Here is a 135,924-nt window from a genome sequence, read left to right as displayed (position 1 = left end):
CACTGAATTGGGTACCAGTTTCCTTTGAAAATCCCTTTCTAAATAATCATGTTTGTGATCCCTGAAAGTATTTTTGCCAGTGCTGTTAGACTCTTTCATAGTGTGTGACTGAACTTGGTCCCTCCCTGACCCTTTTTTTCAGACACCTGAGATACAGAAAAGAAAGCCAAACTCCCTCCATGTCCTGTCCCACTCTGTCCTGCCACTTCTCAGGGCGCTCCTTCCCTCCCCATGGCCCTGACACCCTTACCTCAGTCTCAGAGCAGCAGGGACAGACTCGGGAACCCCCTGAGCTCTGACAGCAGCGCAGGAGGCACTGGGTGGGGTGGGCCAGGGGTGAAGAGAAGAGGCCACGGGAAGGGCTGTGGCCCGTGGCAGGCGGGGGGACGTGGCCGCGCCCCCCTGGTGACAGCCCTGTCCTTCCCCAGGCAGACAGCGTCCCGCGCTCCCCGCTCAGCGAGGAGTACGACTGCACCTACCGCCGGGCGCGGCGCCGCAAGCGCTCGCTGGGCCAGCCCGGCAAGCCAGGTGAGTGCCCCGAGAGCCTGTGCTGGCACAGCCTGGTGAGTGCCCCTGAGAGCCTGGGCACAGCCAGGTGAGTGCCCCTGAGAGCCTGGGCACAGCCAGGTGAGTGCCCCGAGAGCCTGGGCACAGCCTGGTGTGTGCCCCTGAGAGCCTGGGCACAGCCAGGTGAGTGCCCCTGAGTGCCTGGGCACAGCCAGGTGTGTGCCCCTGAGAGCCTGGGCACAGCCAGGTGAGTGCCCCTGATTGCCTGGGCACAGCCAGGTGTGTGCCCCTGAGTGCCTGGGCACAGCCAGGTGAGTGCCCTGAGAGCCTGGGCACAGCCAGGTGAGTGCCCCTGATTGCCTGGGCACAGCCAGGTGTGTGCCCCTGAGTGCCTGGGCACAGCCAGGTGAGTGCCCTGAGAGCCTGGGCACAGCCAGGTGAGTGCCCTGAGTGCCTGGGCACAGCCTGGTGAGTGCCCCTGAGTGCCTGGGCACAGCCTGGCCTGCAGGCAGGAGAGTAGCACCATCAGTAATTACTGCCCTGGCAGGTGCCCCAATCCATTCTGCAGGTGCCCAAACTGCCTCCCCTCCATCCCCCCGGGGTGCCCCAGCCCTCCAGGCATGCTGAGGGAATGGGAGCTGTGGCACTCCCCGGAGTGACCTGCTGTGTGTCCCACAGACACGGGCACCTCTGATGCAGAGCAGTACCACACCTACTCCGAGCTCAGCCACCCGCAGGAGCCGCTGGGCAAGGAGCACTGGGACGAGCTGGGCAGCAGCACCTCCCCCTGCTCCCAGGCCAGCGACGACGAGGCCAAGACCGGCAGCCCCGGGAAAGCCGAGCCCTTCCCTAACCCCAAAAAGGATGACTTGGCTCTGCCCTCGCTCAGCCTCATCGCCAGCAGCGCCGGCAGCACGGAGATGGGCAAGCAGGCGGCAGAGAGCAGCCAGTCCTACACAGGTACCGGGCGGGGCTGCAGGAGCTGCTGAGGCACCCTTGGGTGCCGTGGCCTTGCCCTGGAGCACGTCCAGGCTGCTCATGTGCACTTGAGGGGAGCCACACTCCAAGGAAAAGGGTCTTCGCTGCCTTTTGTCCCCAGCTGGATGAGCTCTGTCCCTCCTGTGTCACTCCATGCGTGTCAGGGGGGTGGCTGTCCCTGTGTGTGGGTGGCTCTCTCTGTCAGTGGGTGGCTGTCTCTGTGCCTGGGGATGGCTGTCCCTGTGTTGGGTGGCTGTCCCTGTGTTGGGTGGCTGTCCCTGTGTCTGGGGATGGCTCTCTCTATCTGGGGGTGGCTCTCCGTGTGTGTGGGTGGCTCTCCCTGTGTCTGGTGGTGGCTCTCCCTGTGTTGGGTGGCTGTCCCTGTGTCTGGGGATGGCTCTCTCTATCTGGGGGTGGCTCTCCCTGTGTGTGGGTGGCTGTCCCTGTGCCTGGGGATGGCTCTCCATGTGTTGGGTGGCTCTCCCTGTGTCTGGTGATGGCTCTGTGTGTGTGTCAGGTGACAGAATCTGAAGCACCGCCATACCAGTGGGTGCCAGATGAGTGCTGAGCTGTCTCCTCTCCTTGCAGCCACTCCCCTGGATATCCCCAGCATGTTCACCTTCTGGGAGGACCGGCAGCCAGGCCACCCTGCAGAGCCCCTGCAGCACATCTCGCTGGTGCACAGCTCGCAGGACGTGCCCCTGCACCGCGACTGCAGGCCAGGGCAGATCGAGGCCAGGCTGGAGCTCCTGCAGGCCCAGCTCAGCAGGTGGGCAGGGCTGGAGAGCACCTGGGGGACTCTGGGCCATCACCTTCTGCTTTCTGGAGGTGGCTGCAGTGGGCTCTGTGTGCAGAGCCACATCCTGACCCCTGCACACTGTGCTCCTGGGGAGGGGGTGGGAGTGCTTTGCAAATTCAGTGGCTTCTCAAAGGGCAAGTCCTGATCCTGGCTGCAGCCCAGCCCCTCTGCCACCACCCTAGCATCTGTCACCACCCCCAGGCACAACTGGAGCTCTTTGCAGGTCCCCTCTTGGTTCTGCAAAGACCTACAAGCATCCTCTCGCTCAAGCAAATGAGCCTCATGACCATCATTGGCCTCTAAATAAGAAAAAACACCTGATTTATCAAATTGACAGAGTAGGTTTAGATTGGATACAAGGAAAAAGTCCTTTCCTGAGAGAGTGGCACAGGGTGCCCAGAGCTTCTGTGGCAGTGCTGGTTTGGAGCTTTCTGCAAACCCCCCAAGCAGAGGCACAGCCTGGCTGGGCTGGGGCAGCGGGACGGGCGCCCCCGCCCTGCCCCTCTCTGCCCCTCCCTGCCCCTCCCCGCCCCACCCCTCCCTGCCCCTGCCCTGCCCCCCCCCGTCCCCCCTGCCCCTCCCTGCCCCGCCCCGCCCCGCCCTTCCCTGCCCCGCGGGGGATGCGCGGGCTCCGTGCTGACGCCGGGCTGCTCTGTCCCCAGGCTGGAGTCCAGGATGTCGTCAGATATCAGTCTAATCCTGCAGCTGCTGCAGCGCCAGCTGTCCCAAGTGCCGCCTGCCTACAGCCCCATCTCGCCCAGCTCGCACAGCCTGGCCATGTACGGCCTCGCCCCGCGCAGCCTGGAGCCGCTCGCGCCCTGCGCCCCGCTGCAGGAGCAGGAGCTGCCCAGCCAGGAGCAGGTAAGGGTCCCCTGCTGCCCTAGCCTCAGCTGTCCCCGGGCCAGGCACTCTCGGGTCCCAGCAAAGCCGTGGGGTCTTGATTTGAGAGAAGACCTGCCCAGTGCATCACTGGTTTTGGGCACTGCTGCCATCCCCAACACCACCAGGTTGCACCACCGGTGGGGAAGAAAGTGGATTCCTCCACTCTGAGCCTTCCTCAAATCAAAAATAACATTTTGATGAGGAGAGAGCGTGGCTACTTGGTTTTGTTTTTACCATAACCCACGCGATTCCTCGTTTCCCACCAGAGCCCGAGCTACACGGAGGTGGAGAAGTTCCACTCGAAATGCAGGGACTCGTTGCCAAGCGGGATGCAGCAGTCCGTGTCAGCCGAGAAAGGCGTCAGCAGCCCCCCGGAGCAGGAGCAGCGCTCCCCGCCCCTCCCCAACCCCGAGCCTCCTCACCAAAGGGCGCCGAGCAGCCAGGGACTCTCGCGGGGCTCTCGCTTCCCTTCCCTCCCTGAGCACTTGGAGGCACCTTCCGAGCACCAGGACATTCAGAGACACCTCTCGGACCCCGTGCTGCCCGCCAGTTAGAGACGTGGGGCTGGGGGCGAGTCAAGAGGAACCTCAGCTGCGAGCCTGCTCGGTTGGTGTTGGTTTTGACTGCAAGGGTAAGACATTGGACAATGCCATTGGCTCAGGGTTTAATTTGTAGCTATCTTCTGCCGCCGTGACAGGAAGTATAGAGTGGCTGGCTTCCAAGGTCAACGTTTTCCAGCCGTTCCCGTAGAGTAGATTCCATTTGCACATTAGAGCGAACCTAGAACAGTTCTTACAGCCACCACCGAGCTGGTTAGGCCACATGGTTCCCACCACCTCCTCCTTGCCAAGGCTTCCTCTCGAGAAGGGCACGAGCCGAGCGAGCCACAGCGACCACAGGAGAGCAAAGCCACAGCTCTGGGCTGCGAGGCTGTGGGCTGGAAACCTCTGGAGCAGGGAGAACGGAGCTGGTCTAGGCTCAGCCCAGCAGAGACACAGGGGTTACAGACAGTGGAAACCTCTGGAGCAGGGAGAACAGAGCTGGTACAAAGCTCAGCCCAGCAGAGACACAGGGGTTACAGACAGTGGAAACCTCTGGAGCAGGGAGCACGGAGCTGGTACAAAGCTCAGCCCAGCAGAGACACAGGGGTTACAGACAGTGGAAACCTCTGGAGGAGGGAGAACGGAGCTGGTCTAGGCTCAGCCCAGCAGAGACACAGGGGTTACAGACAGTGGAAACCTCTGGAGCAGGGAGCACGGAGCTGGTCCAGGCTCAGCCCAGCAGAGACACAGGGGTTACAGACAGTGGAAACCTCTGGAGCAGGGAGCACGGAGCTGGTCCAGGCTCAGCCCAGCAGAGACACAGGGGTTACAGACAGTGGAAACCTCTGGAGCACAGAGCAGGGTGCTGGTACAAAGCTCAGCCCAGCAGAGACACAGGGGTTACAGAAAGTGGAAACCTCTGGAGCAGGGAGCACGGAGCTGGTACAAAGCTCAGCCCAGCAGGGGTTACAGAAAAGGGGGTAACAGAGGAGGAGGGGGGGATCCCCACAGTGTGGTCCAGGGCAAACTGCAGGTGGCACACCCAGGACAAGGGTGGGTAGAAGCTTGTCCTACTCGATTGCCACAGAGAAGTGAAGAGCCAACAGCCCCTGCCACCTCAGCCTGCTCCAGCACGAGCCCCAGGGCACTGACTTCTCCAGCGAGGCTGATCACGCCTTGCCAACCCCAACACGCATCCCGCAACTCCCCAGGTAAATCCACCTCGTCACCGGCCTGGGCATAAAGCACAAAACTCAAAAGCACAATCCCAGAAAGCTGAGAAACCCCAGCCACCCCGTGCCCAGCCCTCCCTCCCAGCTTCTCTCTTTCGAGAAAGGTTCCATAGGTGCTTCCTCCTGCCGAACCCACGCAGCGCCGCCGCCTCGCCGCTCGGCTAGATGCTGTGCTAGTCCTAGGCCGCCAGCTCAAGTCATGTATCGAGCTCCCTTTGAGAGTAGTCAAACTGTGAGCATCTCTTTCTCTGGAGTTTTAGTGTACACTTTGCTAATAAAGATGTTTTTGGCACCTAATGTGAGTTACGGCTGTGAATTCATGGCGGGTATCTTCCCCCCAGAAGGGCCGTGCTTGGTGTGGGGCTGGCAGAGCCCACATGCAGGCAGGCCAAGGTGGAGCCTGCGGAGCAATCCCTTCCCAAAACGATGCACTTGAGGCTCTGCAGTAATTCGGAAAAGCTTTTCTAGAAGCCCAGGCAGCTGCGTGTTAGAAATGATCCCACAGACACAGCTCGGGCAGAGGTCGGAGCCAGAGTCCTTGAGGCAGCAGGCTCAAGGGGCACAGTGCTGCCTGAGGCGCACGGCTGGGATTCTCCACCGACCCGGGCACAGCACGCAGCTCCCTAGGGAGCCAACTGCACCCCAGTAAGGGGCCAGTGCTGCTTCCATAATTCACCTCCTGTTAATTACACACAAGCACGGCCCCGTCCGCCACTCGGCCGAGGCGGGACTCGAACTCGCAGCACCTCAAGAGCCTGAGGTGGCCCCACCCGCCTCGGGCTGGCGTGACTGACATCACTTCCAGCCAATCGATCACCGATGAGGGCTCAAGGTCCCGCCTCCAGTCACTGCGACCCCAGCCAGCCAATAAAAAGTCGACAACGAGCGTGCCCGCCCTGCTGGGCGGAGCCAAGCGCAGCCGTAGGTTAACCCAGCCAGACCGCGAGCGTCCGTTTGGAGTGACGGGCAAAAGGACCAATAGAAAACGGAAGCGGGCCGCGGGCACAGGCAGATTACCCAATAGACAGCCGGCGCTCTAAGTGACAGCCGAGGCACCCAAGCCGCGCGCAGCGGGCGGGGCTCCCCGCGTGGCTTCCGTTCCCGTTGTGTGAGAGGCCGAGTCCCCAACGGCCTCAGCGCCGCCGCCGCCGCCGGGTCTGGGCCGGGACCGGGGGCTGAGCCGGGGCCTCCCCGCCGCCCGCCGCCGCCCCGGGGGCCGACCGAGCGTCCCCCGCCGCCCCGAGAGCCGAGCCCAGCCTCGCCGCTGCCCGCCGCCCGGGGGCCGGGCCGTGCCGTGCCCGCTCCGCGCCCCGGCCCGGGGGTCGCCCCGGCCCGCCCCGGCTCCCCGCTCGCTCCGGCCGTGCCCCCGCGGGCTCCCCCGGCTCAGCCATGTCGCTGCACGGGAAGCGGAAGGAAATCTACAAATATGAGGCGCCCTGGACCGTGTACGCCATGAACTGGAGCGTCCGGCCCGACAAGCGGTTCCGGCTGGCGCTGGGCAGCTTTGTGGAGGAGTACAACAACAAGGTGGGCACAGGGAGCGGGGCAGGGCAGGGCTGGCCCGGCGGGCCCGGGGCTGAGCGGACACTGCGCTGGGAAGAGCCCTGGCTGCTGCTGCCTTGGGGATAACGCTGCTGCAGGGCTTCTCCGAGCTTCGGGAACAGCGATTGTGGTGACTTCAGTCGCTAATACCGCGGGCTGGGAGCTCTCTGTGGTGTAAAGAGCTGGAAACTAAAGGTGTGAGTGTGAGATGGGTCTGGATGCTGCTGCTGTAGAACTAACACAAGGTCCCCGCGGCTTGGCCATATCTGGGTTTTGGTCAATGCAAAGGAAAGTTCGTGGCCAGGGCTGAAGTTTGTGCATATATGTGTGTATAGATATAAAGAAGTTCCGCCTCAATATGAGGAAGAACTTCTTTCCGTGGAGAACAGGAACGGACTGGTCAAGCAGCTTGTGGAGTCTCCCGTACTGGTGACATTCCCAACTCACCTGGACGTGTTCCTGTGTCACCTGCTCCAGGTGACCCTGCCTGGAAAGGGGATGATCTCAAAAGTTCCCTTCCGACCCCAGCAATTCTGTGATTCTCTGACACACAGGGTGTCTGAGACTGTTGGAAATGCGCTGTTCTCATTGCACTTTCTTGCTGTGGAGCACTCCTGTGTGACAACTTTGTTCATAAGTATATAAACCACTCTCAGAGAGTCCTCAGTGCTTTTCCCTGAGAGCAAGGCTGTAATGAGGCATGAGATTATATCCTCAGTGTTTCCGTGCAAAGTGGAATGGAGAATGTCACCCTGGTAATAAAAACTGTGTGTTCATCCCTCAGAACACGTGTGCAGTCACATCTGAACAGCCTTCAAGGGGCAGGGCTGGTGTAATGATTTACATGGAAACACAAGAGAGATGAGATGTATGAAGTTATAGAGCGTTCTGAAGTTTCTGTGAAGCTGGAGGTTTGCCAGTAGGGCTTGGTTTATATTCCATGTAGCCTTGTCAGGGTGTTTAATGAAGATTGTGGACAATTCTGTCAGAGAGTTGGTGTTTGGAAAGGGCTGTGTGCGAGGGAGTGGTGACACCTCTCTGGTTATGTCACTGCCCTTGCAGCCCTAGGCTCAGCTTTGCTGAGGGTGTTGTGGGTCAGGCAGTGTGAGGCTGTGTGAGAGCTGTCTCCTTCTCCTGGAGAGTCTGTGCTTTGGGAATGCTGCTGGGGACAGGAAGGGCTGAGCCTGAAAACTTCCAATGTGTTTAAAGAGCAGCTTGGAAATGTTTTTGTAGTGCGTGCTCTGAGAAGGTAAAAGAGCAAATCTGCCAACAGTTGCTGTTTAGAGGTGGCACAGTTGGTTAATAAGGGGCTCTAGATTTATGATGCCTATAGCTCTTTAATTTTGGAGCATTCCCTGGGGTTGCTGTCCCCTACAGTGTGTCAGGTTTCCAGTGTAAAGCCACTGAGCCAGCTCCTCTCTTCTGAGCTTCACACTCCCAGTTGTTGCAGACAGACATTGTGTAGGACCATGTCAATTATTACTGTCTGTAAATATTACCCAGCTTCTCTTGACCTGTGAGCTCCAGGAACAATTTCAGTCCGTGCAAGCACCACGTGCTGTGAGGTCTGTGTGGTGTAAGGAGCTGGAAACTAATTGTGTGAGGATGAGAAAAGTCTGGAGGCTGCTGCTGTAGAAATAAAGAGGGTGTATGATTAAAAATTAAACCTGTACAATCAATGCAGTGAAATGTAACCTTCATTAGTTGTGTCTCTGATACTTCAGAGTGATTTGTTTCTATTTTTGTTTTCTTGTTTGGTGCTTTTTGTGCAGAGAGCTGTCTGGGCTAATTGCAGGAGTTGTTATTGCTCAGAGTATTGATGTTGCTTCCTTTACTTTGGGGAGCAGAACACTCCTGGGAGTGGTGTTTCATCTGCACTGCTTTAATGGGGCCTCACTGTGGCTCTCAGCTCTGCTGAGCCCTTTAGAGGGTGGTGAAACATTCTGGGAATAGGTTCATGCTCCAGATTGGAAACTCTTAGAAGGTGCTTTAAAACTGCTGCCTGCACACTGGTTATAAACTCTTCCAGCTCCAGTCCCTGTACATGGTATAACCAAAGGAACAAAGGGGAAAACCAGAAGTTCCCATTTAAATAGTCCATGCTATTATACAGGCCTGGAGCAGTGGGGTTTGCAGCTTGACTCCTGGAATTAACAGAAATACAAGATTTTTTTACAGAGTATGTATGAAGTTTTATCCTTCTGCATATAATTTGTCCTTCATGGTTGAGATGTTTTATATTGCAGCTTCTGTCATCAAAACACGCTCATAGGTACAGTTGGCACTAATTAAAAGGATAATGAAAAGTGATTTTCATTTTGGCTTTCTCCTTGTCTCAGTCTTTGCACTCTCCTCTTCAGAGGTTTCTGACAAGGTCCCAGTAACATTTCTGTTCCTGATATAGCAATATTTTGTTCCAAATAACTGGTTTTCTTCCATTCTAACAAAAATGGTCTGGAACAGTGTAGCTTGCTTAAAGTCCAACCAAATAAGTGACTATAACTTTCCCTTATTACTCGTTTAGGGTTTCTTTAAAAAGACTCAATGCCCAAGTGTTTGTTGCAGAAGTGCTCAATGGGAGGGAATTAGGGGAAAAAGTGGGAGATTTTTATCTCATTTGTCTCTGATGTTCTGTTTCTGTAGAAATTACCAGCTCTGAAGTACTCCAGGTTACATGAGCTGTCTGTTTACACCTCTGTTTTGTGGGGAGCTCAAACATCTGGGCTGCCAAACCCAAATTTTCTGTGATCCCCAATTCCCAGACACCTCTAACCCTGCCAGCCACCACATCTGTGGGCTCTGTGGCACAGACTGGAGCTGCTTTGAACCCCAGTGAGCTTTATTTCAGCTTGTACACCTTCCCTGACCAAATCCCTGCTGCAGGAGGACAGATGCCCTCCTCTGGTTGGAAGAATTAAATAATCTGAGGTGGTGCTTCCTGAACTTCTTGGGAACTGGGAAATTGCAGTCAGTCATTGCAATCCCTCATGGGTCAGCATCACAAAAGGCACCTAAAAACATCTCAGAGATACTGGGCTGCTGAATTGCTTCAGTTTAAGGTCTGGGGAAGGGTTAAATGGGAATATGCAGGGATATTTCCATTAATACCAGTGGAAGGGGATCCTCTGCTGTTTGAGATTTGCTGCTGGTGATGAGGATGTTGATTGCTTTGTGTAGGATTAATACAGTCATGTTGAGTGGAAAACAGCATAAGCAAAGGAGAAATGATTAGAGGTCATTTGTCTTCTGATCCTAACCTTGCCACAAGATTTTCTATCACCAAGGACAATTTGCTTCCTTTGTAAAACCTGCTTAGTGTTTCTGATCCCTAAAGGAGTTGGAAAGCTATTTGTCAATCACTTCAGAAGTCTGGGAGATTTTTGACTGATTTATACAAGGGTGTGAAGGACAATCAGGAGTAGTTATAATAAAGAGAGGGCAAGACAAGGCTGTATTTCAGTTTTTGGGAACATACTTGGCTGCATCTTTTAGTGTTTGTTATGGGATGGAAAGGAAGAAGCTTCTCATTGTAGGGGGCAGGGCAAGGTTGGTGTTTAAGAGAATCTCTAAATCTGCATAAAACTGCAGATTAATTATATTTTAAGATCCATTGAAGCATTTGTTGGTTTTCTCTTATGGGGGAAAAATATGATAGATTTCCCTTCTAGCTGAAACGTGTAGTTTGTTAGACAAATTGCTTATACCAGGATAAGCATAAATTTAGGATTCTTTCAGATAAATATCTTAGAAAAAGTGCATTAAGCTGCTATTCCCAGGAGGAAGGTGCTGTGGGAAGTGCTGGGAAGTTCCTGCTGTGAGCAGCTTACAGACTGGTTGTAGTGAGTGGTCCCCATGATGTTTGTGTTTGAGCAGCATTTCACAGGGGGATTTTCACTCTGTTTGGGTCCTCTGATCACTGCAGGTTAAACACACTGTGCAAAAATTCTAATTTGGAGCTCAGTTACCTAGAATTTTTCAGCAGACCTGCTTTCTTGGTCTGTTCACACAAAACATCTGAATATTTATGTAACCATTTTAGCTCCCCAATATTTTTTTTCATAAGTTTGAATTCTGTTTTACTTTCTTCCTCTCTGATGTGATTAATTTGAGTTTTTCATGCACTTGTGACAGAACATTTTGAGTCATGTGGTGCTGAACAAGCTTGCCAGCTACCTGACATGATCCATCACAGTCTGCAAGGTTATGGCCAAGAATTCCATAATATGTGCTTTAATTGCACAAACTACAGCTTGCTTTGCTCTCTGGAGATGACATTGTCAGCATCAGTTCAGTTAAGGATGAATTAGAATAATGTTTGTGCAGTTGAAGTCTGTGATTTAAATGGGGCTTTGCAATGTGGAAAAGAGAAGGGTGGTCTTTAATCCTTTAGGATTGGATTTCATTCAGTTCATTGGGGATCATCTCTTCAAATCAAAGCCCTGTGGTGATTATGGATACTTCTCTTTACTTATACTCCCCAGCAGCACTTTAAGGATTTCTCATTTCATTGACGTGATGATCCCTTTGTGTTGTCCTTGAGGTGACAGAAAATGTCCTGAAACACACTCAATCTTAATGCTGTCATTAGGAATTAGTATTCTGACAAAATGCTTTCTGTTAAATGTGGATTCTCACAGGTGCAGCTTGTTGGTTTGGATGAAGAGAGCTCAGAGTTCATTTGCAGGAACACCTTTGATCACCCATATCCCACCACGAAGCTGATGTGGATCCCAGACACCAAGGGAGTGTACCCAGACCTGCTGGCCACCAGTGGTGACTACCTGAGAGTGTGGAGAGTGAGTAAATCAGCAAAAGATGAACCAGGACATGGGTTGTGTTACACAGTGATCTCTTTTTCACTCAAGATTTTCTTCACTGCAATTATGTGACTATATGAAGACAATAAGAGAAGCAGAATTATCATGGCAATTGCCATTTTAATCAGCTTATTTAATGGAGTTGGGGGCTGTATTTTCCAGAGCTTTAGGATGTAAAGCTGAGAGGGAAGAAACCTGGGATTAACTGCTGATGTTTTGTGCCAGTGGAACCAGTTGGGTGATGTTGCTTTTTAAGTCAGATGTTTCATTTTCTCTTCAGGTGGGTGAAACTGAGACCCGGCTGGAGTGTTTGCTGAACAACAACAAGAACTCAGATTTCTGTGCTCCACTGACATCATTTGACTGGAATGAAGTGGATCCTTACCTGTTAGGTGAGACTGACAAAATGTTATGTTTTTGGCACACTTCTGAATTTAGTCTGATGGAGTCTGGGCTGTAACTGCTGCTGTGTCATTGCATGTCCACTGCTTGATCTGATAATTAACCACAGGCAGCTGCATCATAGAAACTGCTGTTGTTTTACATGAAAAGAATAAAAACAGTGCTCTCATGGAGACTCCTTTCATTGGGAGCTGCCCTGTGCAGTGCAGAATGGGTCACTCAGGTTGGGCTAGGGACAGCTGGGGAGGGGAATCTTGGCCCTCAGGGCTGGTGAGTTGTTATTGCAGTGCTGAGTAAGGATGGGCATCAGCTCTGTGACTTATTTCAGAGTGTTCTGGAGTGCACAGAAACTCTGCACTGAGCTGTGTGTTTTGTGAAGCCATTTCAGCAGCAGGAGGAGAGCCAAGAGTCCTTAATTCAGTTGGAGGAGGGGGCTGAATGCTTAAGGTTTAATTATAGCCTAAGGGACAAATTGTGAATCCAGGGTGACTGATGCAGAGGTTTGTTTCCCAGAAGGGAACAGCCATTTCTGTCAGGGGGATTTGCTCAGAGATTAACAGTGATAATATGTCATAGTAATTATTTACTACATGATTTATTTTTTGTGTGTTACATGTCTCATCTCTTAAGAGCTTTACTGCTAACCCCACCTTCAGCCCACAGCAGCAATCAATTAATAATAACACGCCATCAAAACACTGATTGAATTTGGGGTTTGGCAGCACAAGAGACGTAGAGGATGGGAAAGTTGATCTCAGAGTTACATCAGGCTTCTGAACAGATTGAAGCAGACATGAGCTATTTGCACTTTATTCCTGTGTGGAAAGCTATTTCTGCAGCTGAAAGGTTTGGGTCATTTAAATGCATGGAAGACTGCTGGCTGTTTGACATTCTTGATTTTAGTTCTATGCTGTCCTCGTGGCTATTTTGATCTGTAGGTATTTGGGGATGTTACATTAACCCAGAAAGTGGTTAAATCATTTGTGACAATATTAATTTTACTAATGGAAGTGGTTTTCTTTCAGGTACCTCTAGTATTGACACAACCTGCACTATTTGGGGTCTGGAGACAGGACAGGTTCTGGGAAGAGTAAATTTGGTGTCTGGCCACGTGAAGACCCAGCTTATTGCACATGACAAAGAGGTGATGGGGGGTTTTGATTGCTTACATTGCATCTTTTTAAAGCAGTGGAAAAGGAAGACAACTTTTCCATTTCCTTCTTTCTTTTCTTGAACAATTTCATAACTCAGATAATTTATGTAAGTTTGTATACAGTTCTTCTAATATTATGTACAGCTTTGAGTACCTAAATACTGTTGGCTATCAAAACAATTCTTTTAACTCAGCATAGACTCTTGACTCAAGAACATGCTTGTTTTAACAGATTGTGCTCCGGAATATTGTAGAAAAATTAGGTAAAACATCAAATTAGACTTGAAATCAACTTCATATCAAAGGCAGTATAGGGCTTGTAAAATTCTTTGATTTTAACATTTAACTTTTCAACAACTAATGTAAAAAAACCCAAGTCTAGGAAATGGATAGGTTTTAGCTTCAATGAGTGATACTGCAATTACACAAGCATGCATTTCTTCATTTTGGCAAGTGTAATGAGCAGTTTGCAGGGAGAAGGAGGTGTTTGAGAGGCTGTCCCTGCCTGTGCTGCCCAGCTGAGCTGAGCTGTGCCAGGCCTAGCTGAGCTGAGCTGTGCCAGGCTGAGCTGAGCTGAGCTGTGCTATCTGGGGCTGTCCCTGCCCAGCTGAGCTGAGCTGAACTGAGCTGTGCCCAGCTGAGCTGAGCTGAGCTGAGATGTGCTGGGCAGTGCCGAGCTGAACTGAGCAGTGCTGTCTGGGGCTGTCCCTGCTGTGCTCTCTGGGCTGTCCCAGCCCAGCCGAGCCCTGCCCAGCCCAGCCCTGCCCAGCCCAGCCCTGCCCAGCCCAGCCCTGCCCAGCCCTGCCCTGCCCTGCCCTGCCCAGCCCTGCCCTGCCCTGCCCAGCTGTGCTCTCTGGAGCTGTCCCTGCCCAGCCCTGCCCAGCCCTGCCCAGCCCTGCCCAGCCCTGCCCTGCCCTGCCCTGCCCTGCCCAGCTGTGCTCTCTGGGGCTGTCCCAGCCCAGCCCTGCCCAGCCCTGCCCAGCCCTGCCCAGCCCTGCCCAGCCCTGCCCTGCCCTGCCCTGCCCTGCCCTGCCCTGCCCAGCCCAGCCCAGCCCAGCCCACCCTGCCCAGCCCAGCCCAGCCCAGCCCAGCCCTGCCCAGCCCTGCCCAGCCCTGCCCAGCCCTGCCCTGCCCTGCCCAGCCCAGCCCAGCCCTGCCCAGCCCAGCCCTGCCCAGCCCAGCCCTGCCCAGCCCAGCCCTGCCCAGCTGTGCTCTCTGGGGCTGTCCCAGCTCAGCCCAGCCCAGCCCAGCCCAGCCCAGCCCAGCCCACCCTGCCCTGCTCCCCAGGTGTACGACATCGCCTTCAGCCGCGCGGGCGGCGGCCGGGACATGTTTGCGTCGGTGGGCGCGGACGGTTCGGTGCGCATGTTCGACCTGCGGCACCTGGAGCACAGCACCATCATCTACGAGGACCCCCAGCACCACCCCCTGCTGCGCCTCTGCTGGAACAAGCAGGACCCCAACTACCTGGCCACCATGGCCATGGATGGCATGGAGGTGAGGCAGCAGCTCCTGCTGCTCTCCGGGGGAGGTGGCTTGGTGCTGGTTCGTACCCAGGAGTTTGGGGGAAGGGGCACTGTCACTAAGGAGTTAAAGAAGTGACTTGGGCATTATCTTCACATAAATCCTAACTGCAGGTGTTTTAGTCACCTTGCCATTTGCCAGCCCATATTAGTTTTTAGCAAGGCTGCTTCAGGGAAGCACAATTTGCCACTGTGGCCTGGCTCACAAGCCCCCTGTGAAGTCTGACTTCTTTTGAGACACACAACACAATGAACAACTGGAAGCTGTTCTTTAGGAACAAGGCTTGCTGCCACCCACATCCTTTAGGAAACAGCCATGTTTGTAGCCTTACCTCAAAATAGTTTGTATTTTGAATAAATTAATTTTTACAAATGTGATTTATTAACGTAGCTGGTTTTTGTTTGTGAAGGTTGTGATTCTGGATGTCAGAGTTCCCTGCACCCCTGTGGCCAGGTTAAACAACCACAGAGCATGTGTCAATGGGATTGCCTGGGCACCCCACTCTTCCTGCCACATCTGTACAGCAGGTGAGTGTGACCTTCAGGGCAATCTCAGTCTTTAACTGCATTGGCAAAATCCTCTTCATCCCCAAGTTTATGCAGTTGTCTGCCTGCCTTTTGCTAAAGAAGTCTTGTGATTTAGAAGCCCTTTATTACTGACTTTCCTAAAATGTTACAGAAGTAGTTAAAATAGACAGGTACTAGAGTTTGTGTGGAAAGTGGTGAGCATCAGCTCTGGCTAAACTGCTGTTATTTTAATGTTCCTTAGCTTTTTAGCAATTCAGTTCTTAAATGTTTTCTACTGTTATGAGTTCCACTAGTCATTTGTTTATCAGCTCTGTCTTGGATAATGTATAATGATCCAAGTTGATTTTGCTGGAGATAATTGTGTTGCTGTATCTGACTTAAATACAGATCAGGACAGGAGCAGCCATATCTTGCCTGTCTCCTCAGGCCATGGGCTGTAGCAGGCACATCTGCAGATCCTGTCTCACTCTGATTCCTTGCATGTCCTGTCTGTGCAGCGGATGATCACCAGGCTCTCATCTGGGACATCCAGCAGATGCCTCGTGCCATTGAGGATCCCATCCTGGCCTACACAGCTGAGGGAGAGATCAACAATGTACAGTGGGCATCCACCCAGCCAGACTGGATAGCCATCTGCTACAACAACTGCCTGGAGATCCTCAGAGTCTAACTGTGCTGCTTGATGCACAGCCAGGCAGGGCTGTGTCACTCCCCCTCCCCTCTAAAGTAAGAGCACCACCAGTCAAGTGGCCAGTATCTGTTGTTGCTTTGCATCTACTCTTACAAGAAACTGTTACAAGAATGGATGGCAGGGGTCTCCTGTCTCTCAAGACTCTAAAATGCAGAGACGTGCTGAGCCTCTTGGACCTTCTGGGTTCTGGTTTTCTTGTGAAATTCTTTTTCCCTCAGTAAAAGTTCTGTATATTTGTTTGTTGACTGTATTAATAAGCTTGCAGGCTTTTGAGTTGCTGCATATGTCTGTGTGTTTGTCAGCCAGCTGAGGCAGCACATCCACCAGTTTAATAGATGCAGGTGCAAAACAAGGTGGGGGGAAAAGACAATGATGTTAACAGCCACCTTGGCAGGAATCTTTCTCATTCCTGCTGTTGCTGCCTCTAAACTGTTTAAACGTTTGTATGTTTTTTATATATTGGGCTAACTTTCTATTGAGTAAGGTTTTTCTCCCAAATTCTTACTTTTGATATGTGATCCACTTCTGTATGTCCAAAGCAGGAGCTGTTCATGGGCACAGACCACAGTAACCCTGCAGGCTCCCTGGCAGTGAATTAACTGTTGCCTTGGCTCCCTCCATCTGGTGACCTGGGCAGAATTTGCTGGTGCTGTGAAGTACAAGTACTTGTTGCACAATTTCTTGACACTTTTCTGATGCTCAAGGCAGTTGTTACCATGGTAGGTCTTATTTTTAACTTCTGGCTGAGGCTGTGTGTGTCCTGCAGTGGTGTTAGCAAGGTGATAGGTGGGGAGGGAAGATCCATGAATGATGTGAGCAAATTCCCAGGAGGTAACAGCTCCTGAAAAATTGTACTTGTAATGGACTTGAGATTGGCAATTCAATGAAATGATTTCCCCTCCAAGACTTTCCTTATCTAAATCTAAATAAAATGGTTTCACACTTTGTAGCTTGCTTGATGGGCAAATAATATGAGCAAGATTTTGTGCTTAGGATGTACTTGGGAGGTTGTGTTTGGCCTGTCTTCCTGGGAGGTCTAGAAGGGAGTGCAAAGCAATCTTTTTGTGAAGTGCATTTGCTTTGTACTGCCAAGTCTTGGGGAATGAATGAGACAAGTCAGGAAAGCTGGTCTGCTATCCAAAGGAAAGCTGTTCTTTAGGAGAAATTACTCCCTAATGTGATGCTCAAAAGTGGATTTAGAAGGTGCCATTGAGGCCAAGGTTTGGCATTTGTCATCCTCCTGATTTGGGGGATGTGCCACAGGGCTTCTGTTTGGAATAGTGGATCAGTCCACAGTAATGCTGCTCAATGAAAGCTGAGTGGATTAGGCAAGATAAAAATGTTTGTCAAAGTCTTCCACTGAGATGGGTCCTGTGCTGAGGGCTCTGCAGTGCTCCAGTGAGGACATGACAGCCAGAGCTGCTCTGGAAGGGTGTGCAGCCCAGTTCCCATGGAAATGTCAGAAACCATCAACATTCTTGCAATGAGTGTTCACCTGCAACTGGAGGCTGATTATAAATAGTAGGACACTGGCAAAGTTGCATCTTGTCAGTTTATGCAGGAAAGGCAAGTTGGGAAAGCAAATGCTGTGCAACAGTGAAGCTGACATTGTCAAACACAGAACAGAATCTGCAAAGTTTTGTCATTGTGCATGTGGAGAAATACTCTTCTGCAGGCTGCTTCTCACCATGGAGCTCAGGATCTGATAGGATCTCATTAGTGACAGCTGTGTCCCATCACTCCTGTTGGTAGCAGAGAACAAGAGACTCACACTGTTCAAGCTGATGTTTTGTCAGTGACACTCTGTGTTCAGTTGTGAGATTTCTGACAAAGCTTCATTTGACTTGAAGGTCATTTTTTCCTTACAAGCAGCAGTACTGAGAGTGGTGTGTTGCACAGACAGGTTTTAGCTAGATGTCAGAGCAGTGTTAGCCAAACAATTAGTTACCACTTCTTGCAATAGCACTTTGTCTGAAACTGGAAAAAAACTTAGGTAGAAGGAAGTGAAAATTGGGGCTTTCTTAGCAGCTAATGGCATTCACAGCTTTAGGAGCCATCTGAAATATTCACAGGCTTGTCATGCTCTGTTCAATTACAAATGGCTGGCAAAATGTCCTCTTTTTGCTTCAAGGTTTGCCCCTGCACAGGTGGCACAAGTTGAAGATGGATGCTGAGATTCTGAAAGGGAGCTTGTGTCTGAATAGCCAGGCAGATTCTGGATTGTTGGAAAACAATCCTGAGAGGAGCCAGTGTCAGTTCTTCCATCCATGAAACTGATGGGAGTCTATTTGTGGAATTATTCCAAAGGCATCAAAGGCAAGTGAAGGAATCTTGGAGGCTCCAGTGGATTCTAAATAAAGCCTATATCCTGGTTTTTTAGCCAGTTGGGATACCTTCTGGATCTACAGCATACTGCTTTGGGCATAATCCATTGTCATTCTTCACATGAAATTGCATTTGAAATTAGTAGAGACTGTTTTGGCACAGGGAAATGATGCTTAAAATAACCTCAAATATGTCACTTGAAAGGTTAATGAGTGAAAAGACATGAAAATCCTCATGGGTGAGACATTCTGTAGTGCAAATGGCACTTCTGTGTAGACAAGGAAGGGAAAGACCTTGGTGCTCTTTTGGCAGCAGCTGCTGCCCCAGTGGAGGGAAGGGACTGCTCTGCTTGGTGGGTGGGCTTCATCTGCAAGATAAAATTGTCACTGGAGCCTGCAAATTCACATTTCCCCTGCCTGACATTGTTTGCTGGGGTGTGGAGCCCCCATGAGCATTATTTGTCCCCAAAGTTCATGAAAAGAAATACTTGGATATTCAATTTCCGTTATTTGGTGATTACTGCACGAGCAGAGGATGCAGAACAACTTGCAAATACCTCAGAGTTTTTGAGTAGAAAGTGACTTTAAGGGAAGAGCAAGCCCAGGTGAGGTGAGCAAAGCAGCAAAGTGTGTGCTGCTGATCCTGGGACAGAAATGCTTAATGCAGGAGTTCTGTATCACTTCTCCAGTTGATGAATTCAAGAGACTAAACTAGTGTTTGGTTGTTGTGTTGTGTTCAAACCAAGCTTTCCAGAGATTCCTGCTATTATGTGGGCAGCCTGCTGGCTCTCAGCGAGGAGATGTTGATGATGTAAAACTTGTTAGTGAGGTGAGAACTTCCCATTAACGAGTTGAATGTTGAATTAGTGTGTAGTGTGCCAGCTCTGTGAACTGTCTAAATGAGAGGGGTGTGGTAGCTTGTATCTATGGGAATTGTGTGCAGGGATTTAAAAGGCAAGGATTGGAGTGCTTTGACAATCTGTTTAGAAAAAAAAACCCACAATGGTTTCAAAAAATAGGAAAGGAGACTGCTGAACCAGGTTGTTTCATATGGAACCTTGAAATGTGTTTAACTGGAGAAGCATTGCCTCTCATAAGTCAAAGTTAATGATCCTTTCAAAACTTTGCAGTAATTACTCCACTGAATGTTCTGGATAATAGTAAAAAGCTCTGGTTTTGCCTCGTGGTGCAGGGAGAAGCTGCCTCAGTCTCAAGTGCAGATCACAGCCTGCCAGAGCAGGTGAGGGGGGAGTCTGGCACAGAGTTCACAGATGTTCTCCTGCCTGTTGTCAGTGGAAATGAGCTGAGTTTTGTTCTCTTGCAGATGGCACTTTAACAAGTATATTTTTGGTAAGATTAGGAGGAGAGTCATCTTTCCCTCAGCCCTTGTAGGGTAGGCACCTGTCTGGGATGTGTAGGAACTGTTAAATAAGGACCAGCACCAAAATCCTGAACTGGGGATGTAGTGGAGCCTCACTTGTTTTTACTGAAAGCCAAAAGTAGAAGCACTTGACAAGGCTGTAAATGTTAAACTGGATCTGACACTGTGTCAGATCAAAACCCTTTTTGTTTAGGAGCTTTAGAGGTGTTTGGGATCCTCTTCTTTAACAACAGAAGGTGGTGCTGGCAGTGCTGGGTTCCTGGTGTGGGCTGTGCCCACGTTCTTTGGGGAGCTGGAATAGTGAGAGAAGAGCTGCAGCTGCTGCTGTAGAGCATGGGAGCACAGCAGTGGCAGCTTGTGGCTGCTGTTGGCTCTCCTTGCAGCCCCTCTGGAGCAGCAGGGCTGAGCTCTGGGCTCACAGCCTGCATGGCTCACTCCCACCAAAGCTCCCAAGGGTGACTTTCCTGACTGTCAGTGTTTCCACCACCCCAAATGCACACTGGTGTCCTGCCAGGTAACACAAACCCCTCCAACACTGTTTCCTGCCCTCTACTCTGAGCAGTACTGCAGAGGAAGCCTGTATTGCTGTTCTCTAATTGTATGTGGCACTTGAAGAGCACTTTGTGATGCAGCTGTGCTTCCCCTGCTCACCCCAGAAGAGTCAGAAGTGTTTCATTCCTGAGGGTATTGAGGAGAGTTTACAGTGCCCCTGACTCAGTTTTCTGGAAGAGATCTCCAGAACTTCCAATCAGCACCTTTCACCAGCAGTAAAAAGAGCAGTAATTAAGAATGCAGCTGAATCCCAGTCACTGAAGGCTCATCTGGTGATTCATGGCACACACCAGATGCAAAGGCACTGGAGAGAGTTGCTGCTGCCTCTTGCAGATGACAAGTGTGTCTGCCAAGGACCTCAGTGACCTTTTGTGCAGCCTCTGACACTCAGCATCAAGTGAGACGTTCCATAGTCATAAAAATAATTAAAATCATCTCAGTGGCTTCCATCAAGTTTGTTTCTTTTCAGGAAATCTAACAAGATGAAGAAAAAAGAGCTATTTCCTGTTAAAATATTGTGGCCATGTGCAGCTGTAAATCCATGGTCCAGCTCCATCCCTCGAGTTTGCTTTCCATGTGCAATTCCAGCCCCCTCTTGGTGCTGAGGGAGAGTCTGGGGGATCTCAGCAAGGCAGAAAGGAAAGAGCCAGAGCAGGACAGGTGGAAAAAGGTGTGTTGCTCTTTCTGACAACTTGGGAAATAGGAATTATGAAATCTACTATTTAAAAATGACCCTTTTTTAACCCTTGGGTTGCTAGCAGTGTGAAATGTAATTTAAATCCATTGCACCCAAACATTTTTGTTACCAGTAGCTGAGTAGGAGATTCTCCTTTTAGGTGTGTGTTCCCTTCTGCTCTTCCCATTGACAGTCCTGTTGTGGTAATTTCCTGAAGGTGTAATCTTTGTAGCATGATTGTACAAACATCCATATGAGATTCCTTGTTCTCACTAGGGTATGTTAAAGCAATAGTAATTTTACTCCTGTCCTTTTCTCCACCTGCAACTTCACTACTATTCTGTCCTAGAGGAATCCCAGTATCCTGCTGTTCAACAGACAAGTATTGTTGACATGGATAACTGCAGTGTCCCTATATTCCTTTATTTTTATGGAGAAAATACAAAAGGGTTTGTTACAATGGATTTTAACACCTGAGTCATGGAACCATATTGTTGAAACTGTAAATTTTAAGGCAATTTTCTGAACTCGCTTGAAAGTGGAATGTTGCATCCTTTTATGCTATTTCCTGCTTCCTATGTAGTTTTATTCAGATTTTTTAACCTTCTTTCTAAGTTTGGGCCTCCTGTGTATTAGGTACAGTATTTTCAGCCTTTCATACTTTGTAATAAAAATGGAACCTTTGTAAATTGACTGCAGTTGACTGTGTGATGAGTGAAAACCTGGGGGGAGCAGGGAGCTACAAGAGAACTTCATTTCTTCTGTGTGGAGTTTGCTGCAAAGCTGGGAAAGAATATTGATCCCTCATCCTACAGATACCCAGACAGATTTCATAATTCCACCTACTCTGAAATTGCAACTATCCCCAGATAATGACATTATTGGGAACCCAGTCACAACAGAACTCCAACAGAATGGTTAATGCAGCTGTACATTAAATATTTGTTTTCTTAAAAACCTGCTGTGGGGTCCCTGTATTCCAGTGTTGGTTCTGCTCATGTTTTCCAGTGCTTTGCTTGTTCCCTGCACAACAAATGGGAATTATCTGCCCTGTGGTTTTGTTTTTAAGATGAGGGGAAGAGGGATTTTTTTTTTTTTTAATTTAAATAATTAGTCTCTGCGGGGTTTTGCATACAGACAGAGTGAAAACAAAGGAATTGGGCACTTCTGTAGCTTTAAGTCTCTCCTGGGCAGGGTGACTCTTTCAGGGTGTTTTTTCCACACACTCATCACTGCTGCCATGTCTGGAATTGGGACCAAGAGGGGAGTTGGGTGGCAGCACTTGGGAATCTGAACCTTGGGCCTTGGCAAGCAGGGCTGGTGGCTGCCTTCAGTATTTAGATTAAATCTAGTCCAACCAAATGGTTGGATTTCCTTCTAATTCTTTGTGTACTGGCTTTGAAGTAAAAGCTTATTGAGCTCTGTGACCACAGTGGAAAGAGTTGCCTGCAAAGATGCTGCACTGGTTTTTAAGCTATATATGGACTTGGTGTTAGTAACCCCTGCTCAGAAAAAAGTACTCTTTTTTTTTTTTTTTCTGAGAATTGTTTCTCTTTTACCCTAGAAATGTTTTTGCATCCTCATAGATTGCTTTTCCCCCTGCATCTGTGGTTTGGAATACTCCAGAGAAACTTTCTCAGCTACCACTGTGGAGGAAGGAGGCAAATTGTGCAAACTGTGCATGAAGAGGGGGAATGGTGGATAATGGGTGAAGCAGGCTGCCTGTCAGCGGGGCAAAACAAGTGCCATGAAATGATGTGGAGGAGCATAGGTGGAAAAAAGGATGAGAGGGGTTCTGCCTTTTGTAAATATTATGGAACAGCCAACATCTGGCACAGCTGTCTTGCTGTGTGACCGTGGGAAAGTCCCTGCTCTGATACCAGCTGTGAGTGAAAAGCTCATCATTAATCAGCAATCAGTAAATGGCTCGAAAATACTTGAAAGAAAATCTCTGTGCTAACACAAAGCACAGCAATAGCTGGAGGGGAGCAGCACTCTGAGGTGATTCCAGCCTGTGACTGGAAGAAACATTTAATTTTGCTCTTTTTCATTTGTGCTGGTTTAAAACATCCAGACTGTCAGCTCGGAGGAAGTAATGATCTAAAAGCTTGTCATATTTTTAACGTTCTTCCTCCCTTCCCTTCTCCGATTTCGCCGTTGCAAAGGCAGAGCAGCTGCTGGTTTTCAGCAGCCTCGGAGCCCCCTCTGCTGGAGCACAGCTGGCAGCCAGGGCCAGGACAGGTACAGTCACACCTGCCCCTCCCAGCCAGGCTGCTGCAGGGCTGTCACTGCATTCCTGCCTCCTGCAGGGCTCTGCTGCAGCTGCAGAATGGGGACAGGGCTCCATTCCATTTCTGTTCAGAGCCGAGAACACAACGAGAGATTTTTAGGAGAGACAGAAGTGGCTGGATTGGTGAGATGACTCTTATCTCTGCAGCAGACAGTGCAGAGCCCTTTCATCATCCTTGGACACCCCCTGGACCCCTGGCAGTGCCCAGCCCAGGCTGGACACTGGGAGGTGTCCCTGCCATGCCAGGGGTGGCTCTGGATGGCTTTGAGTCCTCCCAGCCCAAAGCATTCAAGGATTCTCTGGTTCTGCTCACAGGGTTTCTCCTCCTCGTCCCCTTCTGTGCCTGTGGAGCCCAAGATGTAGAATAAGGAAGTTTTGGCATGGGACAAGGCTCAGCCTGGAGCCTGCTCAGCTCCCCAGGAAGGATGTGTCTACCTAAACAAGAAGGGAAGCAGAAATAGTACATCTGATAGCAAGGAAAATGGGATCTTTGGGTCAGGTAGGCTTCAGAAAATGGAAATACTACCAAAATAGAAAATAAGATGATGGCATAGTGATTAAGACACTAGGAAAAGATACCAGGAGTTAAATCCCAAAGGTCTACTCCAGACTTCCTGTGCAACTTTTAACAAGTCACTGTCTCTCTGTGCAATGCCATTAAGTCCCTAAAATAGGGATTGCACTTCCTTTTCTTAGCTGATGCTGCGTGACAGCATTAAACAATTTATAAAGTTCCTTTAAAGCAAATGGGCTGACTGGAAACACAGGAGCTGCTGGAGAGTCTGAATATCTTTACTGATGATTTTACATTAAATGGCATCAGAAAATTTGAGGATTTAGTATGAATTAAATATTTAGTAGAATTAAGTGTGTTCTGCAGTTGCTGTTTATAGGAGTGAAGCTTCCTGCTGGAAAGCTGCAGCTCAGGAAGGATGTGGGAAATCTGGCTGGAAAACCATGGAATATCAGCTGGAGTAAATCAACCTGATCAGGAACTGCAATGGCAGGACAAGGAGAGCTGATAGAAGGATTAGATGGGATTTTGGGAAGGAATTCCTTGCTCTGGGGTGGGCAGGGCTGGCACAGGAGCCCAGAGCAGCTGTGGCTGCCCCTGGATCCCTGCAGAGCCCAGGCCAGGGGGGACACTGGGGCTGGGACACCCTGGGACAGTGGGAGGGGTGGTCCCAAACCATTCTGGGATTCTGTGATTACGCACAAAACCAGTACAGTATTAAATACACAGTAAAAGTTACAAAGGAATTATTCATTTTTTTTCTCAAGTTACACAGAAAAGGGACACTTATTTTGGTAGAAAGTTGGATTTCAGCTCAGGAAGGATTTACCAGCTTGTTTGGAAAAAGAAAAAAAAAAGGTGTGAGGGTCTGTAGTGGTCCAAAAAAAGTCCTGATGGTGCTTGCATGTAGATAGTGATGTGAGAATGTCTGTAAAACGGGGAAACCACAAATCAGGAGACAAAATCGTTGGTTTACACATTAGGCTTGACAGGTGGGTGAAGTGATGAGCTGCTAAGGACAAATCGTTCTATTTTTGATTTGGTAAAGGGGAGGGGAAGCTTCAGTGAGATGCAGGCACCTTGGGCAGTTGGAGATGGAGGAGTGAGTTCCACGGGCTGGGAGTCTCCTGCCATCTGCTGCCTCCTGTCACAAGCTGCCACTCACTGCTCTAATATCTCTTGGACTCAGTAAACCAAGTTTCTACACCAGGGACATGGAATCATTCTCGTTTAGCAGGAATTCAACTGAGAATTTTATATGCAAACACATAGGAACTGCAAGATAGGCAAAAATAACAAATGGTGATGCTGGAGGGGTTTGAAATCAGGGCTGGTGCAGTGGGAATTGATATGAAATTTCTGCCTCCCAGGGCATGGGGTGGGCTCTTCCCTCCCAGAAAAGCCTTTTTATCATGATCCTGGCACAAAGAGCAAACATTAAAATCACATTTGGTGGTGAACAAAAGTGGGAGGCTTCAATAATATGAGGGAACTGGAGTATCTTGGAGATTGGATACCTGAAGAGTGAGAAATAGAGATGAGATGTAGCAGCAGACAGTGCAAGGATGTGAATTTACATACAAGGAGAAATCTTGGAGGACACCAAGTGTGTTTTATTGGAAATTAGTGAGGAAAGGAAACTGATATTTAAAGGTTGATAAAGTATAGTGATGAGCCATCACGAAGCTGTGAAAAAGCCTGCCCAAAAGTGGCTCCAAGATCAGTAATGATGCTGCTGAATGAGAGGAATTCAGACTGGAACAGGGTAAAAGCTGCCTGGTACTGAAATATAAGGGTTCTATTAAGGGAAAGTGGCTGGATTTCTATTAAACACGGAACCAGGGCTGGGCTTCCTTCTAAAATAACAAACCCCTTCTGCTGTTCCTTTCGTGGAAGACAGTGGCAGCAGCATCCTGCAGGTGAACGGACACAGCAGCTGGGACAGATGCTTTAAAAGGTTTGATTTGATTTGATTTGATCTGATTTGGACACAGCCCGTGGCAGGGGCTGGAGGGAGCCGATCTTTGAGGTCCCTTTAGCCCAAAGCCCTGGTGACTCAGAGCGGAGTTCCCGGGTTGGATTGGATGACCACAGCAGCACGTGCTGTGCGCACGGAGTTACCCAGCAGTTGCATCAGCCCCAACCTCGCAGGATTTTTTAATTATAATTCATTAGGTAATTTTAGGGGAACATTTCTTCCTGTTAACGCCGTGGACGAGCTCCCGGAGGGGCTTTACCGCAGACACAGCGCGGGGACAAAATTCGGATTTTCCTTTCGGGACCCGGGGGCGGGGTCGCAAACCCGTCCGTCACTTTGATTGACAGCACCGGGGGGCGTGGTCTGAGCCGCCCCGCCTCCCGAACGGGAGGGGGCGTGGCTGAGCGCGCGCCGGGCCCCCGTGATTGACAGCCGGCTCCCGGGAAGGCGGGGCGGGCGGCGCGGCGGCTCGCGCGCCCATTGGCCAGCAGAGCGGCGGGTGCGCGCCCCGGCGGCGCCGATTGGCGGGCGGCGGCGGCGCCGCTGTGATTGGCAGGAGGCGGCGGGTGCGCGGCGGCCGCCGAGCGGTTTGTTTTGCGGGCGGCGGCGGCGGCGGGCCCGGCCCGCTCGGAGCGGGGGCAGCGCTCGCACCGGCAGCGCCCGCGCCGCTCCCGCCCCCGCCCGCCGCTCCCGCAGCGCGGCCGCGGCGAGGAGGCGGCGGCGCGGGGCCTGGGAATGTGGCGGCGGCGGCGGCGGCTCTGAGCCCTCCCCCTCGGCCCGGCCGCCATGGAGCCGCGGCGGTGACAGCGCCGAGCCGCAGCGCCCGCCGCGAGCGGGGCCGCGCCCGCAGACATGGGTGAGGGCGGCCGGGGAGCCGCGGGCACGGCGGGCCGGGAGCGGGAGCGGGAGCGGCCGGGAGGGCAGCGGGGCTCGGGCGGGCCGCTGCGGCGGGCGGGCAGTGCTGCATCGGCAAGGATTTGGTTAAAATGGTAAAATCCGGTTTGTGGGCACCGTGCGGTGCCCGCGCTGCTCCTGAACGCAGGCGGCATCAGCGGGTCGGGCTGAGCTCAGGCGCGCTTGGAGCATCCAGCAGAATTCGGCTCTTCCTGAGACGGGAACTGCTGTGCTCCGGCTTCATTGGAGAAATTTTTGGTATTTAGTGCAGCTCGGGAGTCCATCAAAATAGTTTTTCCTTGATGGAGCTCCCCCCGAGTTCTCATTTGCCGTTCTTAGCCCAGACAGTAACATGTAAAAACAAGCAAAGGAGTTGGAAGAACTCTTTTTCGAGAAGAAAACGTTGTTATGAGGAGCTGCCATGACTGAATTTGATGGAGTGACTCAAATTAATTTGGATTTGGACTGTATATGCTGTATAAAGAACTGCTTATAGTGACGGTCTTGTGCCTCCTAATTCCCTTTTCAGCTTAAAGAGAGGTACTAGAATTAAACTTTTGATTGCTCTAAATCAGAACTTACTCACATTTGCATAATGGCAAGGAAATTACTGCTGTTATAGGTCTGGAGTTTCATGGCTTCGTGGGCTACAACTTTTCCAGGTTTAGTTTTCTAAGACTCCTTAATTTAGCCTGTATGCATAATTAGCTTTTATACTTTAAATTCAAAAAGCATTGCAAGTGTTATTCTACAACTATTTCAGTATCTCTTTACTCTGTTTTGATTTTTTAAATACAGCAAATTCATGCAAATCCATCGCTAGATTTCTCTGTTACAAGGAAAGGACTAGTGTAATCCACTCTGTTTAGAGCAGCAGGGTGGTTCATAAACTTAAAGTGCTTCAGAAGGAGGAAGTTGGATTTCCATGAAAGCGTTTTCCAGTAGCAATTGGACCTGTGTTTGTGAATGTGAGCCCAGAATGAAAAAATACAATTGCATGGAGCACTCCACCATAGCACTGTGTGCATCGTGGCACAGCTGCAAGAAGATTTTCCCTTTGGAATGGGCAAAACCTGCGTTCATTCAGCAGTCAGATAATCTGAATGTGGACAGTGGGCTGTGTATCAGGCTCTGGTTTGTTTATCTGGTGCTGGAGGACACGTGCAGGGGCTGATGTCAGTGTGCAGGAGCTGCCCTGGTTCAGCCGGGATGGCCTGGAGTGATCAGAGCCCTGCACAGCCCCGAGGGACAGACCTGAGGGGGAGTTCTGTGCAGACCCCTTGGCAGGCTGGGGTCAGGGCTGTGTGCCCCACAGGGGTCTGCAGGCTGGGGTCAGGGCTCTGTCCCTCTGGCCCCACAGCCTGCAGTGCAGTTTGGGGTGTGCAGGATGGGGTCAGGGCTCTGTGCCCCACAGGGGTCTGCAGGATGGGATCAGGGCTCTGTGTCCCACAGGGGAGCAGCGCTGGTTTGGGGTGTGCAGGATGGGGTCAGGGCTCTCTGTCCCACAGGGGAGCAGTGCTGGTTTGGGGTCTGCAGGATGGGGTCAGGGCTGTGTGCCCCACAGGGGTCTGCAGGATGGGGTCAGGGCTGTGTGCCCCATAGCTGTGCAGGGGAGCAGTGCTGGTTTGGGGTGTGCAGGATGGGATCAGGGCTCTGTGCCCCACAGGGGTCAGGGCAGGATGGGGTCAGGGCTCTGTGCCCCACAGCCTGCAGTGCAGTTTGGGGTGTGCAGGATGGGGTCAGGGCTGTGTGCCCCACAGCCTGCAGTACAGTTTGGGGTGGCAGGATGGGGTCAGGGCTCTGTGTCCCACAGGGGAGCAGTGCTGGTTTGGGGTCTGCAGGATGGGGTCAGGGCTGTGTGTCCCACAGGGGTCTGCAGGATGGGATCAGGGCTCTGTGTCCCACAGGGGTGTGCAGGATGGGATCAGGGCTGTGTGCCCCATAGCTGTGCAGGGGAGCAGTGCAGTTTGGGGTGTGCAGGATGGGGTCAGGGCTCTGTGCCCCACAGCCTGCAGTGCAGTTTGGGGTGTGCAGGATGGGTTCAGGGCTCTGTGCCCCACAGCCTGCAGTGCTGGTTTGGTGTGTGCAGGATGGGGTCAGGGCTCTGTGTCCCACAGCCTGCAGTGCTGGTTTGGGGTGTGCAGGATGGGGTCAGGGCTCTGTGCCCCACAGCCTGCAGTGCAGTTTGGGGTGGCAGGATGGGTTCAGGGCTCTGTGCCCCACAGGGGAGCAGTGCTGGTTTGGGGTGTGCAGGATGGGATCAAGGCTCTGTGCCCCACAGCCTGCAGTGCAGTTTGGGGTGGCAGGATGGGTTCAGGGCTCTGTGCCCCACAGGGGAGCAGTGCTGGTTTGGGGTGTGCAGGATGGGATCAGGGCTCTGTGCCCCACAGCCTGCAGTGCAGTTTGGGGTGGCAGGATGGGTTCAGGGCTCTGTGCCCCACAGGGGAGCAGTGCTGGTTTGGGGTGTGCAGGATGGGATCAGGGCTCTGTGCCCCACAGCCTGCAGTGCAGTTTGGGGTGTGCAGGATGGGGTCAGGGCTGTGTGCCCCACAGGGGTGTGCAGGCTGGGATCAGGGCTCTGTGCCCCACAGCCTGCAGTGCAGTTTGGGGTGTGCAGGATGGGATCAGGGCTCTGTGCCCCACAGCCTGCAGTGCAGTTTGGGGTGTGCAGGATGGGGTCAGGGCTCTGTGTCCCACAGCCTGCAGTGCAGTTTGGGGTGGCAGGATGGGGTCAGGGCTCTGTGCCCCACAGCCTGCAGTGCAGTTTGGGGTGGCAGGATGGGATCAGGGCTCTGTGCCCCACAGCCTGCAGTGCAGTTTGGGGTGTGCAGGCTGGGATCAGGGCTGTGTGCCCCACAGCCTGCAGTGCAGTTTGGGGTGTGCAGGCTGCTCCTCCAGCCTTCCCTCAGTCCCCTGGCTTTTCCTGCCTGTGTCACTTCCTTCCCTTGGCTCACACGCAGCAGTGACACAGGGGGAGGGAGCAGGGCTCAGCCTGCAGGTTGGGATCAGCTCAGATCCCAGTCTTTACCTTGTCAATGAGAACAGGAACCCTGAATATATCCCACCAGGATAAACCTCCAGAGCTCTCTGATTTTTCATCTCCCTCTACAAATCATTTGTGATTTCCTAAAACCTGCACACAGCAGCATCCTGGTACCACCAAAGCTGCCCAGAGCAAAGGGCTCAAAATTAAACTCTTTGCAAGACTTTTTTGAGACCTTTAACATAGACACAATTAAACCAAGACAAAATAAAGTTTCCTCATTGCCCCTGCATCTGCCAACCACTCACCCAAACCAGCTTTGCTGTTGTGGTGCTAGGTAATAAATGCAGATACATTCACTTCTTTCTCTTTTAAAACAATCATGTGTCCCACCATGGCACCATATAAAACATGATCTGGGGGTTCACAGACTTCCTGGTTTTATCCATGTGCAGATACTTTCTCTGTTCTAACTTTGAGATTTTTTTTTTTAACTGTTTCCACTTCTGACTTGTTCAGACCTGTGTAACAAACCACAGTTTGGTTGAAGTAAATGCTTTGTGGAGAGGAACAACTTTCTCTGTGAGCAGCACTTCGCTTTTATCGGAGTTATAAAAATCCTTGAGTGTAGTTTTTAAAACATGAAAAGCATTTCCTGGACAACATCTTTCTGCACAAAGCAGAACTCTGTTTCCCAGACCTACTGGAGACCAGGCAAAACAGGGTCTCTCAGTGCTCCAGAAATTGCTTGGTTTTCATTTGTAGCAGCTTCTGCATTGTGTGATTAATGTAATGCTGCTCCACGAGCTTCTCCGAGTCAGTCTGGGAAATCCTCTGTTTGGATGGAAATAAAGAGGTATTCATTAAAGCATTAAATCCATCACAGTGCTCTCCTCACCAAATACAATTTTTCCCCTGCACAAGCTCAGATCGATATTTGAGTTTATTTTACACTTTTAAGAGATAAACACTCTGTCATGTCCTGCCTCATCAACACAGAGGTGAATTGCAGGATGTATGGTTTAGTAGTAGGGAGCCAATAGCTCAGTGCAAGACTACTAAAAAAATGTATAGTAAGATCCAAACTCACCTGAAGTTGTTCCATTCCCTTTGTTGGATCCTTAACTGTTCCAGTTCTGTGAAGATAAAGAATATTTCAGTGTTGGCATGACTGCAGTGAGTGAGATGCAGACCAGAGGCTCATAGAACATGCTGAGCTGGAAGGAGCCCCCAGGTTCCTCCTGGTCCTGCACAGACCCCAGAAATCCCACCTGTGCCTCCGAGTGTTGTGCTCTGGGGTTTGCAGGTTTGTGTTGTGAATTCCCAAGCTGCCCCAGCTCACAGAGGATTTCTGAGCTGGGACCTGTGCTGAGGGACTCAGAGCTGCTGTGTCCCTGTGCCACCAGTGGGTGGGTGGGTGCTGCACCCACCTGCAGGCAGCCCTGCAGCCACTCAGCTCTTTTCCTCTGTGTGAGGAGAGTTCTCACTCCCACACAAACCCCTTGATGCACTTGGTTTCTTGTCAGGAGCCCTCAGGTATAAACTGCTTTCACAGCTCCTTTGCTTTTGCCCAAAGGAGCTCTGCCAAGACAAGCTCTTCTTCATCCTCCTGCTATCTGGCCAAACCCAAACTGCTCTCTAGTGGAAAACTTCTCTCCCAGCTCTTCCCTGAGTGCTTTGGGTGTAGGGACCTCAGGGGTGTTCCAGGCCATGGGTAGTGGTGCTTTGTGTGCACAGTTTCAGCCTTTGTCTGCCAGGTGACTCCAAGGCTGTTCGTAATACCATCCAAATGAAAGAATACCAGTTAATTGGAGACACTCCAGGAAAGGTAAAAGGTTAAATGTTCAACTGCAAAGTTGGAAACTTTAAAAAAAAAAAAAAAAAAGAAAAAGTTGTGGCATTGCATACCTGGAACTTTAGCTTCATTCAGAGCTGTTTCTTCCCATTTTTATCCCACAAAGGGTTACTTAGTGCTGAGATAGATCCCAGCAATTATTTCCTTTGGCTGATGTACTTCTCAAAAAGCAGCCTCTTGCTTTGGTTGTGTTACTTACACCCCTTGCTTCTTTTACATGCAGTTGGAATGTCAAGGAGTGCTCTCCCTTCTCCACTGCCACAATGTGGTTATTGTCTCATTTGGCTTGTCTTGGACAACAGAGATTTAGTGGGTTTTGATTTGGATTTTTTAATATTTTCTGCTCTGCATTCCTTTTTTAAGTTTTTTTTTCTTTTATTAACACCTTCTGCAGATGCATTGGGAGATTTCTTGTAATTCCCTTTCATGATCTGATCTGGGCTTGCTCATTCTGGTTTTTGGTATAACCTCAGATGTGTTTCAGATGTTGGGTGCTCTCAGGACCAAGTTAGGACCCACCTTCAGTACCTGAAGAGAACCTGCAAGAAAGATCCTGGCAGTGCCCAGGGCCAGGCTGGAGCAGTGGGACAGAGAGAGGGGTCCCTGCCATGCAGGGGTGGGATGGGGGGATTTGAGGTCCCTCCAGCCCAAACCACTCTGGGTTCCTGTGGAAGCTAAAAGAGACCTGGGCAGAAACTCTTGGTTTTAGCAGAGATAATCCCAGTGTGACTTCTGTTCTGACTGGGGCTGCTTCAGATGTTTCCTCCTTACCAAGAGGTGTAATTTTCCCCTTTTGCTTCCCTAGCAGGATTTGTTCCCTGTGTGCTTTACAATGTGTCCCACATCTGTCGTCTTTAGGCATTGCAAAAATCTCGTTTGTTATTCAGACATTGATTAATTATGAAGCCTTCTGCATAAAACATGAGCTTACTGCTTTGGAGAGACTCATGGACAAATGCACAACATGAAGTTGCAGAAACAAATAGTCCCACAGAGAACAGATGGGAGTCAGTCCATCCCTGGATGTTCAGCAGCTGTTCCCAGGACTCTTCCAAATGCAAGTGATTACCCATCAAACCAGTGCCATGAACCAGGGACAAGTGTGGCCATGGTGGATTCTTAAAATTAACTTTCAGTTGTTTACAAATCAGCTTCAAAAATAATCAATCTCCTCCAAGTGACATAGTAAGGGAAGAAAGGAGGAGCTGTGCATGTCATACCTGTACATTCCCCTTGTCCTGTCCTGCCACACCTTCATCTGAGTAGGGCTGTGATCACTTCCAAAAGTCCCAGTTACCCAAAAAACAGCTGTACATTCAAAACTAGGCTTCAGGTCCTCCCAAGCTCGTGTAGAAAGGGCAGATTGTCCTGGGCACAACCAGAGCTGATCAAATAATTACTCCAAATTCCATGCCTAAGTGATGCCTAGTGTCAGGCAGGATTTAGCTGGGTGTTTTTTGAAAAGGAAACAAGGCTTTATCCCCAGAAGCTTTTAGAGTGTGAACATGTGAGACAGCAGCCAGGCAGTGCAGGGGCAGCTGCTCTTTGATATCTGCAGCCCCAGTTTGCACAAAACTTCACTGGGCAGCTTCCTTTACCTTTTGCAGTATCAAGGGTTTGGGGTCATCACCCTTACCCAATAAAGGATTCATTTCCACAGCTTTTAGACCTTCATCTGCCATCCCTCATGGCCCAGCTGCTGGGCATTTCTCTCCTTTTACATCTCTCTTTTTTCTCTAAACACAGAGTTCTGCTAAATATCACTCCTCAAAACTAACAGGCAGTGGGAGAGAACACATTGCATTGGTTACATCAGGAATCTTCAGCAAGTAATTCTTAGTCTGTGGAACATACAAGAAGAAAATCAATGTGTGTTTTTATATTGCTGCAAGAAGAAGCCTTGAATTGAAGCTGCTGCTTTATATTTTGCCAGCAGACAGTCTTCTTAGTGCTGGACAGCTTGAGCCTGTTCAGCAGATCTTGAAAGCTCATAAAATGCTTTGAATTTCATTCCATCAGCTTGTTCTGAGGGGAGAGAGGAACGTGCTGGGGCAATCAGCAGATTTGTGTTCACAGGTACTCCAAGATGGATCTTCATCCAGATTTTCATTTCTCTTTCTACTGGCTGTGGTTTGTTCCACTAGCAAGCAAGAATTCAGAATTAACAGGGTATAAAATGGGAAAAAACAGACTTTTACCAGGTTTTCCTTGGCAGAAGCAAGTCAGTTTGACCTGTGATGGTCTAGCAGGTGTGTGCAGGTTTCAGTGGTTAAACTTAAACAGGGACATTCATTCTCATCCATTCTCTGGCCAGATCCTTCTGTGACATTGGAGAAGTGACTTAACATTTATTATGCCGTGATATTTAGCTAAGTTTGGGCATTTTTGGGACTAAAGTAGATGACAGTGTATTGGCAAAGATCCTGCCAAGGGCTGAGAGGCAGTGCAGAGTGTCAGAGGTGCAGAAGGTGGTGGCTGGGCTCCCCCAGGCCATTGACCCCGAGCTGCTGTGCCTGCAGATGAGCAGGAGGCCCTCAAGTCCATCATGAAGGACCTGGTGGCCCTGCAGATGGGCAGGAGGCACCGGCTGCCAGGCTGCGACTCCATGAAGGGCAAGGAGCCTGCTCACCTCAGCAAGCAGGTCAGGCACACCTGGGGGCTCACCTGGGCTGGGGGGCACCTGGGGGGAACACCTGGGCTGGGGGGAACACCTGGGGAAACACCTGGGCTGAGGGGAACACCTGGGCTGGGGAACACCTGGGGGAACACCTGGGCTGGGGGGAACACCTGGGCTGGGGGGAACACCTGGGCTGGGGAACACCTGGGGGAACACCTGGGCTGGGGGGAACACCTGGGCTGGGGGGAACACCTGGGGTGGGGGGAACACCTGGGCTGGGGAACACCTGGGCTGGGGGGAACACCTGGGCTGGGGAACACCTGGGGGAACACCTGGGCTGGGGGGAACACCTGGGCTGGGGGGAACACCTGGGTTGGGGGGAACACCTGGGCTGGGGAACACCTGGGCTGGGGGGAACACCTGGGGGAACACCTGGGCTGGGGAACACCTGGGGGAACACCTGGGCTGGGGGGAACACCTGGGGGCTCACCTGGGCTGGGGGGAACACCTGGGGGAAACACCTGGGCTGGGGGGAACACCTGGGGGCTCACCTGGGCTGGGGGGCACACCTGGGCTGGGGGGCACCTGGGGGAACACCTGGGCTGGGGGGAACACCTGGGCTATGAGGAACACCTGTGGGACACACCTGGGCTATGGGACACACCTGAGGGACACACCTGGGGGGCACACCTGGGCTGGGGGGAACACCTGTGGGACACACCTGGGCTGTGGGACACACCTGAGGGGCACACCTGGGCTGTGGGGCACACCTGTGGGACACACCTGAGCTGTGGGACACACCTGGGCTGTGGGACACACCTGGGCTGTGAGGAACACCTGTGGGACACACCTGGGCTGTGGGACACACCTGTGGGACACACCTGGGCTGTGGGACACACCTGAGCTCTGCTGCCTTGGCTCTGTCCTGTGCTCCCACAGCCAGAGCATCACGTGGCAGTTCAGCTCCTTGTGCTCTGGCTGTGGCAATGTGGTAACTTTTCTATTTTTTGTATTGTTATATAAGATTAATGAATATTTTATAATATAAACTGTATATATTATGTATTGTATGTGCTATATATATAGTTTAATTAAATATTTAATATTTATTACATTATATATGCATGTATACATGTATATAATGTATTTGATATTTTGCAGCATCTTAGTATTCTGCATTCTGCCCAGTTTTTTTTAATGGGGTTTAGTCTGCCCAGCTAAAAAATTTAATAATTGTCTTTCTGATTTCACAGTCATATTTTTAAAGTGATTTTACTCTTTTTTAAAGAAAAAACACAATGCCAGCAGCCCCCCCCTCTTGGGCAGCCCTGCAATAATGAACCAATGTGCCTCTGCAGTGGAAGAAAAGAAAATTCCGGTGAGAAAACTGCTTCATTTCCATATTAGCAATTAGAAATTATGAATATGTGGTGGCTCTGGGGGGGATTTAAGGTCCCTCCAACCCAAACCAGTCAGTGACTCCCCAGGTAATGAGTGGGGGAGTCAAGGCTCTGGAGCCTTGGTGGGTTCACTCCACATTTCTCCACATTTTTCATGGATAAAACAGTGATATTTGTGTTCTGATAAAAAGGAGAGACAGCATGATGCAGCTTTGTCTGGAGATGCTGAATGTCATTTAAATGAAGTGCTTCAAAGCAAAAGCAACAATTCTTGTAAAAAAATTGTTTGTCCATCACTGTCATTCAAAATTAAATCAAGTTATTGGCAGCAAGACTGACATGAACAGGAGAAGTTTCCTGTGTCAGTAAAAGAACTCTTTTCAGTTTTATTCCTGTTACAGGTTTAAGCTTTTTGGAGCAGGCTTTGAAGTTCATGTCTGTCTTCCTTGCCTGCTCATAATCTACTTGTTCAGCTGGGTCTGGGATTTCCTTGAATGTGTTGGACAAATCCATAATTGGAGTAGTACAAAATCCTTTCCAAATAACTTTGAAACAGAAATTCAGAGATTAAATCAAAATCTGTAATTGTGATTTATGATAGCATGTCACAGAACTGGAACACTGAAGTGCTAAACTTGGATTTGCCTTTTTGATCATCTCTGAGGAGAGTTTCTGTGAATTGCTTTAGGAAGTGATGGGGTCACTGCTTTCAAGGGAAACTGAAAGCACTGGATGCTTTAGAAATCTTGTAGGTTTTCTAGGAACACCTTTTCCTAGACCTTTGATGGGTGAATGGGCAGTGTCAGGTCCTGTTGGAAAAATCCAGCAGTAAATGCCAGAGTCCATCCCCTTTTTCCTTCACTCCAAATGACAGATTTCAGAGCAAGCAGTGGAGTTGAGAAAGGGTTTGGAGTTTCTTGGGTACCAGCAAGTTAAAGAGAGGTCTCCAGAGCCCTGGGGATCCTTTGGTGTTTAATTTCAGCTTGGGAGAGCTGTGTCACTTGGCTTCTCCAGGGCCTAAATCACACCTTGAGGTCAGGAGTTTAATCTGAAAAATGGTGTGAATTCCATTTCATGCAAACTGTGCTGCTCAGTTCCTTTAAACCAAGCTTCTCTTTAGTGTTAAAAGCAGAGCCTTCCTTTGCTGAAAACCCTGGCACAAAGCAATCATTGCTTGGTGCAGAATGTCTAAGAACAATTGGAGATCAGCAGTGTAGGATGTTATTCCTGCATTTTTCCTCTGCTGCTCCATTCAAACAGCTTCTCTAGAATTTGTTTCATTTTGGAGCAATCCCAGCCTGAGTTCTTTCTCTTCCCACTGGGAACTGTGTCTGGTGGCCCAGTGCAGCACTGGGAGGGCATTTCCCTGCTGCAGGAATGAATTCCCTGTGCTCCCAGCAGCTCCAGGCTGCTTTGGAGCTGCATTCTTCCCCACTGGGCCTGCCAGAAACTTCCTCCAGCTAAAGAGCATTTCCTGGACACGTTTTTTTTTTGAAGTTCCTAGATGTATGATTGCCTATTGTCTGAGGCTTTCACAGATGCCTTAATCTATTCCAATCACATAAATTGTGCAGCAGAAATGATGGAGTCTTATCAGAGCAGATTTTTCCCTTTTATTTTTATCTTTCTGCCCTAAATTGGGATTTGTCCTTCGATGTCCAGAGTTGAAAGTTCAGCTTGTTGACTCTTCCAGCATCTTCTGAGTTTGCAGTGACTGCACAGGTTGTGCTGTCTGTGGTTTTAAGTGTCCAGATGGTGCTGAAACCCCAGAACTTTAAAAAGTGACACACAAACAGCCTGTTTGTAACTCTTGAGTTTCAGAGACTGCATTTCTGCAAAAGCAGAGAATCAGTCCATGTCTTAAGAATAAAGAATAAAAAGTAGGAATCAAAATTTAAAAACAGGAGTAGGAATAAAAAATGTAGCACATTCTCTCTCTTTTGTTTGCCATGCATGCTTTGAGCATGCTTAAAGAAAATTAACTTCAGATTAATAAGCAGTTAGAACTGAATTTCAGATTTTTCCCATGCAGTGTTAAAGATAGATTAATTTTTTTGAAGTTTATTTCAATGTCCTCTGTTTAAGTGTCAGTTTACAAAATCCTTCAGCAGTTTCTTCATTCTGCACATGCTGTGTTCATGTATCAGCCACTTGTTTCCAGTCTGCTTCAGCTTCCATGGAGAAAGTTAAAATACTCAAATCATGATGTGGTGCATTTGTGTGTGCCAGAGTTTGATTGTGAGCTCACCTTTTGTTCTTTCTCCTGCAGAATGATGTCAGGATCAAGTTTGAACACAATGGGGAGAGAAGGTAAGTTTGCCTTCACTGCTTTGATTCTTTGCTTAGGAGAGTAATTTAGTTATCAGTAATTCAGCTTAAATATTTTGTTGGTTTTGCTTTCCTTTTTCCTGAATGGAAATCACACAGTGAAGGCAAAAACAGGTCACACACAACTTGGTTATTTTTAGAGATCAGTGTGTCATGAAACACTGATTTATTTCCATAATATTTATCTGTAAATGAGCTGCAGCATTTTTAAAAGCTCTCCAGCCTGAAATAAGTTCAGCCTGAAAGTCTTGTTTCAGATATTCCCATTTTGTTTCATGTAGCTGAAACCAAATGAAGCTGATCAGATCAGTGTCATTCTTTTCTAGTTTCTCACTTCCTGATGCCCTGTCATTATCACTGCCCTGCTGGGATTGAGCAATAAATACAACCAGGGAAGATTTTTGTTCATTGGTGTAAAATCTTCTTTGTTATTTCCTCTGATACTTGGTTTTGAGAGACATTCTTTTACAAGAAAAAGCCAGAAGTGACTGAAATAACAGTTTCAGTTTTTACCACATTGTTTGCAATGGACAAAATTGCTGAAATTTTCACAGGAGCTCCCCAAAAGCCTCTTATTTGCTATCAACTGGAGAGGAACTCTGGAAATATTTAATGTCTGGTGGCTGTGTGCACACTCAGGAAGGCTCCAGGCTGGTCTCTGGGTCTGCTCTCACTGAGGCAAAAATGTCACCTTGATGCTGGGTTATATTGGACAATATTGTGGAAGGATTACATTGGCTGGATTTTGGAAGGTATTAGTTGGGTTGTGAGCATGGATGAGCCATTTTCACAGGCAGCTTGTGGGCATCCTTTGGTTTGTCCCAGAGCAGGCAGCACTTCCAAGGTGAAGGAGTTCATGATTTCATCTAAAATGCAAATGTAATGTCAGTGGTACAGGAGTTGTGTGGAGTGATCCTTACAGAATTGCTCCTCCTTTGTTGGATTTTGGGATTTCTCTTAGGAAAGCAGAAGTGTTCTTTGCTGGCAAAGTAGGCTGTGGAGAACAATTTCTCCTTTTCCTCAAAACCTGAGCTGTTTCTTTCACTGAAATCCTGTGTGATGAGTTCTGTGAGTCACTTTTTGTGCTGTGGGAGAAACTTCACAGGTGAACTTTGCTGGGATTTGCTTCCTCCTTTGTCAGCCAGGTCTGCTCAGCATTGTCCTGTGTCAGGGGCTTTGTGGGGACAGCAGCAGAGCCACAGTGGGACATGTCACAATTTCTTGTCACACTCAATCTTATCATCTTACCTGTCTGCTGGGTGCATTTTGGGGGGGGCAGAAGGGTTTTCTCCTAGTTTTTTTCCTAAAATGAAAAGGTTGATTGTGTGTCAGTGTAATTATGCAGTTGTGCTTGCCTGCATTCCCTGCTCCCAGCACAGTGTGCAGTTCCAGACAGGGAGCTTGCCCCAGAATGTCAGTGTGTGTGCTTGGTTTCACTGGAGCTGCCAGATCTAACCACAAATATTTAAGGTGGTTGGGCAGGAATGGGCTCCTTAAACCCTGCAGTCCAGGATTCTGTGTTAGAGGAGTGCACAGAGTTTTTAAACTAATAGAATGTGTGGCACCTGAGAACAGCTCTGCTTTTGAAAGCATTGGCTGTAGAATGGGAGCCTTTATAAGGGACTGAGAGCCACAGTGCATTTGTGTGGTGCCAGAGCACTGGGATTTCATCTCTGGCTTTCTTAGGAGTATGTAGAAAATGTTATTGTGGGCTGCTTTTTAACAAGGACAATTATTTCCAAATAGCTGCATGTTGTAGGTCTGGTAGCAGGATAACCCTTTATGGGGAGGGGCTGAGGAAGCCAATTAACACAAGGGTTGTTTAAAACAAAAGCTGCATCCCAAGAAAGGATCCCCAGGGCTGATGAAGCTGTGGATGGATGACTGGGGAACAAAGCCTGCTCTCCAAAGCACAGGCTCATCACAGTCAGAGTCCCAGGAGGGTTTGGGTTGGAAGGGATCTCAAAACCCCCCCATTCCCACCCCTGCCATGGCAGGGACCCCTCCCTCTGTCCCATTGCTCCAGCCCAGTGTCCAGCCTGGCCCTGGGCACTGCCAGGGATCAGGGGCAGCCACAGCTTCTATCAGAAAACTCCTCTCCCTCCCCTTCCCACTAACTCATGTCAGATAATTCAGGGTCTCACTGAGGTGCCTTTATGAGCAAGAGCAGGTCTTGAGTTTCCATGGTCCACTCAGTAATTTGGAAGTCCAAACAGTCCCTTGATCATTTGGAGTGTGCTGATATAGCAAAAGACACAGGAGGGTGATAGATACAAAAACCCTGAAAGTTCTTTGGTTGGAACCGATTTTTTTCCTAAAAGTTAACCAGCAAAAATTGCATGGGAAAGAACACTAATCTTCCAATTGAGGACAGAAAGTATAACCAGATATTATAATAGTTCAAGTGTGAAGAGTCTCTTGGATTGTTTAGGCTGGAGAGGAGGAGGCTCAGGGGAGACTTTGTTGTATCCTGTTATTTCTGCCTCGTGACAAGTTTGTTAATTGGTGCTCACAATCCAGCTCTTTGTGGCAGTATCTCATCTGTGCCAGAGCAGGTGGTATTTTTTAAGCCAAGGTGCACAGGGCATTTGTGTCCTGTTATGTGAAAGACATTTATTCAAAAAAGGATCCTTTTCTGCCCAGGGACAAAGGGATTCTATTTGAAATCTCCAGCTGAATATTGCATTTTGACAAACTGTATGGAAATGGGCCAGAGATCAATAATTCCTTATTGAAATAATGCATATAAATTTAAATTTGAAAGCTTCACTACTTGCTTGAGGATGAAAGGAGACCATTCAAATGTGTTTTTAATGGCTCAGGCCTGTGATTTGGTGCATTTTCAAGTGTCTGAGTGCAGATGGGGGTTCTGTTTCCTGCCAGGATTATCCCGTTTGTCCGTCCCGTGCGCTACGAAGACGTTCAGCAGAAAGTGAAAACTGCCTTTGGGCAGCCCCTGGACCTGCACTACATGAACAACGAGGTACTGGGCTGGCTGTGCTCTCTGCAGGCTCCTCCTTTCCCCATCACTAATGCTCTACCCAGAAATTTCATTCTCAGGCTTTGCTCTAATGCAAACCATTGTTGGATCCCTGATCCAAAGGCAGGAGTTCTGGTCCTGGTGGAGCATCTCACTCATGTGTGTGTTGCACAAACAGCAGCATCTTGTTCTCTTCTTCTGGTGTTGATCTCCTTCTACCTGAAACCCACTTTTCACTTATCATTAGTTCTGGGTTCAGAAGTATTCTGAGGCCATTTTCTCATCAGAGAGTCAGGGGCTGACAAGTCTCTGTTCTTTGCAAACAGCAATTTCAGGTAGCAAGTCATGTTTTTGTGGGTGATGTTTCAGAGGAATTTGCATTAGAGTCAGCCATTTCTCTGACATGGGCAGAAAACCTCATTAAAAAGGACAGTGAGACTCTATTGGAATGAAAATCTGTGGAATAACTGAGCAATCAGAATCCTGTATTATAGTCTGGTATTTTTCTAATATTTATTTAAATACATATTGTAGAAATTGACTTATTTTTTCCTAAGTCTTTTTTCCCTGCTCTTTATTTTGCAGCTCTCTATTCCTTTGAAAAACCAAGATGACCTGGATAAAGCTGTAGATCTCTTAGACAGGAGCTCCAATGTGAAAAGCCTGAGGATCCTGCTGCTGTCCCAGGACAGGAACCATGTAGGTGACAACTTCTGGGGCTGCAGCACAATCAGGGCCTTCACCCTCAGAGCATTAACTGAGTGTGACAGGGGTTAGAAAATCACTCCAGGCACAAATGTGTGTGTTTATCCTCTTTGCCTTGGCTCAGCTATAGGTGTCTTTTTGTTTTGGGATTTTTTCCCTGACTTCTGCAGCTGTTTGGGGGCTAAAACATTGCAGCTTTTTAAGCTGTCTTGTGAAATCCATTTTATATCAAATACCCAGTGGCTGTAGGCAGAAGACTCTTGATGAGTTTGGTTTGCAGAGAAGTTTTATTAGCTTTGATTAATAGCACAGTGTTGAAAATGTGTGGAATTAGTTTGCCTTTAGAGTACAGGTTGTTCTTGAAGAAAAGCTTTAGCACTTTTTTCCCTGGGTGAGGAGCCTGGGGACAGCTTGCAGGGATTTTCCAGCTCTGCACTGACAGTGCTCTGTGCCTGCCCTGTGCCTGTCAGTGCCTTCAGGCTGCCCCAGTGCCAGGTGATCCCTCCATGAGCAGTGAGCTCTTGGTAAATCTCTCTTGGTGCATCTGGCCAGCCAGTAGCCACTGCTGATGTCCTTTATGAGCTGTTTTTTCCTCTTTCACTCAAAGCAGAAGCAAACAGCAGAGCCTTCAGTAAGTGCCACAGTTTCCCCCTGTCCTGGAGCTTCCTGTGCTGCTCTGAGCTGCCTGAGAGGAGAGTCCTCTGTGGGATGAGCCCCCAGCCTGAGCAGCTTCTTGGCTGCATGATCTCATCCCACTGGGGCAGTGGGAAGCATTATTTTTCCTGAAGTACAGGATGCAGATTTTGTTTTGGTTGTGCTCTTTTCTTTTTCTGGGGATGGAAAGGTGACTTTGGCACAAATATCTACAGAAAGCAAATTAACTTTTCAGCAGTAGCTGGGTGACCAGGAGCCTGTGTCTGTGAGCAGCACTCAGGTTGATTTTCTTACTTCTCTTTCTGTGCCTGATTTCATTTCTCAGTCAGTTCACCCCTATGCCAGTCTTTGCTTTGTTTAGAAACTGGTGAAGTTGGAGCAGCTGTAGTGCCTAGGCCAGGCTGTGCATCAGCAGGGTGACCTCTGACTCTTTATCCAGCTCCCATCAACCTGCCCATGGGGAACTTTATGTGACTTAAATCAGGCTCTCTCCTTACTCCTTTCAATGCATGCACTCATTAAATTAAATGAGTACTTTAATATTGAGTTAAAGTATTTGAATTGTCACACCTTGCCTGTCATGTTCAAATAATCTTCAGAAGTCAGAATTTATTTCCTTGAGGTGTCTTTGGTTATGTTCTTTTCAAATAAGATAAATTCTGTAACTCATGAGGAAGAGAATATTTCACCTTCTTGTAGAACTAGGTGTGTTGGGTCAAGGTTAAAAATGGAAGTGTCTGTAGGTATTGAGCCCCTGCTTTAGCACAGGATGTCACTGGGGGAGGTTTCATATGTGTCACTCCTTCCTGCTATGAATGAGATGAGGGGCTCTGTGGAAAAATTACCTTTAATTAGATAAAACCTGTGTAAGTTCAGGGAAGGATGAATGAATTCATCTTGGCATCTCCAGACTGTTGGTGCTATTAAACTCTCCAGTATTTATTTTTACTTATTCTGAATTATGAATTTGCTTTTTAATGGCTGTGGGGAGTCAGGTTGCTTCTGAAACAGTGCAAGATTCAGAATTTCTCTCTGCTGGCCAAGGTGGCTGATGGAAATTGTAGATTTTTCTGTGTTCAGGGGGTGACAGGAGCCCCTTCTGTCTCACAGGTACCTGCAAATCGTGCACTTGAGTTGAGCTGCACTTGTTCTGGTTCTCTGACTCCTGTTTTGCACCATAATTGTGAACCTGGTTCTTCTTTTAGTTTGTGTTTTCTGAATTAATGAGATTTCAGGCTCTAGAATTGTTGCACATCACTTTCTTGATACTAAGCATAATGCTTTTGAAACTGTGGCCAGGCTGCTTGAGCTCCTTCATCTCAGTTTATTTTGTTTTATTCTTTTCATTTTACCCAACAGAGCAGTTCTTCACCCCACTCTGGGCTGCCCAAGCAGGTCAGGATTAAAACTTCCCAGTCTGTGGGGGATGTGAGCACACCCTACCAGCAGCCAGAACCCAGAAGCAGACATCTGTCTGTCAGTGAGTATTTTCACCACTTCTCCATGTTTTTGTTTGTTGAAATGGATCTTTGGGCACTCCTGTTTATTGTACAGCACTTAGCAGAGCCATGAGAACTTGAAAGGTTATCCTGGGACAAGGCAGTTCATTTTCAGAAGCTCCTAATGTGCTTGAAATTGAATGTTTCAAAGTTCCTTGCTAAGTTGTGGAACAGCTGAGGAGCTGCTAAAGGGGATGTCCTAAAGCCAGAGCCATTGTGGTTAGAAATTTGGAAAGCTGATGTGAATCTATTAAGCTTTTTATTTAGATTGGCCATTTCAGTTCATGAAACCTAGATTTAATTTTTTTTTATTTGGGCTTTGGAATCTGTCCTGACTCCTGTAATCAAGCATTTTACTAGGAGTTATTATTGCATATCCCAGTGTCTCTGAGTTGCCTAAACTTTCACTCTTGGAATTACCAGGTCAGTAGAGCACAAGCCAAAATCAGAGGTGCACAAAAGATAATTTAAAAATCAGAGTAATATGTACCTTTGTCTCCTTTCTTTGGGTCTCTGTTAGCTCAGTGAACTCCTGTATAGGGAAAAGGTTCATGTAAGACTTCTGTAGTTTTTATGACTTCCATCTCTGGCAGATCTGTCTGATTTCAACCTTCTTTGTAACTGTGCAGCACAATTCAAATCTATTCTGGAGCCATGCTCAAAGCTGTTAACCTTTATATGAAAAACTAAAACATGTAAAACATCTTCAAGGACTTATGGGCCCAAAAAAGTGTGTGGTTTAGGATTTGACTCCTTGTTGTGAGGCTCAGTGAGCAGTGGAAGTGCAGGAGGAATGTGAGAGTGTGAAATGCTGCTCTGTGTGAAGCATTTCTGCTCCAGAAATGAGAGGAGGAGCATTTTGCTGGGAACAGGAGCAGAGGATGACTCTGGTTGTTACCCCAGAAGTTTTGGGGCTTGTCCCAGCTGATGCCTGAGAACAGGTTTGCAAGTCACAAAGGGCAGTACCAGGAGCTGGGAATGTCAGAGTTGTTTTGTTTGCAAGTTCTTCACTGTGACAAAGGAGTGCTTCAGTTTCATCAGCTCTTTACACTTGAGGCAGATTTACTGCATGGTTTTAGATCAGTATTTGCAGTGCAAAGTGTCAAATAATAAATCAGCTTAAACCACAACAGTCTCTATAGCAAGGGGTCCAAAGCAGAGCTGGATCTGCACTGCTCTGACCAGAGGTGAGTGGGAGAATGAGCTCAGAGGGAAGTCTTGTGAACTGCAGCAGTCCTCAGTGTATAACAAACCTGCTTGGATCCTGGGAAGAGTTTGCTGATCCCCTTCTGGACAGTTTGCTTTTATGAAGCAGCAAAGAAACAAAGAAGTACTGAAAGCTTATGAAGTACGTGACTGAAATGGGAACAAAAAGCCTTTTCCATCCTTCCTAGCCTGAAGTTAATGTGCATAAAAAGAGCAGCATTCCTTGGTCCTGAGAAGTGCTACCCATGCATGTCTGAACACCATGTTTCTTCTAGAACAGACAAATTGAATACCGAAAACTATTTTATTTAAAATATATCTCTATATATATTTCACTTTGCTGGCATTCTGAGGTATCCAGATGATGGTGCCAAAGCCAACAGACTGCAGCAAGTGTCTGTCATGGGCAAACTGTGTGGTAATAAGGGGTCCCTTCTATATCCCAGTTTCACACTCCTTCCTCTTATCCCAGCTCATGGATGCTTTCTGCATAGCTTGTCATTCATCAGTCAAGAAACCATTGGTTTTATTTTCTGAGCATGTCAGTGTACCAGGCTGTTACATTATGCAGAGGTCCAGAGGGTTCCAGTTCTGTCAGAGCTCTGCTGGTAATTTGGCAATAGCTCAGTGTTGCATCAATTTCTTCTTCCTTCTCTTTCCCTGTCTTTGGTTTGGCAGAGGAATGTGCCCTGTTCCTGGTGTTTCAGAGACTCTCCAGCTCGTGCCATGTCATGCATTAAAGCCAAAGCAGTGCTCAGGTAAAGCTTTTTACAGGCAGGAGAGGGACCTGAGTGGTTCCTGAGCTCTAAATGGCCTCGAGCCTGTTGTCACCAGGTTCAGAGCTTTGGAAGTAAAGATAACTTTTATTTAAAAGAAAAAAAAAAAAAAAAAAAAGAAGTTGCTAAGCATTCTGGCAGGGCTTATGTTTTTTCCACTCACTTCCTTTGATATACATGGATTTAGTGCCGACTTCCCTTTCCTGCCTGGGGCTGGGGCCTTTCCCCAGCAGCCCTGGGCTGGTGCCAGCAGGCCCTGGGCAGCCTCTGGCCCTGCCCCTGTGGGAAGGAGTGAAAGTGCTGCAGGGCTGGGGGCTGTCCCACCCTGCCAGGCTCCCTGAGCCCTGGCAGCTGCTTGGCAAATCCCCTGGTGCCTCTGGGCAGCAGATCAGGGACTGGACAATCTTGTCTTTGTGGTCTTGGAGTTTTCTCCAATCTTAATGATCCTGTGATCTCACCAATACCTTTTTTCTTTTTCGTGTAGTTCACCCCCCTTGCACTCTAAGCTGTGCCAGCAGTGTTTGTTTTCCTTCTGCAGCCCCCTGAAAGGTGTGTGCTCCCCTCTCCCAGCTCTTTGCCTTCGCTCTTTATTACAACTTCTATGGAAAATATTTTCCTTGGCAGAATATTTGCTGATCTTTACCCATCTTTCCCAGCACCTGAGTACACACAGTTAATTAAGACAGTGTTGTGAGGAGCACAGCTTGAGAGCTGATCTTCACCTGCTGCCTCTGATTCCCTGTGTGACCTCCAGCAGATTGGCTGGACCACAGCAGATCTTGGAGCTCACAGTGGGAATTGGTGGCACTGCAGATGGATAGGTTCACTGCTAAAAGGGGTTTTTTTCTTCCTGTATCTAAAATTTCATCTTTGAGATTGCAAGGAAAAAATGAACCCGAAGGGCGAAGTTTCTCTCAGGCAGAAGAGGTTAGAAAGAGGTGGCTGCTTTGTCAGGAGCTTCAGCAATAATCTTGTAGTATCTAGAACATCAGCAATAATCTTGTAGCATCTAGAACATCAACAATAATCTTGTAGCATCTAGAACATCAGCAATAATGTTGCAGCATCTAGAACATCAGCAATAATCTTGTAGCATCTAGAACATCAGCAATAATGTTGTATCTAGAACATCAACAATAATGTATCTAGAACACCAACAATAATGTTGTATCTAGAACATCAGCAATGATGTTGTATCTAGAACATCAGCAGTAATGTTGTATGTAGAACATCAGCAGTAATGTTGTATCTGAACATCAGCAGTAATGTTGTATCTAGAACATCAGCAGTAATGTTGTATGTAGAACATCAGCAGTAATCTTGTATCTGAACATCAGCAGTAATGTTACAGCATCTGGAACATCAGCTGGGTGTGCCTCAGGCAGTTTGGTGCTCTGGCTCAGTGCTGCTGTGGTGAGGGCAGTGTGGTGCTGGGCAGGGCGGGTGGCTGGGTGGGCAGCAGCAGCAGTGCTGTCCCTGTCCCTGTCCCTGAGTGCCCTGTCCCTGTCCCTGTGTGTCCCTGTCCCTGAGTTCCCTGTCCCTGTCCCTGAGTGCCCTGTCCCTGTGTGGCCCTGTCCCTGAGTGCCCTGTCCCTGTGTGTCCCTGAGTGCCTGTCCCTGTCCCTGTGTGTCCCTGTCCCTGTGTGTCCCTGTCCCTGTCCCTGAGTGCCCTGTCCCTGTCCCTGTGTGTCCTGTGTCCCTGTCCCTGAGTGCCTGTCCCTGTCCCTGAGTGCCCTGTGTCCCTGAGTTCCCTGTCCCTGTCCCTGAGTGCCCTGGCCCTGTCCCTGTGTGTCCCTGTCCCTGAGTGCCCTGTCCCTGAGTGCCCTGTCCCTGTCCCTGTCCCTGAGTGCCCTGTCCCTGTCCCTGTGTGTCCCTGTCCCTGTGTGTCCCTGTCCCTGTCCCTGTCCCTGTGTGTCCCTGTCCCTGTGTGTCCCTGTCCCTGTCCCTGTCCCTGTCCCTGTCCCTGTGTGTCCCTGTTCCTGTCCCTGTCCCTGAGTGCCCTGTCCCTGTCCCTGTGTGTCCCTGTCCCTGAGTGCCTGTCCCTGTCCCAGGCTCTCCCAGCTCTGGCCGCAGCTCTCCCCCGCCCGGCTACGTCCCCGAGCGGCAGCAGCGCATCGCGCGCCAGGGCTCCTACACCAGCATCCACAGCGAGGGCGAGTTCATCCCCGAGACCAGCGAGCAGTGCGTGAGTCCTGCCCCTCCCCTCCCTCTGCCTGCACCACCTCCTCTCCACAGAAAGCTGCTCCCTCCCTGCACTGCCCGAGGGCACAAAACACTTTGTATAGGTTTCCAGAGGATTGAGTTTCTAACCAATAAAAACTACAACTTACAAACTAACCAGTTATCTTAAAACTCTAAGTGAGAAAAGAACCAATTGACTTGTGAGTTTAAGAGCCAATAGAAATCCTAAGAGATAACGGGGTTTTCAATAAGGGAGGGGGGGTTTGTTTGAAGGAATTTCCTTTGTTCCATGGGATGGCATCCCAGGAGGATGCTTTAGGGAGTGTCACATCTTCTACAGGCAGCCTTACAGCAACCTGATGTAGTGAAAGGTGTCCCTGTCCTGGCAGGAAGTGCACTCTGCTGACCCTTAAAGTCCTTTCTGACCCAAACCATTCTGGGATTCTAAAAGTGCTGCTTTGTGCATTTAAACTCCTTCAGATTGTAACTGTGAGTTCAGAGCCTTTGTTGGGCTGCCAGAAGCAGTTCCCCGTTCTGGGCTTTGCCCCTCCACCTCTGACTGAGCAGTTTTGGAGCTGTCACACATGTGACAAGGCTTCCTATTACCAGGTTTGTGTGACCCTTTTGCTTTTGAAACTCTGCTCTCCATTCAAAAATGTGGGAAGTGAGGCCAAAGGACAACTTGCAGGTGGAGGCAGCAGCACCAGCAGGCTGTTCTGGAGCCAGTTGAGATCAAAATGCAGCACAAGGCTTCTAAAGCTTGCCTTTTTCACAGCAGAGTCCTTCAGCAACTAATGCACTGCCTCAAATTTTATATGAAGTAAAATTATTCCTGATTTCTGTGTGAGATGAAGGAAAATTGTCCATTTAAATGGGCTTAGACTCCCTTCTTGAGCTGGACATCCTGCAGGCAAGCAGCTGTGGGCTCTGCTCCTCTGGCACAGCTTCTCCTGCACCCTGGACTGCACTGATGGTGCTCTGTGGTTTCCTCTGTGTTGCAGATGTTGGACCCTCTAAGCAGTGCTGAAAACTCTGTGTCAGGAAGCTGCCAGTCCTTGGACAGGTGAGCAGCCAGGTACAAATGTACAAACTGGTGAGGACGTGTGTGCTCAGATGGAAATGCCAGTTGTACTTGCATAAAACTGGTTTCTGTCTTGTACATCTTCTTGGAGGGAAACAAGAACTCAATTCCTACCCATATCCCAGTGTATTCTCAAAGAGCATTAAGTATGTCTTAAGGCTGTGTTATTTTCTGACACAACCAGAAAGCTGCTGCTTCAGTAGCTTTATGTTACAAATACAAAATTCTAAAGCAAGCAGCCTGTGTGGAGCCACCCCTCTGAAAACATCTGGCAGCAGGGTATTTAAACCTCTTTTAGAGAAGTCTCTACTTGTCCATTTAAAAAACAAAATAACAAAAAATTACCCCAGACACCAGCAAAACTTATTCTTGCCTTCTTTCTGCCATAGCCCTTCTTTTCGGAAGTCACGGATGTCGAGGGCACAGAGCTTTCCTGACAACAGGCAGGAGTTCTCAGGTAGGGTTTGCTGCAGAGGTTTGGTCCTGCCATTCTCTGCTCTTGGCTGGCCACCCTCCCTGCTTGCTGGGATTGTAAATAAATGTAATAAATACCAGATAATATAATATAATTGTAATAAATACCAGGTCTGGGGATATGCTGATGGAAAAGCCATGAAGTTAATTTACCTCCTCTTCCTAAAAACCTGCTGTTACAGGAAAATTCTGTCGTTAGAAGTTGCATTTTTTGAAGGATCCTCACTCTTGTCTTTGCTTCTGGTGGCAGAGCGTGAGAATCAGATCCAGGACAAGGCGGGCAAGGGTGGGACGTACCCGCGGCGCTACAACGTGTCGGTGCAGCACAAGGACTACAGTGATGGTGAGCTGGGCTCAGAGCTCCTTTCCAGCCTGGGAAGGGCAGGAGAGGCCATGGCAGCCTCTGCACTGTGGGACTGACTCCTGTCTGGAGTGCCCTGGTCGCAGCACTCAGTGCTGCTGTGCGTGGTGCCTCATTTGCATGGAAACCAATGGTTGCTGTTTGTAATTCCTTGTTTGCTTTGTCCTTTCTGGGGTAATCCAGGCTGGGTAGGGGGATTGTGGACATAGTTGTTGGACTCTGCCCTATATAAGTAGTTTCCTAGCACAGAGATTTGTTATGCTTTGCTAATTTGCATTGCAGGCTTGCTTCTGGATCTTTTAAATATAGCAGGGACTTAAAGAATTACATCTCTGCTCATCAGATGGCTTTATGCAAATTAATCTCTTAAATTTCATGAGGTGCAAGTTGGCGCAATCTTTGTTTATGGATTTTATTTGCAAGTCCAGGCACGTTATCTAGAAAGTGATTTTTTAACAAAACTCAGAGCTTGTGCTCAGAGCCTGCAAAGCAGATTTTTCCTTTGGAAGGTAAGTTTAGATCCCACAGCACTGAGGGCATTACAAAGTGTTCTCTGCCTTCTGCTTTGGGAATGATCCAGAGCTGTACTGAGCTCAGACAGCACCAGCCCTGAGCTGTTGCATTTTTACATCTCGTCTGCTTGGCAGCAGATTCTGCTCCATGGGAACAGAGCAGAACACGGGATGGATTTCTGTCCCTTTCCCTGCTGCTCAGCCCCCAGCCATCCCTTCCACTGGAATCATTTCCTGAAGCCATTGCATCCCCCCAGGGCGGAGGACGTTTCCACGGATCCGCCGCCACCAGGGCAACCTGTTCACGCTGGTGCCTTCGAGCCGATCCCTGAGCAGCAACGGGGAGAGCCTGGGGCTGGCACTGCAGTGCCTGGAGCCGCGCGGGCGCCTGCGCAGCGCCGACAGCGAGAGCGCCCTGCCCGTGCAGGAGAGGAGCCTGCCCACCAAGTGTAGGCTGGGAATGGTGTCCCTGGGGATGGGAAATGTCCCTGGGGATGGGAAATGTCCCAGGGAATGGGAATGGTGTCCCTGGGGCTGGCACTGCAGTGCCTGGAGCCGCGCGGGCGCCTGCGCAGCGCCGACAGCGAGAGCGCCCTGCCCGTGCAGGAGAGGAGCCTGCCCACCAAGTGTAGGCTGGGAATGGTGTCCCTGGGCTGGGAATGATACCCGTGGGGATGGGAAATGTCCCAGGGAATGGGAATGGTGTCCCTGGGGCTGGCACTGCAGTGCCTGGAGCCGCGCGGGCGCCTGCGCAGCGCCGACAGCGAGAGCGCCCTGCCCGTGCAGGAGAGGAGCCTGCCCACCAAGTGTAGGCTGGGAATGGTGTCCCTGGGCTGGGAATGATACCCGTGGGGATGGGAAATGTCCCAGGGAATGGGAATGGTGTCCCTGGGGCTGGCACTGCAGTGCCTGGAGCCGCGCGGGCGCCTGCGCAGCGCCGACAGCGAGAGCGCCCTGCCCGTGCAGGAGAGGAGCCTGCCCACCAAGTGTAGGCTGGGAATGGTGTCCCTAGGGATGGGAAATGTCCCTGGGGATGGGAAATGTCCCAGGGAATGGGAATGGTGTCCCTGGGGCTGGCACTGCAGTGCCTGGAGCCGCGCGGGCGCCTGCGCAGCGCCGACAGCGAGAGCGCCCTGCCCGTGCAGGAGAGGAGCCTGCCCACCAAGTGTAGGCTGGGAATGGTGTCCCTGGGATGGGAATGATACCTGTGGGGATGGGAAATGTCCCAGGGAATGGGAATAATGTCCCCTGGGGATGGGAAATGTCCCCTGGGGATGGGAAATGTCCCTGGGAATGGTGTCACTGGGGCTGGCACTGCAGTGCCTGGAGCCGGCCCTTCCTCATCTGATGCATGTGAAAGCTACAGATCAAGGGTTGGAAGCTGCTATTAGTTGCTCCATCATCTCTTAAGGTAGTGATTTTGTAGAATCCACCTGCTGGTGGAATGAAATTTCACCGACCCCATAGAATAACTGGTCTGTAAAAGACGTGCAGAGTGTTTTGTGGTGTCATTAATGGGGCACAGCCAGCAGAGGCTGAGGGTCTGGATTGGGTCTGTGCCAGGAACTCCTCTGCAGACTGGGCGCTGCAGCCCCAGCGGGGTGGGCTGGTCCCTGGGATGCCAGCCCTGTTGGCAGCAGGGTTTTGTCTCGCAGCCCCCAGTGCTCCCATGAACTGGCGCCGGGGGAAGCTGCTGGGCCAGGGCGCCTTCGGCCGCGTCTACCTGTGCTACGACGTGGACACGGGCCGGGAGCTGGCGGCCAAGCAGGTGCAGTTCGACCCCGAGAGCCCCGAGACCAGCAAGGTAACCCCCCCAGCCCTCAGCCCTGCATGGCTCTGTGTCCTGGGGAGCTGCACCCTGTTCAGTTTGTGCTAAGGCTTCATGTCGAGAAGAATAGGAGTCGTTTCAAAATGACTTTTCTGTGTTATTCACTTCGGCCTGAAACTAAAATCCATTTTCTGGCTTCAATCTTGGCTCTGCTTTCTCAGCTTTTTGGGTTTTTGCCAGGTTGCTTGAGGAATACTAGACTGCCCTGTGTTCCTGGTTAGACATGGATGTGAATGAAACCATACCCAGCAAGAGTAGAGTTGGTTTTTTGGTTTTTTTTTGAACAAGAAAAGCTGCTTGCACATGCAAAACCCACTTCTGGTTTTATATGGTACACCCTGTATCAAGTGCATTAATTACCAATCTTCACTCCAGAATTCTTCATGTCCTTAGAATCAAATTGAGCTGTGGGGTGTAAATTAATCAAAAAGAGTGATGTGACAATGCTTTAGAGACCGTGGAGATGGGATGGGCACCTTGAAATTATGGGACAGCTCTCAGCTCCCTGCACAGGGGATGAGGCTGGAATGGCTTTTGGGTTCTTTGGTAGTGTTTTAACAATGAACCAGTTTCCCAATTCTGAACAAATTCACTTTCAGCTCAAATAACTGATCCATGAAGATTTAATTATTCTGATTTTATATGGGATAGTGGTGCCAAAATATGTCCTAAATTGGGAAGTCCTACTATGTCTGTGTTGTAAATCAGACAGTAACTCTGAGCCAAGGAGGAACAGGCTGAAATATATTTTGAAATCACTGAAACTCCAAACCTTAAACTATTATTTGGTCTGATTAAGCAGCCTTCTCTGGTTCCATATGTCCCTACAATATCCAGGTTCTTGCTCTAAGCTTCTGCATCCTCTCCCAGAGTGAGAGAGCTGAACCTGATAACCTTCCCATGGCAGGGCTGGAAAGAGTTAAATGGGACTAATTTTGGGAGAAAACATTATTCTTTTTTCCATAAATCCTCATGCTTCAGTACCTTTGATGTTCCTCCTGTTCAATCCCTGGATTCAGCAAGAACCTGATACTTTTTCTGAGCAGCAGACAATCTGTGATTCCATCTGAAATTGCTGGATAACCACTTTGCCCTGTGATACCCTGGTGCCTGTGGCAAGAGAAGAGCAAAGGATCAGTTTCATGTGCAGAACTGGGATTCTTTGCAGTAAACAGGAGAGGAATCTGTTTGTAGGGTTTATCCAGGAAATCATCAGTGTGAATCACAACAGGACAGGGTGACAGAAGCTCAGCAACTCTCAGCACCTCCTGTTTTGCTCTCCAGTGGGTTGAAGTTCCAGTTTTTCATAATTACACTCCCTGCCCTCAGCTTAATGAGAAAGTGAGGTTCTACCTGTGTTGTGGGTGGAGAACCCTTTTGGCCAGCCAGGGTAAATCTTTGCAGAGTCAAGGCAAGAAACAAGATTTTTGTGGTACTGAACCCATGTATGAAGCTGCCTGGTAACATTTGCCATTTCCAAGAAGCAGATAAAGCCTTGTCATGGATTACACTTCTCAGTGTAGCAGTGTTCTCATCCTGCCAGGGACATGACCAATTTATTGTTTTTTATACTTATTACATATTTCCTTGGGCTGCAGTATTATTTTCTGGTTCACCCATAGGAAGTGAGTGCCCTGGAGTGTGAAATCCAGCTGCTGAAGAACCTGCAGCACGACCGCATCGTGCAGTACTACGGCTGCCTGAGGGACCGAGCAGAGAAGACCTTGACCATCTTCATGGAGTACATGCCAGGGGTGAGGGAGCCAGCAGGGACCAGGAGGGAGCTTTGTTAGCTGCTTGATTGGTTGCTGTCATCCCCCTGACTGTGTCATCCACCTCAGACCCTCCTAGGGCTGTGCCTTCTCACACTGGCTCATATGCCACCACTTTAATTGTATTTATGCCCAAATAACTCCTGTGGTTTTTTCCCTGTCTTGTACTTGAAATGCATTCTCTGTAACAGTCACTAAAGCCAGTCTAAATTTGTTCTGCCAAAGTACCTCAAAGGACTTGGGCTCACATGTAAATCCTGGTAACTGAATTACCAGAATCACGGTACAGCAAGTGAGGCTAAAACACTCTCCAAAAAGAGAGGCTTTTGACCCAGATCAGTCTGCTGAGCTGTTTTATTGCTTGTCTTCACAACCAGTTGTACCAGCAGACAGAACCTCCTTCAGCTGTTTTTGCCATGAAGCCTGTCCTTGCTGTTGTTCAAAGGTTCCTTGGGGCAGGGTGCTCAGAGCAGCTGAGACCCCTTGGGTGCAGAGCTTGTGGCTGTGGGAGTGGGATGGGCAGTGGAGGTGAGAGCTGTGCCAGCCCTTGGGCATGCTGTGTGTGTGTTTGGCAGGGCTCAGGCAGGCTGTGTGTGTGTTTGGCAGGGCTCAGGCAGGCTGTGTGTGTGTTTGGCAGGGCTCAGGCAGGCTGTGTGTGTGTTTGGCAGGGCTCAGGCAGGCTGTGTGTGTGTTTGGCAGGGCTCAGGCAGGCTGTGTGTGTGTTTGGCAGGGCTCAGGCATGCTGTGTGTGTATTTGGCAGGGCTCAGGCAGGCTGTGTGTGTTTGGCAGGGCTCAGGCAGGCTGTGTGTGTTTGGCAGGGCTCAGGCAGGCTGTGTGTGTGTTTGGCAGGGCTCAGGCTGTGTGTGTGTTTGGCAGGGCTCAGGCAGGCTGTGTGTGTGTTTGGCAGGGCTCAGGCAGGCTGTGTGTGTGTGTTTGACAGGGCTCAGGCAGGCTGTGTGTGTTTGGCAGGGCTCAGGCAGGCTGTGTGTGTGTTTGGCAGGGCTCAGGCATGCTGTGTGTGTTTGGCAGGGCTCAGGCAGGCTGTGTGTGTGTTTGACAGGGCTCAGGCATGCTGTGTGTGTGTGGCAGGGCTCAGGCAGGCTGTGTGTGTTTGGCAGGGCTCAGGCAGGCTGTGTGTGTTTGGCAGGGCTCAGGCATGCTGTGTGTGTTTGGCAGGGCTCAGGCTGTGTGTGTGTTTGGCAGGGCTCAGGCAGGCTGTGTGTGTGTTTGGCAGGGCTCAGGCAGGCTGTGTGTGTGTTTGGCAGGGCTCAGGCAGGCTGTGTGTGTTTGACAGGGCTCAGGCTGTGTGTGTGTTTGGCAGGGCTCAGGCATGCTGTGTGTGTTTGGCAGGGCTCAGGCAGGCTGTGTGTGTTTGGCAGGGCTCAGGCAGGCTGTGTGTGTGTTTGGCATGGCTCAGGCAGGCTGTGTGTGTGTTTGGCAGGGCTCAGGCAGGCTGTGTGTGTTTTGGCAGGGCTCAGGCAGGCTGTGTGTGTGTTGGCAGGGCTCAGGCAGGCTGTGTGTGTGTTTGGCAGGGCTCAGGCAGGCTGTGTGTGTGTTTGGCAGGGCTCAGGCAGGCTGTGTGTGTTTGGCAGGGCTCAGGCAGGCTGTGTGTGTGTTTGGCAGGGCTCAGGCTGTGTGTGTGTTTGGCAGGGCTCAGGCAGGCTGTGTGTGTGTTTGACAGGGCTCAGGCTGTGTGTGTGTTTGGCAGGGCTCAGGCTGTGTGTGTGTTTGGCAGGGCTCAGGCATGCTGTGTGTGTTTGGCAGGGCTCAGGCTGTGTGTGTGTTTGGCAGGGCTCAGGGATGCTGTGTGTGTTTGGCAGGGCTCAGGGATGCTGTGTGTTTTTGGCAGGGCTCAGGCAGGCTGTGTGTGTGTGTTTTTGAAGGGCTCAGGCATGCTGTGTGTGTGTTTGGCAGGGCTCAGGCAGGCTGTGTGTGTGTTTGGCAGGGCTCAGGCTGTGTGTGTGTTTGGCAGGGCTCAGGCATGCTGTGTGTGTGTTTGGCAGGGCTCAGGCAGGCTGTGTGTGTGTTTGGCAGGGCTCAGGGATGCTGTGTGTGTTTGGCAGGGCTCAGGCATGCTGTGTGTATTTGACATAGCTCAGGCATGCTGTGTGTGTGTTTGGCAGGGCTCAGGCAGGCTGTGTGTGTGTTTGGCAGGGCTCAGGCAGGCTGTGTGTGTTTGGCAGGGCTCAGGCAGGCTGTGTGTGTGTTTTTGAAGGGCTCAGGCAGGCTGTGTGTGTGTTTGGCAGGGCTCAGGCTGTGTGTGTGTTTGGCAGGGCTCAGGGATGCTGTGTGTGTTTGGCAGGGCTCAGGCAGGCTGTGTGTATTTGACAGGGCTCAGGCAGGCTGTGTGTGTGTTTGGCAGGGCTCAGGCATGCTGTGTGTGTTTGGCAGGGCTCAGGCAGGCTGTGTGTGTTTGGCAGGGCTCAGGCATGCTGTGTGTGTGTTTGGCAGGGCTCAGGCAGGCTGTGTGTGTGTTTGGCAGGGCTCAGGCATGCTGTGTGTGTGTTTGGCAGGGCTCAGGCAGGCTGTGTGTGTGTTTGGCAGGGCTCAGGCAGGCTGTGTGTGTTTGGCAGGGCTCAGGCAGGCTGTGTGTGTGTTTGGCAGGGCTCAGGCATGCTGTGTGTGTTTGGCAGGGCTCAGGCAGGCTGTGTGTGTGTTTGGCAGGGCTCAGGCATGCTGTGTGTGTTTGGCAGGGCTCAGGCAGGCTGTGTGTGTATTTGACAGGGCTCAGGCAGGCTGTGTGTGTGTTTGGCAGGGCTCAGGCTGTGTGTGTGTTTGGCAGGGCTCAGGCAGGCTGTGTGTGTGTTTGGCAGGGCTCAGGCAGGCTGTGTGTATTTGGCAGGGCTCAGGCAGGCTGTGTGTGTGTTTGGCAGGGCTCAGGCATGCTGTGTGTGTGTTTGGCAGGGCTCAGGCAGGCTGTGTGTGTGTTTGACAGGGCTCAGGCAGGCTGTGTGTGTGTGGCAGGGCTCAGGCAGGCTGTGTGTGTGTTTGGCAGGGCTCAGGCATGCTGTGTGTGTTTGGCAGGGCTCAGGCAGGCTGTGTGTGTGTTTGGCAGGGCTCAGGCATGCTGTGTGTGTTTGGCAGGGCTCAGGCAGGCTGTGTGTGTATTTGACAGGGCTCAGGCAGGCTGTGTGTGTGTTTGGCAGGGCTCAGGCTGTGTGTGTGTTTGGCAGGGCTCAGGCAGGCTGTGTGTGTGTTTGGCAGGGCTCAGGCAGGCTGTGTGTATTTGGCAGGGCTCAGGCAGGCTGTGTGTGTGTTTGGCAGGGCTCAGGCTGTGTGTGTGTTTGGCAGGGCTCAGGCATGCTGTGTGTGTTTGGCAGGGCTCAGGCAGGCTGTGTGTGTTTGGCAGGGCTCAGTCATGCTGTGTGTGTATTTGGCAGGGCTCAGGCAGGCTGTGTGTGTGTTTGGCAGGGCTCAGTGAAGGACCAGCTGAAGGCCTACGGGGCGCTGACCGAGAAGGTGACGCGCAGATACACGCGGCAGATCCTGGAGGGCGTCTCCTACCTGCACAGCAACATGATCGTGCACAGGGACATCAAGGGTGAGAGCAGGGCCTGCCAGGGCAGGGGGCCAGCTCCAGGACTCTCACTTTGGGAGCACAATGGGATGGACACACGCCACATAATGGCAGCAGTGCGTTCTTCATCTCGTTGCAGCTCTGGAGGAAGAGTTGGTTTTGGTGTCTAAACCTCAGTTTGTGTCCACATTAAAGCTGAGCTCTAAAGTTTGCTTTTTCCCTGGTGCTTTGTGTTCAGGACCTCTGACCAAGTAAAGTGGAGATTGACTTGTTTATTGTAGGAGTTCAAAGTGGTTTAATTAGCTACATCTGTTACCCAGCTGACCAGAAAGCAGTGCTTGCACTCACCAAAGCAGCATCCCAGTAAAATCCTTCTCTACACAGCTCTGTTCTCTCTCAGTCCTTGGCCTGGGGGCCCTGCTAGGCTGGCTGAGCTGTTTACAGGCACTGTAACAATGCTGCTGCTGACTCAGCTCTCATTTCCCTCCCCCCTTCACTTCCTTGCACTTTTCCCTGAAGTTTTTCCCATTTACAGCCATTAGCAATTGGCTTGTCTACAGCCTGAATTAGAGCAATGGTGTTTAGCAGGTCACCTGAGGCTCAGTGGGGAAGGAGCCATACCATGAGCACGGGTATTTGGGGTGGGATGTCCTTCTGCAGTCTGCAGATCCAACAGCTGGACCACATGAAAACATCTGTCTTGGTTTTGTGCCTCTGTCCAGGTGCCAACATCCTGCGTGACTCTGCTGGGAACGTGAAGCTGGGGGACTTTGGGGCCAGCAAGAGGCTGCAGACCATCTGCATGTCAGGGACAGGGATCCGCTCGGTCACGGGCACCCCGTACTGGATGAGCCCCGAGGTGATCAGCGGGGAAGGCTACGGCAGGAAGGCAGACGTGTGGTGAGCCTTGCATGTCCCCAGGGCTCTGCCAGCCCAGACACACCCCTGGGTGCCCAGAGAGCCAGCAGAGACACCTGAGTACCCAGAGAGCCAGCAGAGACACACCCCTGGGTACCCAGAGAGCCAGCAGAGACACCTTGTGCCACCTGGGTGCCCAGAGAGCCAGCAGAGACACCTTGTGCCACCTGGGTGCCCAGAGAGCCAGTAGAGACACACCCCTGGGTACCCAGAGAGCCAGCAGAGACACCTTGTGCCACCTGGGTGCCCAGAGAGCCAGTAGAGACACACCCCTGGGTGCCCAGAGAGCCAGCACAGACACACCCCTGGGTGCCCAGAGAGGCAGTAGAGACACCTTGTGCCACCTGGGTGCCCAGAGAGCCAGCAGAGACACACACACCTGGGTGCCCAGAGAGCCAGCACAGACACACACACCTGGGTGCCCAGAGAGCCAGCACAGACACACACACCTGGGTGCCCAGAGAGCCAGCACAGACACACACACCTGGGTGCCCAGAGAGCCAGCACAGACACACACACCTGGGTGCCCAGAGAGCCAGCACAGACACCTTGTGCCACCTGGGTGCCCAGAGAGCCAGCACAGACATCTTGTGCCACCTGAGTACCCAGAGAGCCAGCCCAGACACACCCCTGGGTGCCCAGAGAGCCAGCACAGACACCTTGTGCCACCTGAGTACCCAGAGAGCCAGCACAGACACACACCTGGGTACCCAGAGAGCCAGTAGAGACACACACCTGGGTGCCCAGAGAGCCAGCACAGACACACACACCTGGGTACCCAGAGTGCCAGCACAGACACACACCTGGGTGCCCAGAGAGCCACCAGAGACACACACCTGAGTGCCCAGAGAGCCAGCCCAGACACACCCCTGGGTGCCCAGAGAGTCAGCAGAGACACACACACCTGAGTGCCCAGAGAGCCAGCACAGACACACACCTGAGTGCCCAGAGAGCCAGCACAGACACACACACCTGGGTACCCAGAGAGCCAGCACAGACACACCCCTGGGTGCCCAGAGAGCCACCAGAGACATCTTGTGTCACCTGAATGCCCAGAGTGCCCAGCAGAGACACCCTGTGCCACCTGGCACACAGAGTGCCCAGCCCAGACACCTTGTGCCCCCTGGGTATCCAAACCTCACAGAGCTCTGCCCAGCAGAGACAGCTTGTGCCACCTGGGTACCCAAACTACCCAGCACAGACACTTTGTGCCACTTGGGACCCAGAGTGCCCAGCAGAAACACCTTGTTCCACCTGGGTACCCAAACTGCACACAGCACTGCCCAGCACAGACACCTGAGTGCCCAGAGTGCCCAGCAGAGACACCCTGTGCCACCTGGTACACAGAGTGCCCAGCACAGACACCTTCTGCCCCCTGGGTATTCACTCACATCTGCTTGGGGTGGAAGGTTGAAGGAGAAATGAAGTCTCTGGTTTGAACTCAAGACGTGTTCTGCAGGCTGTGCTTTGCAGTGTTAGTGCCCAACAACTCACTCAGCTTTTCAGGAGCAGTTTTAGTTTTTCAGGAGCAGTTTCCACTCATTCCTCCCTCAAACTGATAGCTGGATTTTTGCTTTGTGGCTGATGCAATGTTTCCATCCTTCTCATGCTCTCAGGCACTTGGTGGAATTCTTGGGGTGTCCTCTGTAGGGCCAGGAACTGGGATGATGATCCTTGTGGGTCCATTCCAACACAGGAGATTCTGTGATTCTGTCACATCCCTTAGAATAGCAGCTGAAGGTTCTTTAGGGAGAGCCCATTCATTTAGATAGGAAATGAGTTATGATTAAAATGTGCTGGAAATTAATAGAACTTTAGCCTTAAAGGAAAGATGCCCAGACCTAGAATAACAGAAAAGATCCAGGTCAGATCAGAGATGATCTGCATGAATGGAAACTGTAGCTGTGCTATTATTGGCATAGCCAAGGAGCAGCCTCTGTCAAAAGAGCAAAATGGTCCTGTGCCAAAATGTTAGTTTTTGGGGGCCTTAAAAAGGTGAGATTATAAAACTTAAGTAAACAAGAGGGACAAAAGGTCTGGTTGTGCCTCCACAGTGAAGCAGGGCCTGTTTCCTTACAGGCAGTGACTGGGAACTGCTGAAACTTGTCTTGTCTGCAAAGAGTTAAATCCTACAGATTGTCCCAGGTGGGAATCTTGGGGGGAGAGTGGAGCACGTGCCCCTCCCCCTGGGCTGGTGCAGTTGTGGATTTCCTCTTGGTGCTGACATTGGTCCATTCCCACTGGCCAGGCTCCAGTTCCTACAATCCCAATCATTATTTGGGGGGTCAGAATTTTCCAGTGCAGTCCCAGGGTGGATGTGTATGGCCCAGAAACGTAACAAATCCATCCACCTGGCTCTGTGCCACTGCTGCAGGCCCCTCTCCAGTTTTCTTTTTCCTAAATAGCAGAATATGTGAGCTATTTGTTATTGCTGGAGTGACTTGACATGAAAAACATTCCTGCTGTTTGCTGAATATCTTAAAGAAACCGGATCTGCTTCAACAGTATAAATCAGTCTAAACAATAATATATCCCTGCTTGCTTTTGTGCAAACCCCCAGCACTTCAGCACACATGGTTTGCATTTGCTGTACTCTCTTCTAGTAAGTCTGAGATGGCTGGAAAACTGTAAAATTTTCACGTTGGGTTTTAAACCTTGTTGAGAAATCAGTTCTTGCATATTCTCTGCATTTAATTCCTTCCTTGTCTTGGCAGCTGATGCAAGTCTGCCTCTCAACATGTCATTTGCTTGCATTTCACCTCAAAAGAAGATTTAGTTTTAAGGTAGAGGAGGCAGATTTGCCTTTTGAATGGAAAGATGTGATAAAAGCACAGGATTGGATATTAAAATTCACTAATGGCTTTTGCCTAATCTGTGGCCTGGAGGAAGCAATTAATCCCTTTTGAATCAGCCCAGGCAGTGCTGCAGCAGCAGCCACCATCCCTGGGAAGGTGCTGCAGTCAGGCTCCTCCAGAGGTGGCTCAGCCATGGCCCAGATCACATCCTTGCCCTGGAGCAGCCTGCAGAGCCCCATTAACTTCCCAGGGAATTTTTCCTTAAGGTAAAGATGCATCTGTCCCACAGGGATTGAATTTATTGCCTTCCCACTTTGGAACTGTTACGACTCAAATTATTTTTTGACTGATGCTTGGTTCTTGTGAAGAGAAGATATTATTAGGTTGTTTTTTCCTAACGTGGGCATTTTGAGGCTGTGACTGAAAAGAGTTTTTGCTGAAATGACTTTGTGGGGTCAGTGTTCAGTGGACCTTGGGTGTTACAAAGTCTGTTTTCTACCTTGCAACTCAGCAGGTTGAGCTGAGAGCAGCCTGGTCTAGTGAAGGTGCCCTGCACATGGCAGGGCACTGCAGCAGGATGGGCTGAAGGTCTCTCCCCAGCCCAGCCAGGCTGTCCCTGCTTCTCTGAGTGCCCTTGAGCCACAGCAGAGGCAGCAGCACCCAAAGGAGCACTGAGGTCAAGCAGGGCCTCCAGGGGTGTCCCTCTGGCACCTCCTGTCCCCTCTGAGCACAAATATCTCCTGGGAGGAGGATCTGAGCCAGGGGAGCAGGACATGGCAGTTCTGCCCTGCTGGCAGCAGCTCCTGGCAGCTCTGGCTCTGAGCTGGGGCTTGCTGGGCACAAACTGCCCCAGCAGCTGCTCCAGGCTGGGCAGGGCAGCTCTGGGGGGATTCTCACAGGGTGCCCTGGTGCTGGGGGGATTCTCACAGGGTGGCCCTGGTGCTGGGGGGATTCTCACAGGCTGCCCCTGGTGCTGGGGGGATTCTCACAGAGTGCCCTGGTGCTGGGGGGATTCTCACAGGGTGCCCCTGGTGCTGGGGGGATTCTCACAGGCTGCCCCTGGTGCTGGGGGGATTCTCACAGGCTGCCCCTGGTGCTGGGGGGATTCTCACAGAGTGCCCCTGGTGCTGGGGGGATTCTCACAGGCTGCCCCTGGTGCTGGGGGATTCTCACAGGCTGCCCCTGGTGCTGGGGGGATTCTCACAGAGTGCCCCTGGTGCTGGGGGGATTCTCACAGGGTGCCCCTGGTGCTGGGGGAATTCTCACAGGGTGCCCCTGGTGCTGGGGGGATTCTCACAGGGTGCCCTTGGTGCAGGGCAGCTCTCCCTGGTGCAGGGCACTGCTGGGGGGATTCTCACAGGCTGCCCCTGGCACTGGGGGGATTCTCACAGGCTGCCCCTGGTGCTGGGCAGTTCTGGGGGGATTCTCACAGGGTGCCCTGGTGCTGGGGGGATTCTCACAGAGTGCCCTGGTGCTGGGGGGATTCTCACAGGCTGCCCCTGGTGCAGGGGGGAATCTCACAGGCTGCCCCTGGCACTGGGGGGATTCTCACAGGGTGCCCTGGTGCTGGGGGGATTCTCACAGGCTGCCCCTGGTGCTGGGGGGATTCTCACAGGCTGCCCCTGGCACTGGGGGGATTCTCACAGGGTGCCCCTGGTGCTGGGGGGATTCTCACAGAGTGCCCTGGTGCTGGGGGGATTCTCACAGGCTGCCCCTGGCACTGGGGGGATTCTCACAGGCTGCCCCTGGCACTGGGGGGATTCTCACAGGCTGCCCCTGGTGCAGGGCATTGCTGGGGGGATTCTGACAGGGCTCTGCTGTGTGCTCTGCAGGAGCCTGGGCTGCACTGTGGTGGAGATGCTGACAGAGAAGCCCCCCTGGGCAGAGTACGAGGCCATGGCTGCCATCTTCAAGATCGCCACGCAGCCCACGAACCCGCAGCTGCCCTCGCACATCTCGGAGCACGGCCGGGACTTCCTCAGGCTCATCTTTGTGGAGGCCAGGCACAGACCCTCTGCTGAGGAGCTGCTCAGACACCACTTTGCACAGCTCCAGTACTGACTGACCTCCCTGGGGCTGGCCCTGCCCTGGCTGGTGTGACTGCAGCTGCCCCTCGTGCTGCTGCCTCTCCACAGGGCAGCTCTGCCAGTCCTGGGGCAGCTCTGCCAGTCCTGGGGCAGCTCTGCCAGTCCTGGGGCAGCTCTGCCAGTCCTGGGGCAGCTCTGCCAGGTCTGGGCTTGGGGCAGCTCTGCCAAGGGCCTGAGGCAGCTCTGCCAGTCCTGGGGCAGCTCTGCCAGTCCTGGGGCAGCTCTGCCAAGGGCCTGGGGCAGCTCTGCCAGTCCTGGGGCAGCTCTGCCAGGTCTGGGCTTGGGGCAGCTCTGCCAGTCCTGGGCTCTGGGGCAGCTCTGCCAAGGGCCTGAGGCAGCTCTGCCAGTCCTGGGGCAGCTCTGCCAGGCCTGGGGCAGCTCTGCCAGTCCTGGGCTCTGCTCTGCCAGGTCTGGGGCAGCTCTGCCAGGTCTGGGGCAGCTCTGCCAGTCCTGGGCTCTGCTCTGCCAGTCCTGGGCTCTGCTCTGTGCCTGATCCCTGTTTCCTGGCTGATGCTCATGCTGCTGTCCAAGCACAGCTCTGTGTTTGCCTCCCCAGGCTGCCCCTGCATGGGTGAGTTCTCTGCAGGAGTGGGAGCCTGACAAGTGTCTTCACTGCCTGAGCACAGGAGACACCTGCAGCCAAGAGGGAGCTGGGAGAGCTCCCCCTCAGCACAACAGGAAGGTGCAGCAGCCTCCAGAGCAGCTCTGCCTGTGGCAGCCCCTGGTTCTCCCCTCCTGGGGCTCCAGAGGTGTCTCCAGTCCCTGGATCCAGCAGAAGGCCATGGAGCATGCACTCACTATGGATGGGGTATTTTTCTTCTTGAGTATTCAGCATCTGAAGGTGTTCAGAAAATATTGATTCAAAAGTATGTGAATAGTGTTATTTTAATTGGCCCCATGGATTTGGGGCTGGGGGTGAGGAAGGTGCTTCCAGCCAAATGTCAGGATAATCAGACAGGTCTCTGCAGAGTGCAGCCACCCCAGGGCCTGAGGGAAGGGCTCTGCCAGTGCTGGTGGGAAATCCAGAGCTGATTCCCAAGGTTTGATCTGTCCCAGCACGAGGACAATGCTGGTTTGTGCCATTCCAAACACATCTGTGCTCCTGCTTCTTCTGGGGCTGCTGGGTCCAAACAAAACCCCCTGGAAGGGAATTCAGTGGAATTTGGCTTCCTCCTGCCTCTGTCTCCTTGTCTGGTAACATTTTACCATCCTTTTAACCAAAGAGTCCATCTGGTGCCCAGGAATTCCCTTCAGAGTTTCTTTGAGCACATGGCCTAGTGGAAAATTGAGGATTTCTTGGGGAGAATTACCTGGACACTCATTCTTGCTGGAATGGAGCTCAGCCCTTTGCTGGGAGCTGTTAAATTACAGGTGTGCAAGGGATCATTTCAGAGTTCCATAAAAATGTTATGGCCTGACTTAAATAAGCTTTTGTAGGAATCAAATCAAACAGGGAACCTGAGAAAACTTTTCAAATGCTAGCAAATATCTGAAATTACCTGGAGATTCCCCATGCAGGTACCTGCAAAACTTATCTAAGTGATGTTGCACTTGGAAGATACCACAAGTTGGAGAACTGAGGTCCTGAAATCTTCTGTGCTGATTTGGGCACTAATAATCTTTATTTCATTCATGAAAGACCAGCAGTTTTTAAGTGCTGGGTATTCATGGAGTGATTATAAGTTATCTCTGAGAAATGAAACTAAGAAAAGCAAATGTTAATTAACTAAAATAATGCTTTATAGGGCAACATTGAAGGTGTTCTGCTCTTAAATTGGAAACCATATTAAGGTTCCATACACCTCCACTCTTCTCCCCCATAGAAAATTGAAAATTGCTTCATAATGCAGCAAAATTAAGTTTTTAAGTGAATACTAATAGCAGGATAAGGCAAGTTTTAATGAAACCAAGCTCCTTCAACACATGAAAAAAACTGTGTTGAATTGCAAGAGGAAAAATAGAACCCTAAAAGCCCCAACCAACCAGAAGTCCTGAAAAGCTTTAACAATACAAAATGGTTTTTCTGTGCCAAACCCAGAGCAAAGTGTGGCAAATAAAAGCTGGGGGTGTTTCTTTTTCAGGCTCCAAGGATGCACTGTCCCACTTAGGGGCACTTAGGGGATCCCTTTCATGAAACCCTTGTTGCATAATTTATTTCACTGTAGTGGGAGCTCTTGATTGATGTTTCCCCAGCAGGAGCTGCTCAGAGTGGGAGCCCCTCCAGCCTTGCCGTGTACCAAAGATTGGAGTTTTCCTGCAGTGCCCAGGGCCAGGAGCACGGTGCCATCTGCTGTCCCTCTGTCCCTGCTCCCCCTCACCAAACCCACACCTCCTGCCAGGGCTTTCCTCTTGCTGCCCCACCTGTGAGGAAACTGCAGAACTTCTGCAAAGGGCCTCAATCCTCAGGAGCTGCTGTGGTTTTTACCTCACCCCTGTCACAGGAGGAGCTTCCAGAGCAGAGCAGGAGCCCCCAGGGGTGTCCCCTGTGCTGGCTGTGCCCCCTGTGTGCAGAACCTGCTCTGCAGATCCCTCTGTGCAGATCCCCCTGTACAGAACCCTCTGTACAGAACACTGTCTGCAAAACCCTCTGTGCAAAAAACTATACAGATCCCTGTGTGCAAAACCCTCTGTACAGAACACTGTCTGCAAAACCCTCTGTGCAAAACCCTCTGTGCAAAAAACTCTATACAGATCCCTGTGTGCAGAACCCTCTGTACAGAACCCTCTGTACAGAACACTGTGTGCAAAACCCTCTGTGCAAAAAACCCTCTGTATAGAACACTGTCTGCAAAACCCTCTGTGCAAAAAACTCTGTGCAAAACCTCCTGTGCAGAACCCCTGTACAGAACTTTCTGTGCAGAACTCTCTGTACAGAACCCACTGTACAGAAAACTCTGTGCAGAACCCCCTGTACAGAATCCCCTGTGCAGAAAACTGTGCAAAACCCTCTGTACAGAACCCTCTGTGCAAAAAACTTTGTGCACAACCTCCTGTGCAGAACCCCCTGTATAGAACCCACTGTGCAGAAAACTCTGTACAGAACCCTCTGTGCAAAACCTCCTGTTCAGAACCCTGTGTGCAGAAAACTCTCTGTGCAAAACCCTCTGTACAGAACCCTCTGTGCAGAAAACTGTACAGAACCCTCTGGGCAAAACCCTCTGTGCAGAAAACCCTCTGTACAGAAATCTCTGTACAGAACCCTCTGTGCAGAACCTCCTGTGCTGGATCTGTCCCCCCTGTACAGAACCCTCTGTGCTGGTTCTGTCCCCTCTTTGCAGAATCCCCCTTTTGCAGAATCCCCCTTTTCAGAGCCCTGTGTGCCCCAGGCTGTGCTGGGAGCCACCAGCCCTTGGACAGTGACAGAACACGGGGCTGGCTCTGGGGCACAGGAACAAGCCAAAGCATTACCTGGATGTTTGGAGATGCACTTTTCTGAATGTAGTTTATATCGCTCTTTTTTAGCTCTTTTTACATCATGTAAACGGTGATGCCTCATATTTTTTTTTTTAATTTATATCGTAAAAGATCATATTTGGTGATTTTTATATATATCGACTGTTATGGGGTGGGGGGGGGGGAGGTGGGGAAAGAAATTTGACGCCTTTATGAATTTAAAAAAGAAAAAAAGCAGCTGGTTTTGCAGAGAATTTGCTGATGGTTTATAATTAGTAGAGCCGAGCCAAAATGCCTCTTTGTTTCTTCACAGCCCTCTGGATTATGGAGAAGGAGAATCTCCATCCCTGAGTCCACTGCTGCCATCAATAACTTGGGGCTGGTGTGGATTCCACGGGCTTTTAACAGCCCTGGCAGCAAAAGAGTTTCAAGTGGACAGAAATGTAATTATACCTCAGAATTGGATTCTATCTGGCCTCTTATCCTGGCAGACTAGGGAAAAAATGGGAATAAACTCATTTAGGGGAGAGTGGAGAAGGAGTGCCAGGCTCTTGTGTCAGTTCCAGATGTCAGGTTGGATTTCCTGCTGTTCCTCCCAGGGAGGGATGGATGGGGAATGTTGAGCATTGGGATCCCTGCTGGGAGGTGCTGCAGAAATGGAGAATATTCTGTTTGATAAAGAATTCCTCAGCAGATTCCCAGTGTCCTGAAATGGTTAAAACTAATCAGAAAAATGCCCAAGATTCCCCTTGGAGAAGGGCTTGGGGGAGTTTGGGTGTGCCTGAGGCAGTGAGGAAACAAAGTTGTGATATTTTGGTCTTGGTGTGACGATTCTGTGCATTCCAGGTTATTTGCTTGTTCTCCAGAAAAACCCACCTTTGCCCATTCTAGTGGCAATTGGGTTGCATCAATTTGGATGGGATTTTTGGGGTAAGTTTATTTTTTTCCTAATTTGGAATAATATTCCAGAGGACTTGAAGCTGCTCTGAGGAGTTCCCGTTGGCACCTGTTACTGACTGACCAGGGGTGGGTGTGCCAGGAGCAGTTCAGAAAGGAAGGAAGGGTTTTGTTATCACCATAAAAGATGCAGAGCAGGGAGGAAGAGCTTTAACCTGGATTGTGCAGAAGACCTTGACCCAGTAGTCTCTATTTACCGACCGGGGGCTTGCAGTGCAAAGCCAGGCCAATGTATCATTTTATTTACAATAAAATTATCATTTATATGAAAGCTTCTTTTGGTGACTGTCCTTTTAAAAAGCAAAACTTTGGAGAAGGAAAGCCACTGCTTTTCAGACAAGTGGAAGATACCATGAGCTGCCTTCAGGTCTTGCATTGACTGCAACAGTTACCCAGAATGGGTAACCACATCTCCAAATACTTTCAGGAGTTTTATTTTTTTTTCAGCTTGCTGTTCTAGGAGCAAACAGAAATAGTGCTGCTATAAAATTCATCTGTTCTCCTTACTGAAAAGCAGTTTTTTTTCCTGTTCATGCAGCTTCTCTCCTCAGTGTCATTGTCACTTAGTGTTTGGTGCCACTGTCCCTCCACCCCAGGATGGGGCTTTTCCCAGGATGTAGCTGCTGTCAGTGAAGCACTGGAATATTTGTCAGTGTGAAATGTGAACAGGTCAGAAGAGGGGCTTGGCCAGTGATGGAACAGGAGCAGCTTCCCAAAGCTGATGCCTTCTCACTTTGCTTCCAGTTCACAGCTCAGCCTTGTCTGGTGTTTCCTCCTGGACACCCTGTCACCCCTCTCAAGAAAGCAGCTCCACAGAAATTCTGCTTTCCATAAACACAGGGTTATTCCCAACTGGAATCTTGCCCCAGACAGAAGATCCTGAGCTGCAGGGACCCACAGGGAGCATCCAGCCCTGCACTGCAGGAATCCCTCCCGTGGGGGCTGAGCAGGGGCTGGAGAGGGAACCACTCTGAGCCTTGAGGGGAGAAATGATCAGCCTGAAACTCTGGCTGAACACAAAAAAAATGCAGCAAAGACCCTCAATTGTATTTCTGGCAGTTTGTGCTACGTGTGTTCTATGGCCCAGGGCAAGGGGACTTAGGGTACATTTCCTCTCTAAATCCACTTCTGAAGCAAATAAAATACAAAAATCTCTACAGGGTTGGCTGTGCTACTCCTGTGGCTCTTTATTTTGGGGTAATAAAGTGTGAGCCAGGATCTAACAGTGCTCAGGTGTGGGTGTTGCACTGGCCCAGGAAAGGCTGGGACAATCCCCCCTGCCTGGGGCTCTGCAGCTCACCCAGAGCTGCACACCTGCATGCTGTGCATGGATGTGGATTTGCAGTCATTCTGAATTCTCCAGCCTTAAAATCCTGGTGGTTTCATCCTTCCCTACCCCCTTAGAACCACGTGGGATTGTTGAAACTGGTCCTGCAGCGAGGCCAGGAGGGGCAGGAAGCAGAACTGAGGGCTCTGCTTTCATTTTCGGAGCCTTCTGGAGGGGAAAGGGGCCCCAAACCTGCAGCACCACGGGCAGGGCTGCTCAGGAGGGGCTTTTTTGGGGTGCAAATCTGGCACTGCCCTGCTGGGGACAGGCACAGCCCTTGGTGAGGCTGAAACCCCCGTGAGAGCTTTGCCAGGGTCTGTGTGCACAGTGCCTGTGCTGGGTGGGTGTCCCCAGGCCAAGGTCAGGTGTCAGTGAGACTGTGAGACATGCCCAGAGTGACACCCCCAGTGTCACACCCCCACGGTGACACCCCCAGTGTCACACCCCCACTGTGCCATCCCCACTGTGTCACACCCCCACACTGACACCCCCAGTGTGACACCCCCAGTGTCACACCCCCACTGTGACACCCCCAGTGTCACATCCCCCCAGTGCCACCCCCAGTGTCACACCCCCACTGTGCCATCCCCACTGTCACACCCCCACTGTCACATCCCCACAGTGACATACCCCCAGTGTCACACCCCCACGGTGGCAGCCCCACAGTGACACCCCCTGTGTCACATCCCCTCTGTGCCATCCCCACTGTGACATACCTCCAGTGTCACATCCCCCCCCGTGACACCCCCACAGTGACACCCCCACTGTCACATCCCCACTGTGCCATCCCCTGTGTCACACCCCCACACTGACACCCCCAGTGTCACATCCCCACTGTGCCACCCCCAGTGTCACACCCCCAGTGTCACACCCCCACACTGACACCCCCACTGTGCCACCCCCAGTGTCACACCCCCACAGTGACACCCCCCACAGTGACACCCCCACAGTGACACCCCCAGTGTCACATCCCCACACTGACACCCCCAGTGTCACATCCCCACACTGACACCCCCAGTGTCACCCCCCCCGCCCACCCCCTGCCCAGCCCCACAGAGCACAGCACAGCAGGGGGTGCCTGGCAAACCTTGTATTACAAAAATAAAGGAGGGCGGGTGAAGGTGCCGCGAGGCTGCAGCGCAGAACGTACCAGAAGGCAAATATAAAAAAGAGACACTGTCAAACAGGGCAACATCCTCCAGCTGAGCCATCCCAGCTGAGCTGAGCTGATGCAAAGCAAGGACCCTCGTCCTGCAGAGCCCCAGCAAACAGGGGCTGGGGCTGGGTAAGCCCCGGGTGAGGCTTTTCTTTCCCAGGCTCACAGGGGCAGTGGCTTCTGCTCTGGTCTCACTGGCAGGGAGGGTTTGGGGCTGGGGGCTGCAGCCTGGTCACCTCTGCCCTGTCCTGGGTCTGCAGGACCCCTCTGGGCTCCCCCCAGCGAGGGGGGCTCTGCCCCTGCCCTGCCCCAGGTCCTGCTTTCCATCAGCTCAGCCAGGCCCGGCTCAGCTGGGCCCCTCAGGCCGACTTGGTTCCACTCTCCACCTCCTTGTGCACCCACAGCTCCTTGTGCTGCCGCCGCCCAAACCCCTCGTCGTAGTTTCCTTTGCTCTTGAAGAGCTGCTGGAAGTGGGGCTTGCAGTAGAACTCGCCGTGGAGAGCGGCGTAGCTGCCCAGGCTGGGGAGAGAGGGCAGGGTCAGCCTGAGGGGGACAGGGGAAGGTGCAGGGGGGACCTGGGGGCAGCAGGGGAGGGATGGGGGTGCTGTGAGTGGGGATGGGGGTCCCCAGGGAGCTCAGCCTGGGCTCTGTGTGCTCCAGCAGGAGGCTCTGGCTCAGCTGTTCTCAACCTCTCCCTCCAGACCAGGAGGGATTTAGCTGAGGCTTGGGCCCAGGTGTGCAGTGATGGGTGGGCTGGGGGTCTTGCTGGCCAGGTGAGGGGGGGGCACTGTTTGGGAGGGTGTCAGCAGAGCTGCAGGGACACCTGTCCCCCCCAGGGGTTCGGCCCAGCTCACCTGAGCTTGGTGTGGCAGTGCTTGCAGCAGAAGCAGGAGTTGTGGAACACGAATTTATCGGCCACCAGGCGCTCCATGGGGTACACGGTTTTCTGGCAGGCAGTGCAGATCTCCTTCACCTGTGCCTTCAGGCTGAAGGACTGGCCAGGGGCAGAGCAGAGGGGGGCAGAGGATGAGGAGGGGGTTTGGGACCCCCTGGGCCCCTCCAGTGCCCTCACTCACCAGAGCACTGGGAGCAGGGAGCAGCCCCATCTCCCTCACCCTCCCTGGGCCCCTCCACTGCTGCTGGGCTGGGCTGGAGCCCAAGGCCAGCCTGGGGCACAGGGAGGTGTCCCTGCCATGGCAGGGGTGCCTCTGGGTGGACTTTAAGGTCCCCTCCAACCCAGGCCATTCTGTGGTAGAACAAACAAAGGTACCTTGGAGCGCTGCACTGTGCTGCCTCCTGAGCTGTTCTTGGCCTCCTGAAAAGGGAAGGAAAAGCAAAATGAGAGCTGGGACAAGCCCCTGCCAGGGCCTCCCTGTGACCTGCACCTGTAACCCATCACCTGTGGCTCTGCACCACACAGCAGCTCTGCCCCATCCCCTGGGGCAGGAAAATGAGCTGGAGGTGCCCAAGGGTCCCTGGTGGGGTCAGGGGACAGTGCCAGTTCCCCTGGGCACAGCGTGCTCCAGAGGGATCCAGGGGCACTCACACCCCAGCTAAGTGACCAGTGGGGCTGCCTCATCCCCTCACCCCCTGTCCCCAAGGGAGGGGCAGTGTGACCCCAGGATGTCACCCAGCATGTCCCTGCTGTCCCTGTCCTTGCTCTGGCTGCAGTTTTGGCTCTGCCCTCGCTGATCCCACCCCTGTTCCTCGTCCTTCCCCACGGGTTCTGCTCTGTGTTTCTGGCAGCAGTTTGTCCAAGAGAGGCACAGGAAACCCTCCCCTGGCCCAGCTGCCTCCTCAGACGTTTCCCAGCTGCTCTCCCTGCCTGAGGTCAGGGATGTGATTTTCCTCTCCCGAAGCCAAAGTCAGCAGCAGGACAGGGGCAGCAGGAGGCTCTGTGTAAAACCAGTTGCATCCCTTGGCACTGGCAGCACAGCCACAGGTGCTGTCCTGGGTTTAGGGCTGAGTTTGCAGTTTGCAGGCTCAGCTGGGCTGGGCTGAGGAAGGCTCAGCTCTCTGGGCTCGGACACATCCGTTCCCAAAGCTGCAGCATCCCCCCCTGGCCCCCTCCCCTTCCACATCTGATCCATCTTCCCTGGGGAAGGGCTGTATCCTGTCCCAGCAGGAGATGTTCTTGAACCTTTCTGTTTTTCCATCTCCAATCTCTCCAGGCCCGAGCTGCTCGAAGGCTCTCCCTCAGTTGTGCTCACAGAAAGCCATGGAAACACAAACAAACAGAGCAGCTCAGGGTGAGCCTCTCCGTGCTCAGGAACAGAACCTTGTGCTGGAACAGCCCTGCTGTGCCCCTGATCACCCCAAGTGCCAGCTCAGGAGCAGCTGCTGAGCCCAGAGCCCCCCAAACCCCACAGGAACCACAGAAGAGCACACACATGGGCTGGGGATGGGCTGGCTGCCCCCGGGGCCTGGAACATGGCTCCTGTCCCTGCTCTGGTGCTGATCCTGAGCCTGACGTCTGCAGCTCGATGTTCTCTGGGCAGGGTCTGAGGCTGAGCTCTTGCAGCACCTGGAAAGGAAATGTCATCAGGGCTGGTTTCACCAGGCAGCCCCAGAGCTGCTGTGTGCTCAGAGCAGCCCTGAGATGGAGGGACACGAACTGGGCAGGACTGGGAGCCCTGGAGCCTCTGCACACCTGCACTGTGCTGCTTTTGCTCCAGACCAGGCAGTCAGGGGGGCACAGGCAGCAGCCCCTGTTCACTGTGCAGCCCCTGAAGGGCTGGTGCTGCTGCAGGAGGGGATGTGATTCTGGTCTAATTTTAGCCCAGAAAAGTCTCGCTGGTCACAGCTCAGCAGAGCAAGGGATGGGGATTTTGCCTGCTTGGGGAGCCCGTGTCACCCCTGGGCTGAGCCTGGGACCAGCACAGGAAACAACCACCAGCACTGCAAATCACCCCTTTTGGTAAAAAAAAAACCAGCTAGAAAGGCACTGACAGCTCCTCGAGGGGTTTTCCCCACCACACTTTACCTTCAAACAGCTGTGAAAGATGAGTCCTGTTTGAACAGACAGACAGAGCTGTGGGGAGGGGGAAGGGATGGAAAACCAGCAGCTCCCCCTGCCTGGGGCAGCTTTCCTGCCCTGCTGAACCCCTTGGCCCAGACTGACACCCCAAAATCCTTCCTGCTGCCCGAGGCCGGGATGGGCAGAGCCCCCAGAATTCAGGGCTGCTCCAGGGCTCGGGTGCCTCTGAAAATGTTCCCCAGCCCCGGCTGAGCCCGAGCCCCGCTCGCGAAACCATTTCCCGTCTCTCTGCGGTTTGCTTGTTATTTCCTGCCCTCCGAGCCGAGCCCAGCATCTGCTGGGGCCAGGGCAAAGACCAGCAAAACCCATTCCCTGGGACAGGACAGAGCAGGACCTTCCCTCTGTCTGCGGGGTCTGTCTGTCCTGCAGCCCAGCACAGACCCCGCAGGACAGGAGGGACCCACAGGACCCAGTGTCTGTCCCTGCCCCACACCCCCATCTCAACTCTCCCCTTTTCAGCCTCACCCCAGCCTCTGTTACAAATACTCGTCCTCTCCCAGTTTCCCTCCCCTCGCAGCTCGTCCTCCTCCCCTTCCCCACCACCTTCTGCCCCTCAGCTCTCCCAGACCCTCCACCAGCCCCTCCAGCCCTTCTCCAGCTGCTCTGCTGGAGGCTGAGATGGGATCTTGGGATGATCTTTAAGGTCCCTGCAACCCAAACCTCTCAGGGGGTCTCTGATAAGCACACAATCACTCCCACCTACTCTTTTTTACCCTTTCCCTCCAGTTCCAGCCCCTTCTCCACCCTGGCTGATGTTTTCCAGCTGCCCCCTCCTCTCCCATGCCCATCCCTCCCTGCAGCCCCTCTCACCAGAGCCTGGGAGCAGCTCCAGGCACAGCAGCAGCAGAGCTGAGCTCCTTCCTGCCGAGGGCCAGGAGGCAAATCTCAAAGGGGAAGGGTGTGCTGAGTGTGATAAGGGAACCAGAGCAGCTGCAGGAGGGGTTCTGGAGGCTCCTGGCTCTGCCATTGCTCTGCCCAGGAGCAGGGCTGGGGGCTGCAGCCCCAGGCAGCCCCCCAGGCCCATGGGGACGTGCCTGAGGACGCTGCCACACTGACCCACAAACCCCTCATGGGGACAGGGGACAGCTGGGGGCTCATCTCAACCTGCTCCTGAGGGATCACATCTCCCACAGCCAGGATGGGTGCAGGGTCCCTCTGCAGAGGGGCCACCAGGGCTGATCCAGCTGATCCAGGGCTCATCCAGCCTGGTCCAGTCCTGATCCAGCCAACCCCAGTGGTCCCCAGCCCATCCCAGTGCCCCCAGCCCATCCCAGTGGCCCCCAGCCTGGTCCAGGGAAGGAGCAGGACTGGAGGGGGAGAGGCCCCTCTCTGCCATCTGGTTCCCATTACAGCCTGGAAGGGTTTGTTTGCTGCAGGGATCACTGCTCCCCTGCAGGAACCTTTCCTTCAGCGTGGGGGATCCTCCTCTCCATCCCAGAGCATCCCCAGAGCACAGGGAGACACCCCAGAGGCTGCCAGGGCTCCCCAGGAAGGGAACCAGGGCTGGGGTGGGGCTGTGGGGTGGATGTCCCTGTGCAGGATCAGTGGAACCCACACCCAGCACAGCCCTGACCCTCCAGCCACCATCCCTGGGGCAGCAGCTGCCAGGGCCAGTCCCTGAGCCTGGCATCACCCACCTGCCAGGGCTCCATTCCTGCCCTCCTGGGCTCCCACAGCTGCCCCACACCTTGGAACAAGGCTGGTGCAAACCCAGAAGGGCCAGGGATGGAGCCCAGGGACCACAGCTCCTGCTCCAGGCCTGGAATCCTAAATTCAGCCCCAGCTCTTGTGTGGCTTTGAGCCACTGGAGCACTCTGGTACTGGGACCCAGGGCAGGCTCAGGGTGGAAAACCTCAGGGCAGAATTCAGACATTCCTGGGGACAGCCTGACCCTGCCTCACCCCCTTCCACCTTGCCCTAATCCCCTTTGCCATCCCTGTCCTGCCTCCTGAAGGGCTGCAGTGGGCAGGAAATCTGCTCTGCAGTGCTGAGGGATGCTGACAGGGCTGCCTTTGTCAGGGCAACAATGGGGGACCCACAGGAGAGAGGGGAGAGCCCCTGCCCCCTGTCCCTGCCCTCTGCCACCTTCAGCCTGCCTCCCCTGGGAGCACCAGGGGCCAGGGCTGCTGCTGCCCCTGCTCTCAGGATAGGGGGATGTGCTGGGGCTCACCTGCTTCCCAAACCAGGAGCTGAGGCACTGCTCCTGCCTCAGTGGGACTCACAAAGAGCAGCCACACTCAGGAGAGCAGATCCCCTTCACCTGTTCTCACACCTGTGGATCTCTGTTGCCAGGGGTGGAGCTGGTCTGGCACCTCCAGCCTCAGAGATCTCAGACCTTGGTGTTGTGGCACAAACCTCCAGCACCCCTGAAGAGCCTGATGTGGCCTTACACCCCTCCTTGCAGAAGAATCCAAGTGTCTTTCTTCCATTTTGCTCTCTTTTCCCCGTCTCCACCTAAAATAATCCTTTCCTTGGGGCTCTATCACGAGGCCCTGTTGTTTCAGAAGTCATTTATCATATCCAAGGCAGACACTGAGCCAGGGTGACATGATCTGTGCTAAAACCACCCAGCTTTTCATTCTGTTTCCCAACAGCTTGTCTGTGATTACTCTTCCAGAACCTGTTCTAGGAACCAACCTCTCCTTGTACTCCAATTAATGGGGCTGTAATTGCCTGTAATTTCCTCCTTCCTCTAACACCAGCTCTCAGTGTTCCCTTGGCTGATTTCCTCTGGTGGAACATCTCCAGTTACTCACCAGACCCTGCACTGGCATTTCCCATGCTGGAGTCCCCATCCCTTGGGGACAGGGGTCAGTGCTGGGGATGGGTGGGCACTGTGACCTCAGAGAGCTTCTCCAACCCCAAGGATTCTGATTCCATGGAGTGAGCCCATCTCCTGAGCCCCAAGAGACCCCACAAAAAGCTTTTGCTGTTTCATCACCTGCAGATGCAGCAAGAGCATGAGTGAGTCCAGCTCCAAGCACTCCAAACCCCTTTCCATGGTCCCTGCCCCCACACAAGCCCTGCAAAAGCTGCTCTTTGCTGCCCAAATGCAGAGTGTATAGGAAGACAACATGGCCAAAATCATATTGGGAGTTAAATCTCTCCACATATCATTCTTTTTGAGCTGCCCTGGCTATTTTCAGCCTTAACCCCTATCCTCCCTTTTAGGATCCAAGGTGCCTCAGAGCCCAGCACAGGATCAGGTTCTCTGAAATCCACAGGATTGATGAGTGTGCAGGGAAAAGAACCCCTGGGGAGGCTCATCAGAGGATGCTGAGGCTTCTTGTCACTGAAAAGCCCAAGCTGGACATATGGAGAGGGTTATGGGCACACCACAGGAGTGAGAAATGTCCAAAGTGTGCTTAACATTGATATTGCAATAATCCTTTTGTCCAGATTTAATGTTTTCCATCCCAGGGCTTTTGCTAAGAGCGAGGTAAGTGCAACCCCCCAGATGGGAGATAAAAATGCCTTAACTGGGAAGGGAAAACAGACACATCTTGGGGGACATGGCAGCCTGGCAGAACCTGCAAGAGCTGAGGGTGGGAGAAAAGGAAAACCCCTCAACCCTCCAGGAGCAGAGGGGCAGCTGAAGACTCCCAGGAGTTGCCCACTGAAGGAAACCAGAAGAGAAATTCCCTTCCCTAGTGAGAAGTCTCATGGGATTTCTGCTGACCAAAAAAATCTCAGGATCCTGTTTTTGAGCTGTACAAGAGTGAAAATGCATCCAGCCACTTCATCAAGCCCAAGAGGTTGGTTCTGACAGCTCCTCACCTTGGAAATAGAAATTTGCCTCTTGCAGGGCTCCCATTTAAAAAGAACATTAACCCTGGGGCCGTTTCAGACTAAGCTTGGTCGATTGCCCTGCAATTATTTTGTAATCTACATTAATAATGCTGCAGATGTGCTACTCCTGGCCCCAAACACACGACAGCTCAGCTGAGGCACCAGATGTCTTCCCTGTGAGAGCCCTCACACGACGTCTTTGGTGGACAAAGCCCAATTTTCTAGGCTGGATTATCAGGTTTTTTCAAAACTGATACCCACACCATGAAAAAAATCAGCAGAAAATGGATCATAAATATGATCAACAAGGTATCTTAGCTTGTTTGAAGCGATCCAAGGGGATTAGACAGATCAGACTGGCTCAAAACACAGTAGTTACAGCACCAGACTGGGACTCGGGAGACCTGGGCTCGATTCCTAAATCTGCTGCTAATTTTGCGTGGCAGGGGATAAATAATTCCATTTTTTCAGTTCCTTTTTCTCGCCCTCCCCAGGATGAAAACAGAGCTGCTCTCCTTTGTGGAGCCCTGGGAGATCCCTGGCTGTTGAGGGTTGTGTTAGAGCACAGGGCGTTTGTGTTGCTGTTAAAAATCGCAGTCATGCAACAGCCTCCCTAGGGAAGTGATGAAAACCTGTCGCTGGAAAGGTTTAAACGCAGGAGGAGACTCGGCACCGGGAATCGGTGGCACTGACCGAGGGGGATGAGGGAGCCGGGATCTAACAGGTTTTTCTTCCATCTCTGCTCTTTCCGATCAGCTTAATAAAATGGATCTGGTCTGTCCCGCCGCCCCCCGCATGTGCCGCAGCGCACAACAAAGAGGGAATCACAACCCGAGCGGGGAGGGGGAGCCCCAAATGCGCCCCCAAACACGCGCCCCCCGCGCAGACCGAGCCAGCACGGGCCCGCTCGCCCCACGGCTACAGAACCGGCTGCGGGGCTCCCTGCAGCCCCCTCCGACCCCCAGACCTGCCAGCCCCCCTCCGACCCCCAGACCTGCCAGCCCCGGCCGAGCCCCTCCCGGGGATGAGCCCCGGTCTGCGGGGCGGCTGCTGCCCAGCGCTGCCCTTCCCGGGGCTCTTCCCGAGCGTTCCCCGCTGCTCTCCATCCCTTCTCCTCCATCTCTTCTCCTCCATCCTGCATCTCCCGCAGCCCAGCGCGGTCGAGGACCCGTCCGTCCATCCATCCATCCCGGCCGGGGCTCTCCCGTCCATCCATCCATCCATCCATCCATCCATCCATCCATCCATCCGTCCGTCCGTCCATCCATCCATCCATCCGTCCCCGCCGGGCTCTCCCGTCCATCCATCCATCCGTCAATCCATCCATCCGTCCCCGCCGGGCTCTCCCGTCCATCCATCCATCCGTCAATCCATCCATCCATCCCCGCCGGGCTCTCCCGTCCATCCCCCGCTCCCGCTTTGTCTCGCAGCCGCCAGCGGAGCTCACCGCGAGCCGAGCCGAGGGTCCGCAGGCGGGGCGGGGCCGTACCCGGGGCTGTGCCCGGTTCCGTGCCCGGTGCCCGGTTCCGGGGCTCGGTGCCCGGTTCGGTGCTCGGTTCCCGGTGCCGCCGCAGAGGCCGCGGCCGCGCAGCGGAGCCGCTTCCTGCGCTCGCCCCGCGGCTCCGGGCGCTTTTATCGCGGGGCCGCAGCCGCGATTGGCTCTCGCTGCCGAGCCGGCTCCAGCCGCTCTCTCCTTTGTGTGCGCCCAACCTCTCACCCCAAACCTTCCCCGCTCCGCCGGCTCAGCCTCCCCGCCCGCAGCGACCCCGCCGCTCTCCGGCACGGGGGCGATTACCCCGCTAATTAGCTCCTCCAGCCCCTCTCCCACGATTGGCTTCGCCCCAAGCTTTGGACGCGGCCTTGGGCTCTCTCCGCTCACCCACTCCGGGAAGGGATCCTGCAGCATCCCAAAGGATCCATCTCTCCAGCAAAAGCCGAATTTCCCACACAGGCGCCTCAACTCACTGTTTGCATAGGAAGGATCGTGTCGGGCAGCAGCAGGGGAGGATTCCGGTGCTCTCCGCTCCTCACCCTGCAGACGGGCTGGAAGTGCAGGTTTATTCCCGGAGAGCTGAGGAGCCGAGCACTGCCCGAGCAGGGACCCATGGGCCCAGCAAAAACTGCCTGGACTATAAAGGCAGCTTCCCCCGCTGTTTGGAGGGCTGGGATTTCCCCAGGAACAGAGCAAAACATCAAAAATAAATATGAATATTAATAGTTAAAAGCTGGAGGTGGTTTCACAGCAGCCAAGGAAGCTGGAGTGCCATGAGCCAGGAGGGAGGCAGCAGTAACCTGTAGCTCTGAGCACTTTACCTTAAGCTCCCAAAGCCCTCCATGAGCCATAAATGGAGGAAAATATACAATGGAGTGATTGGAGTATCTTTGAAAAGGATGATGCAGGCACAGATATTCTTGTTTGACTCCTGAACACAGTGTGGTGCCACTGGAAGAGCCAAATGCTGGCTGGGGGTGGCCTAAAACCTGAGCCCAGCTGCAGAGCCAGGTGTTCTGTGTGCAGTTTGCCTGTAATTCCCTGTACAAAAATCACGACTGAGAAATTCACGGGAGTGTTTACTGGACAAGGGACGGCAATGATGTGATTTACCACTGTCACCCTGAGATGCCCAAAGAGCACCTGTGCTGAACACTCGCTGCCACCGAGCTCAAATAGAGCAGGAATTGCACTCTAGGTGTGAGCCAGGGCGGGACAGCCACACAGCAGAGGGCAGAGCTGGGCTCCAGCAGGGCAGGGGGACGGAGCATCCAGAGCCGAGAACGGGGGATGGAGGCTCGGGAACCGGGACCGGGACCGGGACCGGGACCGGGACCGCCCGGGGCGCTGTGCCCGCCGCGCCCGCAGGGGGCGCTGCCCGCGCCCGCCGCGCCGGGGCCGCTCCGCCCAGCGCCGCCGCATCGCTGGCCGGCGTGATGGCGGAGGAGAGCGGGGTCTGCAGCTTCGTGTTCAAGAAGCGGGTCCGGGCCGCGGGCAGCGGCCGGCGGAAACGGCCCGGCAGCGACCAGGAGCGCGGTGAGGGCCGGGGACACCCGGGCGGCGCGGGGAGCCGGGCCGGGGAGGGGCTGGTGCCGCCCGCAGCGCTGCTCGGCCCGTGTGTGCGGCTGAGGGCGCGGAGGAGCCCTGCAGCCGTGTCACAGGGAATCTGGGTGTCAGGGGAAGGTTCTTCCCCTGGTCGGACACTGGACAGGCTCCCGGGGAATGGCCGCGGCCCCGAGGCTGCCCGAGCTGCCGGGGCGGGATGCTCGGCTGTCCCGGGCTGTCCCGGGCCGGGGCCGTGCCGCTCAGGCCGCGCCTTCCCCGCAGAGAGCAGCGCGGAGGAGGAGGGCAGCACCGTGGTGCGGAAGGAGCGGCGGCGGGACGCCCCCAACCCCATGATCCAGAAGGTAAGGAAGCTCCGAGCGAGCTGCTCCGCCCGGGGGCTGCGCTGCCAGCCGGGCTCAGCGGGACAGCGCTGCAGGCTGTGCTCTGCAACCGGGACAGAGCTGCAGGCTGTGCTCCGCAACCGGGACAGCGCTGCAGGCTGTGCTCTGCAACCGGGACAGAGCTGCAGGCTGTGCTTCCCAACCGGGACAGCGCTGCAGGCTGTGCTCTGCAACCGGGACAGCGCTGCAGGCTGTGCTCCCCAGCTGGAACAGCGCTGCAGGCTGTGCTCCCAGCCCGGGACAGAGCTGCAGGCTGTGCTCCCAGCCCGGGACAGAGCTGCAGGCTGTGCTCTGCAACCGGGACAGCGCTGCAGGCTGTGCTCTGCAACCGGGACAGCGCTGCAGGCTGTGCTCCCCAGCTGGAACAGCGCTGCAGGCTGCGCTCCCAGCCCGGGACAGAGCTGCAGGCTGTGCTCCCAGCCCGGGACAGAGCTGCAGGCTGTGCTCTGCAACTGGGACAGAGCTGCAGGCTGCGCTCCCAGCCCGGGACAGAGCTGCAGGCTGTGCTCTGCAACCGGGACAGAGCTGCAGGCTGTGCTCCCCAGCCCGGGACAGAGCTGCAGGCTGTGCTCCCAGCCCGGGACAGAGCTGCAGGCTGCTCTCCCAGCCCTGCTGTCCCACCCCAGACCAGGCGCTGCGCCAGGGAGAGGCCGGAGTACACGCCCAGCAGCAGCGAGGATGAGGATCCTGCCAGGGAAATCGGCGTCACCTACAAATCCACCAGGTCGGCGGTAAGGACGGGCAGCAGGGGCTCGGGTGTCAGCTCAGGAGGGGCAGGGGATCTCACTCCTCACAGACAGAATCTGCCACTCTAAATATAGGATGTTCTTTCTTATTAATGCATCTCCTTGTCCCCTCCTAATAGCCAAGCACCTTGTGCTGGGTTCATTCTCATAGACCCTCCCTCCACGAGAGGCCATTAAATGTTAGAGTTAAAACTCCAGCATGCCACTGGACTTGCCCAACACTGTACAGATTTTTCAGGAGAGGGAGCAGTTGGATCAGGTTTGCTCAGCTGTTGTCTTTGTGTTTTCAGTGTTAAACCATCTTTGGCTGCTCCCAAGGGAGGCAGTGTTTGCTTTTCCCAGCCTTCTGGAGAGAATGGGGAGGGATGGGAGGAGGTGGCAGCTTTGGGACTCCACAAGCTTTTGGCACCTAAGTTGTATTTGTATTTAATTGAAGCTGGCTGTAATTATTCTCTGGTTTCTGTGCAGCTGTTCTCCAAGATGTGATAAAAGTTAGGAATAGGTATCTGTTCAGTCCATTAAAGAGAACTCTAAACCAGATCACTGTGTTGAAATTGAATTTTGGCCACCCTCAGAAGCTCAGTAACATCCTGTGTGTGGGCAGGAATGAGTGAAGTGTTGGACATGGGTGAGCTGAGTGGGGCTTCCAGTTGAGCTGGGGCTGAGTGTGAAGGAGTAAAATAAGTGTTCCCTGACTGCAGGCTAAAATTTGGGTGCAATGGGGAATTAACACCCTGGCTCCTGCACACACTAGGCTGGAGTCTGGTGAATTCTCCCTAGCAAATGCCAAGAGAGAAAGCAGGTGTGTCCAGTTCCTGTTCTGTGACACCCTTCAGGTAGCCAAGGAACTCTGTCTTGTCCAGGTGTTCCCTCCACTCTTGCCACAAGTTGTCCTTGCCTTTCAGAAACCTGTTGGCCCAGAAGACATGGGAGCCACAGCAGTGTATGAGCTGGACACGGAGAAGGAGAAGGATGCCCAGGCCATCTTTGAGCGCAGCCAGAAAATCCAGGAGGTGAGTGAGCCTTGTTCCCTAGGAACTCATGCTGTACAGCAGGAGAGCCTGTGCTTTACTCATCCCCTTCTGCACACCAAGAGGAGCTAGAGTCTTCCCTAGAAGTTTGAGAAGCTGGGAATGTAACCTTTGCAAAGAGGGGAGTTTTGTGGCTTTATTGGCATCTTGGTGTTAAGGAAGGAAGACTGGTGTCAGAGTGGTGACAATTAATCCATGTCATGAAGCTCTCTTGATTCTAAATCATCTCTTCTTGCTTTCCTAGGAGCTGAGAGGAAAGGAAGATGATAAAATTTACCGTGGCATTAACAACTACCAGAAGTATGTGAAGCCCAAGGACACGTCGATGGGAAATGCCTCTTCGGGCATGGTCAGGTGGGTTGGGCTGAGCTCAGGCACCGTCCCCAGGGCAGTGTTGGGGGCTGGAACTCTGCTGTCACTGCCAGGTTCTGCCTGAGCAGTTGGTGCCAGTGGCTCCTGGGCCACTGTGCAGCCAGGCTGAGCTCTGTCCCCTCAGGAAAGGCCCCATCCGTGCTCCGGAGCACCTGCGGGCCACCGTGCGCTGGGACTACCAGCCCGACATCTGCAAGGACTACAAAGAGACCGGCTTCTGCGGCTTCGGGGGTGAGAGCTGCTGCCTGCCTCAGCACCTGGGCTCAGGGCTCCAGCCCAGCTGTCACCCCCTTCTGGGCTGCACAGTTTAGGGAACCTTGTCATTCCTGCCGGCCCAGGGCCTCTCATTAGTGGTTACAGGAGTCCTGGGATGTTCCAGTGACCCTCATTCTTACAGCTGTTGTGTTCACTGAGACCATGTGAGGGAAGGGTTTTCCTGTTCCTGATCCCACTTCCCATGTGCATAACTGCTGGAGCTGTCCCTGTGGCACGGAGAGGATGATCCTCACAGCCTGCCAGCACTGAGGGATCCTGTACTGCTCCAGGAGCTCACTGCTGCCCTGGAGAAGGAGCAATCAGATTTCCCTGCTGGGCAAAGCTCGGGCTGCCCCGGAATGAGGTGTCCTGGTAACACTGCCCTTGCAGCCTGTCTCATTTCCTCTTTCTTTGTGCTGCTCAGACAGCTGCAAGTTCCTGCACGACCGCTCGGACTACAAGCACGGCTGGCAGATCGAGCGGGAGCTGGACGAAGGTCGCTACGGCGTCAATGGTACGGGCAGGGTGGGCTGGGCTGGGCTGAGCTGAGCTGGGCTGGGCTGGGCTGAGCTGGGCTGGGCTGGGCTGGGCTGGGCTGAGATGGGCTAGGCAGGGCTGGGCTGAGATGGGCTGGGCTGGGCTGGGCTGGGCTGGGCAGGGCAGGGCAGGGCTGAGCTGAGCTGGGCTGAGCTGGGCAGGGCTGGGCTGGGCTGGGCTGGGCTGGGCAGGGCAGGGCAGGGCAGGGCTGGGCTGGGCAGGGCAGGGCTGAGATGGGCAGGGCAGAGCTGGGCTGGGCTGGGCTGGGCAGGGCAGGGCTGGGCTGGGCAGGGCAGGGCAGGGCAGGGCAGGGCTGGGCTGGGCTGGGCTGGGCTGGGCTGAGATGGGCAGAGCTGGGCTGAGATGGGCTGGGCAGCTCCTGCTGCAGGAAAAGCTCAGGGCCAGGAGCACTGACAGTGCTGAGCAGAGCTGCTGCTGTCAGCCAGCCCCTGGCTCTGTGAGGGAGAGCACTGCTGTGTGGAGCTGGGGCCATCTGTCCCCAGGAGCTGGGATGGCATTTGTCACTCTGTCCTTAGCTGTGGCCCAAGGCTCATGAGTGCTGCTGTGCCAATGGTCTCTGCTCAGTTGGAACCAGAGCTTGGTGGCAGCTGGTTTGGAAGAAAGTCTGAAAAACAGGAGGGGGCTGGAGGATGTTTCTCTTTATAGCAGTGAGTGGGTGAAGTAGAAGAAGAATTTTCTCCTGAGATGAGCAACAGGCGTGCTGGTTTATTAGCCCTAATTATAGCACAGTCCCACAGTAACACAGTGTGTTACTGACAGCAACACCCAGATGCCAGAGGTCCATTGTTTCCAGCAGAGATTGAATCCCACTGCTGTGCTCTCCCCTTCTTGATTATTTCATGCCCCACACTCAGGCTGTCCTTCCTCTCCACTCTGGTTCACTTTGTCTTCTGCAGATGATGAAAACTACGAGGTGAGCAGTGATGAGGAGGACATGCCTTTCAAATGCTTCATCTGCAGAGGCTCCTTCAAGAACCCCGTGGTCACCAAGTAAGTGGCATGAGGAGCCACATGTGCTGCTGATCCCACTCACAAGTCATTCATTCACTACTGAGGCAAAGACAAACCCAGCCCACAGACTGGGTGGAACCTGCTTCTTGTCTGCCCTGGATTTCAGGTGGGTGGGGGAATCCTGTGTGAGCCAGGGAGTCTCACAGCTGCATCTGGAGCATCCCTGTGGAAGGGATCTCAAGCACTTATTCAAGCATTCTTCAGATTTCTACAGATGCTGCCTCATTATCTCATCTTTCCCTCTTAATCTTGAGCTTTTGTTTTCATGCCATCATTCCTCCTGGACACTGACTGGCAGCTGCAGTGCCTGAGCACAGAAATGTGAGCATGGGGAAGGCAGGAGGTTGAGAACAGCCCTTTCTCACCCTGAACACTGTCCTGCTGGTACCTGTGTCTGGAAGAGCTCACTGGTGGCTCTGTGCTGTCACTGCTCATCAGTGAAGCAATGCTGAAACACCTTCCATGGGGACAGGGAAGCTGTGCCTGCAGCTCCCCTTTGCCTCCCCTGGGACCATGCAGAGTTGTCGGGCTGTGGAAGGGGCTGCCCAGGGAGCTGTAGAGTCCCCAGCCCTGCAGGTGTCCGAGGAGCAGTGGGACGTGGCACTGCTCTGCTTTGGGTGACAAGGTGGTGCTGGCTCAAAGGCTGGACTGGAAGGTGGAGGTCATTTGCAGCCTTGGTGTCCCTGTGAGCAGCCCTCAGTGGCTGCTGGCTGTGGGACACACAGGGGTGTCACTGTCTCTGTCCAGGTGTCGGCACTATTTCTGTGAGAGCTGTGCCCTGCAGCACTACCGCAGATCCCAGCGCTGCTACGTCTGCGACAGGCAAACCAACGGGGTCTTCAACCCTGCCAAAGGTAACAGCACCTGGGGGGCTCCTGGGGAGCTCCTGGCCAGCAGAGGCACCAGCCCCTTCCTGCTGCTGGGCCTGAGCTGCAGCTGACAGTTCTTGGCTGCCAGCAGAGCTCAGTAACGTCAGGAAATATTAAATCATGGAGGCAACATCAGCATCTGTGCTTACCAGGAGAGAGGGGCTGCAGAGGGAAGGGGTTGTGCTGCAGGAGCAGAGGCAGCAGCTTGTGTGGTCAGTAATGCACTGAGGGAACAACTCCAACAGCTGTTGGACTCAGCAAACAGGGCTGGCTCCAAGCTGAGCCTCTGCAGGCAGGGGATTTTTGGTAGCTGCCCTGGTGCTGGGTGCTCCCAGGACGTGGCCCCTTTGGCTCTGGGGTGGGACAGCCCCTGCACCCAGAGCCTCATCAGGGCTCTTGCTGTTTTTCAGAGCTCATGGCAAAATTGGAAAAACACAAAGGGGAGGAAGAGGAGCAGCAGTCAGAGCATGAAGAGGAGCCACAGTAGCAGAACACATTTTGTACATAAGTGAATAAAGTTTTTGTAGCATAAAAAAAGCTCACAGCTGTAGGCAGGGGTTGTGTGTCCAAGAAGCAGCCACATGAACTGTGCCCACCTGTGCTGGACTCAGTCTGTGCTGCCCTGGGGGGACACAAGGCAGGACAGGTAAGAGTCAAGGGCTGAGTGAGCCATCTGCTACTCCCAGAACCCCTGAGTGCAGCTGGGGAAGGAGGGTGAAGGTTCAGTTATTTCCTAATTGCTGCTTGTGACCATGGTGCTGCTGTTTCACTCCTGACTGTGCACAGATCCTGCTGCTGTGTAAAGCATGCAAAGTTAATTTAAACCCTAATCTTTGAGCATGGAGCAAGCTGCAGGCATGGGCAGGGATGAGAAACAGGAGCTTGCATTAAGTTCATCCTTCCCCCTAACAATGCTAATTCATGGGAGAGAAGGCTGGAGCACTGCAGGTACTGGGCATTTATTTCCTCCTGCCTTGGCTCCTAGAACTCTGTGTGCTACACACACCTCTTCAATCAGCCCTGCTTGTAAGACTTCATAACCAGCCAGGAAATTAATATCTTCTTACTAACAGCAAGATTAAATCAGGAGCCAGACCTGACCCTAGGGGGAAAAGTAGAACTGAGGAGGTAAAATCAAGCATGCAGAGCCAGCCTGTCTCTCTGTGATGCACTCCATCATCCTGTACAAACAGCAGACTTAAAAAACAACTTCAGAAATATTTTATTTCTTTTGGAAAAAAACTAGAGTAACAAACTTTCTCTGGGTTCAAGTACAGTTTATGAACACAAGAAGGACCTGTTGCCAGCACCACTACTGCCATCAACTGCACCTACACAAGGATTCTCAGTGCTTCAGTAAAGAACAGATGAACTCCAGCACCCATGGTCCTTGGAAAAAGAGTCAAACTAAAAGCCTTAAATACACCTCCAAAAAAACCAAACACCACAGAATGGGGGAGAGCTGCCACAGCAGCAGGGGAGAGTCACACAGCCATGAATCAGAGGGAGCCACGTGAGCAGCTTCTACCTGTCAGCCAGTGAGGGAAGGCAGAACAGCAAAGACAATGGAAAGGTTAAAGTTCAGTTCTTGCAGGAGTTGTGAGCAAGAGGATCAGCATGGAAATCAATTTACTTTTCCTCTGTGCCAGGGTAAGACACTGAGAACAGGCAGGTAAGAGTGTTTCATGCTGTGAAACCAGCCCAGCTCACATGAAGTTCAGCTGGAAGGGGATAAAAAAGCTGGTACAGTGTACAGGCATCCACTCTGCTCTGGTGGCCCAGGAAGGGGAGGCTGGAAGGCCCTGTCTGACCTGGAGTTCAGAGTGCTCAGCATCCAGTGAGAAGTCTTCAAAAGCCCAGAGCTGCAGGAGTGCCTGGAATGGCATCAGCTTGTCTTTGATCTCCCATTTGCCATCACAAAGCAGTAACTAAGAATATAATCCCCTTTTTCCCTCATTAGAACTTGCCCTGTGACAACACTGTTTCAGAACATGACTAGTCCTAAGAAAATGCCCAAAACTAAAAGCTGCCCACCTCCCCTCAACTCTAAGGCACCCTTAAAAGAGAAAGAACCAAAGAGGGCAGGGACGTGCAGCCTCAACTGTGAGGAAGCCAGTGATTTTTAGGAACACATAAATAGAGACCATAACTACACAGACTCACTCAGCCCCCTTGAGTGCTCTACCAGTGCTCAGCTGGAAGAATGGGGCTCCAGGCACCTCCTGGAATACTCCACAGCTCCTTGGGTTGATCTTTTCCAGCTCAGGTCTGTCCATTTGTATCCAGGCTACCTCTTAGGTAAACAGGCAGTTGAAGTTCCTTCCCAAGGACCTGTAAACTCTTCTGTGTGTAACATTCATCAGCTTTTATGAACAGGACCAATAAATTACAATGTCCAGAAAGCTCCTCAGTGTAGTCCCTGTTTTTCTAGAATTCCCAGTCATCCACATCCAGCTGCTCCAGATTTGATACCAGCCCAAAAATGCCACTGGGGTCCTGGGGCAGTGTCCCTTCCAAGTTGGTGATGGGGGTGACGGGGCGCAGCAGCTCAGGGAGTGCCTCGGACGCGCGGCGCTTGATCTGCACGGGACACAAGGAGCACAGCAGGGCACAGCTCTGCACCCCAAACAGGCACCACACACAGGGCACCCTTGGGTCTCCCTGAGCACAGGCTCACAACTGCCCTGCCCCACAACTCAGCAGCCTGCAGGGGAAGAGCTCTTGTGGCTCCCAGGACAGGCAGATTTAAAACTTCTCCTAGATGCAGAACAGCCCAAGCACCTCCCCAGAGGATGTGACCATCACCATACTGCACTACAAATAGTCAAAAACTGATTCCATCTTCCCAATCACAGGAATTCAACTCCCCACCCTCACAGCACTGTGCTTTACCTGGAGATAAATTAGTTCCTTACCTGCTTAAAAAAGGGGTGACTGAGCAGAGTGCCTGCACTTGGCCTGAGGAAGGGAGGTAGAATGAGGGAAAGACACAAGAAAATGAGTCAGTGCTTGAAGTCAGGTACAGGGAATAAGATAAGAGCAGGGTCCTTCCTGCCTCTCCCATTTCTCAGCTATTGGGTATCTCCTTTTTTTCAGCAGTAGCAGTGCTTATTAGGCATTTACAATCATGTAATATTTTATGCAATGAGTTCAACCTCCTTCTAACCTTGAAGTTACATACTTGCAGCCCTTACATGTGGCCAAGGACAGTGCCTGAGCAGTGGGGCAGCCCTGAGGTGTCTGTCATGGCTACAGGCCCTCACTTCAAAGAAAAATGCAGCTTTGATCACTTCCCATCATTGCTCTCTGCTGGCTGAGCAGCAGCCATTGGCAGTGATGGGTAAACACAGTCTCACAGGGGCCAGAAACACAAGGTATTTTTTTCACATGCAGCACCACTCATCCCCCAAGGAAGGCAAAGGAATTCCTCAGGCTCTCGTACAGGAGGGGCTCAAAGTGCTAACACTGCTCTCCTCAGCCGATGGGGCACATCCCCACTGCACCACACCTCCAAATCATTGCTGCCAACTCCCACAGGTCACCCGGCCCCAGAGCAGCAGGGGGCAGAGCAGCTGTGCCCTGGCTGTACCTGAAGTCGGGGTTCCTCTGCAGGCACTGCTCCACGAAGCTGTGGAAGGAGGAGGAGAAGGTGCGCAGGTAGGGGTGCAGGGCGGGCTCGCCGTTGGCGGCGCGCGCGCTGCCCGGGGCCGCGCTCTCCCCCACGCTGCAGCGCGGCGTCCGCATGGTCAGCTCGTCAGCGGGGATGGTGGTGGTGTCCAGCAGGCAGGGAACAGTTCCATTCAGCTTCTCCAACAGCATCTGGAGGAGCGGGGGACACCAGGGGGCACAGGTGACATCAGGCACAGCTGGTGCAGGCAGGACACCCCTCAGGTGCAAACCTTACCTGAGTAGAAGGCATGTCTTTAAATGGGACGTGTCCATTTGCCAGCTCACAGGCTGTTATCCCCACGCTGTAAATGTCAGACTTTGCATCATAACCCTGCAGATTCTACAGGAAAAGGAAAAAGAAAATCGGCTTCAGGGACTTGGATGTCACTGAATGGGCAATACCTGTGCTTCAACTGCAAGTCAACAAACCCAGACATAACAGAAACAGCACAGACACAGACAGACAGGTTTGTTGTGGTGAGGGTTTTCTGGTTTGTTAAAACACACAGTTAATGGCAACATTTATGTAACAGCAATCAGCCAGGCTGTAGGGATGGCATCTGCCCCGGGTACCTTGCATCTGATATAACATTTCACTAGAAAGCAGCTCTGGAGGTTCTCTCATGTCTCCCACCCTACACCCCTTCAACTTGCCCTAGGAGCACACAAAATTATACAGATACAACACTTCACTAAACACAAGTGATTTCTTTTAAACACACCTGCTGCAAAACCTCAGGGCTGAGCCAAGGCAGCACTTTGATGCTGTACTTGGGGAAGTCATGCACAACTTTGAGTCGCTGCCCGTGGTTGATCATGCTCAGGTTACTGCGCAGGCCAGAGAGATACACCTTCCCATCCACTGAGATCAGGATGTGGCTGGCTTTCACACTCCTGGGGAAAGGGAAAGATCAGGATGTGGCTGGCTTTCACACTCCTGGGGAAAGGGAAAGATCAGGATGTGGCTGGCTTTCACACTCCTGGGGAAAGGGAAAGATCAGGATGTGGCTGGCTTTCACACTCCTGGGGAAAGGGAAAGATCAGGATGTGGCTGGCTTTCACACTCCTGGGGAAAGGGAAAGATCAGGATGTGGCTGGCTTTCACACTCCTGGGGAAAGGGAAAACAGTCAGGCTCCCTGGCCTGCACCAACAGCTCAATGCACAGGGCAATACCTCATCAGCTTCCTGCCAGGGGGCTGAGACTCCTAACATCTTTGGATGCTGGGCAAAAATCAATTAACAGGATTCTATTCATCCCCTTTGCCAAGTCCCCAAAGAATGTTTCTGTGGCAAGGAGAACTGCAAGATGAAATGTTATGCACTGTGATTTTAGATACACAGTGGGATAAGTTTGCTCCACAATGACACTTTTATGCAGCTTGATAAAATCACTGATGTCACTTCCCATGAGTATCCAACTGATTTGCTCTAACAGCAAATGCAAAACTTCACGTGTTCTGTGACTCCTGATTCACCCTCTGCTCTACTCTGAATATTATTCCCAAGAACTTCCACCAGAAGGAAAATGATCAATGTATTTTTCAATACCTATGTACATAGCCCATATGGTGGATGTAGTCAAGAGCTTTCAAGACACCTTGGAGAATGTAAGCAATGGCCAGTTCAGTCATCCCATCTGTAAAATGGGTACAGATTAAATCTTTTGCAGAACCTAGAAAGAAACAAAACACCAGCTGTCAGAACAAAACCCCCAAGGACACTTCAGCTCTTCAATTTCATTTCACAGAATGTGAGGGTCTGAAAAAGGTTCCCCCTCTCCACTCACCATAGGCCATGAAAGAAGTCACTACCCACAGCTCATTGTCAGCTATGAAAGTTGCTTTGTATGGCACAATGTTAGGGTGGTTGAAGAGCTTGGAAACATGAAGTTCCCCCTGAAACAAAAGACATTTTGATTAAATTTAGTAACTGCAGAAACATGACTGCAGTATTGACAGGCCCTGCTCTTGCTGCTGTCTGTCCTCTTCCAAGCTTGCATGATGAGTGGTGTTACCTGCAAGAATGTGACCATTTCATTTGTGCAGGCCTCCAAGTTGACTCTTCTGACTGTGACATACTCTCCTGTGGGTTTATACCTGGCCAGGTTCACAACCATCAAGTCTTCAAAGCCTCTGCCTGAAAGAGAAAGCACTGAAGCTTTAGCAGAGCTTCTGGAGCACTGAGAGGAACTCCTCCAGCCCCCTTCCCCTCAATAACCTTTACCCTCACTCACTCAAACTACTTCTGGCCTTGTAAAAGAGTAATTGTTCCATCAGATATCACCTTCTTTGGCATGTATCCCACTGAGAGGAATCCTCCTAGCCAGAATTATCCTGCCTATCAAATTCAGGACTGAGGCAGAAACAGTGGTTAGACTGTACTGCTCATAGACCCACCACATGCCCCTCCCAGGTGAAAACCTTTAGGACTGGCACCTCATTTTTTATCCAAATTATCTTAAAATCAAAGATGCAGACATCCAATATAAAAAATAAGGAACCAATCAAGAAAAGGACAACAAATGTGCAGAAATTCCTTTCTTTACAAAGCAGACTCTAATCTTCCAGCCTCCAGAATTACCTATGATAGTGAGTAACTCATAGCAGCTGCTGTCTGGCAGGAAGGTGCTCATGGTGTCCCTTTTAGGGGAAGCAGCTATCGACTCGGAGCTCGCCTCATTTGTCTGAGGGAAAAAATGAAGTCAGGTCAAAGGAAATAAAGATCAGCTGCTGGAAAAATCACCTGCACCTCATATTTTCATACACTTCAAAATAACAGGAATACAGAAGGATTTAACTGCTGTTATCAATTGAAATTCAGGAGATGCCTCATTTCAGAAGGTCCAGACATCTGTGTTACAAAATGTGTAACAAGGAGATGTTAATCCCTGTAAGCGAGAATTTATTCAGGAATATTTGGATAAAGCCAATTCTGATTCCCCAGGACAGCCTAACCTCTGCTTTGCAGTAACTGCCTTTCTCTCAGAACTGCACTCCTGAGTCCCACCATGCTGCAGCCTGGCCAGAGGCACAGGGAAGCTGTTCCAGCCCTCTCTGCACTGGAACCCTGCCTGCTCCTGGTTCTCAGCTGCTCACCCAGGGTAGGCCTGAAGCTGCTTAGCTGAATGGTACAAGTGATGGAGAAAATCAGACACGCATGAAAGAAGCTCCAAATGAAAGCAAAAACTGTAAAGGAAAAATGTTTCTTCAAAAGAAAAAAAAAAAAAAAAGTGGGGGGAAGCACCCCCCCACCAGCCAGGGAAGCAGCATTCCCAAACCTGTCAGCTTCCCCTCACTCCATCTGACATAAAGCTTTCTGCCTTATTTACATACACTGAAATCTTCCCCTGCAGGATTTTGCAGATGAGAAACTTCAATGTTCTTTCAAGTTCTTTTATACCTTCCAACTCCTTCAAATGCCCAAAGTCACAAGGAGGGTGTCTTAACAGGGATTAAAATTTATTCTATGTCTAAAACCATTCTTAGTTATCTCAAATTTCCAGCACATTAACTCCTCCTGGCATTTGGAACACCAGCTCAATTTTTCCACCTCATTCTTCATCAACTGCAAATGCCCTTTATCAGACCTTTCTTGTGGTACATGAAGCAGAAAAGATTTGTCCCTTTTCCTACCATGACAGCAGACTCAGTTTTTTATTTCCATCACTGAAAGATGAGAACAACCAGTGACAGCTGAAAAACAAGGAACTTGCTGTTCTACCCTGAGCCCAGGGTAAATGCAGTGCAGAGCACAGCCAGGAGTTGACTGTCAATTACCTCTGGGTGCCCAAGTGTACTTTGGGAGGAAATCAGAGCCACACATGTTCCACCTCTTCAACTGCCTTTCAACAGCACACTGCCTACCTTTAAAACAGGTGTATTTTCCATTAAGGGAGAAGGCAAACATTAAGATTTGTGGTATAATTTCAGCTCAAACAACTCAGTCCCACTCCAGCACAGCTAAAACCCTTGGGAGGAGCATTCCCAGACCTTTTCTTTCAGTGAACACTACAGGGCTGTTCCTTGGCTCAGAACAGGCAGCAACTTTCCACTCAGGGTTTCAAATTCCTGCTAAAGGCTCCATTCTGATCTCAGCTGTGTCACTCATTACTTCTTTCACAACTTCACAGAGTTGTGCCAACAGCAAGAGTGGCAGGACAGACACACAGACAGAAACCTCTGCAGCAAACAGGCAGCAGCAGGAGATGGAAGCAGTGATGGAGCAGTGACAGCTGGTGAGACACTGAGCAACATGGAAGTGGTTTGCTTTGTTAAAGTCAGTCCACTCCAGGGAGAGCACAGGCCAACAAAACAGATGCAAAGAATTAAATTAATTCAATCTTATTAATGGTGTAGGCTGTGCAGTAATGGGAAAATGCTGTGAATTCCCTATTGAAAAGTCTTCCAGCATGAGGCCTGCACTCACCTCTCCTCATGTGACCCATAACAGAGTTAATGCAAAAGGAGCTTGACCAGAAATTTATCAATATCATACAATAGCTTAAAAAATAAAGTTAAACTGAAATGTCATTTATGAGATACTGCAAAAAAGCTCCTGAGTGGTTTCACACAGGACAATTTCTGGTGTATGGTCAAGGGCAGCTGCAAAATGAAGTCACATATGACCAGTTTTATGGCATGACATTCATTTACAGCTGGCTTTTGGCTTGGGAGTCCAGTCTAATTGGAGACTGATTTAAAGGAAATTAATCTTTGAAAGGCAACTACTGTTGTAAATGCTAGAACACAATCAGTGATGTGATGCTTGCAAGGATCTGCATTTGCCAAATGACATTCACTGAGTTAGAAAGAGGGCAGATCAGTTTTGTTCTGCTGTCTCCCCCTCCACCTCCTCACTCCCTCTCTCACTTCAGCACAACGAACAAAAATTTCCCTCCCACCCTCCTCCCCAAATTATGTACTTTTTTCTACAGCCCTGGTGGAAAAAAAGCAGGCTTTTATTTAGATGTAAAAAGATCAAAATGAGAATCAGCATAAATATCTAAACCCAGAGAAAACCCTTGGAAAAAACCAAAACAGATGCTAATCTCAATTTACTTCCAGCCAAGTATGTCTAACACTCAGCAGTTTTAAAAAAGGTGTGAATTTACTCAGTTCTCTACAAAAGACTCCAAATACATCTCCTATTTTGAGCTTTGTTTGTGCCAGTAAATTACAGACACTGACACAAAAATCAATTATAAGTAGCTTGAACTGACACAATGCCCATGATTTTATAGTCGAATCACACTTAATTTTTTTAATTTTTGTAATTAGCCTAAACTAGAGAAACACCTGCACACCTGTGTTGTGGAGGTGAGGAATCATTCAGATTAAGATACTCTGCTATAAATTGTGATATTTAATGTGTTACATGCTCATTATGAATCAGACAATGAGCAATCAAGACCTGCAGAACAAATGCTCTTCAGAAATTCCATAAAACTAAACTCTTCCTTCCTTCTCAGAAGGATCAGAACTAAATCACCCCAAAAAGAGACCCTTGAGGGGCTGGAGGCAGGAGAATGACAAACAAACAGAAATCCAAGAGATTTAAGTTTAAATTTTTTGAATTATCACAAATGGTTTGAAAAACCATACACCAAAATCTCCACTCCAGGGTGAAACCTGTTTCCACACTTATAGAGGTAAATACAGAGATGAGATATATAACTAAGATAAAAAGAAAAAAATCAAACTTCCACAAGGAATAATCTCCATGCAATGAACCACAGCACCACAGCCTGCACAAGTCACTTACTTTTCTCCGAGAGTCACCCGGAGGCTGCTCTGGAGTAAAGAAATTAATTGTTCACCATGTTGTGTTCAACAGATACCCATTAAAATATAGTTGGAAAACTAAGCAAATTACCTTTTCTGATATCAAATATAGATGAGCTTTTGTTTTATACAAAGATATTTAATTTGCACACAAAATAGCAACACTAATGTTGCAGGATCAAAGAGAGTCACATAGTTTGTATATTTGACATAAATGTAAAGTGACAATTTTTTTTTTACTGTAGCTAAATATTAACCTTCTGTCATGTCCCTGCTTATTGCAGGGGGGGTGGGGGTGGACTCAGTGATCTTTAAAGGTCCCTTCCAACCCAAGCAATTCTATGATTATAAACACATTCAAAGATTACTCTTAAATACAGAAGAAACTAGCTAATGTTTTTCAAAGTAATAACAATTCCTTTACTCCACCTAGAAGCTCAGAATCTAGACATATTTCCTGTGTTCTGGTTATTTTCCATGTCACTGATCAGGAATTCTGCATCCTAGTGGGCAACTTTGTGATGCAGAAGCAGAGCACAAACCCATCAGCTCCTGCTCCTGGGGAGACATCAACAGCTTCAAAATCCATCCCAACTCAGAAAACTGGAATTAACCTTCCTAAACCCCAAACCCATCTTTTGCATATGAAAAAACTGTGGTTATGCTAAGCAATACAGAGCTAATTTGTAACTGTTATCAACATGGACACGATTTCCAAATAACTTGCAAGGTCTTGGACAATTCCACATTGAATTTCTGGGCTCAGGCAGTTTGAATACCTGGATTTACAATGAGATGTAACCATCTCTTTCAGTGATAAGATACATCTTTGCTCCCAAATGCCCAAGCTTGGCAGCTAAAACACAACATTTCTAGCAAGGTGGTTAAACAAGAGGAAAACTCACCTCCAAACAGCTCGAACTCTCTTAACCCCTCAACAATGAACTTCTCAGACACCCACCGCTGAAAAGACAAAAATCCTCCACACAGTCAGTTATTCCATCTACAGGAAAGGTTTGTTTCCCCTTCCCCACAAGAAAAACTAAACTCCAAAGATTCTACTGTGGTCTGGAACTGATTTGCTGCATCCCCAGTGACATCCTAATCCTTGCACCCAGAAACCACACAGTTAGTCTGGGATTATTATTATTATTATGCTGTTATTCCAAATCAACATGCACTTGCAATAAAGTTAACACCATTTTAAACCATTCAAACAGGTTTTTATACATGCACATATAGCAAAGATAATCAGCATGCCACACAGGCAAATAAAAGTTGGATTTTTAGGTGTAATAGCTTTATAAAAAAGGCTTTCACTAGTTACAAAGATGCAATATCTGGTTATACATCTATTGAATGAATGCAAAATTAGAACATAAATATCCTAAAGCTGCTGCTCTCTTCCAGAACTCATGTTTGAAATTCACAGCAAGCATTAAGTTGTGCAGAGGAGTGTTTCCACCACTAATACTGCAGTTCAAATTATATACACACATAGGATATAACAGAACAGGAGATTTTAAGCTTTTGGAGTGTGGATCATGAAGTTAAATCGATCACAAACACTCCCACGGTAGAATTTGCTACTTAGAAAAATAATTAATAAACAGGTGATGTTCAGTGCACGGGAAGCCGGTCCTAGAAAGCACCAATGAGCCTTTAGGTGATGATAAAACTCATCAAAACCCGAATGTAAGAATATCATCTGAAAGCATTAGAAGTGGTTCTGCTGCTGCTGCAGGAAACTTCCTCATTTAGAGGAATTAAACAAAGCTGTTTTATTTAGCTTTGCGAGCAAAGTGAAGGGAAAAAACCCCACAAATTGTGACAGAGGTGAGGAGGCTACTTCTTAAAGAACCCCTGTAAATAACCAGCATTATGGTCCTTTTTCATGCCTGCAAAGCCCATTGCAGCCCCTCTGCAGCACAGCCCGAGGAGACACAGGTGTATGCGAATGAAGGTTTTTGCAGGGTTTGTAGTGTATCCCACAGTCAATGTGCCATCCCTTGTCCCGTCCCTGCTGGTGCTCTCCAGGCCCGGCCGCGCCGCTGCTTCTACCGAGACGCGAGCGAAGCTGAAGATCTTCAACACTCACCCTAATGCGCTCGGGTTTACTTACAAGGAAAGACATGGATCCGCCGCTGTGGGACACCGGCAGCACAAAGGGCGGACACCTGCGGGGACAGGGCGGCCACCGCTCAGCGCCACCGGCAGCGCCGAGCACCGGCAGCGCCACCGGCAGCACCGAGCACCGGCAGCACCGAGCACCGGCACCCACCGAGCACCGGCAGCACCGAGCACCGGCACCCACCGAGCACCGGCACCCACCGAGCACCGGCAGCGCCGAGCACCGGCACCCACCGAGCACCGGCAGCGCCACCGGCAGCACCGAGCACCGGCAGCGCCGAGCACCGGCAGCGCCGAGCACCGGCACCCACCGAGCACCGGCACCCACCGAGCACCGGCAGCGCCACCGGCAGCACCGAGCACCGGCACCCACCGAGCACCGGCAGCACCACCGGCACCCACCGAGCACCGGCACCACCGACACCACCGAGCACCGGCAGCACCGGCAGCACCGAGCACCGGCAGCACCGAGCACCGGCAGCGCCACCGGCAGCACCGAGCACCGGCAGCGCCGAGCACCGGCAGCGCCACCGAGCACCGGCACGCACCGAGCACCGGCACCCACCGAGCACCGGCAGCACCGAGCACCGGCAGCGCCACCGAGCACCGGCAGCGCCACCGAGCACCGGCAGCGCCACCGAGCACCGGCACCCACCGAGCACCGGCACCCACCGAGCACCGGCACCCACCGAGCACCGGCAGCACCGAGCACCGGCACCCACCGAGCACCGGCACCCACCGAGCACCGGCAGCACCGAGCACCGGCACCCACCGAGCACCGGCAGCACCGAGCACCGGCAGCACCGAGCACCGGCAGCGCCACCGAGCACCGGCAGCGCCACCGAGCACCGGCACCCACCGAGCACCGGCACCCACCGAGCACCGGCAGCACCGAGCACCGGCACCCACCGAGCACCGGCACCCACCGAGCACCGGCACCCACCAAGCACCGGCAGCACCACCGGCACCCACCGAGCACCGGCACCCACCGAGCACCGGCAGCACCGAGCACCGGCAGCGCCGAGCACCGGCACCCACCGAGCACCGGCACCCACCGGCACCCACCGAGCACCGGCAGCACCGAGCACCGGCAGCGCCGAGCACCGGCACCCACCGAGCACCGGCAGCACCGAGCACCGGCAGCACCGAGCACCGGCACCCACCGAGCACCGGCAGCGCCGAGCACCGGCAGCGCCGAGCACCGGCAGCGCCGAGCACCGGCAGCACCACCGGCACCCACCGAGCACCGGCAGCACCGAGCACCGGCAGCACCGAGCACCGGCAGCACCGAGCACCGGCAGCGCCGAGCACCGGCAGCGCCGAGCACCGGCACCCACCGACACCCACCGAGCACCGGCAGCACCGAGCACCGGCAGCACCGAGCACCGGCAGCACCCAGCACCGGCACCCACCGAGCACCGGCAGCGCCGAGCACCGGCAGCACCGAGCACCGGCAGCACCCAGCACCGGCACCCACCGAGCACCGGCAGCGCCGAGCACCGGCAGCGCCGAGCACCGGCAGCACCACCGGCACCCACCGAGCACCGGCAGCGCCGAGCACCGGCAGCACCGAGCACCGGCACCCGGCAACTTCCGCCGGGCCCGGCAGTCCCGGGACAGTGCCGGGACCGCCCCAGGAGAGCGGTAACCCCGGCAAGAACTGCCCGGAGCCCGGCTAAAGCAGCGACTCCGCCGAACACCCTCAGGGCCCCTCACCCGCGCGGGGCCGCCCCGCTCCGTCCCCCCGGGCCCCTCACCCGTGCGGGGCCGCCCCGCTCCGTTCCCCCGGGCCCCTCACCCGTGCGGGGCCGCCCCGCTCCGTTCCCCCGGGCCCCTCACCCGTGCGGGGCCGCCCCGCGCTGTCCCCGCTCCGCTCCGTCCCCCGGGCCCCTCACGGACCCCTCAGGCTGCGCCGTTCACCGGCGGAAGACGCTGCGCGTGACGTCACGCACCGCCTCGTACCGAGCGGACGCGCTCGTGTGACGTTATTGCGCCGACACGTTATGAGCGGGCGCGCTCTTGTGACGTCACGGCCGCGAGCGGCGGGGAAGGAGCGGGCGCCATGTTGGCTCAATGGCCCTCAGGGGCACGGCAGGGATTGTCCCCCGGCGCTGCTCAGGCCACAGCGCACGTGCTGTGTCCAGTTTCGGTCCCCTCGCTTTAAAAAGCTTCTGGGGGGCTGGAGAGTGTCCAGGGAAAGGAATGGAGCTGGGAAGGGGCTCAGAAGGAGAAAAGGAGGCTCAGGGGGAATTTCTGTCTCTGCACAACTCCCCGGCAGGAGGGGCAGGCAGGGGGTCGGGCTGTGCTCCAGGAACAGGGACAGGAGGAGAGGGAACGGCCTCAGGCCGGGCAGGGTGGGCAGAGCAGGAATTTGTGCACCCAGAGGATCCCAAAGCCCAAATTCTCCTGCAGGAACGGGAGGCGCCCTCCTGCTGATCAAAACCTGCAGCAAACTCACCAGCACACAGGAGACCTCGGGATCCTACTAAATAACAGGAACACTGAGACAAGCAGAGTAAAGCAGGAGTGTTTCATTTATATTTTACTCTTCATTAGATTGTTCATTTGAATGTCCATATTACAAAATTAGCTGCCATGGCCCACAACTGGATGGGACTTCAGGAAAGCTGTCAGCTTACTCAAAAGAGCACAAACTAGTATTTCCTTTCAAAGAACTCTGTGAAACAATAACATATTAATCTTTAAAGCTAAATAGTGCTAAAATTTCACATAATCTACATTAGTTTTGGTTTTAAATAATTTCACCAACCGTTATAAAATTAATGTATTTGCATGTATCAGGTTACAGACATTTGCATTTCAATGAGGGTGAAGTATCCCATGCTGGAACAAGGAGTTTAAGCAATTGCTGTTTCAACAGCAGCTAATTCTTATTGCCTCAGAACCAAGTTTCCACGAAGTATTGAACAAGAAAATGCAGGACATTGTTTCCCCACAAAACTAATAAAAGTCTGTTACAAGCAACAATAAAATGCCCTCTGGACAGGAAGCATTTATAAAATGCAGAGCTCTCCCAGCAAAGTGCTTGCACAGGGCATTCACTTCAATCTTGCCATTGAGATTCAAACCCTGAAGTGATCACTGACCAGGTGAAGAGGACAAACATCCTCTGTAATGTTTTCACTGGCTTGGGGAGATGAGGAACTGCAGGTGCTCCACTAGGTCTGGCTCCTGGCTGCAGAGAACTGGGCAGCAGCTGCTGAGATCAGGAGAGAAGGGGCTGAGACAAACTTGAATAGTTAAAAATCTTGAAGGAAAGCTGGAATTGCTAACTCACCATGCAGTCACTGCTGAAGGAACACTGTGCTGACATCACAGATTCCACACTGTGTTAAGTTTGCAGCATCCAAACATACAAGTAGGGAACTGTCCATGTATTCCATTCCCTTGGCTCTAACCATTTGTGTTTTACACATAAGCCAATCATGCCCACAGGTGACCTAACACTGCTTCAAGCCTTTGTTTGTAAAAAAAAAAAAAAAAATTAAGATAAAAAAATCTTCTATTGGAACTTCTACTCTATTGGGCTTAAATCCCTGAAGAATCCATACTGTGTATGGAAGGCTCTAAGTGTTGTGCCTTGATGCAAATAAATGCACAGTAAATGTTTCTTGTGCAGTTTTCCTCCCTCTAAGTTTTCCCCTTCCCTCACAATAACTAAAACCAAAGTTTGAAACCAAAGCATGAATATGTTACCAGCACACATGGACAGGTTTACAATCTTCTCTTTTTAAAGAACAAATGACAAAAAGCATTCAAGAATATTGCATTTTTTTTTAACAGACAAGTAGCAAAACTTTGTACCACCTGGAACAGAACTGCTGAGACAAAGCTCCCCACACATTTTGCTGTAATACTTAAATAAGTAACACCAATGCAAGAACTTTCTCTTAATGGTTCCTAGTGTTGAAGGACTCAGGGGATGATGGAGTTAGGCAGGTCTTTGTACCCTGTGAATGACAATTGCACAGGTGGCACCGAGACACTCCAACAGCAGTCACATGGCTTTCACTTTGATTTGCTTCATCTTCATCTGCTTCTTCTCAAGCTTCTTCTGCTCCCGCCGCAGAGCAGCTTCCTGCAGAGGGACAGGGTCTGAATGAACACAGATGATCTCTTGAAGGGACAAGCAGATCATCTCAGCACCAACAAAAGCCTCCAGCACGGGGCTCACATCTCAGCAGGAGCCTTCCCGTGCTTCGGAAAGGAGCAGCAAATACGCGACAGCTGCAGCGAGCAGGAATCAAAGCTGCCCCTGCTCCTGCAGCAGGCTGGAGGTGTGCTGGGAGGGCTGTGGCACAGCCTGCAGCAGGGATGCAGCAGGGATGCAGCAGGGATGCAGCAGGGATGCAGCAGCCCCTCACCTCCAGCCGCCGCTGCTTCTCGGGATCCTCCTCGTTCATGATCCGCTCCTTCTCCGCGCGCTTCTTCTCCTCGCGCCGCGACTGCGCCGCCTCCTGCCTCTGCACGTGCGTCAGCTTCAGGAAGTTCTCCTCCACACGAGCCCTGTTCTTGTCAGCCTTCTGTTTGCCCTGCACACAGAGGAACACACAGCTTGTACTGCTGTCCCCCAGGAGGATGCAGGGCCTGCAGCAGCCACACAGGAACAGCTCTACTCGCCTCTCTGTTGAGCCGGAACTTCTTGGCTTTGTCGATGGAGTAGATGACCATGCTCATCAGAGGCAGCAGAGACTCCATGTCCTTTGGGGAAGTGTTGCCTGAGCCAGGCACTGAAATAAAGAGGTCCTTGTTCACTCACACAGACTGGCAGTACTTGTCTGCTGGCTGTGATGCTCTCCCCTTATGGCTCACACTGTTCATTGAATAAAGATGCTCTAATCCTGCTCTTTAGGAAGCTTCATTGGGAGCTATGGGCTTGAATTTTGGAGAGATTTGCAGATCTATTATTTTCTAGAATTCTCCCAACAGGCCACTTTTATTTCAAACCAGGGTAAACCAAGTGAACCTGTGCAAGTTCAAACTGCAAGGCTTCTGGTTTACAAACAAGCCACCCCAAGAGAGAGAAGTGTGAGCTGAGGTCAAGAACAGCAAGACTGGGTGTCCTGTTCTCATGACAATATGCTGCTCAGTCCCCACTGTATTGCTGCCTTCTGTTTACCAATCAGTGATCCTGCTCCATGCACTGCAGTCACTCATCACACATTATCTTTCACACCTGAGCATGGGACTCACACCAATAAAGCCCAACACTCCCCCAGACACACACAGACAAAAGCTTCCTTACCATTAAATGTAAACAAAAGTGTCTTTTTAGTTTCGGGCAGTTTTGTAAGCTGGCCCTCCCTGGAGGAAAGAAACAAGTGTTTGGAAGGAGTGAAGAAAAATACAAACTAACATTCGTTGGAAAAACTATCAAGTGCCAAAGACACTTGCAAAGTACTTGAATAAAATAAATACTAAGAGCCCGGTTATAACCCAAAGTTAAGTTTCAAACTAACTCAAAATCCCACAGTATTCTAATATGAAAATCTCAGGCTTACATTTCACAGATCCTCCACAATTTTAGTAAAAGGTATACACATAAGCTGTCTTATAATTAAATCCAACTATTTTACTTTATGTTCATTAGTTTATACACCTGTGAACATAATACACCCTTGCAAAAACCTAGGTGATAATTCAGGTAAGGCACATCAGCCACCACTCAGCAATTCTGCAGCAGCCCCTGAAGGAGCAGGAGGCTGAGAGAGCAGCAGAGCTGCAGCCTGAGCACTGCAGAGGCACAGCTGAGTGGGGCTGGCAGAGCTCAGCCTTTGCACTTACTCTTGCATAAGCTTTGGACCGGAGAACTGGTCCGAGAACTGCACAGAGTCAATCTTGTCAGCGTAGTGTGTGAGGAAATGGATCATCTGAAAGAGAAGCTGGGTTAGTTTTCCCCAGCACCAATCCAGCTGCAGCCTACCCACTCCATAGGGCTTTCCAGGTTCCCTGCCCATGGCAGGGGGCTGGAACTGGGTGATTTTTAGGATCCCTTCCCACCAAAACCATTCTACAGTTCTGTATATCACTCGGGAAATTGCTGTGCCCAGCTTGCCACAGCAGCACTGATAGAGATGTGACCTTTTCCTTTGAACTTTTTCAGAACATACAAGCTATAAATGCCAGGATTGCCAAGGGGTATTTGTATTAATCCATTCAGGTTTACCTTAGCATCCATCATTCCCTCTGTGACCTCTCCCATCTCTGACAAGATAGCCAGTGAATCTGGAAGTCCATATTTTGCACCAGACTTAGGTTTATCACTGCAGAACTCACTCTGTTTCAAAGAGAACAATGCAAAAGAAAAATAAGCACAAGCCTGTAAGTATCTTATCAGACTGAACTGTTCTGGAGCGTGACCTCTAAAACTACTGGAAAAGAAACAATAAAAATACACTCATTCACTTATGCTGGCTGGGGACATTTCAAACAAAGTAAAGCACACAGCATCAACAGTCTTTAAGCCAGCATTTTCCTTCAGAAGGCAGCACTTTAAGGAAGAATATAAAGCAATTCTAATACATACATACTGGAAGGTTCAAAGTGAATTAAGGCACTTTGCTTACATTTTGATAACAGACCAAAAACTGGCATCCTACCAAGCACACTTCACACTGTTACTTGAGAGAAAAGACTTGCAAAGCATTGCTTGTTATCACTGGATTCTTTGCAAGCTCTGCAATTCTTTTCACACTTGAACATATGGAAAGTTTTAATTTCAGATCATGTAAAAACAGACGACTTAAACCTAATTTTTCCACATCACATATCACTAATTAAGTTTACTTTTCAATGCTTGAAGATGTCTTTTGTGCAAATTAAATGAGGTGAAGTGACACTGTGTATGCTGACAAAATTCTGCAGCCTCTTAAACCACTGTACCCCAAAAGAAAGGTGTAAGCTGCTTTCCTTGCAGGCCTGACAGGGGGGAGCACTTCTGATGTTTGAGTCCATTAGATTTTTATCTGTAGATGGAAATGTGTTTTCCTCACAGATTCCAACAGGTCAGTCACAGGTTTCCAACTGTTCCCAAGAAAACAGTGAATATGCAGATTAGATTCTTACATGCTATTATTTATCAATGTGCATGTACATACCAGGTCCTGCATCTCTTTCTGAAGTCTCACCAGTGCTTTTCTGGTTCCAACAGCAAATACATATGTGTCCATATCTTCATCATTCATTGTCACTTTTATTTGCTGTGAAAAAGAATGTTACTAGCCCTGGTCAGGTTTCAATGTTTGTCTGATACTTTGATTCCTAAGAACAAGGACTAAGCAAGGACAGACACAGCTAAGATAAAGGTATTTGATTTAAAGCTTATCAGTGTGTCTTAAAGTAAGGAAGCTTTTTAATTAGACTGAGCACACCATTCAGTACTGTGCTGTAATGACAGTGACCAGAACAGCAGAGTTATAAAAAGAATTTCCAATTAAATATTTTGATATAAGTAAATACTATTATAGATGGGAAGAGTATTCACAGTGCACACAGTCACTGTTCTTCCAAATGTAACTTCTCTTGGCACTTAGACTCTCTAAGAGCAAGTGGAAAAGGAAAAATAACATTAAAAATATAATATCCCTATATGGATAGTTCAGACTGTACAGAGGAGCAATCACTACATATTTCAGATGGCAAAACCACTTTTTATCAAGGTGATGTCTTGACTCATGATAGACTGCTCACAAAACCACTCGAGTGACAAAACCCACAGATAAAGCAACTTCCAGTCACCAGCAGTTTGTATTTCTTTCCTGCCTGTGAAATGCAAACAGTTCTTTGAGGTTGTTTCAACAGTTACTGGAGATATGGAGCAGTACAGAGAGCAGCTGTACTGTAGATCACAAGCAGCAGTTTCAGAGTTTCAGTTTTCAGGGTGCAGTCAGGCTCAGTACTCACCACTTGGTCCGAGGCCGGTCTCATCATGCGCGCCAGCACGTTCAGCAGGTCCTGCCTCTTGAGAAACTGAAAATACAAAACCAGCTCAACACAGCTGGAAAAACCTCCTTCCTCACAGCTAATCCCTGCCTGCCCTGTGACCAGTGCAGCTCAGAGGCAGGGCCACTGCCTGCATTGGAGCAGTTTCTCAGGGCTTTGTTCCCTCAAGTCAGGTGAACTCTGGGACTGCTCCATCCCAGCTGCAGGGCTTCCTTTCTGTCTTTGCTGTTCTTCATTGGAATTCCTGCTGGTCCATTTATCCCAAATGGGCTCTTCAGCCTACAGTCACCTCTGCTTTCTATACTCTTCCTCAAGCACTTGTTCTTTGGTGCCAACTTTAAGGGCCAGAATATAGGTCTGTTCAGACCTTCAGATGACCAACCTTCCCTCGTGTGTGTACTCAGAACTCTGTGTCTGAGTGTGAGCACAAATGCCAAGCTGGGATTCCATGCTACTCTCACAGGAATGGAAAAGTCTCCAGAACCTGACAACTGGTGACACATAAACAGCACCACAAACTCCCTCATTCTCACCTTTAACTGGATGAGCATTCCTTCACAGCACACCCTTCCAGAGCACCACAAGTTATATATGTGTTCATTCTCTTGATTTAGTTTCCCAGTGCTTGTAGCTTCTTTGCTAGTGCCATCATCCCCTGAGGAAAACAAGAGAAAGAGAACTGCAATCTCAAACCACAAACTGAGACACCATAGTTCAGCAGAAGGCTTACAGCTCACCACAGCACAGAGGAGGATTCCCTACAGCCTAAATGCCAGGCTAAACCCAGCTTTATTCAAATACCAAAACTGGATCCTGGCCATGGAACTCACCAACAAGAGCAAAGTTGCTTTCCAGCAGCTCCCTGTGAGTGTTGAACCAAGCATGAGCCAGGCGGTTGTTTTTGTTCTTGCCAATGATGTAGTTCATGATGTAAGCCAGGAGACCTGTCACCATCAGGATCTCCATGTAATAACTCTCCCAGCTGTTTTGAAGGTGAGCAGGGACCTGTGTAAGGGAACAGAAACTGTGATTTACATATCAAACAAGGGGATTTTGTACACACAGAAATTTGGGAAACACAGACTAGTGGAGAAGTTCCATCCCCAACACAGCAATAAGCTCCACAAAGGCCACAGGAGAGAGCTAAGCCTACATAATGCACTTGGCTTACTGGGGCACAGGAATCATTCAGGAAACAACTGATAACAGCATTCCCAAAATACCTGCTTCATACAAAAAAAAAAAAGGACTCAATTCTAAGAGAGCCTGGGCTAGCATCCATCCCTCAGAGTAAAGAGCCCAGCACTTCAATTCACTGAGCATTTCAGCTTCATACCCTGCCCATCACAGCATTATCTGACCATCACATAACTTCTCTGCAAATCCAAAGTAACAGCCAAAGCCCAGGAACATTCTCAGGATGTCAGCAAGAGCCACAGACTCCATGGGGCAGCAGGGAAATCTTCCTGACCTTGTCACCTCAGAGCTAATTCTGCCATCACTGTACCACCCTTGAGACACAAAAGTTCCCAAACCTCAATTTTCCCTGTCAAGGTCAGCTATAATGCCTAAAAAGAGATCACAGGGGTAATAAAAATGCAGACCTTGAGCACCTGATCATTCTGTGAAACACTATTTTAGGAGACAAAAAGGTGATGAAGAGTGGGTACAGAGACTGGCTTCAAAAACCAACAGAGTTGACAAATTCTAATCTGACATTTAAACCACAGACAAGCTAAAAACACACTGTGTTCATTGTTTAGTACCCCAGTGACATTCCTGGCATACTGTCTTATGAAAATAAGTGATGCAACTCCAAGTAGGAACGGGATCCACAGTTATACCTACATTAACTATTGTTATGGGGTCTTTATTTTTGCTGTGAGATGCATCTGGCTTCTCTTCATACCCTTCAAACTCCTCATCATCATATGGTTCACTCTCAGTGTCACCTTCCTACAGGATGAAATCACAAACAGCATGAAAATCCAAAGTCCAGCACGTACAATGCAAAAAGAGAAAGCAAGGTGCAGGGACACTATTAGGAACCACACTGAGAATGGGAGCAAGGCCTTACCTGTGTGTCTCCATCATCAAAGTCTTCCTGATTTTCATCCTGACCTTCAAGCTCCACAGTGGCTTCTTCTTCATCATCTTCTGTAGTGATGACCCTCTGAGGAGACTCTGTGACTGTATCTTCACTCACATCTTCAAATTCAGCAAAGTCATTATCATCATATTCCATAATGTCATCTCCATCCTCAAATTCATCATACTTTGCCAAAGAAAAGCTCCATGGGATGAACAGGACAGCAATAAAAATGTACAAATTCTTCATTTTCACTAGGGAAAAAAAAATTAAATCATTGCACCAAGTCCTTGTCAATGCTGTCACATTCCACGCCAACACACAATGCACAATTTGAAAACACCAGGAGTCAGACCAGAGAGAGAAATAAATCCCTGCCTGATCTTGCCATTTTCTCTAAAAAGAAAGTGACTACTGGTACAAGAGCAAAATAACTCTGAGGGAGAGGTTCTGCTGCTTGTGACAGCAGCAAATTCCCATCTGGCCACGCTGTTCAATGAGCTGGGATGGGAAGGGCTTTTCCCCTCAGCTTCCCATTTTCTGCTTGAGCTCAGAACAGTCCCAACCTCCCCCTGGGGTCGGGGCACCTTCTCCAAACCCCAAAAACGGCAGCAGCAGAACCAGGCAGAGGATCAGCTGCCCCAGGCTCTGCTGTCAGGCTCCTTTTGCTCCCTCCTGCAACCAGATCCGAGTGGGAACCTCAACGTTCAGCAGAGTTCTCTCACAAACTCAGAATAGAAAAGATTTGTTTCTAAATTTGACCAGCACTCCTCCGAGTGCCTCACGCAGGGAACCCACTGCTATGAATGACAAGGACGATTAAAATAAACTCCTTTGCCAAACACTCCTCACTCCAGCAAAACCCACAGAGAACACGGTCACAGAACCTTAATCAGGAAGGAAAGTTCAGCAAGGCCGAGTGCAGGAATTTGGAACATTGTGTGGGAACCTCACAATTTTGCAGGAATTTAAGAAGAAAAAAAACCCCAAAATACTATTTTGATACGACAGAATTTGCACTCTGTTCAAAATGACAGGACAACAGAGCCACCTGCTCGACCAAATTCTAACATTTCACAGTAAGAATTCACACACTATTTGAACACATCCACCTTCAGAAGAGCTGACAACTCCCAACAGCTTCATGCAAAACAAACTCCTGCAGCCAGCTCGAAGGACACAGCTGGATCAAATTCCAGACAGCAGAATATCCTTCCAGGTCCCACGAGGAACCGATTCATTCTCCTCCAGCGGCAGAGGAACGGCGGCGCTCGGCAGCCCGCGGCTGATCCCGGGGCAGCGCTCACCCAGCGGGCCGGGCCTCACCGGGACCGGCACACCGGGACAGCGGCGCAGGTGCTCGCTACCCCGCAGCTCCTTCCCGGAACACGAGTCAAGGTTACCGAGATAAAAGCAGCGACCGCCGCCCTGGGCGCGGCGCCTCTCACAGCCCCGGCCCGGCGCAGGCCGCGCAGCCCGGTGCGCTCCCGGAGCGCCGCCGGTACCGAGCCGCGCCCGGCCGCCGCGGGAGCGGGAGCGGGAGTCCCGGCCGGCGGGGCCGCGTTACCTGAGTCACGGGCGCGCCCGCCCTGCGCGCCGCTCCCGCCCGCCGCACCGGGGCGCCTGCGCGGTGCGCGCCCGCCGCATCTGCGGGTACACACACGGGGGGGCGAGCCCAGCCCCGCGGCGCGGGAAGCGCGCGGGAAGCGCCCGGAATCACCTGGGAACGAGCGCGGTCCCGGGGCAGCCGCTGCCGTTTCCCGCTCCCCGCTCTGCCCGGTCCCGCCGCCCTCACTCTCCGCCGCTTCACCTGCGCGAGGGGCGCATGAGCGGCGGGACGCGCGTCACCACGCACGGTGCGTGCGCACGTCGGTGCGTCGCGTCCCCACCCCCGCCCCGGTAACCGGGGAAGTGGCGGCGGCGGCTGCGGGCTGAGGGTGAGTGCGGGGCTGAGGGCGGGAGCGGCCGGGCCGGGCCCGGCGGGAGCCTCCCCTGCGGCCGGCGGGGCCTCCCGCGGCCGGGAGCCGCCGTAGCCGCGGCCTGCAGCGGGCGCGGGAGCCCGGGCCTGGCCCGCACAAAGGGCCCGCCCCGCAGCGCGGTTCCGCGGGCGGGACGGGCCCGCGCCGGGCCCGGTGTGCGGGCAGCGCCTCCCGCGCCCTCTGGCCCGGGCCTGTCGCCGCCGTGTCCCGGGAGGGCGATCCCGCGGGCGGGGTCCCTCTCGCACCGGCAGCGGGCGGGCTCGGTGCCCCCCGGGCGGGCTCGGTGCCCCCCGGGCGGGCTCGGTGCCCCGCAGGTTTCCTCCGTGCCCCGCAGATTTCCTCCCCGAGCGGCGGCCGCAGGGCAGCGGGGCCTCGGCAGTTTCCCTGCGGGAACCTCTCCCTGCTCGCTCGCTGCTGCCGAATGGCCGATCTGACCGTGTTTTGCTTTTGCTGCTGTCTGACAATAAAAAAGTGATCCTCATTTTTTGAGGCAGCGGAAGGAGGACGAAGGTGGATAACTACAGCGAGGAAGAATTCTTACAATCAGATTTTAACAGTTTCCAAAGATTCTCGCTGTGCTGTCACGGCAGAAATGCGGTTCCACCTCTCACCTCTTTATTGCAAGTTTTGATCTCCCAGTGCCGCGGATCCGCAGGTGTGAAAGCTCAGAGTGTGTCAGGACAGGGGGAAAACAGAACTCGGTGGTCAGTGCTGAGCGTAGAGCTGAACTGCCGAGTTCCCCCCGAAATCTGCTGCTGAGCTTTGGTCTCGGCTCAGATTTATTGAGCAAGCCCCAGGCTGGTGAATGTTCAGCACAGGGACTGGCTGCACTATTTACCTTCAGATTGTTTTGAAGTTGTTTTTTTGCCGGTGAGTTCCGATCTCATTGAACATTCTCAGTGTGAGGATTTGTTTAATAAGACTTGCAGCCTTTAGACAGCTGATTACAATGCATTGGAAAGCAGTGGGTATCTTTTCTCTGTCCTGCCTTACAGGTGTGATTTGCTTGACGATGCAGGTAATTAAATGACTCGAGAATGGAAACTGTAAATATTAATGTATTCGTTCAGTTGTCATCTTAGAAAATCAAGTTTTGAGCAGACAGTGGAGTGTTTAGATACTGTTTGAAGAGCAGAGATTGGAGAGCATCTCAGTATGTGCAGTATCTATGGCAGAAGGTGCTGCCTTGAGAGGCTTTTTGCAGGGATGTGCCTGGGCTCACACAGAGCCTTGTGCTGCCCTGGCCCATTTCTGTGAGGAATTCTCTGAGGCTGCTGGGTTGCAGGAGTGAGTATTGACAAGCCATGAAACAGATGGGACAATGTGGACATGCAAAATGTGCATTGAGCTGCCTTCTCATCTCTTGTTCCTCCTGATGGTCAAAGTTCCGGCCTTGGGTTTGTTTGTCTTAGGTTGCAAACAGGACTGGTAACATCTTCAATGTGTTTGGGTAATCCCTGAAGGACATGACCTGTTCTGGAAGGCAGACACTTTATTTTTATTCTTCTCTGGAGTTGTGGGTATGTTCATAGTGACAGAAGAGCAGAGGCCCATCCTTTGCAGGAAACAGATTAAACTCTTGTGGCTCAGAGTTCCACAAGTGCCTGGGTCATGGCTGAAGTGATGAACTAAAGAAAAATCCCAACAGTTACCTATAACTGCCTGGAGCAGGAGGGGCGTTAATGTGTCTTTTCTCACTTTAACAGGCACATTGGTGGCATCATGAATTGGAATAAAGGCGGGCCTGGCACGAAGAGAGGCTTTGGCTTTGGTGGGTTTGCCATAACCCCCGGCAAGAAGGAGGAGCCCAAGCTGTCGCAGCAGTCGCACAGCGCTTTCGGCTCCGCCGGCTCCTCGGCCGCCTTCGCCAAGGCGGGGCCTCCTCAGCTGCCCTCCTTCTACAAAATCGGCTCCAAGAGAGCCAACTTCGACGAGGAGAACGCGTGAGTGCAGCTGCTCTTGGGTGTGCAGCTCTGCCTTGTAATGGCTTCTGTTTCTGAGCTCGGGGCACAGGTCTAGGACATTTATATAAATTAATGTGCAGTAATATACTGCGAGTTACTATAGTAGCCTGCAGAAGCTTTCTTCCTCCTCCTAAAGAACATACTTTATTCACTCTATGGTGCTCTCAGACTTGGAGCCAAGCAGGACAAATTTGGGTGTCTTTTTGACTGGAAAATATTGATTTCCACAGTTCTTTCCTAACCCTTCTCTTGGCTCTATAAATGTATAAATAAGGCTGAGAAAGTTGGGATTGTTCAGCATGGAGAAGTTTGGGGCTTCCAGTATCTGAAGGGAGCCTACAAGAAAGATGAAGAGACTGTTTTATGATACCCATTTACCCTGCCATCACTTTGAACTTTTAACATGAATAATTGTGAATAAATAAATAAATCCCAGCGTTTCCTCTTGTGTCCATACTGACTTCTGTTGTCCATGTGGGTGCCTTGACTCAACCAGAAACCATGAAGGACAGCAGAGTGTTGTAAGCCACATGCTGACTGGGCTGTTGTTCATTTTCTTCAGGTACTTTGAGGATGAAGAGGAAGATTCCAGCAATGTGGAATTGCCCTACATTCCTGCAGAGAACTCCCCCACTCGGCAGCAGTTCCAGTCCAAGTCAGCAGACTCTGACAGTGATGATGATCCTCTGGAGGCATTCATGGCTGAAGTGGAGGCAAGAGCAGCTGGGGGAGTGTTTGGTCCTTGCTGTGCCTGTACCTGTGTGCTCTCAGGGGCAGCAAATGTCACTCAGGGCTTTGGCAGCTGCAGTCAAAATGCCACTTCACTTTGGGGTTTCTGTAGGATGGTGTTAGAGCTCACAAATGGGTTAGATAGGCAGAGAGTGGGTATGGCTTACAATACCTTAACTTTAACTGCTTTGGGGATGCCAGAGCAATACAACACAGAGCTCTGCTTGTCTCTGAATATCAAACTAAGGTTTTGTGTGTTTTTCACTACCTAAATGGAAGTTGTTTGGGTTTTTTTTGATTAACTGTTTCTTAGCTACAGTTCTGTTGTTAGTTGGATTCAGGAGGAATATGGGGATTTTAATTTTTCAATAACACTGTTACCAGCTTAGAGTAGTATATAAATTCAAAGGTAGTAGTAGGAGAATTTAGCTAGCATAAAATAAATATACAGAACAAGACAAAGTTTAGTCCAGTTGATGTCTCTGTGACATAATGGTCTAATTATTCAGAAACAGTTTTCCCTTCCATGTTTTACCATCTTGATCTTTTTAACCTGTGACAACTTTATGACCTGCCAGGATCAAGCTGCTCGAGACATGAAGAGACTTGAAGATAAAGACAAAGAAAAAAAGAACGTTAAGTAAGTTCTGTTTTATTATTCCCATCCCTGCCTGTGTCTTGCTCAGAGAATTCCAGTGCATTTTGCTGCTGGTGGTTGTTCATTAGATATATAGTGCATACCAAATAAACATCATTAGCCTGTGCAGGAGGTGCTGTGGGTAACAACTTGTGCTGTAAGAATGGGAGATGGGAGGAACCCATGGCAGCCTCCTGTGGCAAACTGCAGCCACTCTGAGTTAGCCCACAGGAGAAACCTTTCTGGGTCACAGCAACCAGGGCAGCATGTGCTACTCCTGCCACTTTCCAGATCAGCCTGCATAGGTTCTTTGCTTCCCACACCCTTGGTTTAGCTTTAAATTGCTTTTCTGTGAGCAAAATAGCTCAGTGCTGCTATACCTGGAGTACTGGAGACTCTTCTAGACTTGGACTAGGTATTTAGACATTAAAGCTGATAGATAAGGTAGCACATACCAATTGGGGTACTGAATTTGGAGTTTAAAACAGTTTAAATTTATGCAGCTTATCTGTCTATTTGTTTTAAGGCAAATAATTGAGCTGTTGATTCTTGAGAGAAATGTCAGATATATTGGTAGAAGTTACATTGCATGGGGTTGATCAGATTATACATGGTCCTGACATGGAACACAGGATCCAAATCACCACCTGGGGAAGTTCTGACCTGGATTTGCACTTCCTGGCTCACATTCTTCTTCAGTTATGGCACTTCTGTAGCATTGAGAGCTTAGACCAGGATGATCTTTGATGTGGCTTCTGCTGGGAAGATGGAATCCTAAGCTCTCAGCCTCAGTACCAGAAGTGAAGCCAAGTCTTTGCAGGGTCACTGCAGTGTTTGGTACTAGATATGAAACCTCCATGGGTTGGGAATATAAATATTGCTGAGTTGATAGTGTTGTGTCTTCCACGAGCTCTGGAGCTCAGCACTAATCAAATGGAACTGTTGAGCTGAGTCTGTGGAACACTTGCAGGGAAGTTTTTTCTCCGCTTGTTTTTCCAGGGGTATTCGAGATGACATTGAAGAGGAAGATGACCAAGTGAGTTCTTATGCAGTCTTTCTATCTTCTTTTTTGTTGTTTTGTATCTTTTAACTTCCCCTCTCTGAATACACAACTGCTAGGAGCAAAGAAAACCCCAGTGTTGTGTGCAGTATCCAGACAATTCAGCAGGAAGCTGTAAGGGTTACCTGCTGCCTCCACCCTTCCAGGTGTTTTAAGAAGAATATTAGACAGCTGCATTCATTGAAGAAGATTTTTTTCAGTCAGTTTGAACTTGAGCTTCCTGTACAGGTTATTGAGTGTCTGAGGATCTTCCACATTGTGTTGGCACAATCAGCTGCAGGGGACACCAGGGAGAGGCTGTTGGACTGTGCAGGCTCCTTGCAGTGGAATGTGGGGTCTGTTCAGGGAAGAGTCAGGCTTTTGATCCCTATTTTCAGAGAAGCTCCAGTTCTCATTGAACTTTATAAGCATCACTGTAGCAGAAATAATAAAGAGAAAGGACTTAATTTCAAAATGTAAATTCCTCCAGAATTTTAGTTACTAACTCTTTTGTTACTTGTGTTAGTGCAGAGCTTGGCAGGGTTGTGACTTTGTGTTTGGGCACAGCTGATGTTCAAGTGTACTGTGGGCATAGCTCTGTGACTGAGGATAACTGGCCAGGAAAATGGAAAAGCCAGATGAATATGTATGAATATTTGTAATCAAGCCTTGCTTTACAGATCTGATCTTAAATATTTGCTTCAAGTCAAGTGAGAGTGGTGTTTTCTCTATGAGAAAGTCTCACCCTGGTGTGCCAGTGAGTCTCTGAGACACAAACACCTTTGTGAGCTCTGAGGATGGCACATGACAGGGTGGCAGTGTCTTAACTGGGACTCCCTTCTGAAATACTTTCTTTCACATTTGTTGTTGACTTTCTCAATGAAAAATAGATACATTTTCATTTCCTAAAGTCTAGTTAGGGGAAGTAAAGAAACTATCATGGCATGTTTAGAAAAATCAACATCATACCCTTAGTAACAATGTGTTTCCTGGTTGAAAACCTACAGTGTTTTGTTCTTTGTGCTTTGTTCATGTGGAAATGAGAATAGATCCTTTTGTTGTTAAACATAACAAGACTTGGTAGAAGGAGTTGTTAAGCAGACACAAGACAGGTTTGTTTTTTAGGAGCATTTGGTGGTGTAGCTGACAGTGGAGATGTTTTCATTTGTACCTCTTGTCCTTCAGGATGTATCTGGTGTTTATTAGCAGAATGAGTTCTAGTGAACATAGGTACCATTCTGCTCGTGGTGGGTGTGACAGGCAGCCTGGCACAGCCCTCCCAGGCAGTGGCAGTGCCCTGCCTGTGCCCTGCCTGTGCCCTGCCTGTGCCCTGCCTGTGCCTGAGCTGGCTGCTGTGCTCTGCTGCAGGAAGCCTATTTCCGCTACATGGCCGAGAACCCCACTGCTGGTGTGGTGCAGGAGGAGGAGGAGGACAACCTGGAGTATGACAGTGATGGCAATCCCATTGCACCCAGCAAAAAAATCATTGATCCTCTTCCACCTATTGACCACTCAGAGGTAGGAGGGAATTCTGTTCTACTCTGGGGCATTGCAGAAAGCAGGAGCTGAGGAGGCCCCTGTGATATTTCAGTGCTTTCTTAGGTCAGCCATACTAACGGCCCTTGAAATGCCTTCATTTAAATACATCGTTTGGCAGGCAATTAAGAACTTCAGGAAAAAGGAATCTTGCATCTGGACCAAGTGAGTAATTGATTGATTCCATTGCAGATTGAATACCCACCCTTTGAGAAGAACTTCTACGATGAGCACGAGGAGATCAGCAGCCTGACCCCGCAGCAGGTGCTGGAGCTGCGGCACAAGCTGAACCTGAGGGTGAGCTGGGCACAGAACTGCCCCAGCAGCTTTTGCTGCCTCTCCTTCCTGGACTCTTACTTCTAATGATTTTCTCTGGGAACTCCAGCTTTTCACTCCAAGCCCCTCAGGCACCTGCAGGGATGCTGATTCCTTGGAAGTGTTCCATGCATTTGTGAAGTGGGCAGTGAGGAATGCTGCTTGGACTAAAGACCTGCAGAGCTTGGAGCTCAACCTGCAAATAGATCAGCAATGAGTTCTTTGCCATTTGTGATGTGTTAGTGGGGTGGTCTTCTGTGAAGGGAATTATTTGGGGTAGGACACCAGTTAGACACAAGGAGGTAAAAACAATGTTTAGTAGCTCATGTTGATTGACAGATAATTAAATTTTTTTATCTGAAAGTCTTATTTTCATAACATACCTCGAATTTGCACTCAGTTGAATTTAATGTCCACTCAAAAAGTAATGATATTTTTCAGAGGCAAAGAGACCCTTTTTTTTTTTTTTTTTTTTTTTTAACAGATTGCTCATTGTTTTTTCTATCACTGTTTATGAACAAAGATCTTTTTCTCTTTCCAAGGTCTCCGGGGCTGCTCCTCCAAGGCCTGGCAGTAGTTTTGCTCATTTTGGATTTGATGAGCAACTTATGCATCAGATTAGGAAATCTGAGTATACCCAACCCACTCCAATACAATGTCAGGTGAGTGTTGTTACTTCTCAAACTTGTCAAGAGAACAAAAAGAGCAAATGTAAAGCTCCCTCATCCACATGAATGTGACAAGCCTACAGAATGGATTTTTTCTATAAAAATAGCTCTGATTTTTTTAATAGAAGGTTACCCACTTTTTTTTTCTTGTTAAATGACCACTATAAATATCTCCATATTCCTTTTTCATTGTTTTGGGGGTTATTTTGGTGAATGAAAAGCATTCAAGTGATCTCTCTTACCTAAGGGAATGTTCAGGGTTTTTTGTCGTGGGCTTTCCTCGTTACCTGAGTTTTCTTGTACTGCCTAGCACAGGGATGTGCTGCAATGAGCATAATGTGGGCTTGGAACTTCCTTCTTTTCAGGGTGTTCCAGTGGCACTAAGTGGCAGAGACATGATTGGGATAGCCAAGACTGGAAGTGGGAAAACAGCTGCCTTTATCTGGCCAATGCTGATCCACATCATGGATCAGAAGGAGCTGGAGCCAGGGGATGGTCCCATTGCAGTGATTGTCTGCCCAACCAGGGAGCTCTGCCAGCAGGTAGGTGTGTGCATTCCTGGGTGTGCCAGCCAGTCTGATGGGAGAAGAAAGCAAAATTCTTGGCAAAATTTATCAGAGAAACTCAGGAAAGTTTGTGCATGAGTAGCCTGGCTCCAGCTCACAGCTCTTTCCTACCATTGTCCTTCTTGAAGGATAATAACAAACCTAAAATCTAAAATTATTGCACAGTGCTCTTATATTATTTTTAGCTATAAGGATGCTGTGGATGCATTGTGACAAGTTGCATGTGCCAAAGGATAGATCCTGCAGGTTAAATTCTTATTGGATAAATAGGTTTCTCCAGTTACTGGAAATTATCCACACGTGTTGAAGTATTCACCCCTGAGGAGCTGGGAGTGATTTCCTGGAGCTGGGAGCTGCAGAGTGCATTGCAGGGCCATGCTGCCTTCAGGGCAGGTGTTGTCTCAGTGTTGGTTGTGCTGTGTGTGGTTGTGCTGTGTGTGGTTGTGCTGTGTGTGGTTGTGCTGTGTGTGGTTGTGCTGTGTGTGGTTGTGCTGTGTGTGGTTGTGCTGAGCTGTGTGTGCTGGGCTGTGCTGTGTGTGATGAGCTGAGCTGTGTGTGATGAGCTGAGCTGTGTGTGATGAGCTGAGCTGTGTGTGATGAGCTGAGCTGTGTGTGCTGGGCTGTGCTGTGTGTGCTGAGCTGTGCTGTGTGTGATGAGCTGTGCTGTGTGTGCTGGGCTGTGCTGTGTGTGATGAGCTGTGCTGTGTGTGCTGAGCTGAGCTGTGTGTGATGAGCTGAGCTGTGTGTGATGAGCTGAGCTGTGTGTGCTGTGTGCTGAGCTGTGTGTGATGAGCTGAGCTGTGTGTGATGAGCTGAGCTGTGTGTGCTGAGCTGAGCTGTGTGTGCTGAGCTGAGCTGTGTGTGCTGTGTGCTGAGCTGTGTGTGATGAGCTGAGCTGTGTGTGATGAGCTGTGCTGTGTGTGCTGGGCTGTGCTGTGTGTGCTGGGCTGTGCTGTGTGTGATGAGCTGTGCTGTGTGTGCTGAGCTGTGCTGTGTGTGCTGAGCTGTGCTGTGTGTGATGAGCTGTGCTGTGTGTGATGAGCTGTGCTGTGTGTGCTGAGCTGTGCTGTGTGTGATGAGCTGAGCTGTGTGTGCTGAGCTGTGTGTGCTGTGCTGTGCTGTGTGATGAGCTGTGCTGTGTGATGAGCTGTGCTGTGTGATGAGCTGTGCTGTGTGATGAGCTGTGCTGTGTGATGAGCTGTGCTGTGTGTGCTGAGCTGTGCTGTGTGTGCTGAGCTGTGCTGTGTGTGATGAGCTGAGCTGTGTGTGCTGAGCTGTGTGTGCTGTGCTGTGCTGTGTGATGAGCTGTGCTGTGTGTGCTGTGCTGTGCTGTGTGATGAGCTGTGCTGTGTGCTGAGCTGTGCTGTGTGATGAGCTGTGCTGTGTGGTGCTGGCTGTGCTGATGTGTGCTGCTGTCGTGTGCTGAGCTGTGCTGTGTGTGCTGAGCTGTGCTGTGTGTGCTGTGTGTGCTGAGCTGTGCTGTGTGTGCTGAGCTGTGCTGTGTGTGCTGAGCTGTGTGTGCTGAGCTGAGCCGTGTGTGCTGTGTGTGATGAGCTGTACTGTGTGTGCTGAGCTGTGTGTGATGAGCTGTGTGTGATGAGCTGTGCTGTGTGTGCTGTGTGTGCTGAGCTGTGCTGTGTGTGCTGAGCTGTGCTGGGTGTGCTGAGGTGTGCTGTGTGTGCTGGGCTGTGCTGTGTGTGCTGGGCTGTGCTGTGTGTGCTGGGCTGTGCTGTGTGTGCTGAGCTGTGCTGTGTGTGCTGAGCTGTGTGTGCTGAGCTGAGCCGTGTGTGCTGTGTGTGATGAGCTGTACTGTGTGTGCTGAGCTGTGTGTGATGAGCTGTGTGTGATGAGCTGTGCTGTGTGTGCTGTGTGTGCTGAGCTGTGCTGTGTGTGCTGAGCTGTGCTGTGTGTGCTGGGCTGTGCTGTGTGTGCTGGGCTGTGCTGTGTGTGCTGGGCTGTGCTGTGTGTGCTGGGCTGTGCTGTGTGTGCTGGGCTGTGCTGTGTGTGCTGGGCTGAGCTGTGTGTGCTGAGCTGTGCTGTGTGTGCTGGGCTGTGCTGTGTGTGCTGGGCTGTGCTGTGTGTGCTGGGCTGTGCTGTGTGTGCTGGGCTGTGCTGTGTGTGCTGGGCTGTGCTGTGTGTGCTGAGCTGTGCTGTGTGTGATGAGCTGAGCTGTGTGTGATGAGCTGAGCTGTGTGTGCTGTGCTGTGTGTGCTGTGTGTGATGAGCTGTGCTGTGTGTGATGAGCTGTGCTGTGTGCTGAGCTGAGCTATGTGTGCTGAGCTGTGTGTGCTGAGCTGTGCTGTGTGTGCTGGGCTGTGCTGTGTGTGCTGAGCTGAGCTGTGTGTGCTGAGCTGAGCTGTGTGTGATGAGCTGAGCTGTGTGTGCTGAGCTGTGTGTGCTGAGCTGTGTGTGATGAGCTGTGCTGATCCCCACAGATCCACTCGGAGTGCAAGCGCTTTGGCAAGGCCTACAACCTGCGCTCGGTGGCCGTGTACGGAGGAGGCAGCATGTGGGAGCAGGCCAAGGCCCTGCAGGAGGGGGCAGAGATTGTGGTCTGCACACCAGTGAGTACCTGGGAGCCCCAGCCAGGGGCTGGAGCTGTTCAGCTTGCAGAAAGCTCTTGAGTCTGTGATGTGGATATTGACAGTTCTAGACTGAAGCCTTGAGATGTTTTCTGTTGTGTCTCTAGCTAGGATGAAAAGCAGCTAGATGGTTGTATATATGAATGTGCTTTAAAAACTTGTTTTTTCTTACTAGGGTCGTTTGATTGATCATGTGAAAAAGAAAGCTACAAACCTGCAGAGAGTCACTTACCTTGTGTTTGATGAAGCTGACAGAATGTTTGATATGGGCTTTGGTACGTATTGAACCAAGTCACTCTTTTGGTGCCCAGTCCCTGCTTAGGGTCTGTAAAATTAAAGAGTGAGTGAGAGGCACTCATTCTTTTTGTGGTTATATGTTAAATGAAGCAATGAAACTGCCTTTTGACTTAATTCTTCTAAATAATGAGTGTACAGAGTTGATGAGAGCATTTCTTCTCCCTTGCAGAATATCAGGTCAGATCAATCGCAAGCCACGTACGTCCTGACAGACAGAGTGAGTGAACAGTGAGTCTGGAGCAGAGCTGGATTTCCAGTTCTGGACACAGCCACACCAGGAGACTTGTGCCAAAGTTCACTGGTGTTATTCTCAGCGTGGGCTGTTGGGAGGGAGCAGCTGTGACATGTGGGCATTCAGCTCATCTCTCTGTAATCCCTCCACTGGCTGCACTCAGAGCAAAGATGATTAGCTGAATTCATGTTCATATGCCTTGAAATTCAGTGTTCTGAGCTGCCATGAAAGTTGACAGCAGTGCCCTTATTATCAACATTTCAGATGCCATGAAATGTGTTCCCACTTTGTGGTATTCTAACAGTGGTTGGCAATTTCCATTTGAACCCATAAAACCTCATCTTCAGTTCACTGACACTCAGGAATCCAGGTCCTCCTTCACAACATCTGTGCAGTGTTTTCACAGTTCTGAAAGGAATTTCTGCTTCCAGGAGTGTGAAGCCTGTTTCTCTTGCAGCTCTCCTGTTCAGTGCCACGTTCCGTAAGAAGATCGAGAAGTTGGCCCGGGACATTCTGATCGACCCCATTCGGGTTGTACAGGGAGACATTGGAGAGGTAATTCCATGGTGCTTGGGAGACACTCACAGCAGGGGATTGTCCTGTTTCTGTTCTCTGAAATTTAGGTTAAACTGCAGAAATCATAATTTATAGTTAGTTTTAAATAATTTGTGCTTAGCAAAACCATAAATTTTGTGGGTTTCTATTTTTATCTTATTGACCTTTCCGCCAACAAATTTGCCTGTAGTGTTGGGAGGTTTCATCAAGGAGTAGAACATTAATGCAGTGGTTTATTTTTGTATTTAGGCTGAATCAGTGGGTGTATCTTTTAGTTTTGTCTCAAAAGCATAAGCAAAGCCATTGCAGCTTCTGCAGTGAAGAATGTGAAACTTTTACAGTCTCTGTCCTATGGTTTACATGGGAGTGTTGGTGCTGGACTTGCTTGACAGTGACAGCTGAACTATCAACAGGCTGGGATCTGGTAGGAAGCTGATGAAGTGGGCAGATGTAAACCTGCTGGGAAGAAACATTGCTAATAATATATTGTAACTGTTGAGAAATTTCACAAGATGCCTTTGGAACATCTTTCTTTCAACCAGCTTTCTGTATTTTTTGTTTTTTACAACAGATCCCTTTATAACAAAAAAGTGACTACCTTAATCCCCTTCTTTCAGGGAAAATTTGTCCTTGATTGTGCTTAAGAAAAGCACCAGCTTTCCCAGCTCAATCACAGGGCCTCTATTCATTGATCTAAACTATTACTGTGTACTGGGAGCATCATCCTTGAAATCTTAAATTGTGTAAAAATGGAATCTTTCAGAGAAACCTGCAGGTAGTGCTGTAAGCTGCACTGTATTGCTGGTGATGCAGAATGGTTGGGAAGTCTGTGCATTCCTCCCAGCTGGCTGGCTCTGAGGACATTTCTCCCCTTAGGCCAATGAAGATGTCACTCAGATCGTGGAGATTTTCCCCTCTGGGCCCAGCAAGTGGAGCTGGCTGACGCGGCGGCTGGTGGAGTTCAGCTCCTCGGGCAGCGTGCTGCTCTTCGTCACCAAGAAGGCCAACGCCGAGGAGCTGGCCAGCAACCTGCGGCAGGAGGATCACAGCCTGGGGCTGCTGCACGGGGACATGGACCAGAGCGAGAGGAACAAAGTCATCTCCGACTTCAAGAAAAAGGGCATCCCCATCCTGGTGGCCACGGATGTGGCAGGTAGGTGACCTTGTGGAAAGCAGCTCAGACCAGCTGTGGGTATCTGCACAAAGACACCCTTCAGTGGGAGGCAACCAGGTTGGCTTCTGTACCTGCAAGGACACTCCAGAGCTTTTCAGAGCCGTGGAATGTCCTGAGTTGGAAGGGACCCACAGGGATCATGGAGCCCTACTCCTGGCCCTGCACAGACACCCCCAGAGTCACACTGTGTCCCTGTGCAGTACGTGGCATTGGCAAGGGGAGTACTTTTAGTCTCTTAACCATGCCTAGATTGCAGCCTGACATTTTTTAATGTAAAGAAAAAAAAGCTGTGTCTTAAGGAAGTGGTTGCTGTTCATTCATCAGCTGGCATTCCTTTTGTGGGACCAGAGCAGGGTGGTACTCTGGTGGCAGAGGAGTAACTGCCAGAGTTAACTGAGGTAATGACACTTCCCACCACGCTGCTCTTGCTTGCAGCCCGAGGGTTGGACATCCCTTCCATCAAGACCGTCATCAACTACGACGTGGCTCGGGACATCGACACGCACACGCACCGCATCGGCCGCACCGGCCGCGCCGGGGAGAAGGGGGTGGCCTACACCCTGCTGACCCCCAAGGACAGCAACTTCGCTGGGGACCTGGTCAGGAACCTGGAGGGTGCCAACCAGCACGTCTCCAAAGAGCTGCTGGACTTGGCAATGCAGGTAAGAACCAGCAGAACTTGAGATGAGGAACCTTCGCTCCAGATTGGCCAGCTCGCGTTGCTGCCTCCCTCATGTGTTAGCAGTGATCTTTTGGGGACCTGTCCTGGTTTAAAGTCGGTTTCCTAGTGTTTTTAATGGCATTGGAAAGAATCCATGAAGATTTTGGAACATAGTATGTGATCTGTTTTGGGGCTAGGCACTGCCTAGGAAATTAGGAGCTGTAATCTGCTGATGCCAGCAGAGCATTCCAGTGTCTCATTACAGTCAAATTTATAGCAGGCACCTGGGAGATACAGCTTAGTTAAAGCTAAACTAGAAAACAATTACAGGGACATTCCCTCTGTGAAAGGGTTCTTGCTTGATCATTCCACCTGCCTGGAAGTGCTCTGTGCCAGGTTTGCTATATACAGGTAGGTGCAACAATTATATTTGTGCCACTGAACTTATCAACTCTTTATTGTCTTTTGCTGCCTAAATAGCAGCAAGAGAGCCCAGGCTTTTTGGCAGCTCCAGATTCAGAGATTTGCAGGCCTGTGGATACACTAGCAAGCAGCTTGGACAGCAGCTGCCAGAAGTAAATACTTTTTCTGACAGAGGCAGCATTTTCAGAAGGGACAGAATTACTGAGGCAGAGATCCCCTGACTGCCTTGAGAGGAGCATGTAGAAGCCAACTGATTTATTCACATTTGGAGAGACTGTAGGGCATAAAAAGAGGTTGGGCCAGCTATTATTTAAACACCTGGAAACAGCAGGTCTGGTTGGGCTGACATTCCCTGGCCATTGCTTGGTACAAAAGGTTTTGCTGACAGACCCTCATTTCTCCTTAGAAAGCACTGGGCTAAATCAGTGAAACCCAAGTATGAGCAAGAGCAGAGCTCCCAAGTGATGGCATTGGAAATTGTGTTTATTCCTGGGTTTATTAGGATGCAAACCCCCAAACCTTAACCTGAAGGAGAATTAGAAATTAGAAATTACTTGTAACCCAGAGCATCAGACCCACGACACAACCGCCTACGGCAGCTGTGTGGTTGAATGGAAAATATTATTCATGTTTGTCTTTTGAAATGCTCAGCATCCCCTTTTCTCAGCCTCATTCCATGCATTTATGAAGCTTTTTATTCCCTGTGTTGAGAAGCATTTGTCGTGTTACAGAACCCGTGGTTCCGGAAATCGCGTTTCAAAGGAGGGAAGGGCAAGAAGCTGAACATTGGTGGTGGCGGCTTGGGCTACCGCGAGCGGCCTGGGCTGGGCTCAGACAGCACGGTAAGAGCAGCGCTCAGGAGCTGCTGCACTCATTCCTGCAGCTTCTTCACTCAGTCTTGGCTACCCTTTAACTTCAAAAGAAGGAGCAAACTGCTCCACTGCTCACAGCTCTCCAGGAATCTGTCCTGCCCAGTGGATGTATTTCCTGAGTGCAGGGTCAGGACAGATGTGGGCAGTGGTTGAACTGGGTGTGTCTGTGTGCCACAAACCTCTGCAGTTGCCCTTTATGTTTTTGCACAGGACCGTGGGAACAACAACAGTGTGATGAGCAACTATGAGGCCTACAAGCCATCCACAGGGGCCATGGGGGACAGGCTGACAGCAATGAAAGCAGCTTTCCAGGTGGGTTCTGTGCTTGGGCTCCTCTTCTCCCCTGAAAATGCAGCAGCCCTGTTATTTCAGGTTGTGGCTGTGTCACTTGGAGCACACTCAGCATTACAGTCCCAAGTGGTGGAATTAGGTGCAGGCTGGACTGAACACGTTTGCACAGATTTCTTTTCTGCTGCCTCTTTGTTCTTTTTCCTTTCTGGATTCTGCACCTGGGCTTGATTCTGTTGAGGTTGCTTAGCAGTGGTGTAATTGCAATCAAAAGGGGAACCAGCTCTTTCTCTTCAGTGTAAAATTTAACCCCCCAATGTAAGAATTCCCTTGTGGGTGTTGTGAGGTAGGAGGTGCCCATTACTGTGTGTCCATAAGCACACCAGGAATGGAATCACTCCAGGACTGACTTTCTGGGAACTGTGCTTCCCCCAGTCGCAGGCGGGTTTGGGAGCGCTCGGTGACTCTGTGGGGCAGCCAGAGCCAAACCCGCCCTCTTGTCTCTCCCTTCCCTGCAGTCCCAGTACAAGAGTCACTTTGTTGCTGCAAGCTTGAACAACCAAAAGACTGGGAGCTCTGCGGCCGGTGCCAGCGGCTGGACCAGCGCCGGGAGCCTGAACTCGGTCCCGACCAGTTCAGCGCAGCAAAACTCGGCCGGTGCCGAGAGCCCCAAGGCAGCGCCGGCCTTGAGCAGCGGCACGGGCGCCTTGAGCAGCGTGCCCACCTTCCCTGGCACCGGCGGCACCGCCAGAGAGCGGCACAGCGAGCCCCGCAACAGCCGGCACAGCGAGGCCGCGCGGCGCGGGGAGGGCGCGGGCCAGCGCTTCGGCAGCGACGGGCAGCGTTTGGGCAGCGATGGGCAACGTTTGGGCAATGAGGGCCAGCGCTTCGGCAGCGATGGGCAACGTTTCGGCAATGATGGGCAACGTTTGGGCAATGAGGGCCAGCGCTTCGGCAGCGATGGGCAACGCTTCGGCAGCGATGGGCAACGCTTCGGCAATGATGGGCAACGTTTCGGCAGCGATGGGCAACGCTTCGGCAATGATGGGCAACGCTTCGGCAATGATGGGCAACGCTTCGGCAACGAGGGCCAACGCTTCGGCAACGATGGGCAACGTTTCGGCAACGATGGGCAACGTTTCGGCAATGAGGGCCAACGCTTCGGCAACGATGGGCAACGTTTGGGCAACGAGGGCCAGCGCTTCAGCAACGATGGGCAGCGTTTTGGCAGCGATGGGCAACGCTTCGGCAACGAGGGCCAACGCTTTGGCAGTGATGGGCAACGTTTGGGCAATGAGGGCCAGCGCTTTGGCAATGAAGGCCAACGCTTCGGCAACGATGGGCAACGTTACAGTAATGATGGGCAACGCTACAACAACGATAGCCAGCGCTACGGCAACGATAGTCAACGTTATAACAATGATGGCCAGCGTTATGGCAATGATGGTCAACGCTATAACGATGGCCAACGCTACGGCAACGATGGCCAGCGTTACAACAATGATGGCCAACGCTCTGGTAATGACAGCCAACGCTACAACAATGATGGCCAACGCTTCACCAATGATGGCCAACGCTTCACCAATGATGGCCAACGCTTCACCAATGATGGCCAACGCTTCACCAATGATGGCCAACGCTTCAGCAACGATGGCCAACGCTTCAGCAACGATGGCCAACGCTTCAGCAACGATGGCCAACGCTTCAGCAACGATGGCCAACGCTTCAGCAACGATGGCCAGCGCTACAACACTGATGGCCAGCGCTACAACACCGATGGCCAGCGCCACGGCGACGGCGGTGGCCGGCACGGTGACCCCTCCCGGCACGGTGACGGTCGCCATGGTGACGTCCATCGGCACGGCGAGGGCCGGCACTTCACCGAGCTGCCGGGCGGCGGCAGCCGCAACAGCGGGGACAGCAGGAACAGCAGCGAGGGCAGGAATGGAGAGAACAGGAAGGAGGCCAACAGCCGAGACAACAAGACAGATGGTTTTGCTGTCCCAGAGCCCCCCAAACGCAAGAAAAGCCGGTGGGACAGTTAAAAGCTGGGGGGTTCACAGCCTGGAATCTCTGCAGGTAGTGCTGTCTCTTTCCAGAGGATTTCTTGGGGTTTTTGGTAACTGGTTGTTGAACAGCTGGGGCAGGAGAAGGAAACCATGAGACCCTCCAGGCAAGTTCATCGGCGGACAGATTCACCCGAGGGAAATGCACACAACACTTAGTGGAAGGAATCATTTTGATAAAGCTCCCTGGGTTCTGCTTCAGAACATTCAGTGCTCGAGTGACTCTGCTGGGTTTAAACAGGTCTTCTTGACTAAAAGAAGCTGTTCCACATCCTTCGAATGTTAAGGAATTGTTGTCCATAGAAGTATAAATTAGTCTTTTCTTAACCAGCGTTCACATTTACAAACCAGTCCAGTCCACCTAGAGATGCTCAGGACCTGCCTGTTAGACATTGATCTTGCAGCAGTTTGGTCAGTACGGTGAGTTCTTCCCCCATCTCCTTTTCACATATTCCCTCAAATAATTTGGCCTCTCCCCATCAACTAAGAATGTATCAATTTGCTTTGCTGAAGGTGGGGCAGAGCAAATTGGTATTTGGTTGGTTTCTTTTTTTCGTGTGTGTGTGTGTGTGTGGAGCTGTTCAAGGGATCCTTCTCCATCCCAGCAAACCTCAAATTCACTTGTAGTGTAGGCTGGACTCCCAGGCTGTTTGTGGTCAGTACTTTAATTCTAATCCCATCGCCCAAATTTTTTTTTTCTTTTGAAGAACCTCCTCCTTCCTAATATCCTCATTCTGGTGGAAGCCTGCATAGCAAACCTGTCTCTGCTGTGCCTATGCACCCTCTGTTCTGAGAGGGTTGACTGCTTTCTTCAAATTAAAAACAAAAAAGGGAAAACAATGTAGATACACCACAACAATCAGAGGCTGGAGGCCCCCAGGAAGTGTGGCTAAAGGAAGAAGATTCAGATGTTCAGGGATCTCTTGCTCAGAAGCCTTTAGGGAGAACTTAGGAAACAATTAATGAAAAGAAACAGCTCAAATCTGGCCCTGTTTTGGACTTATGGAGTAAATCTGTAAAATCTTGCTTGCCCATTTTTAACTCAATGTGCGTATTCCCATTTTTTAACTTTTTTTTTTTTTTTGCCACAAGGTAGGGAAGAACTTTTCAGCTGGGACGAGTCAGCCCCCACCGCTGGCTCGTTTCCACTGGAAGATGTACCAGAAGCTGTCAGGGTTTTGTGACATTGTGATGTTTTCTTTATCAGCTGTGCATTTACTTTCTGCTTGCTCTAGTAAATGTTTTATTACTGGTACAAAAATATGCAGCGTGTGCTTTTCATTCTCCACTTCTTTTGCCTGCCCTGATGTGCAAATGGAGAACTGACTGTCTGGAGATCGACTGTGTCTCTCTCCCCAGAAGTTGTGGATTGTAGCTGATAAAATACTTCCCATGGTTTTTTGTAGTATCTTTCACCCCAGAATGTTTCACAAACCCTGGTTTAGCTTCAAGGCCTCCCAGGGAATAGATTTTCCTCGGCTTTGTAAGAGGAGAGGATACAGCCCAGGGCGTGGGACTCATCCCAGCTTTCCGTGGGGTCATGGGCAGACCTGGGAAGAGAACTCAGCAACAGCCCTGAGATCTGACTGACACCTGAACTGGCTACTGTTCAAACACCAAGTGATTATTTGGGCCCCCTCAGAAACCATCTCTAATCTGCTGGAGTTTTTGAAGAGTTTCCAGAATTCCCTCCCCACAGTCGGGGCAGGAATCGCTGCCCTGGTTCGAGCTCTGCAGTCGCTGTGAAGACAAAGGTGTTTCAGGCAGACTGGCAGGGCTTTACAAGCTGCTGTGTTCCCCTAATCACCCTGAAGGTTCATCACTGCAATTAAAGATTGGAATTTCAAAACAAACAAAGTGTGAGAATCTCCCCATGGTCTCCCTTCCCGGATCCCAGCTCACTGTCACTGGGAACCAGCCATGTCTGAGGCAAATGCTGGGGGCTCTTCCCCTTCCTGTTAACACTTCCCTCTGCTCCTTGTAGGATTATTGACATTCCTCACCCCTCTCCCACCTAAGGAGCCTCTTGAGAAGAGAGTGATTAAATATTGATCAGTGCCAGGGAGGCACAGATGTCAGCTGGCAGGGCTGTGTGAGGTCATGGAACAAGGGAGCAGTGTGAGCAGCATTCCAGCTCAGGGGCTCTGTCCTGCAGGGACTTCCAAGGCACTGATTCCTTCCAAGAGATTATTTAAAACTGTGAATCCTGGAGCCCTTCCCTTCCCTGCCTTGGCTCTTGGCTGTCCCTGCAGTTCCCTATGCTTGCTTTGCACCACAGCTTTTCACTTGCAGGTGCAGGAATGCACACAATTATTTACCTGGTCCCTGTCACTGTCTTAGCAAGAAATTGCTGCCTTGAGCTGTATAGGAAGAAGATACTCCATGCTACCACCAACATGCTGTTTAATTTATCTGCCATGTGCCCCCTCCTTGGGATGTTTTTTCCCTCAGATGAGCTTTCCCAGGGGCAGAGGGAGAGCAGCCATGGCTGGGAAGGGGGTTCCAGCTCTGCCCCCTCTGCTGCTCTGGTCCGTGATGGATCACAAGGATGGGAACAAGGCAGACAAACTCCCTTTATTCACCTCTTAGCCTGCAGTGGGATGACAGGGCCACAGCTGTTGCATGCAGGGGCCTTTGTGTTAATGGATGAAGTGTCAGGGATCCAGGTATTCCCTGCATCCTCCCAGGCCGTGTCTGTCCTGCCTTCCTCCCGCCCTGTCCCCGCTGCAGTTTGTGCTTGTGGGTTGGTGTTCTCTCAGCTCCCGCGGGCTGGGCAAGGCTGGAGCTGCAGCAGGGCCGGGCTCCGAGGCAGGGTGGGGCTCTGGGATGGGCTTTAACCTCCTTTGAGAAGTCACCTCCCCCCGTGGTGGTGGGAGTGAGCACAGAGGTGTTTCCTGGTGAAGACTCCAGGTTTTGCGAGCGCAGAGATCGCATCAGTCACTTGCAGGTGGAGCAGAATGAGGTTTTATGGCTCATTTTCGGGCCGGGGAGGAGCGGGGGCAGTGGTCCCTTGGCAGCCTGGCTCTGACAAAGGGGGCTGGGTTGTTGGGCTGCTGCCCCTCCCTGGCTCTCCCGGCCCGAAGAGTGAGGATCAGCATCTTCCCGGGCACACCTGCCCGCCCAGGTGAGGAACGCAGCCCGCGCTCACAGCACCGTCTCCAGCTGCTTGTTGGGCTCGGGGTGGCACTGGGTCAGGTCTCTCAGCTCCACCGTGGTTTCCCCCCGCGCTCTGTGGCTCGGTTCCTGCCCGGGGCAGGGCAGCAGCTGCTCCGAGGCGCCGGGGATGTGTGCGGGCGGGCGGGGCCGGGCCGGGAGCAGCAGCCCCCGGGCCCCCCGGGCCCCCCGGGCCGTTCCGCGGCTCCGCGGGCCCCGCCCGGCGCGGCAGCAGCTCCCGGGGCGCGCCCGCCGGGCCAGGTCCAGCGCCAGCAGCCTCCGGAAATGAGCCTTCTTGATCTCAGCCTGCACCTGCGGCACAGGGGCTGCTGTGCCCAGGGACAGCACACTGCCTTCCTTGCCCTTCTCCCTTCTCCCTTTGCTCTTACCTTCCTTTCCCTTTTTCCTTTCCCTTTTTTCCCTCCAAATCCTATTGAAATGGATGGATCTGAGCTTTTTGCTCTGGTTATCACAGCCCAGGGCTGCAAGTTTGCCTTCCCTGACTCTAAGGGAGCTGGAACAGGGAGCTTAGCTCCTCACTCTTCCCACTTACCTCCCCATTGCAAAAGCAGTAGATAAAAGCCACAAAGAAACCCTGCCAAGAGACCAAAAGAGGTGGTGTTTGAGGTCCCTGAGGCTCCCTGGATGAACATCCCTCAGTGCTGGGAGCAGTCCCTGTCACACACCTGGGAGGAGTTGAAGAGCATCTCGTAGTGCATCTGGATCTGCCACAGGAGCCCGGAGACCTCGGTGTAGGGCACAGCTGTGAACACCACGTAGTGAACTCCAAAGAGTGGCATCAGCACCAGCGTGGACTTGAGCAGCTTCCTGAGGGGAGACACCTTGGAGCTGTCAGCAGGGCAGCCCCCAGCCCCTGCAGTGCCCAGGCTGGAGGGGGGAGCAGGAAGAGCTCAGAACTCCAGAGCCAGGCTTCTCTCCAGCAGAGCTGCCAGCAGAGCTGGCTGCCACTGTCCTGCCACCCCTCCCACAGCTCTGGGAGCTGTCCTGGCTGAGCAGGCAGGACACCAGGCTCTGGAGCTGGCAGCACTTGCCTGTACTGCTGCCGGGGGTCCAGCTTGCCCGTGGTGGTCTCCCAGAGCTTGGAGGCCAGCACCCGCACGATGTTGAGGAAGAGGAAGAAGTTCACCTGCCCAGAGACACCAGTGGTGCTGGGGCCCACTGTGCCCTGGGGGACACAGGCAGGCAGCTCTGGGCAGTGCAGGGACAGGGCAGGAGGGAGCAGAGCCCCTGGATCCCTCTGGGCTCTCCCTGGCTGCCAGAGGGGCTGGGACAAAACTCCAGTGACCACAAGCAAACAGCTCTGGTCTCTAGCAACCCTCTTTCCCCAAAAGGAATTGGGAGGTTCATCCACAGGATTCTTACCACAACAGCAGTCAGGATGGGGACCTGATAAATCCACTTCATGTTCCCTGCACTGAGGTCCCAGCACCTGAGAATGCCAGTAAAGAAACTCCTTGGAGAAAGCTGACAGCAGTGAGCAGAATGGCTCCCTGTACCCCAACCACCCCAGCAGCCCCATCTCCCACTCCTCACCCCCCTGGTGGGCTTGGTGTAAATCTCGAGCTGGAGCTACAAGTATTTGTAACCATGGTGGGGCAAAGCAGGTTTAAAAGAGCATTAATGCTCCTGAAGGCTCCTTGGCCACCTCATCTCAACCTCCTGCTGTTCATATTGTGACCTTTCTCCTTTTAAAATGCCTCACTCCAGAATATGCCCTTTAGGATCCATCTCTGTGCTGTTTATTGATCAAGTTATGCTGCAGACCTGCAGCCACCATCCTCCCAAATGCAGAACAAAACCACTATTGCTCTGCATTACTGACAGTTCTGTGAACAAGCCTTGAATGTGTGCTCCCTCCTGTTGTTCTTTCTGGAAAATTTTCATTTCCAGAAAGCTCTGGTGCCCACAGATATTTGCAGCCACTCCTCCCCTCCCCAAGGCGCTGCTGTACGTACTGAGTGTCGGCCAGCGAGGCCCTGACGCTGGCCCAGACAGACACAAACACAGCAGGGACACCTGGAGGGGCAGAGTGAGAGCAGGGCTGCAACATCACCTTTGCATCCAAGCAACCCCTGAATCCCCTGCCCTGCCCTGGGCAGTGCCCAGCTGGGGTCTGTGCTCACCCCAGCCGATGATGATGAGCACCCACAGGTAGTTCTTGTTGGAGAGAAAGGCCATGAAGATCAGGCTGTGCAGGTAGAGACCTTCCACCAGGATCCAGTAGTGGTTGGTGGCCAGAAAATAGAGGAAGAGAGTCACCACCACCTTGCAGCCAACCTGCAGGCACAGGGAGATGCCCATGTCAGGCTGGTCCCCAAAGCAGAACCTGGTGGCTTTTGCTTTCTGGTCACCAAAGCCCAGCTGTGCCCCCTGTTCTCCTTGCATGTCCCCTGGGACATTCCAGCATCTTCCATCCCATAGGGCAGCCTGTGTACACAGGCCAAGGTACTCTGTGGTTCTGGTCACTACTGTGGCACCAGGAGAGGGAGGAGATGGGCAGAACCAAGGTGGAACTGGATCCCTTTCCCTGAACAGCACAGACCCGGACACACCCGGACACACCTGGACACACCCGGACACACCTGGACACAGCTGAACACACCCAGACACACCCGGACACACCCAGACACACCCGGACACAGCTGAACACACCCAGACACACCCAGACACACCCGGACACACGTGGACACATGCGGACACACCCGGACACATCCAGACACACCCGGACACACCCGGACACACGCAGACACACCCAGACACACCCGGACACAGCTGAACACACCCAGACACACCCGGACACACCCAGACACACCCGGACACACGTGGACACATGCGGACACACCCGGACACACCCGGACACACCCAGACACACCCGGACACACGCAGACACACCCAGACACACCCAGACACAGCTGAACACACCCGGACACACCCGGACACACCCAGACACACCTGGACACACCCAGACACATGCGGACACACCCAGACACACCCGGACACACGTGGACACATGCGGACACACCCGGACACACCCGGACACATCCAGACACATCCAGACACACCTGGACACACGTGGACACACCCAGACACACCCGGACACACCTGGACACACCTGGAGACACTCAGACACACCCGGACACACGTGGACACACCCAGACACACCCGGACACACCCGGACACACCCAGACACACTGATGCAAACTGACACAAACTCTGAAACACACACTCACACACTCCCACTCACAAAGACACTTGAGGATGCCAAGCCCCAGAGCTCCTAAATGCCCCTTCCCCCCATGCCCCACTTGCCAGGTGGCCCCTGAAATCCTCCTCCCGTGTCCTGCTGCTGTCGATGGGCGTGGGGCCCGAGTAGAGCACCAGGTCCTTGAGGAAGATGCTGAGGGCCCGGCAGATGAAGGAGGTGAAGAGGTGCACGTGGATGTAGTTCCGTGTGCAGTGCAGGCGCCTGCAGAGAGGATGTGACACAAACCAACCCCCAGCTGCCCCCCTCAAAGCAGCTGATCACACCTGGCTTCAGGGAATGGGGGGCTCAGCGTGGGCTGGGGGATGTCTGGGCACAGAAACCAGATGTGGGAGCTAGTGGGGTGTCCAAGGGCAGGGTGGAGCAGATCAGGAGCTGGTCACACTGGGGCTGTTTGGGGCTTTGGGAAGTTGGCTGTGCTGGGTCTGGGGTTGTTCCCATTCCTTTGGGGGCTGCCCCTCCCTGGGCTTGTGCGAGTGAACAATGGGATGAGGAGGCTTCTCCCAGCAGAAGGGGCTTTGGCCTCTCCTTACTTGAAGTAGGAGAGGATGCAGATGGCGACGATGAGGGAGGCCAGGGAGATGGAGTAGCCCACGGTGTACATGAGGTGCAGGCGGTCAAACACCTCCTGGAAGAGAAGGACAGAGCAGGGGGAGCAGGGCTGGTGTGAGGAGGGGAGAGGGAAGAGCCCCCTGCCCCAGCACTTCCCCCAGCCCCCAGGCACCCCCTTGGGCAGCAGCTCTGACAAACACGTTACCCTCTGGCGGCTGCGGCTCTCGGAGGAGAAGAGCAGGGCACACTCGCTGTAGTTGGCCCAGGTCTTGTTGATGCTGAGAGCCATGGCCCAGGTGCCATAGGCACTGCAGTACCTGTAGGCGTGACCTGGGAGCAGCAACAAGCACCGTGGCAGCAGCAGGAGCCACGGGAAGCCCAGACTTATCCCTGCCCTTGGCTTGTCACCAGGCTGAGGTCACTGCCCAGGCACTAGACTTGCCTTTGTGGTTGAAGTCATAGATGTAGTCGGGGCAAGGCACTGACACCTCTTGGCTGGGGGAGCCCCTTGGCCAGCAGATGATCCCATCCCACTCTGGAGGGCAGCTGGGGTCTGACCAAAGAGCAAAGACACATCTCACATCTCACAACTCCTCAGCAGAACCTCTGGTTCCCCAGATGTGTACTGGACCACGGGGAGGAAACACTGCCACAGATCCCCCTGGGCTGCAGAGATGGAGAAGCTGCAAGGGGCCAGGGAAGGGGACACATCCCATCCCTCCCAGTGGGGCAAGGCCCCATCCACAGCTCATTTGTGGAGTTCTGGAGCTGTCTGGAAAATGCTGGAGCCAGTACTGGCTGCACCCAGAGCACAGATGGTGCCCTGAGCTCCAGAAACCCCCAGGAGCCAGGTGTCCTCAGCTTCATCCAGCCCCAACAAAGAGCACAGCATTCCCCAGCTCCAGCAGGGCTGGCTGACCCAAGCACAGGGGAGAACAACACCTTTGATCTTCTCCAGCTGGGCCTTTATGTCCCTCTGACACTTTTCCTTGGCCTCTACCAGGAGATAGATCTGCTCTTCTTTCGTGAGAACATCATCGGGATCGACCTGCCCGGACAAAACCCAAGTGACAACCCCTTGGCATGGCTGTGCTCTCCCAACGCTCTCCAGGAGAGTCAGATTTGGGTGACTTGGGTAGATTCAACAACACAGGGAAGAAAAAACCTCTTCCTGCCTTCCTGCTCTCATTTTTCCCTTTTTCAATGCCAATGCTGATCCCAAGCTCCTTCTCTCTCCATGGTCATTTCTGCTCATGGTTTTGTGGAGAAGTCAGTGGCCTTGTCAGGTTCCTGTCCCACCTCCCTGTCACCCACCACCAGCAGTGCTGGGTGTCCCTGCTCCCATGCTGAGCTCTCCAGACCAGGTCTGGCAAGCCCTGGGCAAAGTGGGGCTCAGCAAAGCAGCCCCTGTCCCATGCCCAGAGCAGACAGCACAGCCCATGGCACCTTCAGCCTCCCCATCACACCACATGTGCAAATATCTTTTGGGGTGTTTTGGGCTAAGGGCTTGAAGGGGTTTAGAGCCAGGATGAGGACACAGCTCTGGAAGTGAAAAGGAGCTGGCATGCAGAGGGGTGACTCTCCCCAGACTGCCCCCAGTTAACACAGCCCCAAACAGGAGACCCAGGGCTCCCTTCCACGCTCTTCCCCAAACCAGCATCTGGCTGGGTGAGTGGAGGCTGCTCAGGGGTGTGGGGCAGGATGCTGGGGGTGCTGCCTGGCTGTGGGGGTCTCACTGGCTGTGCCCAGCTCTGCCCCACATCCTTGCAGCCCTCCTGCACTGCTGGTAACCACCTGCTCTGCTCCCCCAACACTGAACCCTGCATGTGTCCAAGAAATGGAAAAGCCATCAGTGCCCCCAGGGCTGCTGGAAAGCTTTTAGCAGGAGTGGAGATGCTTTCCCCTCCTGCTGAGAGCCCTGCAGAGCAGGAGCACAGCCAGCCCCACCCGGGCCAGTGGCACACACAGTTTAAAGCCAGGAGAGGGACCGAGGGGCCCAGGGCCACGCAGACTTACCAGAGCCCAGGCTGAGCTCAGGAGGCAGCAGCAGAGCAGAGTCACCACCACACCTCCCACAGGGCCAGGTGCCTCCATGGTGCCACCGTGTCACTGGGAGCAGGAGCACTGCCAGGGGTGCAGCAGGTGCCCAGCAGGACACAGCATCTTCTGGGATGAGGTGAGCTGGCACCGGGGCACAGCCGTGCCCGGCAGATCGGGGCTGGGTGAGACCTGTCCCTGTGGGGTCCTACAGGGATCTGCTCACAGCCTGTCCATGCAGGGGGGTTCTCCCCACACCATGCTTGATCCTATTCTCTCTTTGTGTCTTGCCTGCTTCAGCAGCTCCGGGAGCGTGTGCAAACAATTCCTGTTCCGATGGGGATGGCAGAGGTTTATTGGCTCAGCACAAGGTGCTAAAATCCTCTTCATTCAAGGCAGATTCCTCTTCTCCTTTCAGAAACTTCTCTTACTGCCTGGTGGCTCCTTTTTCAGCTGTCACAGCACTCCCCCATTGCCCCCATGCTCCCAAGTCCCTTCTAGCCTCAGACTGGTGCCAAGGAGCTGGAGGAAGGTGGCTAGAGGCAGGCAGGCACAGGGTGCAAGCACGTGAGCAGCACCTCGAGCTGAGGCTCCTGCGATGGGATGTCTTTCAGGCAGACACCAGTTTAACCCTTTTCCTTCTCCAGGGGCTGGGATATGTTTTGGGGAGATGTGCTGGGATCTGTCCTGCTCCCCCCAGGCACCTGCAGTGACCTCAGGGCATGTCTGCATTCAGTGTCCTCAGGAGAGGGGCTGGAGGCTCCAGCCTGGGGCAGGGGGTGGAGGGGCAGGCACTGGGATGGGGTCCCACACTGTCACTCCACATCAGGTCAGAGCTGGCCCCACTGCAGCTGTCACCATCTCTTGTCCCCTGGCATGGCCCCCGGGCTGTCCCCTGCCTTTCAGGGTCGTGCTGATGCCCAGCCTGCTCCCACTCCCCAGCCAGTTCCAACTCCTTGGGACCCCAGCAGCCCCAGCATCCCCCTGGGAATGGGGCACAGAGGGGAGCCCTCTTTCCCCAGGCAGGTTGTCATTAGTGGGACGAGGCTGGAATTCAACAGCCCAGTGCCAAATCCCTGGAACAGCAGCTCCCAGCCTGGGCCCCTCCCTTGGCCCATACAATCCGTGTCCAGACACAGCTCTTGCTGCCTCCATAAATGCCCCAGTCCTGCACAGAGCAGCAGAGGCCCCAGAGCTTTCCTTGGGGTTTTCCTGGCAAGGCAGCTCGTTCTGGTCTCAGCCAGGAGCCCCGTGAGAAGGGTCAGAGTCCTGCTGGACTCCTGCTGGAGAAGGGAATGGCCAAGGGAGCACTGCAAACCCCAAGGACAGGGCTCAGGAGGAGCTGCTGCTCCTGCTGATGGAATCAGACAGCAGAACAAGCCCCACAGTGGCCATCAGCTGGAAATCAGGGAGGGACTGGGGACATTGTCTGCAGCTGCCTGTCCCCACCACCAGGCCCATGGCGTGGGTGTGACACCAGCTCTGCCAGCAGCTCCTGGGATGCTGCACGGGCACGGAGGGTGAGCAAGGGACAAACAGTCAAACTGCACCATGAGTATCCTCTGAAGGCTCTGCTGGGTCTGACTTCTGACCCAGAAGCTGCTGTGGAGTGCAGATGGAGTTAAGGTGAGGTTATTTTGGAGTTGGATGCTGAGGGGGAGGCAGCTCAGGGGCAATTTGACTCCCTTGATTTCCCAGGCGAAACCTGACCCAGGCTCTGAGTTCACACTTAGCAAAACATGTTGAGTTTTCTGCTAAATGACTTGTTATACTCTAGAGAGCTCTGGAAAGCAATGATTGCAGATGACACCCATCCAGCCCCCTCAGCTCCCCAGTCCCCGCTAGCAAGGAGGAGATGATAGCACAGAGAATTCCCAGCAGTGTGGCTGCTCCCTCCTCCTGAATGACCCCTGTAACTCCTCCTTTGCCCCAGTACCCCACACATCTTGTTTAAGTTGATGGCTTAGAATGTCTCAGTAAAACCCTCAAGCCCCATTTTCTGGGATGCTGAA

The 135,924-nt window shown here is 51.6% G+C and overlaps 9 protein-coding genes across 23 annotated transcripts in view; 5 read left to right on the top strand and 4 right to left on the bottom strand.

Annotated features, from left to right (window-relative positions):
• KCNH6 (potassium voltage-gated channel subfamily H member 6) overlaps window positions 1–4,695 on the top strand; it is a 31,281-nt gene extending 26,586 nt beyond the window's left edge. The window contains exons 12-17 of one of the 4 annotated variants that reach the window (XR_013776898.1): window positions 429–528; window positions 1,186–1,467; window positions 2,074–2,254; window positions 2,947–3,145; window positions 3,433–4,136; window positions 4,585–4,695. Coding sequence is in view for 2 of the 4 variants with exons in the window: in XM_079327571.1 (XP_079183697.1) it covers window positions 429–528; window positions 1,186–1,467; window positions 2,074–2,254; window positions 2,947–3,145; window positions 3,433–3,720 (1,050 nt within the window). In the remaining 2 variants the exon portion in view is untranslated. Of the gene's footprint in view, window positions 1–428; window positions 529–1,185; window positions 1,468–2,073; window positions 2,255–2,946; window positions 3,146–3,432; window positions 4,316–4,584 lie in introns of those variants that run through there. The other 3 variants (XR_013776899.1, XM_079327571.1, XM_079327572.1) reach the window with 3 other exon arrangements.
• A 1,430-nt stretch (window positions 4,696–6,125) lies between these two features.
• Window positions 6,126–15,846, top strand: DCAF7 (DDB1 and CUL4 associated factor 7). Its single transcript, XM_079327962.1, has 7 exons — window positions 6,126–6,467; window positions 11,120–11,278; window positions 11,580–11,691; window positions 12,727–12,845; window positions 14,142–14,351; window positions 14,788–14,905; window positions 15,403–15,846. Exons 1-7 carry the CDS (start codon window positions 6,330–6,332, stop codon window positions 15,573–15,575), a joined length of 1,029 nt encoding a protein of 342 aa, XP_079184088.1. The 5' UTR covers window positions 6,126–6,329; the 3' UTR covers window positions 15,576–15,846.
• Window positions 15,847–25,860: 10,014 nt separating this feature from the next.
• Window positions 25,861–134,083, top strand: MAP3K3 (mitogen-activated protein kinase kinase kinase 3). Of its 2 annotated transcripts, none has more exons than XM_079327579.1 (19): window positions 25,861–26,167; window positions 33,063–33,119; window positions 33,563–33,684; window positions 34,949–35,038; window positions 37,330–37,370; window positions 40,272–40,371; window positions 40,954–41,067; window positions 43,087–43,207; window positions 47,259–47,392; window positions 48,390–48,451; window positions 48,859–48,926; window positions 49,194–49,286; window positions 50,074–50,265; window positions 51,472–51,620; window positions 53,267–53,398; window positions 56,829–56,958; window positions 57,657–57,834; window positions 62,480–62,741; window positions 134,074–134,083. In XM_079327579.1, the coding sequence occupies exons 1-18, from the start codon at window positions 26,164–26,166 to the stop codon at window positions 62,706–62,708; spliced, it is 2,016 nt and encodes a 671-aa protein (XP_079183705.1). In that variant the 5' UTR covers window positions 25,861–26,163; the 3' UTR covers window positions 62,709–62,741; window positions 134,074–134,083. The 2 variants fall into 2 exon arrangements, with proteins under 2 accessions (XP_079183705.1, XP_079183704.1); XM_079327578.1 differs by lacking the exon at window positions 134,074–134,083 and adding an exon at window positions 50,783–50,804 and having other exon boundaries at window positions 43,084–43,207; window positions 50,074–50,234; window positions 57,657–57,793.
• LIMD2 (LIM domain containing 2) lies at window positions 69,923–78,120 on the bottom strand. Its single transcript, XM_079327876.1, has 5 exons — window positions 77,841–78,120; window positions 71,958–72,091; window positions 70,838–70,882; window positions 70,422–70,561; window positions 69,923–70,086 (listed from the first exon to the last, which is right to left on the bottom strand). Exons 2-5 carry the CDS (start codon window positions 71,997–71,999, stop codon window positions 69,927–69,929), a joined length of 387 nt encoding a protein of 128 aa, XP_079184002.1. The 5' UTR covers window positions 72,000–72,091; window positions 77,841–78,120; the 3' UTR covers window positions 69,923–69,926.
• On the top strand, window positions 79,270–85,210 carry LOC306812744 (E3 ubiquitin-protein ligase RNF113A-like). Its single transcript, XM_079327604.1, has 10 exons — window positions 79,270–79,421; window positions 79,713–79,792; window positions 80,458–80,562; window positions 81,483–81,590; window positions 81,853–81,962; window positions 82,105–82,211; window positions 82,660–82,749; window positions 83,690–83,783; window positions 84,552–84,658; window positions 85,084–85,210. The coding sequence occupies exons 1-10, from the start codon at window positions 79,322–79,324 to the stop codon at window positions 85,158–85,160; spliced, it is 978 nt and encodes a 325-aa protein (XP_079183730.1). The 5' UTR covers window positions 79,270–79,321; the 3' UTR covers window positions 85,161–85,210.
• Window positions 85,872–98,201, bottom strand: STRADA (STE20 related adaptor alpha). 9 transcript variants are annotated; one of them, XM_079327587.1, is made up of 13 exons: window positions 98,093–98,201; window positions 96,222–96,300; window positions 95,029–95,086; window positions 94,104–94,132; window positions 90,924–91,026; window positions 90,358–90,479; window positions 90,130–90,238; window positions 89,892–90,015; window positions 89,065–89,236; window positions 88,578–88,682; window positions 88,263–88,492; window positions 87,589–87,631; window positions 85,872–87,253 (listed from the first exon to the last, which is right to left on the bottom strand). In XM_079327587.1, exons 2-13 carry the CDS (start codon window positions 96,255–96,257, stop codon window positions 87,101–87,103), a joined length of 1,284 nt encoding a protein of 427 aa, XP_079183713.1. In that variant the 5' UTR covers window positions 96,258–96,300; window positions 98,093–98,201; the 3' UTR covers window positions 85,872–87,100. The 9 variants fall into 9 exon arrangements, with proteins under 9 accessions (XP_079183713.1, XP_079183715.1, XP_079183716.1 ...); XM_079327589.1 differs by having other exon boundaries at window positions 96,246–96,300; window positions 98,093–98,200; XM_079327590.1 differs by having other exon boundaries at window positions 96,246–96,300; window positions 98,174–98,195.
• Window positions 98,770–108,371, bottom strand: CCDC47 (coiled-coil domain containing 47). 2 transcript variants are annotated; one of them, XM_079327762.1, is made up of 13 exons: window positions 108,115–108,371; window positions 106,293–106,558; window positions 106,064–106,171; window positions 105,046–105,220; window positions 104,749–104,870; window positions 104,177–104,242; window positions 103,372–103,473; window positions 102,441–102,551; window positions 102,059–102,144; window positions 101,520–101,578; window positions 100,895–101,004; window positions 100,639–100,806; window positions 98,770–100,352 (listed from the first exon to the last, which is right to left on the bottom strand). In XM_079327762.1, exons 2-13 carry the CDS (start codon window positions 106,551–106,553, stop codon window positions 100,272–100,274), a joined length of 1,449 nt encoding a protein of 482 aa, XP_079183888.1. In that variant the 5' UTR covers window positions 106,554–106,558; window positions 108,115–108,371; the 3' UTR covers window positions 98,770–100,271. The 2 variants fall into 2 exon arrangements, with proteins under 2 accessions (XP_079183888.1, XP_079183889.1); XM_079327763.1 differs by having other exon boundaries at window positions 108,025–108,124.
• On the top strand, window positions 108,141–126,148 carry DDX42 (DEAD-box helicase 42). 2 transcript variants are annotated; one of them, XM_079327761.1, is made up of 19 exons: window positions 108,141–108,241; window positions 109,990–110,226; window positions 110,810–110,960; window positions 111,555–111,616; window positions 112,613–112,649; window positions 114,021–114,170; window positions 114,381–114,485; window positions 115,046–115,165; window positions 115,537–115,713; window positions 118,173–118,301; window positions 118,495–118,594; window positions 118,786–118,833; window positions 119,306–119,403; window positions 120,280–120,556; window positions 121,013–121,239; window positions 122,393–122,503; window positions 122,744–122,845; window positions 123,340–123,639; window positions 124,585–126,148. In XM_079327761.1, exons 2-19 carry the CDS (start codon window positions 110,006–110,008, stop codon window positions 124,864–124,866), a joined length of 2,697 nt encoding a protein of 898 aa, XP_079183887.1. In that variant the 5' UTR covers window positions 108,141–108,241; window positions 109,990–110,005; the 3' UTR covers window positions 124,867–126,148. The 2 variants fall into 2 exon arrangements, with proteins under 2 accessions (XP_079183887.1, XP_079183886.1); XM_079327760.1 differs by having other exon boundaries at window positions 123,340–123,664; window positions 124,126–126,148.
• Window positions 128,032–133,996, bottom strand: LOC306812890 (parathyroid hormone/parathyroid hormone-related peptide receptor-like; the record flags this gene model as incomplete). Its single annotated transcript, XM_079327810.1, has 13 exons — window positions 133,892–133,996; window positions 132,818–132,923; window positions 132,318–132,428; window positions 132,081–132,205; window positions 131,857–131,951; window positions 131,371–131,527; window positions 130,185–130,368; window positions 130,017–130,077; window positions 129,424–129,490; window positions 129,089–129,187; window positions 128,727–128,864; window positions 128,594–128,635; window positions 128,032–128,352 (listed from the first exon to the last, which is right to left on the bottom strand). The coding sequence occupies exons 1-13, from the start codon at window positions 133,967–133,969 to the stop codon at window positions 128,032–128,034; spliced, it is 1,584 nt and encodes a 527-aa protein (XP_079183936.1). The 5' UTR covers window positions 133,970–133,996.
• Window positions 134,084–135,924: the final 1,841 nt, after the last annotated feature.

Source organism: Erithacus rubecula (assembly GCF_903797595.1).
Source record: "Erithacus rubecula genome assembly, chromosome: 27".
Lineage (NCBI taxonomy): Eukaryota > Metazoa > Chordata > Aves > Passeriformes > Muscicapidae > Erithacus > Erithacus rubecula.
Note: the sequence above shows the minus strand (reverse complement) of the source record. Positions and strands in the feature narration are given on the sequence as shown.

What these genes read in the sequence shown, in the direction of transcription:
- DDX42 (XM_079327761.1), top strand. Translation starts at nt 110,006, where the DNA reads ATGAATTGGAATAAAGGCGGGCCTGGCACGAAGAGAGGCTTTGGCTTT. An exon ending in GGTGGCCACGGATGTGGCAG is followed by an intron (nt 120,557 to 121,012) that starts GTAGGTGACCTT and finishes TCTTGCTTGCAG; the next exon opens with CCCGAGGGTTGGACATCCCT. An exon ending in GGCGCGGGGAGGGCGCGGGC is followed by an intron (nt 123,640 to 124,584) that starts CAGCGCTTCGGC and finishes ACTGATGGCCAG; the next exon opens with CGCTACAACACCGATGGCCA.
- LIMD2 (XM_079327876.1), bottom strand. Translation starts at nt 71,999, where the DNA reads ATGTTCCAGGCCCCGGGGGCAGCCAGCCCATCCCCAGCCCAT. An exon ending in GCACAGTGCAGCGCTCCAAG is followed by an intron (nt 70,562 to 70,837) that starts GTACCTTTGTTT and finishes GCCCCTGGCCAG; the next exon opens with TCCTTCAGCCTGAAGGCACA. An exon ending in CACTGCCACACCAAGCTCAG is followed by an intron (nt 70,087 to 70,421) that starts GTGAGCTGGGCC and finishes CTCTCTCCCCAG; the next exon opens with CCTGGGCAGCTACGCCGCTC.
- DCAF7 (XM_079327962.1), top strand. Translation starts at nt 6,330, where the DNA reads ATGTCGCTGCACGGGAAGCGGAAGGAAATCTACAAATATGAGGCGCCC. An exon ending in TGGAGGAGTACAACAACAAG is followed by an intron (nt 6,468 to 11,119) that starts GTGGGCACAGGG and finishes GGATTCTCACAG; the next exon opens with GTGCAGCTTGTTGGTTTGGA. An exon ending in AGTGGATCCTTACCTGTTAG is followed by an intron (nt 11,692 to 12,726) that starts GTGAGACTGACA and finishes GTTTTCTTTCAG; the next exon opens with GTACCTCTAGTATTGACACA.
- MAP3K3 (XM_079327579.1), top strand. An exon ending in AGCTGCCAGTCCTTGGACAG is followed by an intron (nt 48,452 to 48,858) that starts GTGAGCAGCCAG and finishes TTTCTGCCATAG; the next exon opens with CCCTTCTTTTCGGAAGTCAC. An exon ending in GCACAAGGACTACAGTGATG is followed by an intron (nt 49,287 to 50,073) that starts GTGAGCTGGGCT and finishes GCATCCCCCCAG; the next exon opens with GGCGGAGGACGTTTCCACGG.
- LOC306812744 (XM_079327604.1), top strand. Translation starts at nt 79,322, where the DNA reads ATGGCGGAGGAGAGCGGGGTCTGCAGCTTCGTGTTCAAGAAGCGGGTC. An exon ending in GCCTCTTCGGGCATGGTCAG is followed by an intron (nt 81,963 to 82,104) that starts GTGGGTTGGGCT and finishes CTGTCCCCTCAG; the next exon opens with GAAAGGCCCCATCCGTGCTC. An exon ending in AAGAACCCCGTGGTCACCAA is followed by an intron (nt 83,784 to 84,551) that starts GTAAGTGGCATG and finishes GTCTCTGTCCAG; the next exon opens with GTGTCGGCACTATTTCTGTG.
- STRADA (XM_079327587.1), bottom strand. Translation starts at nt 96,257, where the DNA reads ATGTCTTTCCTTGTAAGTAAACCCGAGCGCATTAGG. An exon ending in AGAGTTCGAGCTGTTTGGAG is followed by an intron (nt 94,133 to 95,028) that starts GTGAGTTTTCCT and finishes TCTTTACTCCAG; the next exon opens with AGCAGCCTCCGGGTGACTCT. An exon ending in GACTTCTTTCATGGCCTATG is followed by an intron (nt 90,016 to 90,129) that starts GTGAGTGGAGAG and finishes GTTTCTTTCTAG; the next exon opens with GTTCTGCAAAAGATTTAATC.
- CCDC47 (XM_079327762.1), bottom strand. Translation starts at nt 106,553, where the DNA reads ATGAAGAATTTGTACATTTTTATTGCTGTCCTGTTCATCCCATGGAGC. An exon ending in GACCGGCCTCGGACCAAGTG is followed by an intron (nt 103,474 to 104,176) that starts GTGAGTACTGAG and finishes TCTTTTTCACAG; the next exon opens with CAAATAAAAGTGACAATGAA. An exon ending in AGGGAATGATGGATGCTAAG is followed by an intron (nt 102,145 to 102,440) that starts GTAAACCTGAAT and finishes CTTCTCTTTCAG; the next exon opens with ATGATCCATTTCCTCACACA.